General features: G+C 48.6%; 1 protein-coding gene across 1 annotated transcript; it reads right to left on the reverse strand.

Annotated features, from left to right (window-relative positions):
* Positions 1-17,108: 17,108 nt before the first annotated feature.
* On the reverse strand, positions 17,109-119,661 carry LOC139234007 (1-phosphatidylinositol 4,5-bisphosphate phosphodiesterase delta-3-like). The gene is made up of 15 exons (XM_070864799.1): positions 119,105-119,661; positions 101,964-102,113; positions 98,972-99,200; positions 93,148-93,277; positions 85,280-85,505; positions 84,303-84,504; positions 79,246-79,390; positions 77,560-77,712; positions 68,656-68,784; positions 67,051-67,195; positions 62,607-62,723; positions 60,265-60,443; positions 43,373-43,508; positions 28,674-28,823; positions 17,109-20,184 (listed from the first exon to the last, which is right to left on the reverse strand). The coding sequence occupies exons 1-15, from the start codon at positions 119,190-119,192 to the stop codon at positions 20,096-20,098; spliced, it is 2,268 nt and encodes a 755-aa protein (XP_070720900.1). The 5' UTR covers positions 119,193-119,661; the 3' UTR covers positions 17,109-20,095.
* Positions 119,662-144,179: the final 24,518 nt, after the last annotated feature.

The raw sequence follows: 144,179 nt of genomic DNA on the forward strand, positions 1-144,179 counted from the left end.
AGGGAGCTTTACTCTGTATCTAACAGGTGCTGTACCTGCCCTGGGAATGTTTGAAGGGATCGTGTAAAGGGAGCTTTACTCTGTATCTAACATGTGCTGTACCTGTGCTGGGAGTGTTTGAAGGAACAGTGTAGAGGGAGCTTTACTCTGTATCTAACACGTGCTGTATCTACCCTCGGAGTGTTTGATGAGACAGTGTGGAGGGAGCTTTACTTTGTATCTAACCCCCTGTACCTGCCTTGGGACTGTTTGATGGGAAGTGTAGAGGGAGCTTCACTCTGTATCTAACACGTGCTGTACCTTTCCTGGGAGTGTTTGATGGGACAGTGTACAGGGAGCTTCTCTCTGTATCTAACACGTGCTGTACCTGCCCTGGGAGTGTTTGATGGGACAGTGTACAGGGAGCTTCACTCTGTATCTAACACGTGCTGTACCTGCCCTGGGAGTGTTTGATGGGACAGTGCAGAGGGAGCTTTACTCTTTATCTAACCCCCTCGACCTTCCCTGGGAGTGTTTGATGGGACAGTGTACAGGGAGCTTTACTCTGTATCTAACACGTGGTGCACCTGCCCTGGGAGTGTTTGATGGGACAGCGTAGAGGGAGCTTTACTCTGTGTCTAACCCCCTGTACCTGCCCTGGGAGTGTTTGATGGGACAGTGTAGAGGGAGCTTTACTCTGTATCTAACCCGTGCTGTACCTGCCCTGCGAATATTTGATTGGACAGTGTAGAGGGAGCTTTACTCTGTGTCTAACCCCCTGTACCTGTCCTGGGAGTGTTTGATGGGACAGTGTAGAGGAAGCTTTACTCTGTATCTAACATGTGCTGTATCTACCCTCGGAGTGTTTGATGAGACAGTGTGGAGGGAGCTTTACTTTGTATCTAACCCCCTGTACCTGCCTTGGGACTGTTTGATGGGACAGTGTACAGGGAGCTTCACTCTGTATCTAACACGTGCTGTACCTTCCCTGGGAGTGTTTGATGGGACAGTGCAGAGGGAGCTTTACTCTTTATCTAACCCCCTCGACCTTCCCTGGGAGAGTTTGATGAGACAGTGTAGAGGGAGCTTTACTCTGTATGTAACCCGTGTTGTACCTGCCCTGGGAATATTTGATGGGACAGTTTAGAGGGAGCTTTTCTCTGTCTCTAACACGTGCTGTACCTGCCCTGGGAGTGTTTGATGGAACAGCGTAGAGGGAGCTTTACTCTATGTCTAACATGTGCTGTACCTGCGCTGGGTTCGTTTGAAGGAACAGTGTGGAGGGAGCTTTACTCTGTATCTAACCCCCTCTACCTGCCTTGGGTCTGTTTGATGGGATAGTGTAGAGGCAGCTTTACTCAGTATCTAACCTGTGCTGTACCTGGCCTGGGAATGTTTATTGGGAAAGTGTAGAGGGAGCATTACTCTTTATCTAACACGTGCTGTATCTACCCTCAGAGTTTTTGATGGGACAGTGTAGAGAGAGATTTACTCTGTATCTAACACATGCTGTATCTGCCCTGCGAGTGTTTGATGGGACAGTGTAGTGGGAGCTTTACTCTGTATCTAACCCCCTATACCTGTCGTGGGAATGTTTGTTGGGACAGTATAGAGGCAGCTTTACTCTGTATCTAACCCCGTGCTGTACCTGCCCTGGGAGTGTTTGACAGAACAGTGTAGATGGAGCTTTACTCTGTATCTAACATGTGCTGTACCTGCCCTGGGAGTGTTTGATGGGGCAGTGTAGAGGGAGTTTCACTCTGTATCTAACCCATGCTGTACCTGCCCTGGGAGTGTTTGATGGAATAGTGTAGAGGGAGATTTATTCTGTATCTAACACATGTTTTGTTTGAGGGGGCATTATGAATGGAGCTTAGCAGCCATGGACAGTGCCATGAATAATCTGTAGTTGGGCTGCTGGCCTGTTTACAGAACATGGTGTACCTCAGTTCTAGCTTTGGAAAGCAAAGTCTCCTCAACATTCTCATCAGTGTACTGTGGAGTGGAACAATACTTCGGTGCGGGCCATGCCCTTGTGTTCGAGGGTAATAAAATAACAAAGCAAATTACTATTGAAATGGGGAGTGATTACAAAATGCTGAGGTCTAGAGGGATCTGGGGGTCCTTATGCATGAAAGTCAAAAAGTTAGTAGCCAGGTACAGCAAGTAATTAGGAAGGCAACTGGAATATATTTAACATAAGAGCATAAGAAAAAGGAGCAGGAGTAGGCCATACAGCCCCTCGAGCCTGTCTGCCATTTAATACGATCATGGACTCAGGTCCACTTCCCCGCCCGCTCCCCATAACCCCTTTTCCTCTTATCGGTTAAGAAACTGTCTATTTCTGTCTTAAATTTATTCAATGTCCCAGCTTCCACAGCTCTGTGAGGCAGCAAATTCCACAGATTTACAACCCTCTGAGAGAAGAAATTCCTCCCCATCTCAGTTTTAAATGGGCGGCCCCTTATTCTAGGATTATGCCGTCTAGTTCTAGTCTCCACCATCAGTGGAAACATCCTCTCTGCATCCACCTTGTCAAGTCCCCTCATAATCTTATATGTTTCGATAAGATCACCTCTCATTCTTCTGAATTACAATGAGTAGAGGCCCAACCTCCTCAACCTTTCCTCATAAGTCAACCCCCTCATCTCCAGAATCAACCTAGTGAACCTTCTCTGAACTGCCTCCAAAGCAAGTATATCCTTTCGTAAATATGAAAACCCAAACTGTGCGCAGTATTTCAGGTGTAGCCTCACCAATACCCTGTATAATTGTAGCAAGACTTCTTTGCTTTTAAACTACATCCCCTTTGCAATAAAGGCCAAGATTCTATTGGCCTTCCTGATCACTTGCTGTACCTGCATACAAACTTTTGTGTTTCATGCACAAGTACCCCCAGTTCCCGCTGTACTGCAGCACCCTTTCTCCATTTAAATAATAACTTCCTCTTTGATTTTTTTTCTGCCAAAGTGCATAACGTCACACTTTCCAACATTATACTCCATCTGCCAAATTTTTGCCCACTCATTTAGTCTGCCTATGTTCTTTTGCAGATTTTTTGTGTCCTCCTCACACATTGCTTTTCCTCCCATCTTTGTATCAGCAGCAAACTTGGCTACGTTACACTCGGTCCCTTCACCCAAGTTATTATTATAGATTGTAAATAGTTGGGGCCCCAGCACTGATCCTTGCGGTCCCCCATTAGTTACTGATTGCCAACCCGAGAATGAACCATTTATCCCGACTCTGTTTTCTGTTAGTTCGCCAATGCTAATATATTACCCTCAACCCAGTGAACTTTTATCTTGTGCAGTAACCTTTTATGTGGCAACTTGTCAAATGCCTTCTGGAAATCCAAATACACCACACCCACTGGTTCCCCTTTATCCACCCTGTTCGTTACATCCTCAAAGCATTCCAGCAAACTTGTCAAACATGACTTCCCCTTCATAAATCCTTGCTGACTCTGCCTGATTGAATTATGCTTTTCCAAATGTCCTGCTACTGCTTCTTTAATAATGGACTCCAACATTTTCTCAACCACAGATGTTAGGCTAACTGGACTATAGTTTCCTGCTTTTTGTCTGCCTCATTTTTTAAATAGGAGCATTACATTTACAGTTTTACAATCTGCTGGGACCTCCCCAGAATCCAGAGAATTTTGGTAAATTACAACCAATGCATCCACTATCCCTGCTGCTACTTCTCTTAAGACCCTTGGATGCAATCCATCAGGTCCAGGGGATTTATCTGCCTTTAGTCCCATTATCTTACTGAGTACCACCTCCTTAATGATTGTGATTGTGTTAAGTTCTTCCCCCTCACTTGCCCCTTGACTATCTACTGTTGAGATATTTTTAGTGTCCTCTACTGTAAAGATTGATACAAAATATTTGTTCAGAGTTTCTGCCATCTCCATGTTCCCCATCTCTAAATCCCTGGTCTTGTCCTCTAAGGAACCAACATTTACTTTTGCCACCCTTTTCCTTTTTATATACCTATAGAAACTCTTCCTATCTGTTTCTATATTTCATGCCAGTTTACTTTACCTGGCAATTTAAGGTGGAGACAGACAGATTTCTGAATGATAAGGAAGGCAAGGGTCATGGGGAGCAGGCAGGGCAGTGGAGTTGAGACCAGGATCAGATCAGCCATGATCGTATAGAATGATGGAGCAGGCTCAAGGGGCCAGGTGGCCGACTCCTGCTCCTGTTTCTTGCTCCTTTATACTTCCACTTTAAGCAAAGCACCTGGCAATCGTAGGAGCCAGCTCTCAGTTCTCGCAACTATTTTAAGTTTAAGTTAAGCTTAATAACCAAGTGCCCCCTTATTAAAGGGGCACTAAAACCGACACATTAAACTGTCATGTATGTAGACCATGTTTACTAACTGTATAGCCACCAGAGGGCACTGCGGTGGGAGACCTGAGGGTCACCTGCATAGGTGTGCAGGGCCCAGTATAAAAGGCTGCCCACCATGCTTGTGTCTCACTCTGGAGTTACAATAAATGGGACTAAGGTCACAACAGCTCAAGTATAATACTAGACCTCATGGAGTCATTCATAAGAGTATTATAGACACAACATAAACAAATTTTAAACTTTTGACATTAAAATTATCAAATTAAAATTTGGATACCAGGGATAATGATGCACTCTAGTCTCTCCGGTGCCCACCTCTCGTGGAAGGCCGCGGGCATACCCGTGTCAGCTCCTGCACATTCTGAGGCTGAACCCCAGGATATAGTCAATGCACTCACTGAGGCATATGAAAGCATGGGCCTTACTCTTAACATCCGTAAGGCAAAGGTCCTCCACAGCCTGTCCCCGCCGCACAGCACTGCCCTCCAATCATCAAGATTCACGGCGCCGTCCGCGATAATGTGGACCATTTCCCATATCTCGGGAGCCTCTTATCAACAAAGGCAGACATTGATGCGGAGATTCAACACCGCCTCCAATGCGCCAGTGCAGCCTTCGGTCGCCTGAGGAAAAGAGTGTTTGAAGACCAGGCCCTCAAATCTACCACCAAACTCATGGTCTACAGGGCTGTAGTAATACCCGCCCTCCTGTATGGATCTGAGGCATGGACGATATATAGAAGGTAGCTCAAGTCGCTGGAGATATATCACCAACGATGTCTCCGCAAGATCCTGCAAATCTCCTGGGAGGACAGGCGCACCAACATCAGTGTCCTCGACCAGGCTAACATCCCCAGCATTGAAGCACTGACCACACTCGATCAGCTTCGCTGGGCAGGTCACATAGTACGCATGCCAGATACGAGACTCCCTAAGCAAATGCTTTATGCGGAGCTCCTTCATGGTAAACGAGCCAAAGGAGGACAGCGGAAACGTTATAAGGACACCCTCAAAGCCTCGCTGGTAAAGTGCGACATCACCACTGACACCTAGGAGATCCTGGCCGAAGACCGCCCGAGGTGAAGAAAGTCCATCCGGGAAGGCGTTGAGCTCTTCGAGTCTCAACGCAAAGAGCGTGAAGGGACCAAGCGCAGGCAACAGAAGGAGCGCTCGGCAAACCAGCCCCACTGACCCCTTCCCTCGATGAATGTCTGTCCCACCTGTAACAGGGTCTGTGGCTCTCGTATCAAACTGTTCAGCCATCAAAGAACTCACTTTGGGAGTGGAAGCAAGTCTTCCTCGATTCCGAGGGACTGCCTATGATGATGAAAATTCAACTTTCAATTTTTGATGTTTTTGACTGAATCCCATGCTGTTTATATTCAGAAATGTAAACTCGCAATCGGTGTCTTTGACCAAGTTTGTTGCCCTCTGCACAGTTTTTAACAATTTCCTCTGCTTTGTGGTAGATGTGTAACAACATAGAGTAAAGGATGACAGAAATGCTGAATAGTCAGTTGAGAGTTCCAGTTCTTCTCTCAGTTCACATAAGAACATAAGAACATAAGAAATAGGAGCAGGAGTAGGCCATACGCCCCCTCGAGCCTGCTCCGCCATTCAATAAGATCTTGGTTGATCTGATCATGGACTCAGCTTCACTTCCCTGCCCGCTCCCCATAACTCCTTAACACCTTATCGTTTAAGAAACTGTCTATTTCTGTCTTAAATTTATTCAATGTCCCAGCTTCCACAGCTCTCTGAGGCAGCGAATTCCACAGATTTACAACCCTCTGAGAGAAGAAATTTCTCCTCATCTCTGTTTTAAATGGGTGGCCCCTTTATTCTAAGATTATGCCTCCTAGTTCTAGTCTCCCCCATCAGTGGAAACATCCTCTCTGCATCCACCTTGTCAAGCCCCCTCATAATCTTATACGTTTCGATAAGATCACCTCTCATTCTTCTGAATTCCAATGATTGGAGGCCCAACCTACTCAACCTTTCCTCATAAGTCAACCCCCTCATCTCTGGAATCAACCTTGTGAAACTTCTCTGAACACTCTCCTCATAATTTATAGTCCTGGTAGCATTCTAGTAAACCCAAGCTGCACTCCATCCTAGGCCAGTATATCCTTCCTGAGGTGTAGTGGCCAGAACTGAACACAGTGCTCCAGTTCAATGTTCCCACTAAGCTGTGCAGCCGCGCAGTCATCTGCAAGTTTCCGCGCAGGCCGCTCACCGGCTTTTACATTGCAGGTACCGCACACGTGCAGAAATTGTGAATGAGCCGCACATGGGGGGAGGTAGGACCCACATAGGGGGAGGCAGTGTGGCTTATGGGGAACATTGCTCCAGGTGTGGTCGAACCAGAGCTTTGTATAGCTGCAGCATAAGAACATAAGAAAGAGGAACAGGAACTGCTGTCATTTCCTCTCTCGACATTTGCAACGCTCCAACTTCCATTTTCGCATCTTTTAAGATCATGTTTATAACTCCCACATTTGAGCATTTCACTGAACATCTCATCAGTTCTGAGGCAGCCCATTCCTACAAAAACTTTAAATGCTTCTGAACAAGCTTCTGCCACTGCTTTCATCTCTGACAGTTCAGTAAGTGCTCTTCGTGTATCTAAAGAGGGGAATCCCTTTCCTCCAGGAACACCTTCATTTGTCCGACAGACCCTGTGTCAATTACCCGCTGCATGTCACACATGCCTCGATAAGGGTGTGGCCACCCCTATCCTGAAGTAAGGGTCTGAAAGGAACGACATGTGTGTGGTTGAGGCGCGGCATCCCTATAGGGACCCTCCCTCACCTGCGGAATCTACCCCCGACCTCAGCAACTGAACCGAGGTATCATTCCTGTCTGTGACTCTAGCTTCTCTTTCCTGATTCTTCAACTTTTCTTTTAACTTTTCCAATTCTTTAGCCAGTCTATCCCTGTCCTCTATCAACTGACGGGTCGGGATCCACCTGGTCCTGTTCTTTTTATGCGATTCCTCGCGGGATTCATCCACTCAGGCCCTTTGGCCTTCCATCGCTGTAACCCATGTCTCACTTCCATGACTGGGATGCCTGCAGCTCTCTGATACAAGTTTTCTACCCTTGCCAACCATTTATCAAAACTATCGTCCCCGCCCCAGGCATCTACTTCCAGAACTACTGACAGGGGTAGGAGAGTCACAATGATCTCTCTATGTGTACCATCCCGTAATGACTGATACCAATTCAATTATGTCCCAAACTTTTACACAACTGTAATATACGTTCCCCACTTCCCTGGGTCTTCCCCTGGTAATAATGCAAGCCGCTTTATTAACTGTGGCCCTGAGTGAGCACCAAAGATTGCAGCTATTATTCAACCAAGCAGGGACCTGGAAGTTGTTTCAAAACCTACTACCTTTCCCCGGTGATTCCCTAAAGCTCGCAGAACCATGTGAACCCTCTGTTTTTCCGATATGTGACCTGACTGCCACCATCCCAGAATATTACACCATTACTGGGCAAACTTATTAAGATCCTGAACTGGTGCCGATCCCACTTCACCCAGGATAGCTCTCATGTCCTGTAACTTTACCCCTCCTCGCTCATACCAGGAATCCCCAAAACCACTTAAGGTAGTGTTCCCTTCACGAGCTCCATAGGGAGTAGAGGAATCACGATCTTCTCTCGCCTTGTCTGCCCGAACGTGCTTCCCCTACTCTCCGCATTACCGGAAGGTTAAGTGTAATGTTGCGGGGTGTGAAGTGTCTGAGGAACCGAAGAGGCATCTAACTGCTCCGCCTCTGTACCTAACGTTGCCACGCCAACCACACGGGTTCGAGGCTCCGAAGTCAGAGAAGACAAAGGAGCTGCGGATGGGAACGGTGGGCATTCTCCCTGTCCCTTAATCCCCTTTTCAACGCTCAGACCCGGGGAATCCTCCGAATACCACCCAGCTTTATCAATTGTTGTCTCCGTGGGCAACCTAATAATCTGCTGCAGCTTAGATATTCCTTTCTCTAGATCTTGATTACGGTTCTGTTCATCAGCAAGATGCTGATCCAGTGTCAGAACAGTCCTGGCTGCCCCGAGTGCCTGAAATCACCAATTCTCTACTTCTTCACTCACTGCTGTTAGCTGCTCTCTGAGTTCTGAGACTTCCCTATCTCGAGCCCCAGCCTCTTCTCCTAACGTTTGAATCCCCAGCATGAGACACTGCAACACTAACGCTTTTCTCTTTTTAGCACTTTTTAACCTAAACACTTTAATCTTTTTTAACTGGACATTCTCCACTAAGGACTGCCGTGTCTCTCTCCATCCTCCTGTCATTGTTTCCTGCCTTATCCCATAAGGTCCCCCTTTCGACTCAATCCACTCATTAAGAAATGACCGGCCCTCATCTGGAATATTCTCTGATCCTCCCATTACTAACTGGAGATCCCTTTAAGTCACGACAACTAAGAGAATGTTCACCCCTCGAACTGATGTGTGGGAAACACTTTTTCAAACAACTCAGCCAATGAACTTTTGAAAATCATGTTGGGGTCAACAATATGTTGTAGGGCTGCCTTGCTCTTTTCATTTTGTTGCTTTAAACATCCAATTACACACACACTCCGTTGTAGTAAATGCAGGATCTGGTCTTTTATTCAGACATTCATACTATACAAACCCAGTATGAAAGTTACTGCGGCATGTCATACTTCACAGCCAACTTCCTGCCTGCAAAGGCAGCTCTCTGCTTGCTGCAATTTCCGTGGCTGCTTGTGACATACCTTCCGAGATTCCAGTCTGGTGTCCAGTGTCAAACTCTCATCTTTATACCAAAAAAACCTGTGAACTCTTATTTCTTTGCAAAGTCCATTTAGACAATTAACAAGCAGACGATGTAGAATTGTCCTGAAATCACAGCTAACTGCTTTCTGAATTATTATACACAAACCAGATCATTTAACATACAGTTGATGTCATCAAATTATTATTCACAAAGTAACAAGGTACACTCAAATACAGACAATGACCAACCACGTATTATCCTGAAGTCAAGCCTCACTGCCATAAATCGATTCTCACCATGGAGTACTGTAAACACACAGATGATCAGAATGTCACATTTGAACAGCTAAGTGGCTCCCATTGTCTAGCAGCCTCTTTCGATCCAAACATCCCGTTTTTAATCCAAACGTCAATCTTCCAATTTTTAACCCTTTCGATCTCCGGCCAAAGCAAAGCATTCAGGCTTTGCAGGATTACATTCCCACAACAACCAATGCATCCACTATCTCCGCAAGCCACTTCTTTTAAGACCCTAGGATGTAAGCCATCAGATCCAGGGGACTTGTCCGCCTTTAGTCCCATTATTTTCTCAGTCTTGAAAATACTTGCCTCAGCATCCACAGCCCTCTGGGGCAGAGAATTCCAAAGATTCACAACCCTCTGAGTGAAGAAATTCCTCCTCATCTCAGTCTTAAATGGTTGATCCTTATCTGAGACTGTGTCCCCTGGTTCTACACTCTCTAGCCAGGGGAAACAACCTCTCCATATTAATGACTTGGATGAAGGGACCGAGTGTAATGTCGCCAAATTTGCTGCTGATACAAAGATAGTTGGGAAAACAAATTGTGAGGAGGACACAAAGAATCTGCAAAGGGATATAGACAGGGTAAGTGACTGGGAAAAAAAATTGGCAGATGGAGTAAAATGTGGGAAAATTTGAGGTTATCCACTTTGGTAGGAAGATTCATGACCCTCAGAGAAGAAATTCCTCCTCATTTCTGTCTTAAATGAGCGATCCCTTATTCTGAAACCGTGCCCCCCTAGTTCTAGATTCCTCCATGAGGGGAAACATCCTCTCTGCATCTACCCTGTCAAGCCCCCTCAGAATATTTCATGTTTCAATAAGATTACCTCTCATTCTTCTAAACTCCAATGAGTATAGGCCCAACCTGCTCAACCTTTCTTCATAAGACAACCCCTTCATCCCAGGAATTATTTAAATGGAGAGAGATTACAAAATGCTGCAGTACAAAGGGATTTGTGTGTCTCCATACATGCAACACAACAAGTTAGTATGCAGGTACAGCAATTAATGGGATGTTGGCCTTTATTGCAAGGGGGATGGAGTATAAAAGTAGGGATATCCTGCTACAACTGTACAGGGTATCGGTGAGGCCACACCTAGAGTACTGTGTACAGTTTTGGTCTCCTTATTTAAGGAGGGATATTCTTGCATTGGAGGCAGTTTAGAGAAGGTTCAGTAGATTGATTCCTGGGATGAAGGGGTTGTCTTATGAAGAAAGGTTGAGCAGGTTGGGCCTATACTCATTGGAGTTTAGAAGAATGAGAGGTAATCTTATTGAAACATGAAATATTCTGAGGGGGCTTGACAGGGTAGATGCAGAGAGGATGTTTCCCCTCATGGAGGAATCTAGAACTAGGGGGGCACGGTTTCAGAATAAGGGATCGCTCATTTAAGACAGAAATGAGGAGGAATTTCTTCTCTGAGGGTCATGAATCTTTGGAATTCTCGACACCAGAGAGCTGTGGAGGCTGGGTCATTGAATATATTCCAGGCTGAGATAGACAGATTCTTGAACTATAGGGGAGTCAAGAGTTATGGGGAAAGTGGAGTTGAGATGGAAGATCTTTCAGCCATGATCTTATTAAATGGTGGAGCAGGCTCGAGGGGTCAAATGGCCGAGTCCTGCTCTTATTTCTTATGTTCTTATGTCGAGCATCTACCCTGTCAATGCCCCTTAACAACAACACTGCACACTGGAAATCACATAGTATTCTCACTACAAAGCTACCATTTGTAAACAGAATATATCGATGATAGATCTAAGTTGTACAGGTTAACATAAAAAATAGAGTTTATTTATAAATAATCAACATGCAGTAAGAACTCTGTGATTGGTTGTTTAACAAAGAGTGACATCTTAAATAGGCCATAGCCCAGTGTCCTCTCTCGTGAGCTGTGTGGCTCACTCATTCACAGACTTTCCTGCACCCTTCAGCTCAAACTATTTGTGCCCTGTAACTGGCTGGAAGTGCAAGCCTATAACAGTGTGGAGAGGGCAACAAGGAGGGCTGCAGAGATTAGTGGCAGAGGAGCTGTGAGAGTTGGGTTAGGTTTTTGAGTATAGTTCAGTATTTTGAGAATTATATATTATAAAACAATATAATGAATCATATAAAAAATAAAAATGATAAACCTGAAAAATAATAATAATATCTGGAACCTCAGTGAACAATGGCACCAACACTCTATGGTTTGCCGCACGCTCTTTCCGCTGCCTGCGCTTGATTTCTGCATGCTCTCAGCGACGAGACTCGAGGTGCTCAGCGCCCTCCCGGATGCTCTTTTTCCACTTAGGGCTTTCTCTAGCCACGGACTCCCAGGTGTTGGTGGGGATGTTGCACTTTATCACTGGACCAAGCGCTCTACTCGGAACTCCGACACGGCCTTTGAGGGTGTCCTTGAAATGTTTCCTCTGCCCACCTTGGGCTCGTTTGCCGTGTCGGAGTTCCGAGTAAAGCGCTTGCTTTGGGAGTCTTGTGTCAAGCATGCGAACAATGTGGCCTGCCCAACGGAGCTGGTCGAGTGTGGTCAACGATGGCGGTCCGACGTTCCGGCCTGTCGCTGTTGGAGTTTCCATGAGGGTCCTGATGTTCCAGGTCCCAAACTTCATATTGAAAGGTGGAAGATGCCTGTGCGTGAGTTCTTTTAGGGTGGAGTGGCCGTTGCACATGGGCTACCACACGGGCTTAGCTGAGCAAGGTCTTGGTCCAGTGGCAAGGGAGTCCAAGACGACTGGAGACCAGGCACTCCTTCCAAGATGGCCGCCAGAGTGGCAGCTCCCTAGGGAGCTCCTCTGCTGAACAATTTTATCCCTTGCCATCTATTGCCATCCGACACCCTTCCCCCCCCCAATCACCCCTTTCCACTGCTTGAGCTCCCCCTGGCCCTAATAGGGGGTGCATTTCTTACCCCTAAAGCACAAATCCATGCTGCAAGGGCAGCTACCTGAATCCACTGCCCATCCCCCCAACCATGCCTGCTCTTCACCTCCATCAGTGACCTCCACTGCAGGATCTCCACTCATACCCAACTTCAACCTACCGGACTTTCTGCTGCCCAGAGCTCGCTCCCCCACCTGTTGTGACCGACTCAGCAACTCCTCGCAGACACCCTCGGCATCCGGGGAGCTCCCGACCAACTCACAGTGGACCACTCAGCTGCTCCAAGCGATCCCCGGCGACCCCCGGCAACCCCCGGCGACCCCAGCTGTGGTGAGCCTTCGACCAGCTTCAAAAACAGGTTTGGGCCTACCTCACGCGCGAGCTTTCCCTCCGGGCTTCCATCCATCAGCGACGTCCTGACCTCCCTTCTTCTAACAGAGAGCATTGGTGAGGACAAGGTGGTTCACATGGTGTATTTGGATTTCCAAAATGTGTTTGATAAAGTGCCACATAATAGGCCAGCCAGCAAAGTGGAAGCCCATGGAATAAAAGGGACAGTGGCAGCATGGATACAGAATAGTCTCAGTGACAGGAAACAGAGAGTAGTGGTGAACGGTTGTTTTTTGGACTGGAGGAAGGTATACAGTGGTGTTCCCCAGGGGTCGGTACTGGGACCACTGCTTTTCTTAATATATATTAATGACTTAGACTTGGATGTACAGGGCACAATTTCACAATTTGCAGATGACACAAAACTTGGAAGTATAGTGAACAGTGAGGAGGACAGTGATAGACCTCAGGAAGACACAGACAGGCTTGTGGGATGGGTGGCAGATGAAATTTAACGCAGTTAAAATGCGAAGTGATACATTTTGGTAGGAAGAAGGTTGAGAGGCAATATAAACTAAAGGGTACAATTGTAAAGGAGGTGCATGAACAGAGAGACCTGGGGGTATATGTGCACAAATCGATGAAGGTGGCAGGGCAGGTTGAGAAAGTGGTTAAAAAAGCCTATGGGATCCTGGGCTTCATAAATAGAGGTACAGAGTACAAAAGCAAGGAAGTTATGATGAACTTGTATAAACACCGGTTCAGCCTCAATTGGAGTACTGTGTCCAATTCTGGGCACCGCACTTTAAGAAGGATGTGAAGGCCTTAGAGAGGGTGCAGAAAAGATTTATGAGAATGGTTCCAGGAATGAGGAACTTCAGTTACAGGGACAGACTGGGGAAGCTGGGGTTGTTCTCCTTAGAGCAGAGAAGGTTGAGAGGAGATTTGATCGAGGTGTTCAAAATGATGAGGGTTCTGGACAGAGTAGATAGAGAGAAACTGTTCCCATTGGTGGAAGGGTCGAGAACCAGAGGGCACAGATTTAAGGTGATTGACAAAAGAACCAGAGGCGACATGAGGAAAAATTTGTTTACGCAGCGAGTGGTTAGGATGTGGAATGCACTGCCTGAAAGGACTTTCGAAAGGGAATTGGATAAGTACCTGAAAGATAACAATTTTCAGGGAAAGGACGGGGGAGTGGGACTGGCTGAAGTGCACTGGCAGAGAGCCGGCACGGGCTCGACGGGCCGAATGGCCTCCTTCTGTGCTGTAACCGTTCTATGATTCTATAATTCCGTGATTCATTCACGGTATGTGGGCGTAGCTGGCAAGGCCAGCATTTATTGCTCATTCCTAAATCCCTAACAAAATGGTGGTGAGCCGCCTTCTTGAACCGCTACAGTCTGTGTGATGAAGGTGCCCCCACAGTGCTGTTAGCTAGGAAGTTCCAGGATTTTGACCAACGGCGATGAAGGAACTATAATATATTTGGTGTGTGACTTGGAGGGGTACTTGGAGGTGGTGATATTCCCATGTGGCTGCTGCCCTTGTCCTTCTAGATGGTATCGTTTGTAGGGTTTGGGAGATGCTGTCAAAGAAGCCTTGGCAAGTTGCTGCAGCGCAACTTGTAGAGGTACACACTGCAGCCACGGTGCGCCGGTGGTGGAGGGAGTGAATGTTGAAAGTGGTAGATGGGGTGCCAATCAAGTGGGCTGCTTTCTCCTGGATGATGTCGAGCTTCTTGAGTGTTGTTGGAGCTGCACTCATCCAGGCAAGTGGAGAGTATTCCATCACACTCCTGACTTGTGCCTTGTAGATTGTGGAAAGGCTTTGGGGAGTCAGGTGAGTTACTCGCTGCAGAATACCCAGCCTCTGCCCTGCTCTCGTTGCCACAGTATTTATATGGCTGGTCCAGTTAAGTTTCTGGTCAATGGTGACCCCCAGGATGTTGATGGTGGGGGATTCAGCAATGGCCATGCCATTGAATGTCAAGGGGTGGTGATTAGAATGTTGCTTATTGGAGATAGTCATTGCCTGGCACTTATGTCACACAAATATTACTTGCCATTTACCAGCCCAAGCCTGAATGTTGTCCAGGTCTTGCTGCATGCAGGCATGGACTGCTTCATTATCTGAGAGTTGGGAATGGACCTTTACACTGCATTCATCAGCGAACATCCCCACTTCTGACCTTATGATGAAGGGAAAGTCATTGATGAAGCAGCTGAAGATGGTTGGGCCTAGGACACTGCCCTGAGGAACTCCTGCAGCGATGTTCTGGGGCTGGGATGATTGACCAACAACCAGAACCATCTTCCTTTGTGCTAGGTATGATTCCAGCCAGTGGACTTCCGTTTTACTGCGGCTCCTTGATGTCACATTCGTTCAAATGTTGCCTTGATATCACCTTACCTCCGAAATTCAGCTCTTTTGTCCATGTTTGGACCATTACTGTGATTACAGGCCTGTCAGCCTAACCTCAGTGGTGGGAAAATTATTGGAAAAAATCTTGAAAGACAGGATAAATCGACATTTGGAAAGGCAAGGATTAATTAGAGACAGCCAGCATGGATTTGTTAAGGGAAGATTGACTAACCTGATTGAATTTTTTGCGGAGGTAACCAGGAGGATCGATGAGGGTAGTGCGTATGATGTAGTATATATAGGTTTTATCAAAGCTTTTGATAAGGTCCCATATGGTAGACTGGTCATGAAGGTTAAAGCCCGTGAGATCCAGGGCAAAGTGTCAAGTTGGATCCAAAATTGGTTTGGAGGTAGGAAGCAAAGAGTAATGGTTGATGGATGTTTTTATGACTGGAAGGATGTTTCCAGTGGGGTTCCGCAGGGCTCAGTACTGGGACGCTTGATTTGTGTGGTATATATCAACGATTTAGATTTGAATATAGGGAGTATGATTAAGAAGTTTGCAGATTACACTAAAATTGGCTGTGTGGTTGATAATGAAGAGGAAAGTCATGGACTGCAGGAGGTTATCAATCTACTGGTCAGGTGGGCAGAGCAGTGGCAAATGGAATTTAATTCAGAGAAGTGTGAGGTGATGCACTTTGGGAGGGCTAATAAGAAAAGGGTATACACATTAAGCGGTAGGCCAGTTAATAGTGTAGATGAACAAAGGGACCTTGGAGTGCTTGTCCACAGAGCCCTGAAAGTAGCAGGCCAGGTGGATAAGGTGGTTAAGAAGACATATGGAATGGTTGCCTTTACTGGCCGAGGCATAGAATACAATAGAATACAAGAGCAAGGAGGTTATACTTAAATTGTATAATACTCTGATTAGGCCACAGCTGGAGTACTTTGTGCAGTTCTGGTCGCCGTATTATAGGAAGGACGTGATGGCACTAGAGAGGGTGCAGAGGAGATTTACTAGGATGCTGCCTGGAATGGAGAATCTTAGTTATGAGGACAGATTGGATCGGCTGTGTTTGTTCTCATTGGAACAGAGGAGGTTGAGACGAGACCTCATTGAGGTGTACAAAATTTTGAGGACCTGGATATAGTGGATAGTAAGGGTCTATTTCCATTGGTGGAGGGGTAAATTACGAGGGGGCATAGTTTTAAGGTGGTTGGTGGAAGGTTCAGAGGTGATTTGAGGGGCGGGGGGGGGGGGGCCTTCTTCACGCAGAGGGTTGTGGGGATCTGGAACTCGCTGCCTGGAAGGGTGGTGGATGCAGAAACACTCACCACATTTAAAGGGTGTTTGGATAGGCACTTAAAGTGCAGTAACCTGCAGCGTTACAGACCTGGAGCTGATAATTGGGATTAGACTGGACGACCTCTTGTTGGCCGGCGCAGATATGATGATAAGTACTGCATGGAATCAAACACGGCCAGGGTGATCTCCTGGAATAGTTTTGATCACCTGGATGGGTCGGAAAGGAATTTTTCCAGATTTTCTTTTCCCCAATTGGCCTGGGTTTTTAATCTGGTTTTTGCCTCTCCCAGGAGATCACATGGCTCCGGTTGGGGTGGAGTGTAGAATGTTTCAGTGTAAGGGGCGGACTGGTTGGGCTGGGTGCTCTTTACCTTTCCGCCATTGTTCATAGGTTTATATGTAACCTTCATGGCTGATGACCGAGGGTCGTGCGGCTCTTTGGCGGCCAGCGCGGACACGATGGTCCGAAATGGCCTCCTTCTGCGCTGTAAATTTCTGTTTCGATGTAAGGAGGTCTGGAGCCGAGTAGTCCTGGCGGAACCCAAACTGAGCTTCGGTGAGCAGGTTATTGGTGAGGTTGAGATAACCTGAGGTCCTCGCTTTATTTTTCGCTTCATCGGGTGGGACAAAACCCTACGCTGTCGGAGGTGAGGATCGGTGTAAAACAGGAGCATCCTTATAATGCAGATTCCAGTCACCACCCCTGACCTCTCACCTCACACCTACTTGGGTCTGACCTCCGACTGTGAAGCATGCTGGGATAACTTGGTGTCTTAAAATTTGGTGTGTTGCTGATTGGTGTCAATCTGTTATTAACAACCCCGAGTTCTTGTTAATAATTTATTCTATAAAGTATAGTGCTTTACATTGCAGGACTGTCACTCACAGTCTGATATGGCTGTGTTATTTAGATTAGTATCACACTGTTTTAATCAATCAATCTTTTTATTCTGCTCCTCACCTCATCTCTTTAATCCTCGTCTGTTTTCTCACCTTTCTTTTATTTTCCTGCCCGCCTCTCCGCTGGGTTCAATGCCACAGCCAATGCCCACTCTCTTTGAGTGACCACCCTTCGAGAGTGATCCTGGATAGTTGAGCCTTCAGGGCATCACATGCGAGCCCTGCTCTGTCCTCGCCGACACCCACACCTTTGGACTAGGGGTTGCTGGATGGTGATCAGTTGCAGGAACCATGGCAGCTTTACCCTGTCCCTAACTCCAGGTTCACCCAGACCAACTAGAAATCCCCAACAGCCGCCCCAACTGAGATCAACTGACATAGCACTGACCAAGTTCCGACCATCAGGGCCACATCTCTCAGTGCCAGAGGGCACCTTTCACCATCAGCCCAGGCAGGCAGCTCACTGGCCTCTGAAGGAACCTTCAGCTCTCCGCCATGCCTCTGACTACACTGCTCCTCAGGGTGTCCAGGGGCTCTGAGCAGATGTATAGGAACAGGAGCAGGCCATTCTGTACCATCATTCAATCAGATCACGGCTGATCATAGTTTAACTCCATGTACCTGCCTTAGTTCCGTAACCCTTAATAACATCATGTAACAAAAATCTATCAATTTTAGTTTTGAAATTTTCAATTGACCCCCGGCCTCAACAGCTTTTCGGGGGGAGAGAGTTCCAGATTCCCAGCACTCTGTGTGAAGAAGTGCTTCCTGACATCGCCCCTGAACGGCCTGGCTCTAATTTTAAGGTGATGCCCCCTTGTTCTGGATTGCCCCCACCAGAAGGAATAGTATCTCTCGATCTACCCGATCAAACCCTTTAATCATTTTCAAACTCAGTTAGTTTACCCCGTAATCTTCTACATTCAATGGAGTCCCAGCCTAGTCTATGCAACCAATGTTATCCCTTTTTGCCCCAGGATCATTCTGGTGAAGTATTATAGTTACTGTGGCCAAGGTGCAGATTGAGCAGCCTTTGTTCGTAAGCTGGGAGAGGAGCTTGTCATGGTTTATGTCTGGGAATAGATTTAGGCCAGTGAGGTTCTGGGCTCCGTGAGCAGAGGGACAGAGTGCAGCTTAAAGCTGGTGCTGCACAAGATGTCCTCTCTGAGGCACAACAAGTCGATCACTGTTCCTCGAGAAGGCACAAAGGGCAATCCAAGAATCAGGAGTTTACATTCTGAGCAAAGCTCAAGGAAGATGAAGTTGTGCTGTCTTTGGAGAAGTGGAGGTGGCAAAATCACAAAGGGAACTGATAAAACTGTTCCCTATGATAAAGGGTTCAAATCCCACGGGACACGGGTAAAATGAGGAAATTAGGAGTGAGAGGGACATCAGACGAACTTTCATACAAAAGGGCAATCTGTGAAGTACAGAGGAAAGTAGTCATTGAGGTAAAGGTAGGTAGGGGGGATTGTGGGATCTGGTGAGAAGCTGGGATAAGTGGGATTAAGGGATCTGGTGAGAAGGTGGGACAAATGGGGTTGAGGGATCTGGTGAGAAGGTGGGATAAGTGGGATTAAGGGATCTGGTGAGAAGGTGGGATAAGTGGGATTAAGGGATCTGGTGAGAAGGTGGGATAAGTGGGATTAAGGGATTTTACTGTTGCTAAAAATACATCTCATATTTCATGGCACTCTCTGGCTCTTCACTCAGGACACACCTGACAACACACACACTTTGTGTCCTGCTTTCACTTAAAGCAGATGTTTAAACCCCACATCCATTCAGGCAATAGCGTGACTGACTATTTCTACCTCCGCACATCTGCCCCGACCTCACCCCACCATTGCTCAAAGCCTCCAAAACTCCCCTGACCCTAACTTACCTCGCACCAATCCTGCTCCTCTGACCTACTCACATCCACCAACATTGCACATTTTCTCTGCCTCCCACGTCGGCTGTTGCTGATTCTGCCATGTACACCCTCTCTAGACTCATCTTTTGTTTCTTAACTTGTCCCATTACCATCTCCTTTTGCCTTGCACCATCATCCCTTTTGTCTCTTAATCTCTTCTGCCTTCCGCCCAATGAGAGACCTTCCTGTTTGTTCTTCCCTCCCCTCCCCCCTTTCCCTGCCCCTGCACTTGCTTAAAAACCTGTTGCATCTCTAACTTTTTCCAGCGCTGCCGAAGGCTGACCTGAAACATTAACTCGGTTTCTCGCTCCACAGATGCTGCCTGACCTGCTGAGTATTTCCAGCTTTTTCTGTTTTTATTGCAAATTTAAAATTGGCTGCAAGTCCCTGTGTGGTCAACTCCTCCCTCCCTCTGAACCACCCTCTAAACACCCCCTCTCTCTCCCCTCTGTATTTCGCTCCACTCCACATTCAGTGCCTGCTCCTCCAACTATCTCAGCCCCACACTTAGCGGGTCCCCTAAAGATCTCACCCTTGCTACCTCGCTCGCCAGCCTCGAAACCTACCTGTCTGACCCTGCATTCCTCACCTTCCCTCCCCATTCTCCGATCACTGCTCGGCCACACACTAAAGGCGCTACATAAACGTACGTTGCAAGTTCTTGAACAAAGACAAAACAGTTATTTTACAAAAACTGGGAGAGCTTTCAAACTCTGCATCACCCATGTAAAAATAATTCTGTAAAAATGCACTACACATTATTCTAATCTACAAATGTACACCTAATTTAAAACATGTAACTCACTGTTGTTAACATTCTAAAATACCGACGCAGTATTAATGTACACGGGGCCCATTGATAGGAAGGCAACAACATCAGTTCCAGTCTCCATCCCCCTGATTTGTCGAGGTTGGCACTGGGCAGGTGCGTGGTGTGGGTGACAGTAACAGTTTGTATCACGTAGTCAGACTGTGAGCAGATCCCCGCTCGCTCCGCGCTATACGCTCTTAATCCTGACCCGCACAAAGAGCGTGGCTGGTGAGAGAGAGGCTGCGTCTCTGGACAGCAGGTGGATGTGTCGATAGCCTGCAGATACAAACAGAGACGCTTATTGGCACTACTTCGAAGATGAGCAGGGGAGTTATCCCCGGTGTCCTGGCCAATATTTATCCCTCAATCAACATAATAAAAAAAACTGATTATCTGGTCATTATCACATTGCTGTTTGTGGGAGCTTGCTGTGCGCAAATTGGCTGCCGCGTTTCATACATTACAACAGTGGCTACACTCCAAAAGTATTTCATTGGCTGTACCGTGCTTTGGGACGTTGGTGGTCGTGAAAGGCGCTATATAAATGCAAGTCTTTCTTTTCTTATTAAAGCGGCGGGGGGGGGGGGCGGGGGATTGGTGGTGCAGGACTGGGCCCTAGACCCTGCATTAGCCCACTCTGCACAACCCGCCGTCTGAATAACCTCAGTGCTGACCTCACACAGCGCCAATGCTGCATCTACTGTACCTCAGCTAACAATTTATTAACAGGGAGATTAAACGTTGTGATGTGGTGCCGAGCATTGCCTCACGGCAGGGCTCCCAACCCTCCCGCTTTGGGCAGGACTCCGCCGCCATGGGAAATTGGTCTCCCGGGCCCGGCTGGTGATGCAGGACAAACGGGCCTTCCCAGCTGTCGTGGCTTGCAATGGGCCCCTGCTATTCACAAACGTTGCACCGTTGCTGGGTGTGCGGGCCAAGAAAAATAGTCAGGAGACTCTCCAAATCTGGAGAGAGCAACTGGGGGTGGGGGGTGGGGGCAGAGAGAAAGAAACACACACTAGAGAGAAAGAGAAACTGATGGAGAGAAAGACACTGTGTAAGATATATATATAACTCCACCCAGTGGGCTACTGTGGTAATGCAGCCATTGCCGTTTACAACAATAAAGAGGGAACAGGTCACCTGACAGGTTCCTGAAGTTATCAGCCATCTTAAAGCCTGTGTATTTGTGAGGACGTACAGAAGATATCACATTGGCGACGAAGGATAGGATTTCTGGATAACCTAGCTGAAATTTTTGTTGGTGGATGATTCAGCCAACTGACAGAGAGAGTTTGATGGCTTCTTTTTTTTGATTAACAGCTAAAAATCCGAGGTAAATTACAAGCACACGTATCTGAACTGCCAGAGGCCAGATGGCCATGCCGATGGGAATAATAGAGCACTTGGGGGAGTTTCAATGCGATTGTGAGACTTTCGGAGCATATGTGGAGTGACTAGAAATGTTTTTCACTGCGAATAGTATTGTCGAAGTCACCGATGATGAAAACCATAATCGTGTGGTGTTCGAAAGAAAACGGGCTATTTTCTTACAGTGTAACTATTTAATAGTAACTTTCAAAAGGGAATTGGATAAATAGTTGAAAAAGAAAACCTTGCAGGGTTATGGGCAAAGAGCAGGGGAATGGGACTAATTGATAGCTTTGTTGAAGGGCTGGCGTAGGCACAGTGGGCCGAATGTCCTCCTTCTGTGCTCTATGATCCTCTGATAGCCAGACCAATGATGTAGTGTGTTGGGGATAAGGTATGGGATCGCGTACTTGAGTCGTTACATATTGAGTTATTGCTCTGGGCTGTAGTTACTGGCGGAGGTCCGGCAAATGAGGGTACTTGCCACTGAACCAATACCTAGCTCTGTCAAGCCCGTGTGGTGGCTGGTGAGCAACGGTCACTACACGTAAAAAAAATCCACGCACAGGCATCTTCTACCCCCTCAATTGGAGTTCAGGACTAGAACATCGGGTCCTTCGTTGAAACATCTGTGAACTCGTGGAAGCAAGTCATCCTCGTTCGAGGGACCGCCTAACATGAGATGAACTATTTGTACTCGTGCATCTGTCAAGCCCCGCCCCATCAAGCTCCATCGCCTCTCCCGGCCCGAATCATTCTCTCCAGGTGGTGCCGAGAAGCAGGAGCTGAGGCTCCAACTCTCTTTGCCCCCGACCCCCCCCCCGACTCTCTTCCCTCCCAATTGTCGGAGAGTGGTGGGTCTTAGGCCAAAAGGGCCCGTGAGCGGCGGCGGCGAGCAGAGAAGCGGCAGGGGGCCGAGAGCGAGGGCGAGGGAGAGAGCGACTGGAGGGGGGAGAGACTGGTGGGGGAGGGGGGGGGAGGAGAGAGACTAAGGGAGAGAGCAAGAGGCTGGGGGGAGAGAGAGATAAAGACTGGGAAGGGGCAGGAGAGACACGGGCTTGGGGGGAGGGATCGGAGGGGAGGGAGGGAACTCAGGGAAGATGGATCACGTTCTTCCAACTCCGTACAAGGGACAATGTTGGAGTGGATGATATCCAGAAGTCACAACACTGTCACGATTCACGTCATGCCCAAAAGACCTGTTAACAATCCGTACACAATGCCTGCCCCATCTACAGTGAGGGGGGGGGGGGGCGGGAGGATGCACTTGCGCTGGAGTAAGGCACTTCAGCTGGGGGAGGCAAGCATTTGGACTGGGGTACAAGTTTTTGGCCGGCTCTTGTTGTCTGCTGAGGAGCTCTGGCTTCAGGAAGTCAAAGTGGATCGAGTTACAATTTACAAAGTCAGTGAGACCTTGGGGTGGGCGGTTCCAGTTACACATCCTGTGAAACTTCAGGGTGTGGCTTATCCTCCAAAAGGCCCAATCATAAACAAAGGATAGAGCACGGTGGCCATTTTGTCAGTGCAAAGAAGCGCATCCATTTTCTTAACTGAAGCAGGGCCCGAGGTGTATGAAACCCTGAAAAATGTGCTTGTTCCCGTCAAGCCAAAGGACACATCACTTAAGCAGATTGAACAGCACTACAGTCCTGAGCCCCTGGAAATTGCTGAAAGTTATTGTTTCGGAATACGAGATCAGTTTACAGAAGAAAATATCAGAGTACATTGTAGCATTAAAAACGATATCCACTCTCTGTAATTTCAGAAACTTTCAGGACCGAGCATTGTGTGACCGCTTTGTTTGTGGGATGGAAAATGAAGTGATCAGAAGAAAGTTGTTGACAGCCCCTAACTTGACGTTTGATTTAGCTTGTCAGACAGCTATGTCGATGGATATGGCCGACCAATACGCCTGGAAATTTCACACCGTTTCAAGTCATTAGACAACTGAGGTGAATCACCTGCAGGTTCAAATTAAAAGGCAGTTGGGCCCCAAGGTCTCAGCAACTGGCCAATGATAACAGAGCATTGAAGTCATGCTATCAGTGCCTGGGCCAACACATTGCTCAAAGTTGTCCATATGTGAAGGCAGAGTGTTTCTTCTGCAGGAAAACTGGACATCTTGCGAAGGCATGCCGACTGAAGAGTAAACCAACTGTCAAGGCTATAAGTAGAAATCCCCAGAGACTACATAGCATGGAAGAAAAGGGACAGGATGAAGAGATACATGTCATCAGAAGCATGAAGATATCTAAAAGTGATTCGAAAATTATCATAATCCACATAGACGTTGCAGGAACCAAGATACGCATGGAAATCGACACTGGTGCATCCGTGAGTGTAGTATCGGGTTCGCTATATGTCGACAAATTGTGTGATTTCCCATTGGAGAAATTCAAGATAGAGCTGTGAGGCTACTCGGGTGAGAACATTCCTGTGGTAGGTCGTATCACTATACCGGTGAAATACATGGATCAATTTCAGAGCTTGCCTCTCTTAGTAGTGGAAGGAGACAAGCCCGCCTTACTAGGAAGAAATTGGTTGAGATCACTGAAGCTGGATTGGAGTGAGATTTTTCACGTTGAAATGAGATTTGCATTGAAGGATGATGTCATCAAGAAGTATCCGAAGGTGTTCTGCGAAACAGGCAGTTCGATCCAAGGCTTCAAGGCGAGTGTCAGGGTACAGAAGGACGCTAGAACAGTTTACTTCAATCCACGTCCCATACCATGCACTCAAGGAGAAAGTTGAGCAAGAACTCAAAAGATAGAGACTGAGAACATTATCTCTGATAGATCTATGTAATAGGTACAACAACAATGGGTGTAGCCTAAGTCAGATGGTAAGGTAAGATTGTGTGGTGATTATAAAGTAACTGTAAACCAGATTCTAGGGATAATCTCCCCCATTCATTGCCAAATGTAGAACATTTGTTCACAACACTGACAGGTGGTCAGATCTTCTCAAAGATGGATCTTACAAATGCCTACTTACAATTTGAGTTAGATGAGGAGTCCAAGTCATGCTTGCCTATAAATACTCACCTAGGCCTATATCAATTTAATAGGCTGCCATTTGGAGTGTCTTCCGCCCCTGCCATATTCCAAAAGGTGATGAACCAGATTTTGCAAGGTATTGAAGGGGTAGTATGTTATTTAGATGACATACTAATTTCAGCTACAAACATATTGAATGAAGTCCTCAAACGACTAGAGAAGCACAGAGTATGAATGTCTGCTCACAAGTGTGAGTTATTTCAAAACTCAGTGGAGTACTTAGGTTACAGAGTAGACAAAGATGGTTTACATCCAACCATGGAAAAACTGGATGCAATCAGAAATGCACCCACTCCTGAGAATGTCACTGAACTTCGATCATTTTTGTGTCTTTTGAACTATTATGGGAAGTACCTACCAAATTTGGCTACAGTATTACATCCATTGAATGAACTGTTGAAAAAACAGGTCCATTGGAAGTGGTCAGAAGAATGCGATGCAGCATTTAAGGAGTGTAAAAGCAAATTGACAGAGAGCACCATGTTAGTTCACTATGGCGTAGCTAAGGAGATCAAGCTAGCATGTGACGCCTCTCCATATGGAGTTGGGGCAGTGATCTCTCATATACTACATAGTGAGGAGGAGAGACCAATTGCTTTTGCTTCACGCCAGTGCCAGTGAGCATAATTATGCGCAAATCGAAAGGGAAGCTTTGGCATTAATTTTTGGGGTCAAGAAGTTCCACAAATACTTGTAAGGTCATAAGTTTACCATCATTACAGACCATAAGCCCCTGACAGCAATCCACCATCCAAAGTCCCCAGTTCCAACATTAGCTGCAGCCCGAATGCAGAAATGGGCTTTGATTTTGTCAGCATATACATATGATATTGAATACAGACGATCAGCTGATCACAATAATGCTGATGCTATGTCTAGATTGCCTTCCCCATCACAAGTTACACCCGATAGGGAAGAAGTGTTCTAGTTTTCAAATATTGATGAACTGCCAGTCACAGCTGAAGAGATTAGTAGGTTTGTTCACGTTGATCATATTTTGCCTACAGACGTGCAAGGAGCTGAAGATTGGAATGATTCAATTATTTCTGACTCATCAGATAGTTTTGATACAAGTAAAGTACCAGCAGCAGTGACCATAATAGTTCAAAAGACCCAAACATGATCGAAGTTCAGTGACATTCCTGGGAATGGGTGCATTTCTGATTGCATCAGCTTTCCCTTGGTTGGATGTAAACCATCTTTGTCCACTCTGTGCCCTAAGTACTCCACTGAGTTTTGAAATAACTCACACTTGCGAGCAGTCACTCGTACTTTGTGCTTCTCTAGCAGTTTGAGGACTTCATTCAATATGTCATTATGAATTTGCCTGTTTGGTGCTGAAATTAGTATATCATCTAACTAGGTACAGCAGTTATCATGGGCGACTTCAATCTACATATAGTTTGGGCTAATCAAACTGGTAGCAATACGGTGGAGGAGGATTTCCTGGAGCGCGTATTAGGGATGATTTTCTGGACCAATATGTTGAGGAACCAACTAGAGGGCTGGCCATCCCAGACTGGGTGATGTGTAATGAGAAAGGACTAATTCGCAATCTTGTTGTGCGAAGCCCCTTGGGTAAGAGTGACCATAATATGGTAGAATTCTTTATTAAGATGGAGAGTGACACAATTAATTCAGAGACTAGGGTCCTGAACTTAAGGAAAGGTAACTTCGATGGTATGAGGTGTGAATTGGCGAGAATAGACTGGCAAATGATACTTAAGGGGTTGACAGTGGATAGGCAATGGCAAACATTTAAAGATCATATGGATGAACTTCAACAATTGTACATCCCTATCTGGAGTAAAAATAAAACGGGGAAGGTGGCTCAACCGTGGCTAACAAGGGAAATTAAGGATAGTGTTAAATCCAAGGAAGAGGCATATAAACTGGCCAGAAAAACCTGAGGACTGCGAGAAATTTAGAATTCAGCAAAGGAGGACAAAGGGTTTAATTAAGAGGGGTAAATAGAGTATGAGAGGAAGCTTGCCGCGAACATAAAAACTGACTGCAAAAGCTTCTATAGATATGTGAAAAGAAAAAGATTAGTGAAGACAAACGTAGGTCCCTTGCAGTCAGATTCAGGTGAATTTATAATAGGGAACAAAGAAATGGCAGATCAGTTGAACAAAAACTTTGGTTCTGTCTTCACAAAGGAAGACACAAATAACCTTCCGGAAGTACTAGGGGACCGAGGGTCTAGTGAGAAGGAGGAACTGAAGGATATCCTTATTAGGCGGGAAATTGTGTTAGGGAAATTGATGAGATTGAAGACCGATAAATCCATGGAGTCCTGATATTCTGCATCCAGAGTACTTAAGGAAGTGGCCCGAGAAATAGTGGATGCATTGGTGATCATTTTCCAACAGTCTATCGACTCTGGATCAGTTCCTATGGACTGGAGGGTAGCTAATGTAACACCACTTTTTAAAAAAGGAGGGAGATAGAAAATATTTAATTATAGACTGGTTAGCCTGACATCAGTAGTGGGGAAAATGTTGGAATCAATTATTAAAGATGAAATAACAGTGCATTTGGAAAGCAGTGACAAGATCGGTCCAAGTCAACATGGATTTATGAAAGGGAAATCATGCTTGACAAATCTTCTAGAATTTTTTGAGGATGTAACTAGTAGAGTGGACAAGGGAGAACCAGTGGATGTGGTGTATTTGGACTTTCAAAAGGCTATTGACAAGGTCCAACACAAGAGATTGGTGTGCAAAATTAAAGCACATGGTATTGGGGGTAGTGTACTGACATGGATAGAGAACTGGTTGGCAGACAGGAAGCAGAGAGTCGGGATAAACGGGTCCTTTTCAGAATGACAGGCAATGACTAGTGGGGTGCCGCAGGGCTCAGTGCTGGGATCCCAGCTATTTTCAATATACATTAATGATTTAAATGAAGGAATTGAGTGTAATATCTCCAAGTTTGCAGATGACATTAAACTGGGTGGCAGTGTGAGCTGTGAGAAGAATGCTAAGAGGCTGCAGGGTGAGTTGGACAGGTTAAGTGAGTGTGAAAATACATGGCAAATGCAGTATAATGTGGATAAATGTGAGGTTCTCCACTTTGGGGGCAAAAACACGAAGGGAGAATATTATCTGAATGGCGGCAGATTAGGAAAAGGGGAGGTGCAACAAGACCTTGGTGTCATGGTTCATCAGTCATTGAAAGTTGCCATGCAGGTACAGCAGGCGGTGAAAAAGGCAAATGGTATGTTGGCTTTCATAGCTAGGGGATTTGAGTATAGGAGCATGGAGGTCTTACTGCAGTTGGACAGGGCCTTGGTGAGGCCTCACCTGGAATATTGTGTTCAGTTTTGGTCCCCTAATCTGAGGAAGGATGTTCTTGATATTGAGGGAGTGCAGCGAAGGTTCACCAGACTGATTCCCGGGATAGCAGGACTGACATATGAGGAGAGACTGGATCGACTGGGCCTTTATTTACTGGAGTTTAGAAGGATGAGAGGGGATCTCATAGAAACGTATAAGATTCTGACGGGACAGGACAGGTTAGGTGCAGGAGGAATGTTCCTGATGTTGGGGAAGTCCAGAACCAGGGGACATAGTCCAAGGATAAGGGGCAGGCCATTTAGGACTGAGATGAGGAGAAACTTCTTCACTCAGAGAGTTGTTAACCAGTGGAATTCCCTGCTGCAGAGAGTTGTCGTTGCCAGTTCATTGGATATATTCAAGAGAGAGTTAGATATGGCCCTTACGGCTAAAGGGATCAAGAGGTATGGAGAGAAAGCACGAAAGGGGTACTGAGGTGAATGATCAGCCATGATCTTATTGAATGATGGTGCAGGCTTGAAGGGCCGAATGGCCTACTCCTGCACCTATTTTCTATGTTTCTAACATACTACCCCTTCAATACCTTGCAAAATCTGGTGCATCACCCTTTGGAATATGGAAGGGGCGGAAGACACTGGTAAATGTGTCGACTAATTACTCGACTAAGGTAAATGTGATTACATTCACAAACCGTGTCACATGATCAATTGTCACAGGTTCAAATCTCCAGGAATACATCAAACCTCACCAGGAAAGTCACATCTTGCAGCAGCAACCTGGGATCGGACTTTTCAACCAACCTCTTGCAAACAAAGAAAATGGGATTTAAAAAATTCCCTGGAGATTAAAGAATTGACACAAACTGAGCACATTCACTGCACCCAATCAGAACTTTAGTAGAGACTTGACAAGCAGAGTGTGGGGGGGCGTGTCAGAGTGGCAGGGGCAGTGTCAGAGTGGGAGGGGCAGTGTGAGAGTGGGGGGGGCAATGAGAGAGTGGGAGGGGCAGTGTCAGAGTGGGAGGTAAAGTGGTGATTACCTTCTTTAACACTAATGAACGGGAGTGTAAACTGCCCGATGAAGTCATTGCTGGTAGCTGAATCATAATCCTCCACAACGAAGCGGATCAGAGCGAGCTCGGGAGTACTGATCGTAAACTGGAGCAATTCATTCCAGATCGGATTAAAACCTGCAATTCAACAACAGTATAGTGTGACTGTTAAATACCTGTTAAGAGTTCAGCAGCCTTCCCCGCATCACAACTCCGCAATGGCTGGGAAATATTTCCGCACAAGGGGACAGTCCGACTTGTGATTGAAAGTTCAATTGTCCAGCAAAGAAATGAGCCCGCAGCACATTTTCCCTCCTGTGGAGAGGAAGCGCACCTAGCAATGCATCACCACGCGGGAGGGAATCTCAGCCAATTCGGAGGCGACCAGGCCGACAGTAACAGTCTGTCTGCCATTCTAGCCGTGTTCAGTTAAATCAGCGCGGACTCGGGATGGAACCAGGGACCTTCTGATCTACCCGGCTCATGGCCATTGTAACAAGTTAATGTATAGTGCCCTCTAGCTGGGAGTTATCGCTATAATGTATAGCATCCTCTAGCTGGGAGGTATAGGGAGCTGTACTGAGAAACATAGAAACATAGAAATTTACAGCGCAGAAGGAGGCAATTTCGGCCCATCGTGTCCGCGCCGGCCGACAAAGAGCCACACAGCCTTCGGTCAGCAGCCCTAAAGGTTATATATAAACCTATGAACAATGACGGAAAAGCAAAGAGCACCCAGCCCAACTAGTCCGCCTCACACAACTGCAACACCCGTTATACTAAAACATTCTACACTCCACCCCAACCGGAGCCATGTGATCTCCTGGGAGAGGCAAAAACCAGATAAAAATCCAGGTCAATTTAGGGAGAAAAAAATCTGGGAAAATTCCTCTCCGACCCATCCAGGCGATCGAAACTAGTCCAGATCACCCTGGCCGTATTCTATTCCCTGCAGTACTTACCATTAATACTGCATCGACCAACAAAAGGTCATCCAGTCTAATCCCAATTACCAGCTCTCGGTCCGTAACCCTACAGGTTACTGCACTTTAAGTGCCTATCCAACCATCTCTTAAAAGTGGTGAGGGTTTCTGCATCCACCACTCTTCCAGGCAGCGAGTTCCAGATCCCACAACCCTCTGCGTAAAGAAGCCCCCCTCAAATCCCCTCTAACCCTCCCAACAACCACCTTAAAACTATGTCCCTTCATAATAGACCCCTCCACCAATGGAAATAGACCTTTACTATCCACTATGTCCAGGCCCCTCAATATTTTGTACACTTCAATGAGGTCTCGTCCCAAACTCCTCTGTTCCAATGAGAACAAACCCAGCCTATCCAATCTGTCCTCATAACTAAGAGAGAGGGTCTGTGAAGGAACGCCATCTTAAGCTCCACACGGCTGTCTGAGATCTCCCAAATAAACAGAGTTAAGTTGAACTAAGAGTGTTCAAAAGACTATAAAATACGGTGTCAGAAGCGGAGACTTCTGATCTTTCGTTGAACGCATCTACGACTGAAATATTGGAACTATAAGACTTTTTTGAGCCGATCGAAATCGACGTTAAGCAGTGCAGTGCAGAGCGTGCTTCCTACACATCGCGCATGGATCTGTGAAGGCCGATAAATAGTCCAAACCTTGTAAAATAATCTAGAGGCATTAGTAAAGTAAAGTTAAAGTGGCATAGGTTATTGTAAAGTCTCGACTGAAAAAGTATTTCTACAATTACATGACCATGATATTTTACTATTAGACTTGTTCTGGTCCTCTGGGTATTTGAACTGTGTGCATGTATGTGACAAACTCAAAGTCTTAAACTGTAGCGAGCTATCATGACCACCACAGTGCCAACTCCCGCACACATTCCTCTCCCACCTCCATTTCAGGTGACGGGCGATTTGAAAGCCAACTGGAAAAAATTCAAACAGCTGTGGGACAGCTATGAAATTATCACGAATATTGTGGAAAACCCAGGTAGAGTTAGGGTTGCAACGTGTATCACTGCCATTGGCAGCGATGCCCTAGATAGCCACAATAATTTTTCCTACAAATCAGAGGAAGACAAGCAGGAAATTTAGATTATTTGGGAGCTCTGGGAAGAGTACTGTAAAGGTAAAACCAACAACATCTATGAACAGTTCCAGTTTAACAACTGTGCACAAGGGGACGAGCGGTTTGACAGATAGCTTGTGAAAGTGAGAGAGTAGCATCGTCATGTGATTTTGACAATATGAGGGATGATTTCATCAAAGACCACATAGTCTGTGGAATATCTGATAACACTCTGCGTAAGGGGCTGTTGCAAGAATCAAGCCTAACACTGGATAAATGTGTGATGCTCTGTAAAGCTACAGAGGCCACAGTTGCGCAAATGAAATCCACGAAGCTCACTAAAATGAAGATGTCAAAGCTGTCGGACAGAAACACTGACCCACAAAAAAAAAATTCACAGACAAAGAGTTCACGAACAATTGCAGATACTGTAGCGAAATACATGAGCTGTCAAAAAACTAAATGCCCAGCATATGGGAAGACCTGCACAAGTTGCAGCAAATTAAATCACTTTTCTCAAAAGTGCAGACAGAGTGGATCGAGGCAGAAGTCTACACATAACCCTAAATATAAGGGCAAGCCAAAAGTTCATACACTATATGAAGAGAGTTATGATTCTGATTTTGAAGTCATGACTGTAAAGGTGCTTGGTAAAGTTGATCGCACAATCAAGGACAATGCTGACAGAAAGCATCCTAACAAGATTATGGCTACCTTCGCCATTAAAGGTCAAATGGTAAAAATGCAAATAGATTGTGGGGCCACATGCAATGTGCTACCTCAGAGATACTTACCTAAAGGCTTAAAGATAAAAGAATCTAAGACAATACTGCCACTATATGACAACCATACAACCATTCCAGTGGTAGGGACTTTTAATGTGCCAGTGCAAAATACAAAGAACAAGCAAAAGTACGTTGTGCCCTTTGTGATCATTGAGAGCCAAAGTGCACCACTGATTGGCTCACCCACTGCTCAACAGCTACAACTGATAAAAGTGCAGCATCAGAATATCACGATGGTAAACGAACCATGCTGTAAAGTCCTGTCCCCTCAGTACAGATTCACACGAGGCATGCAGTGAAGTCAAGGTCACTCTGGACCTGCACCTTTATTTCACAGCTCTGGAATGCTGCACTTGCCTGAGGCCTGTCCTTTTTACCTCTTGCAAGTGCACCCCTAGTGGTAAGGTATGCTGGTGGTTACAGGTCATATCTTATTACAATCATGTATAGCATGTTAGGATACAGTTATATATAATAATGTAAGATACATGACATCACCCTCCCCCAAGGTCTTATTGTCTTTATAGGTTCAGTCTCTCAGGTGGTCTACGCTCTCGTGTGGAGCGTCTGAGTTGTGGTTCAGTTGTTTGCCTTGGTGTCTGTTTTCCTTTGGGTGTGGTTGCTGGTATCTCGCCTGGGCTGTCTGTTTAGATTGGTGTGATTGTTGTTGACTCGCCTGGGCTGTCTGTTGGGATTGCCCTTTCCTCAGGTTGTTCCCTCTGTCTGTCCACCAGGTGTGGTGCGAGTTCCACATTGTAGTCTGCCTCTGGTTCCGCAGTGTTGTTGGTAAATCTGCTTTTGACTTGGTCTGCATGCCTCCAGCAGGTTGTGCCATTGTCCATTTGTACTACCAGCAGCCTGTTTCCTTCCTTGCCCTTTACTGTCCCTGCAAGCCATTTGGGACCCCTGCCATAGTTTAGTACAAACACTTTGTCCCCTATCTCATTCCATCTCCCCCTCGAATTTCTGTCATGGTACTCAGTCAGCTTACGGCACTTTGCCTCAACGATTTTGTGCATGTCTGGGAGGATTAATGAGAGCCTTGTTTTTAAAGTCCTTTTCATCAACAGTTGCGCGGGGGGGAATCCCAGTCAGTGAGTGCGGACGAGATCTGTATGCCAGCAGCAGTCGCGACAGGCGACCCTGCAGCGTGGGACCTTGGATTTTAAGCATGCCTTGTTTAATGATCTGCACTGCTCTCTCTGCCTGGCCGTTGGAGGACGGCTTGAACGGTGCCGTCTTGACGTGATTTATGCCATGGTCAATTATAAAGTCTTGGAATTCTGCGCTGGTGAAGCACAGACCATTGTCACTGACCAATGTGTCAGGGATTCCGTGCATTGCAAACATGGTTGCGAGGCTCTCCACAGTGGTTGAGGTTGTGCTCGAGTTTAAAATGGTGCATTCGATCCACTTTGAAAATGCATCTACAACTACGAGGAACATTTTGCCCATGAATGGGCCTGCATAGTCTACGTGCACCCGCAACCACGATTTGGTAGGCCAGGGCCAGGGGCTCAGTGGAGCCTCACTGGGGGCATTGCTGAGTTGGGCACAAATGGTGCACCTTCGGACGCAGAGCTCCAAGTCCGCGTCAATACCAGGCCACCAGACGTGGGATCTGGCTATGGCCTTCATGAGAACGATCCCCGGGTGCTTGCGGTGGAGCTCCCGGACAAATGCCTCTCTGCCTCACAGAGGCATGACTACTCGGCTGCCCCACATCAGGCAGTCTGCTTGTATTGATAGCTCATGCATGCACCTGTGAAAGGGTTTTAATTCCTCAGGGCAGGCATCGCGAGCCTCTGCCCAGTCACCGGTTAGGACACATCTTTTTACAAAGGATAACGTGGGGTCGCTGGCCGTCTAGGCTCTGATTTGGCGAGCCGTCATGGGCAAACCTGTGGACTCAAAGGCATTGATTGCCATGACTATTTCACAGTCCTGTGCGTCAGACCCTTCCGTGGTCACCAGGGGTAGCCTGCTGAGCGCGTCGGCACAGTTGGCTGTGCTTGGTCTGTGCCTTATGGTATAGTCGTAGGACGCCAGCATGAGTGCCCACCGTTGAATTCGCGCTGAGGCGTTGGCGTTTATTGCCTTGCTCTCGGATAGGAGGGACCTGAGGGGCTTGTGGTTAGTTTCTAACGCGAACTTGGCCCCGAAAAGGTATTGGTGCATCTTTTTGACACCATACACGCACGCGAGCGCCTACTTCTCTACCATTCCGTACCCGCGCTCCGCCCGCGAAAGTGACCTGGAGGCATAAGCTATGGGTTGTAATTTGCATGCACTATTCACATGTTGCAAAACGCACCTGACCCCATATGCTGACGCATCGCATGAGAGAACTAGCTTTTTATCTGGGTCAAAGAAAGTCAAAAACACTGTTGGAACACAGAAAGTTGCGTGCCTTATTGAAGGCGCGTTCCTGGGCGTCTCCCCAAAACCAATCACACCCCTTCCTGAGTAGCATGTGGAGTGGCTCCAGCAGCGTGCTTAAGTTCTGCATAAAGTTCCCAAAGTAATTGAGTAGCCAGAGAAAGGCACGCAGTTCTGAGACATTCCGGGGCCTGGGTGCCAGGCGAATTGCTTCTGTTTTGGACTCTGTTAGGCGGATTCCATCAGCGGCAATCCTTCTGCCCAAAAATTCAACCTCGGGTGCGAGAAACGGGCACTTGGATTTCTTGACTCATAGGCCTACCCGATCCAACCGCTTTAGAACTTCCTCCAAATGACGGAGATGGGAGTTGGTGTCCCTGCCCGTGATAAGTATGTCGTCTTGAAATACAACCGTCCCCGGGATGAACTTGAGCAGACTCTCCATGTTGCGCTGGAATATGGCAGCTGCCGACCTGATGCCGAATGGGCATCGATTGTACATGAAAAGGCCTCGATGTGTGTTGATGGTGGTGAGTAGCTTGGATTCCTCAGTCAATTCTTGCGTCATATACGCAGATGTGAGGTCTAATTTTGAGAAAAGTTTACCTCCGTCCAATGTGGCAAATAAGTCCTCCGCTCTGGGCAGCGGGTATTGTTCCTGTAGGGAGACTCTGTTTATGGTAGATTTGTAGTCCCCACAGATTTGTACAGATCCATCAGGCTTCATGACTGGGATGATGAGACTTGCCCAGTCGCTAAATTCCACAGGTGATATAATGCCTTCCCACAGAAGCCTGTCTAGTTCGTGTTCAATCTTTTCACTCATCACATAGGGTACAGCTCTGGCCTTGTGATGGACCGGTCTAGCATCCTGTGTGATGTAGATTTTGACTTTGACCCCTTTGAAAGTGCGCACACCTGGCTGAAAGAGATGTTCAAATCGCTTTATAACTGTTGAGCAGGAGGTCCGTTCCTCTAATGACATGGCATGGACATCATCCCATTTCCAGTTTAGTTTTGCTAGCCAGCTTCTCCCCAGCAGTGCTGGGGGGTCTCCGGGGACAATCCACAGGGGAAGTCGGTTCACTGTCCCTTTGTGTGTGACAGAGAGCATAGCGCTGCCGAGGACTGGTACGATTTCTTTGGTATAGGTCCTTAGTGTGGTGACGACCCTTGTGAGTTTTGGTCTGTCTCTTTTATGTGGCCACAGTTGTTCAAATTATTGAGCGCTCATGAGAGATTGACTCGCTCCCGTATCCAGCTCCATGTTGACAGATATCCCGTTGAGTAGGACCCTCATCATTATAGGAGGAGTCCCGGGTACTGTCCCCACCATCTTCTGGTCTGCTTTCCGACCCATCCGATTCGTATACCAGCCGAGCTGCCGTTTTTTTGCACATGCGGGCCAAATGCCTTGTATATTCACAATTTCTGCAAACAGCCTGCTGAAATTGACATCCCCTTGATGAGTGCCCACCCCCACACCTCCAGCACAGACCTATTCCATTGTTCAAATTGTTCCCAAAGAATGAGCTGCGTCTGGCTGATCTCTCTTGAGCTTCTCTCAGTTTGTAGTTGATTGCTCGCATTGTGGGTTGATGAAGTGTGAACGACCATTCCTGTGGCCCTTGATGGCTTCTGCCTGTTGTCGAGAGCCTGTTCTCCCGGTTTTGTCTGTATGTGGAGGTAGCAGCTTGTTTAGTGCTGTGAACTTCTTCTTCCGATATTTCGTTAGTTGTCGTACTTGCATTGTAAATCAACCTCGTTTCTTCTTCCCCTACCAAGAATGTCTGTGCAACCAGTGTTGCTGCCTCTAAGGTCAGGTTCTTGGTCCCTATGAGCTTTCGGAATATGCCTGCGTGGTCTATTCCTTCAATGAAAAAGTCTTTCAGCATTTCTCTCCTCAGTTCATTGGAGAACTCACATAAACTAGCCAACCTCCGAAGTTCCGACACGAAGTCGGATATGCTCTGGCCCACACAGCATCTGTAGTTGTAGAACCTGTGTCTGGCCATGTGTAGGCTGCTCCCTGGCTTCAGGTGTCTCTTACCAGTGTGCTCAATTCTTCAAACAACTTGCTTGCTGGTTTCTCGGATGTCAACAGATCCTTCATTAAAGCGTATGTTTTCGAGTCACAGCTCATCAAGAGATGGGCTCTTCTCTTGTCTGCCTTATCGTTGCCTATCCAGTCTTTGTTTACAAAGCTTTGCTGGAGCCTTTCTATAAAGTCCTCCCAATTGTCTCCCGCATTGTACTTTTCATCTGATCCATTGTTCGCCATTCTGTGGATTCTGTAATCCCGTAACTCGTCGCCACTGTAAAGTCCTGTCCCCTCAGTACAGATTCACACGAGGCATGTAGTGAAGTCAAGGTCACTCTGGACCTGCACCTTTATTTCACAGCTCTGGAATGCTGCACTTGCTTGAGACCTGTCCTTATATACCTGTCTCTTGCAAGTGCACCCCTGGTGGTAAGGTATGCTGGTGGTTACAGGTCATATCTTATTAGTCATGTATAGCATGTTAGGATACAATTATATATAATAATGTAAGATACATGACATGCGCGAATCGCAAACTACAAACAAGGCAAACGTCTCGCTAGCGTCAAAAACTGATGTCAACAATGCGTATCAGGATGTGTTTAAGAGACTTAAGACACATGCCAGGGACAGTTCACTTTGAACTTAAAGAATCAGCGACACCAGCTGTAATGCCACCCAGACAGGTACCAATAGCAATCAAACAAACGCTGAAAGAGGAACTTGATCATTTGGAAAAACGACAAATCATCACGAAAGTGGTTGAACCGATGGACTGGGTATCCAGTCTAGTGTCAGTACAAAAACCAAATGCAAATATACGAGTATGTATCGACCCTCAACATCTGAACAATGCCCTGAAATGTGGACAATATCCACTTCCTGTGATCGATGACATCTTGCCACAGATGTCAAATGTAAAGGTCTTCACTAAAGCATCTTCAAGGAGGGTTTCTTGCATTGTGACACAGAGTCCTCCTACCTCACAACCTTCCAGACTCCATGGGGATGATATCGATATAATAGAATGCCATTTGGCATCAGTCCTGCCCTGGAAATCATCCAGCAGAAACTAGACCAGAACCTCGAGGGTCTAGATGGAGTCTACAAGATTGCAGATAATATCTTGATCGTTGGACGCGGTGAGACACTTCGAGGCCAATATCGATCATGGCACAATACGCAAATTCATGCAGAGATGCAGAGAGCAAAACATCAAACTAAACTCAATAAGTTCGAATACAAGAGCTCCCAAGTGAAGTACATGGGACACACACTGTCGAGTGATAGACTCAAAGCCGACCCAAGCAAAGTGGTCGCAATCAACGAAATGCAAAAACCGCAGGATGTCGTAGGTGTACACCAATTTGTCGGCATGACAAAGTACCTCGCAAAATTCTTGACAGATCTTTCGGGCCTCAGTGAGCCTCTGCGACGGCTTACTCAAAAAGACATGGCCTGGAAATGGACTGAAGAACAAGACAAAGCTATCAAACAAAGTGTGGCAGATTTTCCGGTGCTCAGGTACTTTGACCACAAACTTGCAACCGAAGGTCAAGGAAATGCTTCGAGCAAGGGTCTTGGGTTCGTCCTTCTGCAACAGGGACAACCAATCGCATACGCGAGCCGAGCGCTCACTCCAGCAGAAACACGATACTCTCAAATCGAAAAGGAGTTGCTTGCTCAAGTCTTCGGAATGGAACAAAACCATCAATGGGGGCAATACGGTCGCAAGATCACGTAATGGACAGACCATAAGCCTTTGGATGCTATACGATGCAAGCCGTTATCTGCAGCATCCAAGTGATGACAGCGTCTGCTCATTCGGCTCAACCAATGTGGAAATAAAGTATCAACCAGGAAAATAAATTAACCTAGCAGACACCATCTTGCGCACCTACCTCGAAAATGTGGAGAGATCACCGACAGAAATTGTAGTGGAATGCATCCACATGGTATACTTTTACTGGCCAGGACAGAACAGTGGCATAAAAGACTATGTCTTAAAGTGTGAAACATGTAACACCTATCAATTGAGCGAACCAAAAGACCCACTTATAAGTCACGATCTTCCTCACCGACCATGGGAAAAGATTAGTTGTGACATATTCACACTCGATGGCAAAGACTACTTATGCACAGTGGACTACTACTCGGACTATTTCGAGATAAACAATCTGCATGGAAAGAAAGATGCCACTGTCATCATCAAACATCTCAAGAAACATTTCTCCAATCACGGTATTCCAGACAAGGTTCAATCTGACAATGGACCTCTCTTCAACTCAACAGTTCACAAACTTTGCCACGGAATATGGATTCGATCATGCAACAACCGCACCAGAATATCCACAAAGCAACGGAAAGGTTGAGAACGCGGTTAAGCTCACAAAGTAGTTAATCAAGAAAGACTGTGGTGACTTCTACATGAACCTTCTCATCTGGTGAAATACACCAATTGAAGGCCTTGAGAGTTCGCCAGCACAACGCTTGCTCGGTCGCCGCAAAGACAAACATCCCAATCACAAATGAACTACTCAAACCAAGGATCATACACGTTGATGCGTCCTTACTATACAGTCAGTCTTTCTATATAGGTCAGTCTGTGACCTGTCCTTTATTCCTCAGCACTCAAGTGCAGGAAGTGGGTGGAGCTTCCCCTTTTATATCAGAAGGTCCAGGTTAGGAGTGTCTCCCACAAGTTCACCACCTAGTGGTCATTGTTCTCACAGTGTACAACTTAGGTCAGATTATACATGGGTTACATTGCTGGTTGAATACATGACATCACCTTCCCCCCCCAAAGTCTGATTGTGATCACAGGTTGAGTCTCTCTGGTGGTTTACGCTCTCTTGTAGAGCGCCTGAGTTGGGGCTCCAGTTGTTGGGCGCTGGCCTGAGTGTCTGCTGTTTGCGGTGCCTCAGGCCTATCCAGACTGCCCACAGTGACTGGGCTCTTCTCCCTTTGGTCCCTGTGTTCGGTCACCTGTGGAGGAGTGAACTCTATATTGTGTTCTTCCTCCGCTTCTTCTATGGGGTTGCTGAACCTCCTTTTTGTTTGATCCACATGTTTGCAGCAGATTTGTCCATTGGTAAGTTTAACTACAAGAATCCTATTTCCCTCTTTGGCAATCACAGTGCCTGCAAGCCATTTGAGCCTTGCAGCATAGTTGAGGACAAAAACAGGGTCATTTACATCAATACATCACGCCCTCACATTCCTGTCATGGTAGTCATATTGTGACTGGCGCCTGCTCTCGACAATTTCTTTCATGGTGGGGTATATAAGGGATAACCGGGTTTTGAGCGTCCTTTTCATTAGCAGCTCTGCGGGTGGAACCCGTGATCGAGTGTGGTCGGGATCTATAGGCCAACAGGAAGCGTGATAAGCGGCTTTGTAGGGAACCCCCTTGGATTCTGAGCATCCCGTTTGATTATCTGCACTGCTCGTTCTGCCTGGCCGTTTGAGGCCGGCTTGAATGGTGCCGTTCTGACATGGTTAATTCCATTGCCTGCCATGAAGTCCTAGAATTCAGTGTTTGTGAAGCACGGGCCATTGTCGCTGACCAAGATGTCCAGTAGACCGTGGGTGACGAACATTGCCCGTAGATTTTCTACCGTGGCAGAGGATGTGCTTGAATTTAAAATGTCACACTCGATCCATTTGGAGTAGGCATCTACTACAACCAAAAACATTTTTCCCATGAAAGGACCTGCGTAGTACACATGGATGCGTGACCAATGCTTGGCGGGCCAGGACCAGGGGCTAAGGGGGGCTTCCTTGGACGCATTGCACAGCTGGGCACACGTGTTGCACCTGCGAACACAAAGTTCCAGATCTGCGTCTATCCCTGGCCACCAAACGTGTGACCTAGCATCGCACGTTAACACAAGTTTCTTACATGGGTCATATAGCGCTAACAGATTGTTGGAACATAACAAATTGCGTGCTCTATTAAAAGCCCTTTCCTGGCTGTCCCCCCAGACCCATTCGCAACCGTTGCGTAGGGAAGAAAGTTACCAAAATAGTTCAGGAGCCCCAGGAACGAACGCAGCTCCATCGTGTTACGGGGTCTGGGTGCTCTCTGGATTGTTTCTGTCTTGGACGCAGTAGGGCTGATCCCGTCTGCTGTTACCCTCATCCCCAGGAATTCTACCTCTGGAGCTAGGAAGACGCACTTCGCCTTTTTCAGTCGCAGCCCTACCCGGTCCAGTCTGCATAGCACCTCCTCCAAGTTGTGGAGATGTTCTTCAGTATCGTAACCCGTGATGAGGATGTCGTCCTGAAAAACCACCGTCCCTGGAATCGACTTGAGGAGGCTTTCCATATTTCGTTGGAAGACCGCGGCGGCCGAGCGAATCCCGAACGGACATCTGTTGTACTCAAACAACCCCTTGTGTGTCGTGATGGTGGTCAGCTTCTTCGACTCACTCGCCAGCTCCTGGGTCATGTAAGCTGAGGTCAGGTCCAATTTTGAAAAAAGTTTGCCACCGGATAGCGTCGCAAAGAGGTCCTCTGCTCTTGGTAGTGGGTACAGGTCTTGGAGTGACACCCGATTGATGGTGACCTTGTAATCACCACATATCCTGACCGACCCATCTGCCTTGAGCACCGGCACAATTGGGCTCGCCCAGTCACTGAATTCGACTGGCGAGATGATGCCTTCCGTCAGCAGGCGGTCCAATTCGCATTCTATCTTTTCCCGCATCACGTACGGCACCGCTCTGGCCTTGTGGTGTACTTGCCTGAAATAATGGTGAAATAATGAGTCAAATTTGTCCAGGATCTGTGAGCATGATACTCACTCCACAGAGGAAATTGCATTGACATCGCCCCATTCCAGTTCATGACAGCAAGCCAACTCCTCCCCAGTAGTGCGGGACCGTCCCCCGGGACAACCCAGAGTGGTAACCTGTTCTCCGAACCTTTGTGGGTCACGACTACCGTGGCGCTGCCTAGCACCGGAATGATCTCCTTTGTGTATGTCCGTAGCTGTGCGTCAATCGGCGATAATTTTGGCCTCCTGGCCTTGGACACCCACAACTTTTCGAACTGTTTGATACCCTTCAGGGACTGGCTAGCCCCCGTGTCTAGCTCCATTGATACTGGTATGCCATTGAGGAACACTTTTATCATTATCGGTGGCGTCCTGGTGTATGAACTGTATACGTGCTGCACATGAACTCGCTGAACTTCAGCTTCCAGCGATTTCCCCCAGCGTTCATTTCTGCAATTTCTGCAGGTATTTTGCTCATCTCTGCAAACTCCGGTTGAGTGTGTGCCTCCACGCCGCCAACATGAGCTGCTGTTGGAAACAAAAGGTCCCTTGCCAGTCGATCGTCCCTGACTGCCCCTGTTATTGTCCTTGAGTGCGCTATTAACAGGTGTTGATGGCCCCATTACTGGCCGCATTGTCCCTTGCAATGGCGTGAATCGCCGTTCAGCTTGCCATTGTCTGTCGAACTCCCCCTCTGGTTTCGACTACATTTTGGGGCATGCCCGATTGCCCTTGTCTGCCTGGAGAACTGTGTGCTGCTTTAACAATGTTGAATCTCTGTCCCAACCATTCCTTAACACAATACCTCTCGTCTGTTCTGCTAGTGGCCATGCTCGCTTGGTTTAAATCCCAGTTTCTCGTTGCCATTGATACGTCCTTACTATACAGTATAAATACACACGAGGCCCATGCTTGAGAGGTCAGTCTGTGACCTGTCCTTTATTCCTTAGCACTCAAGTGCAGGAAGTGGGTGGAGCTTCCTCTTTTATATCTGAAGGTCCAGGTTAGGAGTGTCTCCTAACCTGAGGAAGGACATTCTTGCTATTGAGGGAGTGCAGCGAAGGTTCACCAGACTGATTTCCGGGATGGCGGGATTGACCTATTAAGAAAGACTGGATCAACTGGGCTTGTATTCACTGGAGTTCAGAAGAATGAGAGGGGACCTCATAGAAACGTTTAAAATTCTGACGGGGTTAGACAGGTTAGATGCAGGAAGAATGTTCCCAATGTTGGGGAAGTCCAGAACCAGGGGACACCGTCTAAGGATAAGGGGTAAGCCATTTAGGACTGAGATGAGGAGGAATTTCTTCACCCAGAGAGTGGTGAACCTGTGGAATTCTCTACCACAGAAAGTTGTTGAGGCCAATTCACTAAATATATTCAAAAAGGAGTTAGATGAAGTCCTTACTACTAGGGGGATCAAGGGGTATGGTGAGAAAGCAGGAATGGGGTACTGAAGTTGCATGTTCAGCCATGAACTCATTGAATGGCGGTGCAGGCTAGAAGGGCCGAATGGCCTACTCCTGCACCTATTTTCTATGTTTCTATGTTTCTATGTTTCTATGTCTCCCACAAGTTCACCACCTTGTGGTCATTGATCTCAGTGTACAACTTGGGTCAGTTTATACATGGGTTACATTGCTGGTTGAATACATGACACACATCATCGTCAACAAAGAAAGGAACCATGCCAAAAGAGCACACTACTACAGCAGAGGTGCTACAGCACTTCCTACACTGCAGGAAAGAGAAACAGTGAGACTCAAACAAATGCCAGAAAGCAAAGAGTGGCAAAAAGCTCAGGTTCAGAAGCAAGTCAGCATTCCGTCATATCAGGTCATTACAGAAGATGGCCGTGAGTACCACAGAAATAGGAAACATCTGAGAAAGAGCGCTGAGAGGTTCATCGAAACTCCAGAGATCTCAGCGACACTCACAGACGATCCGCTGCCAACTAACTCGCAAAACAGCACTTCAACAACAACACGTGAAAACAGGGCCATGCTGCCTGATATTTCCCCTCAGAGCACTGATAAAGGGACTAAAGCGATCAATGAACAGAACACCACTGAAACAACCAGTTTGAGGTGAAGCAACAGAATCTGCAGAACACCAAAATACCTGGAACACAATGTACAGAAATAAGGAATCATGGACACTGGACACTTGGATAAAGAATTAATAAGATAAGAGTATTGTTTGTTAAACTTGTAATTGTTTAATACATCTATTCATAAGAAGTTAACTACCCATTTATATTGAAGCTAACTTTAATTCATTTTTATTTCTTATGAAAGGAAAGATGTAACGAGATAATGTATAGCATCCTCTAGCTAGGAGGTATTGGGAGCTGTATTGAGAGAGAAGGTCTGTGAAGGAACGTCATCTTAAGCTCCACATGACTGCCTGAGATCTCTCAAATAAATAGTTAAGTTGCGCTAAGAGTGTTCAAGAGATTATAAAATACAATTGGCACCTGAGTTGTGACACCGTTCTGATCCTGAGCATGGCCATTTTGCAAGTCCTGTGCAGACACAACACTGGTTACAACGTTACTTCATCATAAGCTCCTGAAAGTTCTTACAGCCTCAGACACACCATTGCCAGTATAAGTCACATCAGACAGGTTTTACACACACACCATCACCTTACCGTTATTTTCAACATGTTTTGTCTTTTTTGTGGCGTTATCATCAGGGACGCCGTGCACCTCGACACGCACCAGCGGATCCACGATGGAATTCTTCTTATCCTTGTTCACTTTAGGGAGCTGCTGAGCTGTAATAATCTGAAAAACAGGAGGCAGCAATCTGAGAATTTGGGGTGGATGTCTTGTTGTGGAGAAATTGAAAAATGACTTGCCAAAGATAGACGGCTGCACTCTGCTTCTCCCAGGACTCCCTGCATATTCTTGTGGAGGGAGTCAGAGCACGCAGGGAGGTCCTCTTCCCGACAGATGGGCGAAAGAGACCTCCCCAAAAGGCCAAAAGAGCCTGGCTCCAAATTGCTGAGAAGGTGAACAGCAGGGATGTGGGTGCAGTGCAGGAAGAGATTCAATGATCTGATGAGATCAGGAAAGGTGAGTGCAAAGCCACACTCAATTTCATCCTGCTGTACCCCTCATCACTTCCCCATCACTCTGCCTTCCTCAGCCTGCTCCTGCACATCCTTACTCACACCAACATCCCTTACAGCTCCACCCATCCCCCTCTCTATGTATATACTCACATCCCCTTCTGGCTAACCACCCCTCACACATCCCTCATCCTAAAGGAATTATACCAAGTAACAGCACAGAAAGAGGCCATTTGGTATTGGCACTGCACTGCCTCATAGTCCCCCTCTGCAGATGTAACCCACACATTCCTCACACTCATTCTATCACTCACTCAAACTTCTCTCCCTCCCCTCCTTGCAGGAGAAGAGAGCCCACGTTAAGAGGGAGAGAACTGGAGTTACTTTAGCTCCAACAGAGGAGGTCACCCTGGAGGCGTCGAGAGTCGCAGAGCAGCTGGTGGGAGATGGAGGTGGGAGACGGAGAGAGGGACCTCTCAGCAACCTGGTGACAGACAGGCACATGGCTTTCAGCAGTCACTGATACGGGGACTGATGTCAGCAGCCAGTGAATGTTCATCATGAATGGGCATAATAGTGTATATGCCCATTTTTAATCAAACTTATCTAAATCATCTCCTTATTCTCCCACATGGCCATCAGGTGCAGCACCCCCTCCCCCCAGCATCCACTGTCCAGCCAGAAGAGCAGGACGCGCCTTGGTGGTGCCTCGAGCCTCTGAGGGCGCACCGTCACCAGACACAAGCGCACCTAGCACCAGTGCAGGTACACACAGCTCAGTGGGTCCTGTGTGAGATAGAGTTGTGTTGTCACCTGATGTCTCAAATCATAAGTGAGCAAGTGCATATGGTGGAGACAGGGACAGCAGTGGAGACTCCTCGCCGGAGGGCACAGGATGCTCCCAGCTCTGCTCAGTGATGCAGATGCTGAGCCTCGGGAGCCTTTCAGAAAGATTGCAAACCGGGAGGGGCAGCAGGAAATGCAGGAGTCTCTGACAGTTTTTGCAGTCGCAATGTCTGCAAATGTGCAGAGAATGGAGGAGTCCATCTCCATCATGAGCACCACCGTGTCGCAGGCGATGGTGACTGTCGGCTCTTCCATGGAAAGGATGGCCACCTACGTGGAGCAGCTAATGCACCACTCACAGGAACACATGGTGTCTATGGAGGACAGCTGGCAGAGGCTCATAGACCTCCTGTCCAGGAGGGATGTCAGTGTATACGTGGGTCATGGCCCACACTGCTGTGCAGCAAGGTGCTCTCCGGCTCCTCGCTAGTCGGGAAGTGTGGGTGGTCCATGAGAGGGATGATGGTGAGAGGGGACATGGAAGTGGGGGCTCTTCTCCAGGCTCTCCCACCTCTCCCCCATTGCCTCCCTCCTCAGTCAGAGCCCCACATGCTTCCTTCGACCGCGATGGCCAAGTCTGCCCCTGCACAGTAAAACCCAGAGGACATCCGTGAAAAGTGTCTATGCAGTCGCAGTGGGGAAGTGAGCAGGCTGCCTCTACCTCTACTGAAGACACAGGGGTTGCACCTCGTAGAGGCACTCATAAACAAAAATGACACAGAAGTAGATGCACAAGGGTAAGCACATGGGCGTTTAAAAAACTGTTTCTGTTAAGCTTCCATTACTGTTATGACACGTATAAAAGTACTTATTTTCACCACTTTCTAGTCATTCCCATTTTTTTCTGCTAATTTGGAAGTGGCTGAGAGAGTTGGAGTGAACGGTGAGACATAACGTTACCTCCAGCACTGGGGGTCAGTGTGAAAGGAATGGCCTGGTAATTCATGCAGCGCTGATCCCTGCTGCTGCGTTATGTTATGCAGCGCGCAGCAGGCAATGACGATTCTGGAGACCCTGGCTGGTGCATACTGAAGGGCTGTCAAGGCATCTGAAGTGCATTTTGAGCGTGCTGGTGGTCATGTGGCTTTCATTGTAACGCACATCAGCCTCATTGCTTGGCCTCCTCAAGGGTCATGAGCCACGTCTTCAGTGCATAGCCCTCGTCGCCAAGCAACCAGCCGGAAAGTCTGTTTGGAGGAGCGAAGAACTGAGGGAGGGTGGACTGGCACAGTACCAGAATCATCGCAATTGCCAGGGAATCTGGCACACACACACACACACACGATGATCTTCCTATGGTTGCAGACCAGCTGCACATTGAGGGAGTGGAAGCCCTTGCAATTCACAAACACTCCTGGGTGATGTGGGCGCACTGATGGCCACGTGTGTGCAGTCGATAATGCCCTGCACCCGTGGGAAGCCAGCCAGATCGGCAAAGCCCAGCGCCCGCTCAGTAACACTGGCTTCATCAATGGCAAAGGTCACATAATTGGCTGACTTGCTAAACATGGCATCAGTGACCTGTGTGATGCATCTGTGGCGGCCGACTGTGTGATGCCACAAATGTCTGCTGCAGACCCCTGGAAGGAGCCTGAGGTGGAGAAGCTGATGGTGCTGGTGACTGGCAGCGATTGGTAAGGAGAGTCCACCCACTGCTCTGGGCGGCAGGTCTTGCTCCAGCAATATGCAAATATCCGCGGTGACCTGGCGCAATAGCCTGAGCCTCCTGTGACACTGCTGCTCGGTCATGTTGAGGAAGCTGCCCCTCTGCCTGTGTACCCGGTGTTGGGGGTATCACCTCCGGCACGGTGCAGCCCTGCGCTGATGCCCTCTGTCCTGCAGGGCATCAGGTCATTGAGAAGGTTGGTGGTGTTGTTGCTGCTGCTGGTGTGCCTGGTGTTGGTCCCATTCTGAGGACCAAGGCAAGACAGTATAAATTGCTGATGTAATAGATAGCAGATCAAGTAGAGGTCAGAGTAGCAATCTGTCAATGGTGAGAGCGGCTTCCGAGGTAGCATAAAAGACTTGAAAACTGTAGACACCTAAATGTGCACTCACAATGCCCTCAGCAAGAGCCTTTCCCTCCGACAAGTCAGCAGGTGTCGGGTGGCAGTATTTGCTTTGGATGCTGCCCATTGACGTTGACAGACGAGGTTCTGGAGCTGCGCCATTCCTATGGCCATCCAGTAAAAACCAAAAAGTCTGGTTAAAATCCGTTCAGGGTCTGACAACAAGAATTTAATGAGTTTAGTAGTTCGCCCGCCTCTGCCGATTGGGTCCATGGTAAATGTTCCCGAGTTAGAGGCGGGCTCCTCGCGCGCTCGCATTTTCTGCAACTTTTACTGTCAACCCGCCTCCAAACCCGCCAGCGAGAACATTCCGGCCATGTGCTCCCGAAGTGGAAAGGAAGAGAAAGAGAAAGAAAGTGAGAAAGAAAGAAAAAGTGAAAGACATGAGAGGAAGAGAATTAGACAGACAGTGGGCCTGCATTGAGACATGGGGAGAGGTGAAGCACAGGACTTCATGTGGGAACCAGAGACAGAGAGAAACACATTGAGAAAGATCAGGTGATCTGCCAGGGTACACGGATAGAAAGCAATGGCTCATTAAGGGCCAGGAACAGAATGTTATCAGAATCAAGACTTCTATTGTGTTATATTTGAGTGAAAGGTTATAATGTTGTGTTACAGTGAAAGGTTATATTGTGTTACAGTGAAAGGTAATAATGTGTTATAGTGAAAGGTTATACGTAGCAGGGAGAGTGAGGGCATGTATATCAGCTGCAGAAATCTCACCTTTAACAGGTTTGCAACTGGAGAGGGGTAAACTTTCCCCAGGCAGATGAGTATAAAAAGGTGAGGTTCAAGAGAAGGCTGAAAGAGGCTGAGAATTGGAGGTATTTCTAGGACTACTATCTATAGGTTAATGGAGGCTCTGTGATTGTAGAACCATGTAACACGTGGTGTCAGAAGTGGGATCTGTGTCTAATAAAGAGTGAAGCTAACCCCAATGGAGGAAATGTTTAGAGAACAGTGAGCAGGCTTTCCACCTATGTCTAGCTTGCAGCTTCTTTTGTTCGGAGTTCGGAGGTCGGGAGTTAGGAATTCCACAGAGGCCGGGAGTTCGGAGGTCGGGAGTTCGGAGACCGAGAGGTCAGGAGGCCTCAGAGGTCGGGAGTTTGGAGGCTGAGAGGTCGGAAATTCAGAGGCCGAGAGACCGGGAGTTCGGAGGCCAGGAGTTCGGAGGCCACAGAGGTCAGTGAGTTTGGGAGGCCACAGAGGTCGGTGAGGTGAGTTGGTAAATATCTCTTTTCTTTATTTCTTTTCAATTAGATTTTAAACTAGCTAAGTCTAACTAGATGAATAGCAGGGCAGCTCAGTCCCTGCGGCATGTGGGAAGTCCTGGACGCTTCGCGCAGCCTAGACAACCCTGTGTGCAGGAGGTGTCTCCAGCTTCAACTATTCGAGCTCCGTGTTTCAGAGCTGGAGCAGCGGGTGGAGTCAATAAGGTGCATCACCGAGGCTGAGAGCGACGTGGATAGCACGTTTCAGAAGGTGGTCACCCCGCAGCTTAAAGGTGTGCAGGTGGAGGGGAAGTGGGCGAACACCAGACGCAGTAAGTGTGCTAGGCAGCTAGTGCAGGAGTCCATCTCGCTCTCCAACCGATATTCTTCTTTGAGTATCAGTGAGGGTGATGGTGCCTCTGGGGAGTGCAGCCAGAGCCAAGTCCGAGGCACCACGGGTGGCTCAGCTTCTCAGGGGGAGAGACGAAAAACAAAAGAGCCCTGGTGATAGGGGATTCTATAGTTAGGGGAACAGACAGGGGTTTCTGCGGCCGTAGACGTGACTCCCGAATGGTTTGGTGCCTTCCTGGTGCCAGGGTCAAGGATATCACAGAGCGGACGCAGGGCATCCTGGGGGGGGGGGGGGGAGGGTGAACAGCCAGAGGTCGTGGTCCATATCGGGACCAAAAACATAGTTAAAATGAGGGATGAGGTCCTACAGGCAGAATTCAGGGAACTAGGAAGAAAATTAAAGGGTAGGATCTCAAAGATAGTAATCTCTGGGTTACTACTGATGCTACGTGCTAAAGAGTGCAAGAATAGAAGGATAGAGAGGATGAACACGTGGCTGGAGAGTTGGTGTAGGAGGGAGGGCTTTAAATTCTTGAGGCATTGGGATCACTTCTGGGGGAGATGGGACCTGTACAAACTGGATAGGTTGCATCTCAACATCGCCGAGATCAATATCCTCGTGGGGTGTTTTGCTCGTGCTGTTGGGGAGAGTTTAAACTAGCTTGGCAGGGGGATGGGAACCTGAGAACAAATTCATTAGGGAAGGAAGTAAAGCAGAAATTGGATAGCAAGATTCTAGAAAGCGAATCTGTAAGAAAGAGGAAACAAGGCTTAGTAAGTAGTAAGCAAAGAGGTCTTCCTGTGCTGAATGGTATATACTTTAATGCAAGGAGTATAGCGAATGAGGCGGATAAGCTAAGAGCACAGGTAGACACTTGGGAGTATGACATTATAGCCATTACAGAAAAATGGCTGGAAGAGGGGCAGGTTTGACAGATCAATATTCCTGGTTACAGGATTTTTAGACTAGAGAGCGGTGTAAAAAGGGGTGGTGGTTGTCAGCGATGAGGAGGGATGATAGTGGGATCATCAAATGAGGCCATGTGGATAAAATTGAAAAATCAAAAATGGGCGATCACACAGCTGGGCATGTATTATAGATCCCCAAACAGTGGGAGGGAGATAGAGCAGCAAATATATGGGCAAATTGCTGTGAAGTCCAAAAACCATAGGGTAGTAATCATCGGGTATTCTAACTCTCCAAATATTGATTGGGATAAATATAGTGTGCAGGGTATCGAGTGTGCGGAATTCTTGAAATGCATTCAAGAGAACTTTTTTAGTCAGTATGTAGCAACTTCAACATGAGAGGGGGCGGTCTTGGATTTAGTTTTGGGGAATGAAGCTGGGCAGGTTGAAGGGGTATTAGTGGGAGAGCACTTGGGTACCAGTGACCATAATTCAGTCAGACTCAAGTTGGTTATGGATAAGGACAAGGATAGGCATGGAAAAAAAGCCCTGAATTGGGGAAAAGCTAATTTTGCTAAGTTAAGGAGTGATTTGGCCATAGTGGACTGGAAACAGCTACTTGTGAGTAAATCAGTGTTGGAACAGTGGGAGGCATTCAAGAAGGAGATCCGGAAGGCTCAGGCCAAACATGTGCCCTTAAAGAAAAAGGTTAGGAATAATAATTCTAGAGCCCACTAGATGTGTAGGGACTTACAGGGGAGGATAAAGAAAAAAAAGGGACATTTATGTCATATACCAATGACTAAATACTATAGAATCTTTAGAGGAATATCAAAAGTTAAGAGGCAAAATTAAAAAGGAAATTAGGAATGCAAAGAGAAATTCTTGGCTAGTAAAATTAAGGAAATCCCTAAGATGTTCTGTAAATATATTAAGAGTAAGAGGGTAGCTAAAGAAAGAGTAGGGCCTATTAGAGACCATGAGGGTAATCTTTGTGTGGAGGCGGAAGATTTTTAATGAATACTTTGCATCTGTTTTCACAAAGGAAAGGGGCAATGCAGATACTGCTATCGAGGAGGAGTGTGATATTCTGGATGAAATAAATATAGTGAGAGAGGAAGTATTAAGGGGTTTAGCAGCTTTGAAAGTAGATAAGTCCCCAGGCCCGGATGAAATGCATCCCAGGCTGTTGAACGAAGTAAAAGAGGAAATAGCAGAGGTCTTGACCATCATTTTCCAGTCCTCTTTAGATTCAGGCATGGTGCCAGAGGACTGCTAATGTGGTACTCTTGTTTAGGAAGGGAGAAAGGGATAGGCTGAGTAATTACAGGTCTGTCAGCCTAACCTCAGTGCTGGGAAAATTATTGGAAAAAATCCTGAAAGACAGGATAAATCTACATTTGGAAAGGCAAGGATTACTTCAGGACAGTCAGCACGGATTTGTTAAGGGAAAATCGTGTTCGACTAACCTTATTGAATTTTTTGAGAAGGTGACCAAGAGAGTCGATGAGGGTAGTGCGTACGATGTAGTATATATGGACTTTAGCAAAGCTTTTGATAAGGTCCCACATGGTAGACTGGTCAAGAAGAGTAAAACCAATGGGATCCAGGGCAAAGTAGCAAGTTGGATCCAAAATTTCTCGGAGGTAGGAAGCAAAGTGTAATGGTTGATGGATGTTTTTGTGTCTGAAAGGATGTTTCCAGTGAGGTTCCACAGGGCTCAGTACTGGGCCTGTCATGTATCTTACATTATTATATATAACTATCCTAACATGCTATACATGACTGTAATAAGATATGACCTGTAACCACCAGCATACCTTACCACCAGGGGTGCACTTGCAAGAGACAGGTATATAAGAGTGGTATTAGGCAAGTGCAGCATTCCAGAGCTGTGAAATAAAGGTGCAGGTCCAGAGTGACCTTGACTTCACTACATGCCTCGTGTGAATCTGTACTGAGGGGACAGGACTTTACAGTGGCGACGAGTTACAGGATTACAGAATCCACAGAATGGCGAACAACGGATCAGATGAAAAGTACAATGCGGGAGACAATTGGGAGGACTTTATAGAAAGGCTCCAGCAAAGCTTTGTAGCCAAAGACTGGTTAGGCGACGATAAGGCAGACAAGAGAAGAGTCCATCTCTTAACCAGCTGTGGCTCGAAAACATACGCTTTAATGAAGGATCTGTTGGCACCCGAAAAACCAGCAAACAAGTCGTTTGATGAATTGAGCACACTGGTAAGAGACCACCTGAAGCCAGCGAGCAGCCTACACATGGCCAGACACAGGTTCTACAACTACAGACGCTGTGTGGGCCAGAGCATACCCGACCGTGGCGGAACTTCGGAGGTTGGCTAGTTTATGTGAGTTCTCCGATAAACTGAGGAGAGATATGCTGCGAGACTTTTTAATTGAAGGAATAGGCCACGCAGGCATATTGTGAAAGCTCATAGAGACCAAGAACCTGACCTTAGAGGCAGCAGCACTGGTTGCACAAACATTCTTGGCAGGGGAAGATGAAACGAGGTTGATTTACAATGCAGGTACGACAACTAACGAAATGTCGGAAGAAGTTGTTCACAGCACTAAACAAGATGCTACCACCACACACAGACAAAACCGGGAGAACAGGCTCTCGACAGCAGGCAGAAGCTATCAAGGGCCACAGGAACGGCCGTTCACACCTCATCAACTCACAATGCGAGCAATCAACTCCAAACTGAGAGAAGCTCAAGAAAGATCAGCCAGACGCAGTTCATTCTTTGGGAACACTTTGAACAATGGAACAGGTCTGTGCTGGAGGTGTGGGGGTGGGCACTCGTCAAGGGGTTGTCGATTTCAGCAGGCTGTTTGCAGAAATTGTGAATATACAGGGCATTTGGCCCGCATGTGCAAAAAAACGGCAGCTCAGCTGGTATACGAATCGGATGGGTCGGAAAGCGGACCAGAAGATGGTGGGGACAGCACCCGGGACACCGATGTACAGCGGGTCAATACGATCAATGGCAGCTGCTCCTACAACAGGACGCCTCCTATAATGATGAGGATCCTACTCAACGAGATATCTGTCAACATGGAGCTGGATATGGGAGCGAGTCAATCTCTCATGGGCGCTTTGAACAACTGTGGCCGCATAAAAGAGACAGACTAAAACTCACAAGGGTCGACACCAAACTAAGGACCTATACCAAAGAAATCGTACCAGTCCTCGGCAGCGCCATGCTCTCTGTCACACACAAAGGGACAGTGAACCGACTTCCCCTGTGGATTGTCCCCGGAGACCCCCCAGCACTGCTGGGGAGAAGCTGGCTGGCAAAACTAAACTGGAAATGGGATGATGTCCATGCCATGTCATTAGAGGAACGGACCTCCTGCTCAACAGTTATAAAGCGATTTGGACATCTCTTACAGCCAGGTGTGGGCACTTTCAAAGGGGCCAAACTCAAAATCTACATCACACAGGATGCTAGACCGGTCCATCACAATGCCAGAGCGGTACCCGATGTGATGAGGGAAAAGATTGAACACGAACTAGACAGGCTTCTGAGGGAAGGCATTATATCACCTGTGGAATTTAGCGACTGGGCAAGTCCCATCGTCCCAGTCATGAAGCCTGATGGATCCGTACGAATCTGTGGGGACTACAAATCTACCATAAACAGAGTCTCCCGACAGGACCAGTACCCGCTGCCCAGAGCGGAGGACTTATTTGCCACATTGGCTGGAGGTAAACTTTTCTCAAAATTAGACCTCACATCTGCGTATATGATGCAAGAATTGACCGAGGAATCCAAGCTACTCACCACCATCAACACACATCGAGGCCTTTTCATGTACAATCGATGCCCATTCGGCATCAGGTCGTCAGCTGCCATATTCCAGCGCAACATGGAGTGTCTGCTCAAGTCCATCCCGGGGACGGTTGTATTTCAAGACGATATACTTATCATGGACAGGGACACCAACTTCCATCTCCGTAATTTGGAGGAAGTACTAAAGCGGTTGGATCGGGTAGGCCTACGAGTCAAGAAATCCAAGTGCCTGTTTCTTGCACCCGAGATTGGATTTTTGGGCAGAAGAATTGCCGCTGATGGAATCCGTCCAACAGAGTCCAAAACAGAAGCAATTCTCCTGGCACCCAGGCCCCGGAATGTCTCAGAACTGTGCGCATATCTCGGGCTACTCAATTACTTTGGGAACTTTAAGCAGAACTTAAGCACGCTGCTGGAGCCTCTCCACGTGCTACTCAGGAAGGGGTGCGATTGGTTTTGGGGGGATGCCCAGGAACATGCCTTCAATAAGGCACGCAACCTTCTGTGTTCCAACAGTGTTTTGACTTTCTTTGACCCAGGTAAAAAGCTAGTTCTCACATGCGATGCGTCAGCGTATGGGGTCGGGTGCATTTTGCAACATGTCAATAGTGCGGGCAAATTACAACCCAAAGCTTATGCCTCCAGGTCACTTTCGCGGGCAGAGCGCGGGTACGGAATGGTAGAGAAGGAGGCGCTCGCGTGCGTGTACGGTGTCAAAAAGATGCACCAATACCTTTTTGGGGCTAAGTTCACGTTAGAAACCGACCACAAGCCCCTCACATCCCTCCTATCTGAGAGCAAGGCAATAAACGGCAACGCCTCGGTGCGAATTCAATGGTGGGCACTCATGCTGGCGTCCTACGACTATACCATAAGGCACAGACCAGGCACAGACAACTGTGCCAACGCGCTCAGCAGGCTACCCCTGGCGACCATGGAAGGGTCTGACGAACAGGACTGTGAGATAGTCATGACAATCAATGCCTTTGAGTCCACAGGTTCGCCCATGACAACTCGTCAAATCAGAGCCTGGACGGCCAGCGACCCCACGTTATCCTTAGTAAAAAGATGTGTCCTAACCGGTGACTGGGCAGAGGCTCGCGATGCCTGCCCCGAGGAATTAAAACCCTTTCACAGGTGCATGCATGAGCTATTACTACAAGCAGACTGCCTGATGTGGGGAAGCCAAGTAGTCATGCCTCTGCGAGGCAGAGAGGCATTTGTCCGGGAGCTCCACCGCGAGCACCCAGGGATCATTCTCATGAAGGCCATAGCCAGATCCCACGTCTGGTGGCCTGGTATTGACGCGGACTTGGAGCTCTGCGTCCGAAGGTGCACCATTTGTGCCCAACTCAGCAATGCCCCCAGGGAGGTTCCACTGAGCCCCTGGCCCTGGCCTACCAAACCATGGTCGCGGGTGCACGTAGACTATGCGGGCCCATTCATGGGCAAAATGTTCCTCGTAGTTGTAGCTGCATTTTCAAAGTGGATCGAATGCACCATTTTAAACTCGAGCACAACCTCGACCACTGTGGAGAGCCTCGCAACCATGTTTGCATGGAATCCCTGACATATTGGTCAGTGACAATGGTCCGTGCTTCACCAGCGCAGAATTCCAAGACTTTATAATTGACCACAGCATAAATCACGTCAAGACGGCATCATTCAAGCCAGCCTCCAATGGCCAGGCGGAGAGAGCAGTGCAAATCATTAAACATGGCATGCTTAAAATCCAAGGTCCCACGCTGCAGGGTCACCTGTCGCGACTGCTGCTGGCATACAGATCTCGTCCGCACTCACTGACTGGGATCCCCCCCTCGCGCAACTGTTGATGAAAAGGACATTAAAAACAAGGCTCTCATTAATCCTCCCAGACATGCAAGAAATCGTTGAGGCAAATCGCCATAAGCTGACTGAGTACCATGACAGAAATTTGAGGGGGAGATGGAATGGGATAGGGGACAAAGTGTTTGTACTAAACTATGGCAGGGGTCCCAAATGGCTTGCAGGGACAGTAATGGGCAAGGAAGGAAACAGGCTACTGGTAGTAAAAATGAACAATGGCAAAACCTGCCGGAGGCATGTAGACCAAGTCAAAAGCAGATTTACCAACAACACTGCGGAACCAGAGGCAGACTACAATGTGGAACTCGCACCACACCTGGTGGACAGACAGAGGGAACAACCTGAGGAAAGGGCAATCCCAACAGACAGCCCAGGCGAGTCAACAACAATCACACCAATCGAAACAGACAGCCCAGGCGAGATACCAGCAACCACACCCAAAGAAAAACAGACACCAAGGCAAACAACTGAATCACAACTCAGACGCTCCACGCGAGAGCATAGACCACCTGAGACTGAACCTACAAAGACAATAAGACCTTGGGGGAGGGTGATGTCATGTATCTTACATTATTATATATAACCGTATCCTAACATGCTATACATGACTGTAATAAGATATGACCTGTAACCACCAGCATATCTTACCACCAGGGGTGCACTTGCAAGAGACAGGTATATAAGGACAGGTCTCAGGCAAGTGCAGCATTCCAGAGCTGTGAAATAAAGGTGCAGGTCCAGAGTGACCTTGACTTCACTATATGCCTCGTGTGAATCTCTACTGAGGGGACAGGACTTTACAGGGCCCTTGCTTTTTGTGGTATATATCAACGATTTAGATTTGAATGCAGGGAATATGATTAAGAAGTTTTCAGACGACACTAAAATTGGCTGTGTGGTTGATAATTAAGAGGAAAGTCATGGGCTGCAGGAGGATATCAATCTACTGGTCAGGTGGGCAGAGCAGTGGCAGATGGAATTTAATTCAGAGAAGTGTGAGGTGATGCGCTTTGGGAGGGCTAATAAGGAAAGGGTATACACATTAAGCGGTAGGCCATTTAATCGTGTAGATGAACAAAGGGACCTTGGAGTGCTTATCCTCAGATCCCTGAAAGCAGCAGGCGAGGTGGTTAAGAAGGCATACAGAATGCTTACCTTTATTGGCCGAGGCATAGAATATAAGAGCAGGGAGGTTATGCTTAAATTGTATAATACTTTGGTTAGACCACAGCTAGAGTACTGCGTGCAGTTCTGGTCGCCGTATTATAGGAAGGACATGATTGCACTATAGAGGGTACAGAGGAAATTTACTAGGATGCTGCCTGGAATGGAGAATCTTAGTTATGAGGACAGATTGGACAGTCTGTGTTTGCTCTCATTGGAACAGAGGAGGTTGAGAGGAGACCTCATTGAGATGTACAAAATATTGAGGGACCTGTACGTAGTAGATATTCCGGGCCTATTTCCATTGGTGGAATGGTCTATTATGAGGGGGCATAGTTTTAAGTTGGTTGGTGGAAGGTTTAGGGGGGATTTGAGGGGGGCTTCTTTACGCAAAGAGTTGTGGGGATCTGGAACTCGCTGCCTGGAAGAGCGGTGGATGCAGAAACCCTCACCACTTTTAAGATGGTTGGATGGGCACTTAAAGTGCAGTAACCTGTAGGATTACAGATCTGGAGCTGGTAACTGGGATTAGACTGGATGACCTTTCGTTGGATGGAGCAGATATAATGGTAAGTACTGCAGGGAATAGAATACAGCCAGAGTGATCGCCTGGACTTGTTTTGATCGCCTGGATGGGTCAGAGAGGACTTTTCCCAGATTTCATCTCCCCAAATTGGCCTGGGTTTATATCTGTTTTTTTCCTCTCCCAGGGGATTACATGGCTCCGGTTGGGGTGGAGTGTAGAATGTTTCAGTATAAAAGATATCGCAGCTGCGCAAGGCGGACTGTTTGGGCTGGTCGCTCTTTGCCTTTCCGTCATTGTTCATAGGTTTATATGTCACCTTCAGGACTGCTGACCGAGGGCCATGCGGCTCTTTGTCGGCTGGCGTGGACACGATGGGCCGAAATGGCCTCCTTCTGCGCTGTAAATTTCTATGTTTCTACGTTTCTAACTTGGATGAACCATGCAAGATCCGTAGAAGCAATTCCACTAAGGAACACAACCTCTAAAACCATAGTAGGCAAATTAGTGAAGATGATGGTGCGGGGTTCTGCAATGGTGATGCCGTTGAATTTCAAGGGGCAGTGATTAGACTCTCTCTTAGTGGAGATAGTCATTGCCTGGCACTTTTGTGGCGTGAATGTTACTTGCCACTTATTAGCCCAAGCCTGAATGTTTCCAGGTCTTGCTGCATGCGAGCATAGACTGCTTATTATCTGAGGCATTGTGAATGGAACTGAACACTGTGCAATCATCAGCAAACATCCCCACTTCTGACCTTATGATGGAGGGAAGATCATTGGTGAAGCAACTGAAGATGGTTGGGTGTAGGACACTACCCTGAGGAACTCCTGTACTGATGCCCTGCGGCTGAGATGATTGACCTCCAACCATCACAACCATCTTCCTTTGTGCTAAGTATGATTCCAGCCAATGAAAAGAATTCCCCCTGATTCCCACTGACTTCAGTTTTACTGGGGCTCCTTGATGCCACACACGGTCAAATGCTGCCTTGATGTCGAGGGCAGTCACTCTCACCTCACCTCTGGAATTCAACTCTTTTGTCCATGTTGGGACCAAGGCTGTAATGAGGTCTGGAGCTGAGTGGTCCTGTTGGAACCCAAACTATAGCATCGGTGAGCAGGTTATTGGTGAGTAAATGCCGCTTGATAGCACTATCGACGATACCTTCCATCACTTTGCTGATAATTGAGAGTAGTTGACCAAGAAATGAGCGTTGGCCACACAGCCGCAGCATAATTAAGACCGCCTGTTTCCACCTCTGTAACATTGCCCGTCTCCGCCCTTGCCTCAGCTCATCCACTGCTGAAGTCCTCATCCATGCCTTTATTAGCTCTAGACTTGACTATTCCAACACATTCCTGGCTGGCCTCCCACATTCTACCCTATGTAAAATAGAGGTGATCCAATACTAACTCGCACCAACTCCCGCTCACCCATCACCCCCTGTGCTCTCTGACCTACATTGGCTTCCAGTTAAGCAATGCCTCGATTTCAAAATTCTCATCCTTATTTTCAAATTCCTCCAGTGCCTCACCCCTCCCTTTCTCTCTAATCTCCTCCAGCCCCACAATCCCCTGAGATGTCTGCTCTCCACTAATTGTGCCGTCTTGAGCATCCCTGAATTTAACTGCTGAACCATTGGTGGCCGTGCCTTCTGTTGCCGAGGCCCCAAGCTCTGGAACTCCCTCACTAAACCTCTCCGCCTCTCTACCTCTCTTTCCTCCTTCAAGAGGCTCCTTAAAACCTACCTCTGTGACCAAGCTTCTGGTCACCTGCACTAATTTCTACTTATGCGGCTCAGTATCAAATTTTTTATCTCATAATAATCCTGTGAAGCGTCTTGGGATGTTCCAGTACATTAAAGGTGCTATATAAATACAAGTTGTTGTTTTGTAGATTGATGGGGCAGTAATTGGCCGGATTGGATTTATCCTGCTTTTTGTGGACAGGACATACCTGGGCAGTTTTACACATTGTCAGGTAGATGCCAGTGTTGTAGCTGTACTGGACCAGCTTTGCTAGAGAGAGAGCGTGAGAGAGAGAGAGACTTGGATTTATATAGCGCCTTTCACGGCCACCGGATGTCTCAAACGTTTACAGCCAATTAAGTACTTTTGGAGTGTAGTCACTGTTGTAATGTAGCGGCGTGGCTAGTTAAGAACATAAGAACATAAGAAATAGGAGCAGGAGTAGGCCATACGGCCCCTTGAGCCTGCTCCGCCATTCAATAAGATCATGACTGATTTGATCATGGACTCAGCTCCACTTCCCTGCCCGCTCCCCATAACCCTTTATTCCCTTATCGCTCAAAAATCTGTCTATCTCCGCCTTAAATATATTCAATGACCCAGCCTCCACAGCTCTCTGGGACAGAGAATTCCACAGATTTACAACCCTCAGAGAAGATCACCTCTCATTCTTCTGAACGCCAATGAGTAGAGGTCAACCTATTCAACCTATCTTCATAAGTCAACTACCTCATCTCCAGGATCAACCTAGTGAACCTTCTCTGAACTGCCTCCAATGCAAGTAAACTCTCCCTTAAATACGGAGACCAAAACTACACGCAGTATTCTAGGTGTGTCCTCACCAATACCCTGTACAATTGTAGCAGGACTTCCCTGCTTTTCTACTCTATCCCCCTTGCATAAAGGCTAACATTCCATGAGCCTTCCTGATTACTTGCTGTACCTGCATACTAACTTTTTGTGTTTCAGGCACAAGGACCCCCAGGTCCCTCTGTATTGTAGCACTTTGCAATTTTTCTCCATTTAAATTATAATTTGCTTTTCTATTTTTTCTGCCAAGGTGGATAAACTCATATTATCTCACATTGTACTCCATCTGCCAAATTTTTGCCTACTCACTTAGCCTGTCTATATCCCTTTGCAGATTTGTTGTGTCCTCCTCACAATTTGCTTTCCCACCCATCTTTGTATCATCAGCAAACTTGGTTACTTTACACTCGGTCCCTTCAGACCAGTCATTAATATAGATTGTAAATAGTTGAGGCCCCAGCACCGATCCCTGCGGCATCCCACTAGTCACTGTTTGCCAACCGGAAAATGACCCATTTATCCCGACTCTCCTGTCTGTTAATTGGCCAATCCTCTATCTGGAACAGCTGGGATGTTGTTGGGGCCGATAGACTTTGCTGTGTCCAGTGCGCTCAGCCGTTTCTTGATATCACATGCAGTGAATTGAACTGGCTGAAGACTGGCTTCTGTGATAGTGGGGACCTCAGGAGGAGGTTGATATGGATCATCCACTCGGCACTGGTTGCAAACGCTTCAGCCTTGTCTTTTGCACTCACGTGCTGGGCTCCGCCATCATTGGGGATGGGGATATTCATGGAGCCTCCTCGTCCTGTCAGTTGTTTCATGGTCCACTACCATTCACGCCTGGAGGTGGCAGGACTGTTGTTGTAGTGGAGTGAAGGGATCTATTTTAATTCTGTACTGCAGTGAAAGGTCCCACATTTGATGCTGGAGTTAGGAGTATTAGACCGTTTACTCCTATAGGACGAGAATGCTGCCCTCCACTCAGAACAGAAATTAATACAAATTAGCTTTATCTTTCCACTGCTAAAACTGTAAAATCTGACAACTGTTAAGAAATCCAAATGTATTGAACCTGAACTGCTCAGAGTTTGATTCTATCCTGAATTTTCACTTATCCCAAACACACATAGCTCCGGGTTTAAGGAAACATATTGAAATAAGCTTACATCGATCATCAGCTGCTTTCTGTCGAGGCCTGCTCCAGCTATTGGCCACGAAGGGTCAAACTGAATGGACCTGTCCCTCATGAAACTGGGCTTCAGGATGAAGCCAGACCGACCATTTTGTCGAAATTTCCCTTTGTTTAAATCCATCTCCGTTCCAGGCTTCTGGAAATTCAGGGCCACTGCAGGAGATAAATATATATAAATAAATAGTGATTAATATGCTGCAAATGGAAACAGCTTTCATTGAATTCCAAAATAATCTTTCAGATGACTGGAACTTTAACATTGAGTTTGAAGTTTCATTCATTATGTGATGCACTGTGCCCGAGTGTTTTGTCCTATTATTTATCCCTCAGTCAACAGCTCCAAACAACACGCTAACTGGTTGTTTTCTGTGGGATCTTGCTGTGTCACATATTGGCTGCCACATTTGCCTATAAAACAATACTGACTGCTCTTCCAAAGTGATTCATTGGATGTGAAGCATTGTGGGACATCCTGAGGTTGTGGAAGGAGATATATAAATGCAAGATCTTTCTTGTCTCTTTATCTGTTTCAGTCCCAGATAGAAACTAACGCTGATCCAAATATTTTTGTTTCGTTAAAAAATGGGCCCCTTATATTTTTTGAAACAGAAGTTTGAAAATCAACATATTATAAATTCTAAAGGTAATGCTTGGCTCAGTTTCGAGTACTCATGCCTTGACATCAATAAGTTTTAGGTTCAAGCTCCATCATCAGAGGCATTCCCTGGGAATCGAGGAAGACTTGCTTCCACTCTAAAAGTGAGTTCTCAGGTTACTGTACAGTCCAATACAGGAATTAGAGTCTCTGTCACAGGTGGGACAGACAGTGGTTGAGGGAAGGGGTGGGTGGGACTGGTTTGCCGCACGCTCCTTCCGCTGCTTGCGCTTGATTTCTGTACGCTCTCGGCAACGAGACTCGAGGTGCTCAGCGCCCTCCCGGATGCACTTCCTCCACTTAGGGCGGTCTTTGGCCAGGGACTCCCAGGTGTCGGTGGGGATGTTGCACTTTATCAGGGAGGCTTTGAGGGTGTCCTTGAAACGTTTCCTCTGCCTACCTGGGGCCCGCTTGCCGTGTAGGAGTTTCGAGTAGAGCGCTTGCCATGGGAGTCTTGTGTCGGGCATGCGAACAATGTGGCCTGCCCAACGGAGCTGGTCGAGTGTGGTCAGTGCTTTGATGCTGGGGATATTGGCCTGAGAGAGAACACTGACGTTGGTGCGTCTATCCTCCCAGGGGATTTGCAGGATCGTGCGGAGGCATCGTTGGTGGTATTTCTCCAGCAATTTGAGGTGTCGACTGTATATGGTTCAAGCTCCACTCCAGGGTTGGAACACCTAATCCAGGCTGGCACTTCAGTGCCATGGTGACAATGCTCCATTGTCAGAGGTGTCATCTTTCAGATGAGATGCTCAACTGAGACCTTGACTGTCTGTCAAGGTGAACGCTGATATTCCAATGGTACTATGAGTTCTCCTGGTACACTGGCCAACATTCCTTCCTCAATCAAACACTGGCTAAAACATTAATTTGCTGTTTGTGGGACCTTAAAAAGTAATTTATTGGTTCTGAAGCACTCACTCAGCACTTCACTGACAAATCAGCCGAGATTAGATGCTCAATTCCTGGCGTGGGGCTTGAATCCACAGTCTTCTGACTCAGAGGCGAGAGTGCTACAAATTGAGGCATGGCCGACACTGCGGAAATGGTCGTGCATGTAAACTATGGATTCTATACACAGGTCTTGTCATTCTTCATGGAGGGCAGATATAGCTAAACTACATGATCCCCGAGGTATCGAGATGCAGAGAGTAAACCTCAAAATCCTTTCACATACACCAGGGCAGCTAGACAACAGGGCACAGGGTTAGGGACTTGAAGGGTAAGCTTAGGACAGATGTGGGGAGTGTTGTACAGCTGTAGCAGGATCAGCAGGAAGGAAGGTTGAAGCCTGAATACTGTATTATTTAACAAGCAGCTGGAGGCTGTTCTGGGAAAATTGCAGGATGGATATCCCAGAAGGATGGGATTAAATGGGCAGGATGGTCTTTCTAAGCTGAGCCTAACTTGTGAAAAGTTTCTAGAATGGGCTAAATTCCGACATCCGGTGAGTGAATTGGGAATGGAGTACTGCAAGGGATTGGGGTGGGGGGGGTCATATCAGACTGGGCACACAGCGCGGCAGGAATTCCCTCACACTGTGCCAGAACTCCCAATTCCTTTCTGATCTCCAGAACTGCGGGTGTTTTATGAGGGAAGCACTGATAGCAATGTCCCAGTTACACAGGGGAAGAGCACAGGCAGGTGTGAGAGAGACTGACCCAGCTGACAGCCGCCGTTCCACATCTCCTGAGGGTTGAAGTTGGAAGAGTCGACCCGGGACCCTAAGGGATAGACCTTGGACAGCTGCAGAGTGTTGTGAATGACGAAGGTGAACCCTGAATAGAGAAAAGGAAACCAGTCTTTAGATGGGCATAAAAGAACCAGATACAGGTAAAATTTGACACTGACATGAGCAAAGAATACTGCTGTAACTTGCAATGGTTTCATCACGTGCAATGCATTCTGGACAACATGTGACCATTGTGGCTAACTCATGCTCTAGCTCTTTTTACCATTCGTTCACAGGATCTGGGCGTCACCAGCATTTATTGTCCATCCCTAACCCTCGAGTGTCTCGCTGGGCCATTTCAGGGGGCAGTTAAGAGTCAACCACATAGCTGTGGGTCTGGAGTCACATATAGGCCAGGCTGGGTAAGTTCGGCAGATTTCCTTCCCTGCAGATCAAGAGTGAACCAGACAGGATTTTACGACAATCTGGTAGTTTCATGCTCACCATCACTGATACTAGCTTTTTATTCCAGATTTATTTAATTAACTGAATTTTTTAATTCCCCAGCTGCCCTATTGGGATTTGAACTCTTGTCTCTGGATCACCAGTCCAGATCTCTGACTCACTAGTCCTGTAACATTACCACTATGCTGAGTTATAAAAGAGAATGTTCTGACTCACTCACAGCACAGATGTTTGCGCAAACAGGAGCGCACATCTGGAATTCAGGTGCAGATGCAGGCAAGCCCAACTCACAGCCTCACTGTCTCATTCCCTCAGAAATGTTAACTGACAGTGTGTACATCAAACATCATTGAATACTCCTCTCCATTCCTCCCCTCAGGCCCTCTTTCTTCTGCCAACATTGTCCTGTTGGGTACAGTTCCAGACAATTTACATTCTTTACAGACCAGTCTGCACATGGTGTACAAGATCAATTTCATGTATGTTAAGTCAGGAGCCGGGAATGTACAATTCTGCACCAAGTGCTCCTGGGCAATAACAGCAATTTCCAACTTCCCTGAAAGGGTTCTAAAGGGACAAGATCATATCAGCAAGCGGGATTCAAGGTCATTAGACTTGAAAAGGTCTCAAAGCAATCTCATGGAAGGTGGATGGGTGGGGGAGAGGGACGAGAGGGGGAAAGGGACGGTTGGATGGGTGGGGGAAGAGGGACGGGTGGGTGGGGGAGGGATAGATGGATGGATGGGGGAGAGGGATGGTGGATGGGTGGGGGAGGGGGATGGGTGGATGGGTGGGGGAGGGGGAATGGGTGGGGGAGAGTAACCCCATCTACATTTATTCCTTTTGATCCATCGACCTATCAAATAAGAGGCTGTTTAGCTACAATAAGACATGCTCTATGGAGCCGATGCTCTGAGCATCTCAATTCATGGACAAACACTCAATGTGCTTCATCAATACCGGCTTGACCCCGGGCGTCACAAAGAAATGAATGGGCAGTGACAGGGAACTTAGTCCAAGGGCGTGAAGTGTTGGGCCTGGGTCAGCGCTGATCAGAAACAGACTCCAGCATTCCACAACTTTCTATGTCAATTAAAATCATGGGACAGAAAATGCTTACAGCTCTGTGCACATCAGAAATTCCTTGTCGCCTGCCAAACTCCAATGGAAGCTGCCCCGGGCCCGTGGAATATCTGGGTCACGTGCCCCTGACACGTGTGTACATGTCACCCCAAACGTTTTCTCTTCTTTTTGTCCTCTCCGGTGCATTTTCCAACAAAAAGCGTGGCCCACTGCTGTATAGCACACTACTGCGTGGGGCACTGCTGTATAGCACACTGCTGCGTGGGGCACTGCTGTATAGCGCACTGTTGCATGGGGCACTGCTGCGTGGGGCACTGCTGCGTGGGGCACTGCTGCGTGGGGCACTGTTGCGTGGGGCACTGCTGCGTGGGGCACTGCTGCGTGGGGCACTGCTGCGTGGGGCACTGCTGCGTGGGACACTGCTGCGTGGGGCACTGCTGCGTGGGACACTGCTGTATAGCGCACTGCTGCGTGGGACACTGCTGCGTGGGGCACTGCTGCGTGGGGCACTGCTGCGTGGGACACTGCTGCGTGGGGCACTGCTGCGTGGGGCACTGCTGCGTGGGGCACTGCTGCGTGGGGCACTGCTGCGTGGGACACTGCTGCGTGGGGCACTGCTGTATAGCGCACTGCTGCGTGGGGCACTGCTGCGTGGGGCACTGCTGCGTGGGGCACTGCTGCGTGGGACACTGCTGTATAGCGCACTGCTGCGTGGGGCACTGCTGCGTGGGGCACTGCTGTATAGCGCACTGCTGCGTGGGGCACTGCTGCGTGGGGCACTGCTGCGTGGGGCACTGCTGCGTGGGACACTGCTGTATAGCGCACTGCTGCGTGGGGCACTGCTGCGTGGGGCACTGCTGCGTGGGACACTGCTGTATAGCGCACTGCTGCGTGGGGCACTGCTGCGTGGGGCACTGCTGCGTGGGGCACTGCTGCGTGGGGCACTGCTGCATGGGACACTGCTGTATAGCGCACTGCTGCGTGGGGCACTGCTGCGTGGGGCACTGCTGCGTGGGGCACTGCTGCGTGGGACACTGCTGCGTGGGACACTGCTGCGTGGGACACTGCTGCGTGGGGCACTGCTGCGTGGGGCACTGCTGTATAGCGCACTGCTGCGTGGGGCACTGCTGCGTGGGGCACTGCTGCGTGGGACACTGCTGCGTGGGGCACTGCTGCGTGGGGCACTGCTGCGTGGGGCACTGCTGCGTGGAGCACTGCTGCGTGGGACACTGCTGTATAGCACACTACTGCGTGGGGCACTGCTGCGTGGGGCACTGCTGCGTGGGACACTGCTGTATAGCACACTACTGCGTGGGGCACTGCTGCGTGGGGCACTGCTGCGTGGGGCACTGCTGTATAGCGCACTGCTGCGTGGGGCACTGCTGCGTGGGGCACTGCTGCGTGGGGCACTGCTGCATAGCACACTGTTGCATGGGGCACTGCTGCGTGGGGCACTGCTGCATAGCACACTGTTGCATGGGGCACTGCTGCGTGGGGCACTGCTGCATAGCACACTGTTGCGTGGGGCACTGCTGCGTGGGGCACTGCTGCATAGCACACTGTTGCATGGGGCACTGCTGCGTGGGACACTGCTGCGTGGGGCACTGCTGCGTGGGGCACTGCTGTATAGCGCACTGCTGCATGGGGCACTGCTGCGTGGGGCACTGCTGCGTGGGGCACTGCTGCGTGGGGCACTGCTGCGTGGAGCACTGCTGCGTGGGGCACTGCTGCATAGCACACTGTTGCATGGGGCACTGCTGCGTGGGGCACTGCTGCATAGCACACTGTTGCATGGGGCACTGCTGCATGGGGCACTGCTGCATAGCACACTGTTGCATGGGGCACTGCTGCGTGGGACACTGCTGCGTGGGGCACTGCTGCGTGGGGCACTGCTGCGTGGGGCACTGCTGCGTGGGGCACTGCTGCATGGAGCACTGCTGCGTGGGGCACTGCTGAATAGCGCACTGCTGCGTGGGGCACTGCTGCATGGAGCACTGCTGCGTGGGGCACTGCTGCGTGGGACACTGCTGTATAGCACACTGCTGCATGGAGCACTGCTGCATGGAGCACTGCTGCGTGGGGCACTGCTGCGTGGGACACTGCTGTATAGCACACTGCTGCGTGGGGCACTGCTGCGTGGGGCACTGCTGCGTGGGGCACTGCTGCGTGGGGCACTGCTGCATGGAGCACTGCTGCGTGGGACACTGCTATATAGCACACTGCTGCATGGAGCACTGCTGCATGCCAAGGCTGCTCTTCAGCTCGTTGTTGGGAATTCTGCCGCGACTCTCTCTGCTCGGTGCGTCTGCCCAGAAATGAGTCGACAGCCGCCCGCCAGTGGGGTGGTGAGAGTGGGGTGTATATGACCACCTCTCCCCAATCACTGTGAAGTGGGCCAGTTTTGCACAAAACACTGGCGCTCTGGTCGCCCTGCATTGGTTCAAAAGGGTGCGCTGGGGGAGGGGCCGGCGGGGCGGAGCTGCTGACAGAGGGCGCTTCATTAGGCTACATCATGCTTCGACCCCTGACCCCACTGGAGCTCTGCCCCTGGACCCTGCGGCGACCCCTTGGCAAAAGGTTTGGCCTCTGGGGACCGAGTCGGCCAGGTCAGGACTTCGACCAGCACCCTGTCCAATCCTTTGACCATTGCTCCGCCCACGGTCAGCTCATTGTAATAGTCACATTTCGCTCCCGCTGTGTTGCGTAGTCCCAAAGGATCCCATTGAGAAATCAAGCCAGGATTACTGATCCAGACAATGCATCCCCAGGGGAAAGCAGCATTTAACAGCCACAATGATCTTATTGAATGGCGGAGCAGGCTCGAGGGGCCATACTCCTGCTCCTATTTTTTATGTTCTTAGGTTAATGTACACAGCAGGGCTCACCATTTTCTGCAATCAGCTTCTTGGCCTTGGTTTCGGAGAACGAGGAGGTCTCGTGGGCAGCTTGCCTGCTCCAAGTCTGTTCAAAGCTCTGGAAATGGGTGCTCTGACAGTAAACCACCAAGTCCGACAGCTCCCTTGTGAGCTTCTGCAAAAACAATAATATTTCATTGGAATATAAACCAGTCTTGGGGAGTGCAAAACCAGGGGTCATCAATATAAGATCGTCACTAATAAATCCAGTAGGAATTCAGGAGAAACCTCTTTCCCCGGAGAGTGGTGAGAAGGTAGAACTTGCTATCACGGAGTGGATGAGGTGAATAGCACAGTGAATTTAAAGGGGAAGTTGGATAAACACATGAGGGAATAAGAAATAGAAAGTCATGCTGATAGGATGTGATGAAGTAAATAGGGTGGGTGGAGGCCCGTGTGGAGCATAAACTCCGACGTCGATGTGTTGGGCTGAATGGCCTGTTTCTGTGCTGTAAACACTGTGTAACCAGACGTCGAGAGGTTTATTTACAGGCTGTGATCCAGTCAGGGGGCCTCATCAGTTGGATATGCCCATTAGGGGTTTGGGTGTGTTTTCGAAGGGCACAAACTTGTAGAATTACCCCTTACCCCAACTCCCCTTCCCCCAGGCCAGGGCCAACACGTTTTCCAAAGTAGTTCATTCATATTCGGAGTTTGTTTGGTCAAACTCTCAGTCGACTGGGAGAGAAAAGCTGTGTTTGTTTCCTCTGCTCTGCAGCCAGGAGTCAGGAGTCACTATTTCTACACAAGACTGTACAATTCCAGGGAGGCCGATTGCAACCATCTAAAATCGGGCCTAAAAATGGAGCTGATAGCTGTAATGTATTTACTTCATGGGTTCTTTGCTTAAGAATTTGTAGCAACACATTGCTATTGAGAACACAGGTACATCATCTCAAACCCGGCTGTTCGAAAATCGCAATTGTCCGAAAACCGGACATTTTTGAGAAAATCCTATTTGATAATCAGGAAAATAAAATCCAGATTATTGTCCAAAAATCAAGTCTGACAATGCCTCGATTTTAAAATTCTTAACCCAGTGTTCACATCCCTCCATGGCCTCGCCCCTCCCTATCTCTGTAACCTCCTCCAGCTCGATAAGCCTTAGATCTCTGTGCTCCTCTCGAAAGGATTTCCCCATCCCCGATTTTAATTGCTCCACCATTGGCGGCCGTGCCTTCAGCTGCCTGGGCCCTAAGCTCTGGAATTCCCTCCCTAAACATCTCCCCCTCTCTAACTCACCCTCCTCCTTTAAGATGCTCCTTAAAACCTACCTCTTTTACCAAGTTTTTGGACATCTGCCCAAATACCTTATTTGGCTCAGTGTCAAATGTCCGATCACGCTCCTGTGAAGCGCCTTTGGACGTATTACTACATTAATGGCACAATGCAAGCTGTTCCTGTGAAATATAGCTACCACATTTAATATAAAATCTGCAAGTTCTCACCCAGCTCCTGCAGTTGATACAAACTCTTGTAACATAGGTACACTCAAGGAAACATTGAAACAGGCCCCTTGCTCTCCCCCACCCTCCCTGCCCCTCACACACAGCCTGTACCTCACTAACCCTTTACCTTTTTGCTTTTCTTTTCATTTTTCACAATCTCGTCTTCATATTCATCGGCTGTTTCCTCCTGCTGCTCCGCTGAGGGCTCGGAGTTGTTCAATTTCTTCCCCTTTATTAGAATCTTTCTCTTGAGTTCCTGCCAAAGAAACGGTGTCAGAGGATTGTACCAGCCCTCGCAACAACTTTCTCTCCACCATTGAGAGAGAGTTCGGATTTAAGGCAACATGCAGTTGTATGGAAATACTGTAGTTCATCTATGTAGGCTTAGCTTGTGATTCATTGCATTGTACAAGTGGACTTAAAAATTTTAAGTCCCCCTTCGGGGGCAAATGATGGAAAAGAAAATTTGGTCAGGCAGAGTCAGCGTGGATTTATGAAGGGGAAGTCATGTTTGACAAATTTGCTGGAGTTCTTTGAGGATGTAATGAACAGGGTGGTTAAAGGGGAACCAGTGGATGTGGTGTACTTGGACTTCCAGAAGGCATTTGACAAGTTGCCCCATAAAAGGTTACTGCATAAGATAAAAGTTCACGGGGTTGGGAGTAATATATTAGCGTAGATAGAGGATTGGCTAACAAACAGAGAACAGGGAGTCGGGATAAATGGTTGGCAACCAGTAACTAGTGGGGTGCTGCAGGTATCAGTGCTGGGACCCCAACTACTTACAATCTATATTAACGACTCAGAAGAAGGGACCGAGTGTAATGTAGCCAAATTTGCTGCTGATACAAAGATGGGAGGAAAAGCAATGTGTGAGGAGGACACAAAAAATCTGCAAAAGGACATAGACAGGCTAAGTGAGTGGGCAAAAATTTGGCAGATGGAGTATAATGTTGGATCGTGTGAGATCATGCACTTTGTCGATTCTTCTCCCCAGGAACTCCACTTCAGGCGCCAGGAAAATGCACTTGAGTGTATTAACCTGAGCCCCACACGGTTGAGTCGACTAAGAACCTCCTCCAGGTTCTGCAGATGCTCGACTTTGTCCCGACCTGTAACCAAGATGTCGTCTTGGAAGACCACCGTGCACGGGACCGACTTCAGTAAGCTTTCCATGTTTCTCTGGAATATCGCCGCGGCTGATCGAATCCCAAATGGACATCTGTTGTAAATGAAGAGACCTTTGTGCGTGTTGATGCAGGTGAGGCCCTTCGATGATTCCTCCAGCTCCTGTGTCATGTAGGCCGAGGTCAAGTCCAACTTCGTGAACGTCTTTCCTCCTGTCAGCGTCGCAAAAAGGTCGTCAGCCTTTGGTAGTGGGCATTGATCCTGCAGGGAGAAACGATTGATAGTTACTTTGTAATCACCACAGATTCTGATGGTGCCATCTCCCTTGAGGACCGGAACAATCGGACTGGCCCACTCGCTGAATTCGATAGGTGAAATGATGTCCTCTCGTTGCAGCCAGTCCAGCTCGATCTCCACCCTCTCTCTAGGTACTGCTCTCGCTTTGTGATGGATGGGTTGCTCCCCCGGAATTAGGTGGATCTGCACTTCTGCTCCTTGGAACTTCCCGATGCCTGGTTCGAACAGCGAGGGGAACTTGTTTAAGACCTGGGCACACGGAGTGTCGTCAGTGGACGAGAGCGCTCGGACGTCGTCCCAGTTCCAGTGTATCTTTCCCAGCCAGGTCCTGCCGAGCAGCGTGGGACCATCGCCCGGTATCACCCAGATTGTGCGCCGCTCCATCGTCGGAGACCTTTACAGTAGCACTACCGATTACGGGAATCAGTTACTTTGTGTAAGTTCTCAGTTTCATGTGAATGGGAGTCAGGACTGACCTTGAGGCCTTGCTGCACCACAACTTATCGAAAGTCTTTTTGCTCATAATGGACTGGCTCGTGCCCATGTCCAGCTCCACTGACACTGGGAGTCTATTTAATTCAACCTTCAGCACTATCGGGGGACACTTTTTGTAGTAAATGGGTGCACCCCATGTATCTCTGCCTCCTCGGTTTGAGGCTCTGATGCATCGTGATCCGCCGTGGATCTGTCCCCCTCTGCAACATGGTGGTTTGCAGGATTAACAAGGTTTGCAACTCGCCTGCACATAAGTTGGAGGTGTACCATTGTTCCACAGCCCTTGCAAACGTATCCTTTGAAGCAGCATGAATGGAAACGATGATCAGCCCCGCAGGGCTAAGATGTTAATGGCCTTGCATTCATCATCCTTGATGGTGGTCTCTAAGACATCTGCGGATGTGCAGCTGCAGGCATGTGGGGCCTGCCCTGTACATTGCGATTTGAAAACAACATCACTTTGTTCACAGTATTTGTAGCAGCACTCGTGTGCTGAGAGATTTGCTTAGTATTGTCACTGGTGGCAATGAATGCCTGGGCTATCGCTATGGCTTTACTCAAGGTTGGGGTCCCTACAGTCAAAAATTTGCGAAGTATCACTTCATGGCCAATGCCAAGTACAAAGAAGTCTCTGAGCATGTGCTTCAAATGTCCTTCAAATTCGCAATGTCCTGCAAGGCATCTCAGCTCGGCGACATAGCTCGCCACTTCCTGGCCTTCAGATCTTTTATAGGTGTAGAACCTGTACCTCACCATCAGAACGCTTTCCTTCAGGTTCAGATGCTCCCAGACCAGTGTGCACAAATCATTGTATGATTTCTGTGCAGGTTTTGCTGGAGCAAGCAGATTTTTCATGAGGCCATACGTTGGTGCCCCGCAGACAGTGAAGAGAATCGTCCTTCATTTGTCAGCGTTCGCTTCTCCTTCCAGCTCATTGGCCATGAAGTATTGGTCGAGTTGCTCCACGAAGGTTTCCCAATCATCTCCCTCAGAAAATTTCTCCAGTTGCCCACTGTACTCTGCATCATTGGGTTCGTCGTCTGTATCTCGTCGCCCACTTTTTGCCCACTCACTTAGCCTGTCTATATCCCTTTGCAGATTTTTTGTGTCCTCCTCAAAATTTTCTTTCCCACCCATCATTGTATCATCAACAAACTTGGCTACATTACACTCGGTCCCTTTATCCCAGTCATTAATATAGATTGTAAATAGTTGAGGCCCCAGCACCGATTCCTGTGGCACCTCACTAGTTACTGTTTGCCAATCGGAAAATGAACCATTTATTCTGACTCTCTGTTCTCTGTTAGTTAGCCAATCCTCTATCCATGCTAATATATTACCCCCAACCCCGTGAACTTTTATCTTGTGCAGTAACCCTTTTTGCGGCACCTTATCGAATGTCTTCTGGAAATCCAAATACACCACATCCACTGGTTCCCCTTTATCCACCCTGCTCATTACATCCTCAAAGAACTCCGGCAAATTTGTCAAAAATGATTTCCCTTTCATAAAACCATGCCAACTCTGCTTGATTGAATCATGCTTTTCCAAATATGCTGTTACTGCTTCTTTAATAATGGACTCCAGCATTTTCCCAACGACCGATGTTAGACTAACTGGTCTATAGTTTCCTGCTTTCTATCTGCCTCCTTTTTTTAAATAGGGGTGTTACATTTGCAGTTTTCCAATCCGCTGGGACCTCCCCAGAATCCAGAGAATTTTGGAAGATTACAACCAATGCATCCACTATCTCTACAGCCATTTCTTTTAAGACCTTAGGATGTAAGCCATCAGGTCCAGGGGACTTGTCCGCCTTTAGTCCCATTATTTTACCAAGTACTACTTCTTTAGTAAGTGATTGTATTAAGTTCCTCCCTCCCTATAGCCCCTTGATTATCCACTATTGCGATGTTTTTAATGTCTACTACCGTGAAGACCGTTACAAAATGTTTGTTCAATGTCTCTGCCACTTCCCTGTTCCCCATTATTAATTCCCCAGTCTCATCCTCTAGGGGACCAATATTTACTTTAGCCACTCTTTTCCTTTTTAATGTACCAGTAGGAACTCTTACTATCTGTTTTTATATTTTGTGCTAGTTTACTTTCATAATCTATCTTCCCTCTCTATTATTTCTTTAGTGCCATAGGATTTTTACATCCACCTGAGAGAGCAGACGGGCCCTCGGTTTAACGTCTCATCTGAAGGATGGCACCTGCGACAGTGCAGCACTCTCTTTCTGGAGTTGGACCTGGTCCCACAACCTTCTGACTGAGACATGAGAGTACTATCACTGAGCCACGACTGACAGTGTGCACACTCAAGCAGAGCTAAAGGGCTCTGCTGCCCCAAATCCATTCAATGATCAAATGTCATTGTATATAGGCAGCGATGGGTCTGTGTATCGTACGTCAAAATATATGGATATTCAGGGAATCAAGATTGGGCGGTAAGATGGGGTTGAGGTAGAAGATCAGCCATGATCCTATTGAATAGTGGAGCAGGCTCGAGGGGCCGAATGGCCTGCTCCTGCTCCGAATTCTTATACCCTAATGCATGCAGCATTGGACAGGGGTAACTGGTCAGCATTACTGGTGCCAGTCGCTAGTTCAGCCGTATTTGGGCAAACCGCTTCAATGATCAACATCAATTCCAACACAAAGTCCACCTTAAACCAGAATGGGCCTTAACAGAGCAGTGCATGACATGCGAAAGTGAAAGACTCACATAGTGGGCCAGAATTGACTGTAAAAGTAATGACGGATCCAACAGTGCTCACCGTTATTTATGTGCAAATAGGACATCAGGTGAGCACAGATGCACAGTTAAACATGAACATCTGGAAGTTATTGTACAAGATGCGCTGCCCCTCCACAAGCTGCGTAGAAATGTCATCTCCGCGTCTGGCTCCCAATTCGACTGTATTGAGCGGAGTGAAGTTCCTGTACTGACGTTGATGTAGACTAGGCTCACCACAGAAATTTAGGGTTTGTCCATTCCAATGTAAGTACCCTTTTTTAATGACATGGTAACTCTCAATTGCCGCCAAACAAATTCTCTGGCACAAAATTGAATTTTACAAGTGTGGAGTTTCATTCATTCAGCTTTTACTTGTTGGAGATTTTTTTAAATTGTTTCTTTCTATCTCTTTCTCTCTCTCTCTCTTTTTCTAATCTTTCTTCCCCTCTTTATTTTGATTTCTGTACCCGATTTGACATTCTAACTTGCACTTCCTAGTTTAGACTCTGCTTTGCTCATTAACAATAATTCAATTGGTTAAGGGGAGACACAGTTGCTTGCCCTGATCAAATAGGTCACACATGCCCTGCAGAGCATGTGGTGCTGGTTCAATGTCCCGCTAAACCTTGCAAAAGCTCATGGAGATTAAACAGGCAACGGCAAGTCTAATGGTGAGCACCACTCATTCAACCCTGACAGTAAATTCTGGCCTATTGTAAGGCAGCTTGAGAAAGAGTGGGATATAGAGAAGGCAGTCAGAATATTGGAATATTCAGGAGATATATTTGGGAAGAGTGGGATATGGGGGGGGCGGGGGACACTGGGGAAAAGTGGAATATAGAGGCAACAGTATAGAACAGAGATACAGTGAGGTATAGAGAGAACACACGGGAACAGAGGGATATAGAGGGGACACACTGGGGAACAGAGGGATATAGAGGGGACACACTGGGGAACAGAGGGATATAGAGGGACACACTGGGGAACAGAGGGATATAGAGGGGACACACTGGGGAACAGAGGGATATAGAGGGGACACACTGGGGAACAGAGGGATATAGAGGGACACACTGGGGAACAGGGTTATAGAGGGGACAAACTGTGGAACAGAGGGATATAGGAAGGGACACACTGGGGAACAGGGGTATATAGAGGGGGGGCACTGGGGAACAGGGATATAGAGGGGACACACTGGGGAACAGGGATATAGAGGGGACACACTGGGGAACAGGGATATAGAGGGGACACACTGGGGAACAGGGATATAGAGGGGACACACTGGGGAACAGTGATATAGAGGGGACACACTGGGGAACAGTGATATAGAGGGGACACACTGGGGAACAGCGATATAGGAAGGGACACATTGGGGAACAGAGGGATATAGAGGGGACACACTGGGGAACAGCGATATAGAGGGGACACACTGGGGAACAGGGATATAGAGGGGACACACTGGGGAACAGGGGTATAGAGGGGACACACTGGGGAACAGGGGTATATAGAGGGGACACACTGGGGAACAGGGATATAGAGGAGACACACTGGGGAACAGGGATATAGAGGGGACACACTGGGGAACAGGGATATAGAGGGGACACACTGGGGATCAGGGGGATATAGAGGGGACACACTGGGGATCAGGGGGATATAGAGGGGACACACTGGGGAACAGGGATATAGAGGGGACACAGTGGGGAACAGGGGGATATAGAGGGGACACACTGGAACAACGGGATGTAGAGAAACAAACAGGGCTTCTCGAGGTTTAATGATCATACCATATCATGTTAATATATTGCTTACATCGATCAATAAGTCTCCAAATCCTTCATTGTGAATTGGAGAGCAGTGATCGTTGTTAAGCAGGGAAACATAGCAGCCAATGACAGCTCTCAACTTACCACTAACAGTCTTGAGGTGACTGAACAATGTGGGGCTATGCAGACGGCAATTATAATGAAGAAACAATTATACCGTGGGCTTCACTAGAGAATAAATTCCACCTTTTTGACACCAAAGATCGATATACGTTTCATTCGTCAAGGTGACAGGGAGAATATAACTCAGACCTATCTTTCCTCTCTAAAGACAGCAAAGGAAACCCAACCATCACCTCCAGAACTGTTCCTCACGACTTCCTCAACTGTCAACACAGACCCTCAATCATCAACGTTGGCATCAACACCGGAACCACGATGGAACTTCAAAAAACCAGACTGGCAAACTTTGCAAAGGCCAGTTAACACCAACCACCAATGATGGATTCCACCAACCACCAATGATGGATTCCACCAACCACCAATGCCTTCAACAGATTTATAGGAATTATTAAAGCTGCCGCAAAACGCAATATACCTCGGGGGTTTAGAAAGACATATATTCCTTGTTGGACAGAAGAAAGTGAGGCTCACTACCAGGAGTATTCACTGACCAAGAACCCAGCCACAGCCACCTCAATATTGGAGTCCGTGAACTTGGCGAGATGTGAAAGGTGGAGGAGCCTTGTGGAGAAGACTAACTTCACACTCCAGCAGGAAAGCACGGACCCTGCTCCGTTCATTTGACGGGGCAAACCCCATCTATACACACACGGCGACCATCGATGCCATTGCATCCCACTCGATACAAAAGAATTTCGACGCCAGGTGAAGCGACAGCTTTCGACAAACTTGACGGCGGCTCTAGGGTAGTCAACTAAACGCAGCCCTGTCGGCAACCAAAGCTGGAAAAGCTGCTGGTCCAGAATTCTGAAAAGCACTGGGACCCAAAGCGAAGAGATGGTTGACCACCGCCTTCTCTGAAGTACTGGCAACCGATAAAATTAACTGGTAGCTTTAGCAACACACATCGAAGCAGGCTTCCAGTGCCAGCTCAAGACCACCGTTGTACTCGTGCCCCCATCAGTGGAGTATGACACAGTATGGAAACACGGACTGCTTTTCACGCTCTCCGCCATTTTACCCTGCAGAACAACGATTCATCTTCTCAACTCCATGCTTAGTAACCGACACTTCCGTGTGTACTCTGGCACCCAGAAGAGCAGATATAGATCATTGGACAATGGCCTCCCACAGGGTTCTGTCCTGGCCCCCATGTTGTTCATCGTTTACACCAGTGACCTGCCCGAAACAGTGACCTGCCCGAAACAGAGTCCTGCAAGTTCTTATACGCTGATGACATTGCCTTGGCCACGCAAAACACAAATCTGTCCATCACTGAGACCCTGACCAGTGATTTACAGACAACTTTGGCCAAACCCACAAAAGACCGTCACCTCAACATTCCACCTCAACACCCATCAAGCAAACCCAGCTTTGAAAGTCTCCTTTTGCGGGGCAGAGGTAAACCATGCCAAAAATCCCTCCTCTTTAGGAGTCACGCTCGATCACACCCCGTCATACAGACAACATCTCCAAGCTTGGGAAGAAACTAAAGAGTAGGGTCAACTTGGCCGGATCCACATGGGGAGCAGACGCTCAAACCCTCCGGATGGCATTTCTCGCCCTGGTGTACTCTACAGGAGTACTGCTCTCCGCATGGCTATCCAGTCCCAATGGCAAATCCGTTGATGTCCAGCTGAATTCTACTATGAGAATTATCATCGGAATGCTTTTATCAACACCCGGCTGCCCATGCTGGCAAACATCGCACCACCACACCTACACCAGAGAATACACCAGCAAAGACATGCCGATCCAGGCCGACTTGAACAACCTACCACCAATCTGCCTCCAATCTAGAAGCCCTTCAACGATCTCCCCCTCAGCCTTGATGACCGATGGCATATTGCTTGGAAGAACTGTGACATATGGAATGGATTCCTTATAGAGGAGCCCACAGTACAACCTGAAGGATCAAACCTTCCTCGCAAACAGTGGACAACCATCGACCGCCTCAGAACCGGTCACGGTCAGTGCTGCCACCTTTCCCATTGTTGGAAGATTAAAGCCTCCCCATCATGCAACTGTGGAGCCCCTAATCAGACCCTGGAGCTCATCATTGAGCACTGCCCTCAGAGGGAATTCACAGGCAGCCTACAGGATATCCACACTGTTACATTGGGAGCTTGGGCCTGGATATCTCACCTAGATATTGACACTTGATTTGCTTTGCTGCTACTGTTCAAAAGCAGATGTGTAGTCATGGTGGTGAGGGCACGAATGCTGGCCTGGACACTGAGAGATCCCTACACTGCTTTGAAATGTGCCACAGAATTATTAATGTTCATCTTCCTACATTACAACAGTGACCACACTTCAAACTACTTCATTGGCTGTACTGTGCTTTGGGATGTCCCGAGTTGGTGAAAGGTGCGAATCTGTACAAAGTCATCACACGGGGAGATACCACACAATCCTGGGCCACAGTTACCTCGGGGGAGGGAAGCTCCTTCGGGACTTTGCCGTCGATCGTCGTGGTTACCAGCATGTTGCCGAGGATTCCCTTTAAATGCCGGGCCATGACAGTCTGCTGCTCCACGCCACAGTGATTCTCCAGGGACAGAATAACCGGATACAGAGAGACCTGAGGAGAGAATTCAGGAGGATACCGGGCATCAGCAACACAGACAATAATAAGTGCTATGTGCAGTCTGTGATTATACAGAGTGTGTGAATATACAGCACTGTAATTATACTATAGCATGTGATTACACACTACAATCGGTAATGTCTGCAGTCTACAGACAGCATTGCGCAATTATGTGCAGTGTGTGATAATACAGTAGTGTGTACCCCAGTGAGAGTCAGCGCCTTCAGGGGAGGGGGGGACCTGTACCCCAGTGAGTCAGCACCTTCAGGGGAGGGGGGGACCTGTACCCCAGTGAGAGTCAGCGCCTTCAGGGGAGGGGGGGACCCATACCCCAGTGAGAGTCAGCACCTTCAGGGGAGGGGGGGACCTGTACCCCAGTGAGAGTCAGCACCTTCAGGGGAGGGGGGGACCTGTACCCCAGTGAGAGTCAGCACCTTCAGGGGAGGGGGGGACCTGTACCCCTGTGAGAGTCGGCACCTTCAGGGGAGGAGGGACCCGTACCCCAGTGAGAGTCAGCACCTTCAGGGGAGGGGGGGACCTGTACCCCTGTGAGAGTCAGCACCTTCAGGGGAGGGGGGGACCTGTACCCCAGTGAGTCAGCACCTTCAGGGGAGGGGGGGACCTGTACCCCAGTGAGTCAGCACCTTCAGGGGAGGGGGGGACCTGTACCCCAGTGAGAGTCGGCACCTTCAGGGGAGGGGGGGGCCTGTACCCCAGTGAGTCAGCACCTTCAGGGGAGGGGGGACCTGTACCCCAGTGAGTCAGCACCTTCAGGGGAGGGGGGACCTGTACCCCAGTGAGAGTCAGCACCTTCAGGGGAGGAGGGACCCGTACCCCAGTGAGAGTCAGCACCTTCGGGGGGGGGGGGGGACCTGTACCCCAGTGAGTCAGCACCTTCAGGGGAGGGGGGAGGGGACCCGTACCCTAGTGAGAGTCAGCATCTTCAGAGGAGGGGGGAGGGGACCCGTACTCTAGTGAGAGTCAGCATCTTCAGGGGAGGGGGGAGGGGACCCGTACCCTAGTGAGAGTCAGCATCTTCAGGGGAGGGGGGAGGGGACCCGTACCCTAGTGAGAGTCAGCATCTTCAGGGGAGGAGGGGACCTGTACCCTAGTGAGAGTCAGCACCTTCAGGGGAGGGGGGGGGCCCGTACCCCAGTGAGTCAGCACCTTCAGGGGAGGGGGGGGGCATACCCTAGTGAGAGTCAGCATCTTCAGGGGAGCAGGGAAGACTATTGGCAGCAAGAGGTATGTTTGCTGAGCTAGTTCAGAATGGATACACTAGACCTGAGTGTGAACCACAAGACTGGCATGAATCGTGTCTGAAACAAGAAGAATTTGGATGGTTTAAGACATGAAACCTGGTGATCCTCAGAAGCTGAAATGGGCATGCAGACTGCGTGGCCCGGTTTGACACAGTGCACTCGCTGCACGCAGACCCTGGGAATGGTTCGTATAGCTTACTGTCAGACCCTGGGAATAGTTCCTGTCCCTTACTCTCAAACCCTGGGAATGGTTCGTATATCTTACTGTGAATGCATAATCCCGGATGGCCGTGATGACGTCTTTGAAGAGGATTTTCGAGGTGAGGGTATATCCGTGGTAGATGATTGGCTCTCCATTAGGCCCCTCCCAACAGTCCAACTCCACACAGCGACAGCCCCTCAGAAGAGCTCTGTAGAACACCCAGAGTCACACAGTGAATGTGTGGAGTTGGAATATTAAAAATAACGAAATTCACATGACCATCTCTCTCATCACTGAACATGTGAGCGACATAAGAACAGTATCATTCATGAGAGAACTGCACTGAGAGACTTCTCATCTTTGGAGATTTCATTATGCTCGCACTCCTCTGAGTTCACTGCACTCCTGCCCACCCTAATCTCTCCCTCCACATAGACTCCCTTCTCATATTCACGGCCACACCCTCGACCTTGCCATCTCATGTTGCCTCTCTCCTCCTATCATTTCAATCACAGATGAGGCCCTGTCTGATCACTTCCTTGTATCTCCCTCCCACCCACATCCCCTTTCCTCCCCAACCCTACTTCCTGCTTCATCTGGCCCTGAAACAAACTCTCCTCCAACTCAATTACAGAGGGCCCGAGTTTGGTGGAAGCTAAGTTCTGCCCAAGTTCCGTCGAAAGGACCGCTGGGCTCGTGACGGTACTTTGGGCAGAAGTTTCATGAAAAAAATCTGAGAAAGGCCGCCTGGCGGCAAAAGTGGGCCTCGCACGGCGATTCTGGGCAGCAGCGGGCAGGAGCTCCCATTCTCGGCGGCAATTGTGTTCCTTGGCAAAGTACCGCCGAGGATTGAGTCAGGCCCAGGGAGGGGGGAACTGATCAAATAAAAAAAATTTCAATACATGAAAAAACAACAACCAGAAATCCTTCAGGGGGCCCCATCCACCTGAACACCTGCAAAAAAAAAAGAAAGAAAAGAAGTGGACTTAGCTTTTTTTGCCGATCTTCACACGTACCGTTGTGGTCGGACCTGCCTCCACGTGACGGTCTTTTCCCCGACTGGAGCGGAGGGCTGCCCGGACCCAACTGGGGACGCAGCGGGCGGGAGGATTCGTGGGCGCTGCTCGCCAGCGCACGCCAGCGGACGGTACCCAATGGTCTTCTCTCCCCGCCAGCAGGAGGAGTCCATCAAACTCGCTCGGAGGGGAGAGCGCTCATAAACCAGCGAGACAGCGGACGGGAAGTCCACCAATTTCGGGCCCTATGGCACTTTCACTTTCCCAACTGTCACTTCTGGCCCTCCATTCACCAGGACATTTTTGCAGCTACCGATCTGATCAATCGCACCCTCACCTCAACCTTTGTTGCCCTAGTCCCCAGTAACGCACTTAGTCTCTCCCACCCCTGGTCATTTCCCCCCCACCCTCCCCGGTGTAGCCCCATAACTCCAGGAGACGCAGACTTGAATGGATATGACGGACAACTGGTTTAGCCGTTCACCACCCGATCTGACTGGACCACATAAAGCATTATCAGGTCTTGCTCTCATCTGCCAAAACTGTTCACTAATCCAGGATCATCCAGAAATGCAAAGTTAACCCCAGGCTTTTTTTCTCCACTACAAACCATTTTCTTAAACCCATCTCCCCGTCTCCTCCACCCTCACCGGCGACAACGTGTGAAGAGCTCGTGGATTTCTTTGTCACAAAGATTGAGACCATCTGATCAGCTGCCTCTGCCATTTTCCTCCTTTCCCCGAGCCCACCGGGCTAAACTTTCCTGAAGGTTTCTCCCTACCCTAGCCCCGAGCTCACATCTTTGTCTAGTTTCACTCCTATCTTCCCTCATGGTCTCTCTGAGCTTGTCTTGTCCTCCTGCTCCCTCAACCCTATTCACCAAATTGCTGACCCCCCAATTTCCATTCCTGGTCCCCACATTAGCTGCGATTGTTAATGGTGACCTCTCCTGGTACCGTCGCCCTCCCTTTCAATTCTGCTGTCATTATGCTTCATCTTTTTCAACAAAAAACAACACCCTTAACCCCTCTGTCCTTACAAGTTACCACCCCATCTCCCATCTCCCTTTCCTCTCTCAAGTCCCTCAACATGTTGTCACCTCCCAAATCCATGTCTATCTTTCCTGCAACTCCATGTTTGAACCCTTTAATCAGGTTTCCACCCCTGCTCCAGCACTGAAACTGACCCAATCAAAGTCACAAATGACAACCTCTGTGACTGTGAACGTGGTAAAGTGTCGCTGCTCATCCTTCGCGACCTGTCTGCAGCCGTTGACACGATTGACCACATCACCCTCCCCAACACCTCTCCGCTGTTGTCCAGCTGGCTGGGACAGCCCTCGCCTGCTTCCATTCTTGCCTATCCAGTCATAGCCAGAGAATCCCCTGCAATGGCCTCTCTCCACCCTCCCCCCTGCACTGTTACTTCTGGATCTATCCTTGGCCCTCTCATCTACATATTGCCTCTTGGTGACATCATCTGCAGAAATGACATCAGGTTCCACATGTAAATGGATGACACCGAGCTCTACCTCACCACCACCTCTATCGATCCCGCTACTGCCTCCGTGTTGTCAGACTGCTTGTCCGACACCCACTCTTGGATGTGCCAAACTTTCCTCCAGTTAAATATTGGAAAGACCGAAGCCATTGCCTTTGGCCCCTGCCACAAATTCTGTTCCCTTGCCACCAGTTCCATCTCCCTCTCCGGTCACTGTCTCAGGCTGAACCAGATTGTTCGCAGCCTTAGCAACCCTGAACTGAGCTTCTGACCCCATACCCTCTCTATCATAAAGACCACCTCAGTAATATTACGTGGCTCTGACCTAGCCTCCGCCCAACTGCTGCTGAAACCCTCATCCTTGCTTTTGCTGCCTCCAGACGGGACTATTCCAATGGGATGGCCCCTCATCTCCCCCCTCCATAAACTTGAGCTCATCGAAAACTCTACTGCCCAGGATTTGATCACCTGTCCCAACACATTTTTTGGCTCGGTGTCATTTTTCGTCTGACTACCCCTCTTGGATATTTTACTACAATATAAATGCAATAGGAAATTGTTTCTCTGTATCTACCCGATTGAATCCCTTTATCGTTTAAGCACCTCGATTAGATCACCTCTCATCCTTCAAAACTCAAGGGAATAAAAGGGAATACAAACCCAAATGTTTTTATTTTTTATTTATTCATTCACAGGATGTGAGTGTCACCGGCCGGAGGGACTGGAGTGGATCATTCCAACCGGGGACAGAATTTTAATTTGATTTGGTTTGACAAAGGTTCCCTTTATGTTGAATTGTTAATTTGTGTTTTGATGCCCTCAAAAAAAGAAAGAAAAAATAAGGGGGCACTTGAATGAAGGTTTCTGGAGTGTAAGCCACCATTTCAGAGGGCAGTTAAGGGTCAGTCACACTGCTGTGGGTCTGGAGTCACATATAGGCCAGACCGGGTAAGGGCAGCAGATTTCCTTCCCTAAAGGACATTAGTGAACCAGATGGGTTTTTACAACAATCCGATAGTTTCATGGTCACCACACTAGCTTTTTATTCCAGATTTATTTAATTAACTGAATTTAAATTCTCCAGCTGCCGTGGTGGGATTTGAACTCATGTCTCTGGATCACTAGTCCAGGCCTCTGGATTACTGCTACTGTCACATAACCTGTCCTTATAATTTAACTCTTTGAGGTCCAGTAACAATCTGGTGAATCTATGCTTCATCACCTCCAATATATCGTTCCTGATGTACGTTGCCCAGGCTGAACGCAGTTCTCCAGATGCGGTCATACCAAGGCTCTGTACAACTGAAGCATCAGTTCCTCTGCCCCTTGGCGCACTCCATGTGAGCACTATTCCTCACCAGGGGGCTCTCTGTGAATCAGCCTTATAAAGTACCATAGGCAGGTATAACACCCTACAAATATTGACATATAAGGTAGGACTGAAAAATCAAGACACAGAAAGTAGCGTTAACGTGTACAGGAACTGTGCATTCGACACAAGATTTTTAATATTTTATAAATGTATATGCCAATGAGGCATGGATAATATGAGGAAATATTGGTGCTTTTGCACACCTGATCAAGAAAGCTATTGAGAAGCTTATGATAATTGATGTTCCACAGGGATCGGTGCTGGGACAACTGTTGTTCACCATTTACATAAACGATTTGGGCTTGGGAATCGGAAATACAATTTAAAAACTTGCGGATGACACCAAACTGTGGGGTGTAGTTAATACTGAGGGGGACTGCGACAAAATGCACAAGGCATTAATAAACTTGCTGAATGTGCATGTAATTGGTAAGCTTCACTACAGATAAGTGTGAAGTGGAACATTTAGGTAAATAAGGAGGCCACACAGTCCTTGCAAAAGAAGTGCGTAAATTGGAACAGAGGGATCTGGGGGTCACTAAACGTAATGACGTAGGTTAATAACACCATAAAAATAGCAAACAAAGCACTGGGGTTCACTTCCAGAGGGATAGAATTGAAAAGCAGAGAAGTTATGTTAAACTTGTAAAGAACCTTGGTTAGACCACACTTGGAGCACTGTGAACAGTTCTGGTTTCCATATTAGATAAAGGACATAGAGACATTGGCGAAGGTGCAAACACAATTCACTAGAATAATGCCAGAACTGAGAGGGTCTGCCTATCAGGATAGATTGAACAGGCCGGGGCTCTTTTCTCTACAAAAGAGAAGACTGGGGGGTGACCTGATGGACTTTAAGATTATGAAAGGGATCGATAGGGTAGACATAGAGATGTTTCTACTTCTGGATGCAACCAGAACTAGAGGTAATAAATATAAGATAATCACTAATGAATCTAATAGGGAATTTAGGAGAAACTTCTTTACCCAGAGTGTGGTGAGAATGTGGAACTCGCTGCCACAGGGAGTGATTGAGGTGAATAGAATCGATGCATTTAAGGAAAAGATAGATAAGCACACGAAGAAGAAAGTAATATAAGGATATATAGATGGGGTTAGATGAAGAGGGGTAGGAGGCCCATGTGGACATAAATACCGGCGTGGACCTATTGGGCCAAATGGACAGTTTCTGTGGTGTACATACGATGTACCGTGTAATACCATGTAATTACCGAATGTACGCCTCCGTACTGCTTGGGCCTCCCAGCTGGTCCTCCATCAGATAGGTGTTGTGGGAAGTTGAAATGAAGTAGTGGCTGAGAGGCTGGGCCATGTCCTGGTAGACCTGGTCATGTTTGGAGTTAAATACGTCCCCTTCCGGAGACAGCAAGTACATCATGAAGCCATCGAGGGTCAAGAGCTGCTTCTGTTTGGCTAAAGATGGAAACAGTTTCAAGGTTATTGTTACTCAGGAAAATATTGCAGGATCATATCCTAGTATAACCAGACCTAGGATGCTCTCAGTCAGCCAAACCCACCTTTTCAAGGACTACAGGGTCTGCCGGAACTCGAAAAGGTCTCAGGTTCAGTCAGCACAGGAAGAGAGGGTCCCAGAATGGAGCAGTACCGGGTTGGTCTCAGGTCTGGAAGTTCAAAGATCAGGGGTCCATGGTTCTGTAGCAATGGGAGGTTGGACCCAAGATCTGGAAGCACGAGGAACCTGTACACTAGAACTCTACCCAACCCTCCATGCACCACCCCCATCACAAACAAGCTGCGACCACTATATTATAAAATCTGCCAATATGCCCAACATCCTACTTCATGGCACTTATCACCAACCCCAACTTTTCCAAAATGGAGGACCAATTCTGTGCCCTAGAACCCAAACAGGAAACTATTCACAGCGAACACCCTCTAACCTCTACCACTTCCTTATTATATCACACAAAACACACACACACACATTATTCTCAGACCCTGGGATACCCTGCCTAAATCCTGCCACCCCATGCCCAATCATCCCAGTATCCCAAAACATCTTCCCCATTTCTCCCACATAATTAATTTATTAACAGCAGTAGTCTTAAAGGGACAGGCCAAGTTAGCACCCAAATCGCACAGCAGTGCTCAGGATCCCACAGCACTGCTAGATCGGCTCGAGTTTAAAATAAGTTCAACACATGGTGGCCTTCAATATTTGCCATACCATTATCTTTAAGTCCGTATTTCTGTATGATGCTCAAACAATTTTCCTTCGTAACTATCTCCTTCTGTTCCTTCAAGAAGTTCTCCATCTCACCAACTGTCAGCCACTGGCCCTTGCCCGAGAAACGTTGAAAGATCTCCTCCAACTCTGGGCGCTGCATCAGGAGCTTGCAGAACTCCTCAATCTCGTGCTCTTCCAGTTTGTTTGTTTTGGACTTGTCACATTGCTGAAAGGAGAGAGACGGCATTTGCCCAGGTTTACAGTGAGACGCTGCTAAAATCTGGCATGGTACAGAGATGGGCCTACTGAGTGCCAACAATAAATACTCCATATAACTTAAAGAATTATTAACACAATAAACATCAAACGCACCTCATGCAGTGCTCCATTAAGTTAACCTGCAGCCATTCCCAGTTTGAGATTCTGAATGGGCTTCTACCAACCTCCCCATGGTTAACTGGTACAGAGCATCTGCCTTTGCAGAGATGGTCGTGTATAAGCCATGAGAACAGCAATGATAGTGTCACACAGGTGCATTAAAGAGTTTGTCACTTAATGGGTTAAAGTGCTAAATATTAATCAAAAATAACTAGAACGTATTGACAGTTTATCAGCACACTAGCAAGACATTACCAACACTTTAAATGGTAGAACACACTAATGCTCAGTCGGCCCCGAACTTCTCACTTCGTCCTGCATAAGCAGATTAGAATGCTTACAACATTTCCGGATGAGTCCCTCTATGAGCACCTGTCTGTACCAGCAATCTTATGGTTGCTGTATGTAGCTGCTCGTACAATATGATGTTTCATTGCATCCTAGTTTTCGAGCCAAAGGCAACGAGGATCACCTTTTTACGCAGCGCGCGATTAGGACGTGGAATGCACCACCTGAAAGGGGGCTGGAGGTAGACTCAATTGTGGTTTTCAAAAGGTAATTGGATAAGTACCTGAAGGAAACATTCTGCAGGGCTACGGGGAAAGGGAGTGGGCAGTGGGCAGTGGGACTAATGGAAGTGTTCGTGCAGAGAGTTGGCACGGTTGCGCTTGGGGAACCAATCAGGGAGCAGACTATCTTAGATCTGGTACTGTGTCATGAGGTAGGATTAATAAATGATCTCCTAGTAAAAGATCCTCTAGGAATGAGTGACCATAACCTGGTTGAATTTCAAATTCAGTTGGAGGGTGAGAAAGTTGGTTTTCAAACCAGGGTCCTAAGCTTAAATAAAGGAGACGACAAAGGTATGAGGGCAGAGTTGGCGAAAGTGGACTGGGAAATTAGACTAAAGAATGGGGCTGTTGATGAGTAGTCGCAGACATTTAAGGAGGTATTTCATAACTCGCAACAAAAATATATCCCAATGAGAAGGAAAGACTGTAAGAGAAGGGATAACCATCCGTGGCTAACTAAGGAAATAAGGGATGGTATCAAATTGAAAACAAGGGCATATAAAGTGGCCAAGACTAGTGGGAGGCCTGAGGATTGGGAAACTTTTTAAAGCCAGCAAAGAACAACTAAAAAAATGATAAAGAGGGAAGATAGATTATGAAAGTAAACTAGCACAAAATATAAAAACAGATAGTAAGAGTTTCTACAGATACATAAAAAGGAAAAGAGTGGCTAAAGTAAATGTTGGTCCCCTAGAGGATGAGACTGGGTAATTCATAATGGAGAACAGGGAAATGGCAGAGACATTGAACAAATATTTTATATCGGGCTTCACGGTAGAATCACAGTAGTATCCCAATAGTGGATAATCAAGGGGCTATAGGGAGGGAGGAACTTAATACAATCACTATCACTAAAGAAGTAGTACTTGGTAAAATAATGGGACTAAAGGCAGACAGGTCCCCTGGACCTGATGGCTTACATCCTAGGTTCCTAAAAGAATTGGCTGCAGAGATAGTGGATGCATTGGTTGTAATCTACCAAAATTCCCTGGATTCTGGGGAGGTCCCAGCAGATTGGAAAACTGCAAATGTAATGCCCCTATTTAAAAAAGGAGGCAGACTAAAAGCAGGAATCTATAGACCTGTTAGCCTGACATCTGTCGTTGGGAAAATGTTGGAGTCCATTATTAAGGGAGCAGAAGCAGGGCAATTGGAAAAGCACAATTGAATCAAGCAGAATCAGCATGGTTTTATGAAAGGGAAATCATGTTTGACAAATTTGCTGGAGTTCTTTGAGGATGTAACGAGCAGGGTGGATAAGGGGGAACCAGTGGATGTGGTGTATTTGGATTTCCAGAAGGCATTCGATAAGGTGCCACATAAAAGGTTACTGCACAAGATAAAAGTTCACGGTTGGGGGTAATATGTTAGCATGGATTGAGGATTGGCTAACTAGCAGAAAACAGTGAGTCGGGATTAATGGGTCATTTTCCTGTTGGCAAACAGTAACTAGTGGGGTGTCGCAGGGATCGGTGCTGGGTCCTTAACTATTTACAATCTATATTAATGACTTGGATGAAGGGACCGAGTGTAATGTAGCCAAGTTTGTTGATGATACAAAGATGGATGGGAAAGCAAATTGTGAGGAGGACACAAAAATCTATAAAGGGATATAGACAGGCTAAATGAGTGGGCAAATATTTGGCAGATGGAGTATAATGTGGGAAAATGTGAGGTTATCCACTTTGGCAGAAAAAATAGAAAAGCAAATTATAATTTAAATGGAGAAAAATTGCAAAGTGCTGCAGTACAGAGGGACCTGGGGGTTCTTGTGCATGAAACACAAAAAGTTAGTATGCAGGGGACAGCAAGTGATCAGGAAGGCAAATGGAATGTTGGCCTTTATTGCAAGGGGGATAGATTATAAAAGCAGAGAAGTCCTGCTACAACTGTATAGGGTATTGGTGAGGCCACACCTGGAGTACTGCGTACAGTTTTGGTCTCCGTATTTAAGGAAGGATATACTTGCATTGGAAGCTGTTCGAGAAGGTTCACTAGGTTGATTCTGGAGATGACTTAAGAAGATAGGTTGGGCCTATACTCATTGGAGTTCAGAAGAATGAAAGGTGATCTTACCGAAACATATAAGATAATGAGGGGGCTCGACAAGGTGGATGCAAAGAAGATATTTCCACTCATACGGGAAACTAAAACTAGGAGACATAGTCTCAGAATAAGGGGCCGCAGATTTAAAACTGAGTGTTGTGTATTGCTCTGGTACATTAAATGTATGATAAGTACAATGGTACACCACAGAGGGCGCTGTGGTGGGAGACCTGAAAGTACCTGCACGAGGCAGTATACACCTGTGGAGCACTCTGGAGCTGTTCAATAAAGGACTAAGGTCACAGCAGTTAAATCAACACCAGACCGTGTGGAGTCAGTGATTTGTATGTTACATACATGACATTGGCGACGAGGAAGTGGACGAACTCCATGCAACCATGGCTACTCTGGGCTCGCTAAAGGATTTTACTGTGGGAAATGATTGGGAGGCCTTTACGGAAAGGCTCGAGTACTACTTCACAGCAAACAACCTGACGGGGAGCATGGACGCAATGAGAGATAAGCATATGGCGATATTGCTTTCCAGTTGTGGCGATGAGGTTGACTGTCTCGTCAGGGATTTGCTGGCACCCGCAAGCGCCAGAGACAAGTCATACGAGGAGCTGACTGAACTCATTCGTGACCAGTTGAAACCGAAGGAGAGCATCCTCACGGCCAGATACAAATTTTACCATCACTGCAGACCTGAGGGCCAGGATGTCACCAAATATGCCGCGGACCTCAGGAGACTCGTGGCGCCGTGTGATTTTGGCGCACACCTTGACGAGGTGTTGCGGGACATTTTCGTCATGGGGATTGGCCACGAGGGTCTCCTTCACAAGCTGCTGGCCACGGAACCCACAGTCACCCTGACAAAGGCCATCACCATCAGCCGGGCATAAATGACCTCGACTTGCAGCACCAAGCAAATGATCTATATAGTCATGAACCCGGCAGGCACGGTCCACAGGATAGCCCCCACCATGGACAAAACTGCAGAACGTGGCTCTGCCCAGGCCAGAGAGCACGGACCTCGGGGTCCTGGAACTCAGAGTCCGCTGAGGGGGGGCCAATCAAGCAGCACCATGCTGGCGCTGCGGAGGAAGCCATGGGGCTCACTGGTGCAGGTTTGCAGAGTATACATGCAATACCTGCCACCTGAAAGGCCACCTTCAGCCTATGTGTAAAAGAAATCGGACTCACCATGTGGCTAAGGAGATGGGGGATGATCCACTGTTCAGCGAGGAGCAGGCAGAAGAAGATGAGGTGTTGGGACTGTACACGTGTACCGACGATTCGCCCCCAGTGATAATGGAAGTAAAAATTGACGGAGTCCCAGTGAGTATGGCAGTGGATATGGGATCGGGTCCATCGTTGATGAGTCAGAGAACTTTTGAGAAACAGAGGGGTAACCCGGCTGCACGACCCAAGCTGGTCCCGGTCACGGCAAAGCTGCGTACCTACACCAAGGAACTGATACCTGTTCTCGGCAGAGCGGATGTGCAGGTATCTCACGGGGGCGAGACGCACGGTTTACCCTTATGGGTCATTGCAGGCGATGGGCCGATGTCCTCGGCAGAAGATGGAAGGGAAAGATTAGTGGGAGCTGGGAAGACTTCTTCACTCCTCCACAGACTGCTGCTCCCCGGGTTCCCAAAGAGCAGCGCCAACCGAGCTGGAGCTGCAGCCTAAATCCACACACAGGCAACAGCAGCCCAGAACTCCTGACCCCAAGCAATCTTGCAGCCTCAGCCTCCACAGACGAGCAGATCCTGGAAGAACAGGTTTGCAGGTCAGCCTCCACTCAAAGTTATAGGTGCGGGCTCATTGCTGGGGTGCGGGTCGGCGGGGCGCTGCGGGCGAGAAGCGATGGCCGGCGGATCTGGGGGGCCCACGCAGTGGAACAGTTGGGCAGCGGCCACGGAGGCCGCAGGAGGGGCGGCCACGGTGGGAGCGGAGGCTGCGGCGGCGGCGGATGCGACTCGGAGGGACGTGAGGCAGAGCGGCGGATGTGGCAGTAAGCATGGAGTGACTCACTGTGACTGATCGAGTCCAGGGAGCCACTGCTGCAAGAGGGATTGATCTGGGCCATTTTGCTTTTTCCCTTTCCCTCCTTCCTTGTTTCTTCTTCCTTCTAGGCCAGCAGAACACCTAAGATGGCGGCGCCCAAAGGAAGCCTCGTGGGAGCCACAAGTTGGCATCTTAAAAGGGAAATGCTCCCGGGAGTTTTAAAAGGGCCTCACACCACTGCGGTCTCCACATAAAGACTTTTGGACTTTTGTAAGGCTAGAGCGAGTCTAAGTGTGCTATGTGAATGTAGGATGATGGATTTATGACAAGAAATAATATTTTAATGCTGGGTGGTCAGTGTGTTTAAAATAATGGACATGAATTGCGAATTACGACAAGAGTTAATATTTCAATGCTGAATGGTCACTGTGTTTAAATTCAGGGACGTGGATCCGTGACCAACATTACCAATGGGCTAATGCATTTTTTGATTTAGGGGATTCAAGCAACGGCTTTTTGAACTGTGGGGGCGCGCAGTGATGTTGTGTATTGCTCTGGTACATTAAATGTATGATAAGTACAATGTGTACCACAGAGGGCGCTGTGGTGGGAGACCTGAAAGTACCTGCACCAGGCAGTATAAAAAGCTGCCCACCACACCTGTGGAGCACTCTGGAGCTGTTCAATAAAGGACCAAGGTCACAGCAGTTAGATCAACACCAGACCGTGTGGAGTCAGTGATTTGTATGTTACATGCATGACACTGGGATGAGGAGGAATTTCTTCTCTCAGAGGGTAGTAAACCTGTGGAATTCCTTGCCCCAGAGAGCTGTGAAGGCTGAGTCATTGAATATATTTAAGGCGGAGATAAACAGATTGTTGAGCGATAAGGGAGTAAATGGTAATGGGGAGCGGGCAGGGAAGTGGAGCTGAGTCTATGATCAGATCAGCCATCATCTTATTGAATGGCAGAGCAGGCTCGAGGGGCCAAATGGCCTACTCCTGCTCTTATTTCTTATGTTCTTAATGGGCCGATTGCTTCCTTCTGTGGTGTAACCATTCTATGATTCTAGCTTGTTTAAAGGGTTCTGGATACGGATTATCCTGTATTTATCCAATGTATATTTCGCCTATTACGGGGCAAAAATCTAATATAACCTCAGCTACTCATTGTGTAAAATGACTGTTCATTAACTGCTAGGTAATTCTGACTACATTTACTCCGATCTATTCGTGTTTGTGTATGCAACTTTAGCCTTAAGTTGTGATGTAACCGATAAATAGTCATTAGTGCACAGCTAGTTGTCTGATTCTGTCTTTGAGTATTTATCAAGAAAGAGTTCATTCATTCACTCTGCAGTTTGTTCATATTCTAAATGAGGGTCGAAATCTAAAACCTAAATTTAACGCGGACTAGTGAGCTGGCTCAGGCATCACCCACTCCTAGGCCTAAATGGAGGGTTACGACCCACACAGTTCCTTAGTGAGGAGAAAATCAAGGGGTTTAAGAATTCATTTAGCTCATTGGCATATATTTGTTGGCAAACCAAAACCCAGTGTTCTTACATTTGAACATATTTCGCCATTCCTTCCAACATACAGAGAGGATATTTCCACTCATAGGGGAAACTAAAACTAGGGGGCATAGTCTCAGAATAAGGGGCAGCCCATTTAAAACTGAGATGTGGAATTTCTTCTCTCTGAGGGTTGTAAATCTGTGGAATTACTTTCCCCAAAGAACTGTGGAGGCTGGGTCATTGAATATATTTAAGGTGGCGATCGACAGATTTTTGAGCGAAAAGGGAATAAAGGGTTATGGGGAGCGGACAGGGAAGTGGAGCTGAGTCCATGATCAGATCAGCTATGATCCTATTGATTGGCAAAGCAGGCTCGAGGGGCCAAATGGCCTACTCCTGCTCCTATTTCTTATGTTGCTTATATATCGCCATTCCTTCTTTGCCGCTGGGTCGCTATCCTGGAATTCCCTATCTAACAGTAGTGTGGGAGCAACTTTTTCACCTGGACAGCAACGGGTTGGGAGCAAGCCCACCACCAACGGGTCGGGAGCAAGCCCACCAGCAACTCGTCAGGGCAATCAATACACAATAAATGTATTGTTGTCGATGTAGCCCACATCCCAACAACAATTTGCAAAGTAGATTAGATAAGCTAAGATTACAGGGATGCTGCATGATTACAGGGATCGGGTGGATGTGCGGGGGCAGGGTGGATGCGCAGGGCGGATGCGCGGGGCGGGGCGGATGTGTGCGGGAGCGGGGGTTCCGTGCCAACAGCCCCACACTCAATCTTTCTGATGAGACGTTAAACCAAGGTCTCATCTGCCCCCTCAGCTGGACATAAAAGATTGCATGGTATTATTTTGAATTACAGTAGGGGAGTTATCCGTGGCCAATATTTATCCCAGTTAAAAAACACAATATATGGTCATTGCTGTTGATGGGAGCTTGCTGTGTGAAAATTGGCTGCTATGTTTCCTACATTGCAACAGTGACTGCATTTCAAATGTAACTCATTGGCTGCAGAGTGCGTTGGGACCACCTGAGGTTGTGAAAGGTGCTATAGAAATGCAGGTTTTTCTTTCTGTCGATACTAACTAAATGCATCAAATTATAAGATGAATATTGCAGCATTGTTGTGTTGTCCAGCTCCCCAATCCTCTCCTCAGTGGGTAAGGCAATGGCCCGATACACAGTTGGGCTTATGGCCAGATCCCCCGCGGACCTCACTCCCTCTGATCAGTCCAGCACCATATCACACAGTCAAAGGGTCAGGTGTCACTGCAGGAAAAGACGGAGATACAGCCATGGATACGCTCCCTGCCTCCATACGCACAGCTCTTACCTGAAAGAGCGAGTTGACATAATCGTCATTCACTTTGAGATTGATCATCTTCAGTAGGTTTTTCATTTCCTTGAAGCTGATCTTGTTGTCATTATTTTTGTCAGCCTTCTGTAGGTGTTGATGAATCAAGGTGGCTGGATTTAAGGCAATAACTCAACCGGCAGACACTTACTCAGCAAACTAAACTGAAATATAAAACAGAGCAGTAAGACGCTCAGCATGTCCACAGATGCATCATTGGATGCAAGGTTTGAAGTCGAGCAACAGGCCCAGTGTGTGCAGGTATAGCACGTGGCTTATAGAGCCCACAGTACAGGAGGCCATTCATCCTCTCATGCCCATGTTGGTGCTAGCTCTCCAGATCCAGCTCTCTACTCGAATCCCATTTCAATGCCCTTGCCCTATCCTTTCTTTTCCAATATTAATTCAATTCCCTTTCAATAAATGCCCCTGCCTCAGTCGACATTGGTGGTGAAGTAAACCATGTTCTAATAACCCTCGGTATGAAAATACTTCTGCTAACTTCCCCTTCCTTCCCTACTGAGGTCTTCACTCTATGCCCCCTTTAGCTGATTTATTGACCATTCAAAGCAATGTTTTATTATTAACCCATTTATAGCCTTTCGTAGATTTGAAAATCTCATTCAGATCCCCCTTAATCTTCTCAGTTCCAATGAAAAAGCCCCAATTTTTTGAGCCTTTCTCCCTAAGTGTAACTTCTCATTCCATGGCATTGTGGTGGGTCTTTGCTGCACCATTTCCATTGCTCCAATCATCTTTCTGTAGTGAGCTTCGCAGGACTGCGTGCAATAATCCAACTTTGGCCCAATCTGGAGAGTTCCAGATTTGCACTACCCTTGTTGTGTGAAGAAGTGCTTCCTGACATCATTCCTGAACGGCCTGGTCTAATGTTAAGGCTATGCCCCCTTGTTCTGAACTCCCCCACCAGAAGAAACTTATACAAGGCAAGCAGAAACTCCAGGAAAATCGATGTGTGAACAAGCATCCGGAGGGGAGCGACCTGTCAAAAGCCCAGCGGGAGATCGAGAGCCAGCGGCAGTTGGTGAGAGGGGAGCGACCTGTCAAAAGCCCAGCGGGAGATCGAGAGCCAGCGGCAGTTGGTGAGAGGGGAGCGACCTGTCAAAAGCCCAGCGTGAGATCGAGAGCCAGCGGCAGTTGGTGAGAGGGGAGTGACCTATCAAAAGCGTACCGGTGCAGCTACAGCGGGAGAGAAAGCAAAATAGAAGTAGAAAGTAATCAAAAAGTGACGTCACAGCCAATGTGGTAAGTGATTGGCTGGTGATTGGTGAGTAGCTTTTCTTTTCTTTTTTATATCAGTAAGTGAACTGCAACATTGTTATTACCAATTTAAGGGTATCTAAGGTTAAGACATGGCAGGAGAGCTCGGCCATGTGATATGCTCCTCCTGTACCATGTGGGAACTCGGGGACACTTCCGGTGTCCCTGGGCGCTACGTGTGTGGGAAGTGTATCCGCCTCGAGCTCTTGACGGTCCGCGTTGCGGAATTGGAGCTGAGGGTGGATTCACTCTGGAGCATCCACGATGCTGAGAATGACGTGAGTATCACGTGTAGTGAGTTGGTCTTACCGCAGGAGAAGGGTCCACAGCCAGATAGGGAATGGAAGACCAGCAGGAAGAGCAATGCAAGAAAGATAGTGCAGGGGTCCCCTGTGGTCATCCCCCTGCAAAACAGATACACCGCTTTGGGTACTGTTGGGGAGGATGACTCATCAGGGGAGGGCAGCAGCAGCCAAGTTCATGGCACCGTAGGTGGCTCTGCTGCAAAGGAGGGCAGGAAAAAGAGTGGGAGCGCGATAGTGATAGGGGATTCGATGGTGAGGGGAATAGATAGGCGTTTCTGCGGACGCAACCGAGACTCCAGGATGGTATGTTGCCTCCCTGGTGCAAGGGTCAAGGATGTCTCGGAGCGGGTGCAGGACATTCTGAAATGGGAGGGAGAACAGCCAGTTGTCGTGGTGCACATTGGTACCAACGACATAGGTAAAAAAAGGGATGAGGTCCTACGAAAAGAATTTAAGGAGCTAGGAGCTAAATTAAAAAGTAGGACCTCAAAAGTAGTAATCTCGGGATTGCTACCAGTGCCACGTGCTAGTCAGAGTAGGAATCGCAGGATAGCGCAGATGAATACATGGCTTGAGCAGTGGTGCAGCAGGGAGGGATTCAAATTCTTGGGGCATTGGAACCAGTTCTGGGGGAGGTGGGACCAGTACAAACCGGACGGTCTGCACCTGGGCAGATCCGGAACGAATGTCCTAGGGGGAGTGTTTGCTAGTGCTGTTGGGGAGGAGTTAAACTAATATTGCAGGGGGATGGGAACCTATGCAGGGAGACAGAGGGAGACAAAAATGAGGCAAAAGCAAAAGACAGAAAGGAGATGAGGAAAAGTGGAGGGCAGAGAAACCCAAGGCAAAGAACAAAAAGGGCCACTGTACAGCAAAATTCTAGAAGGACAAAGGGTGTTAAAAAAGCAAGCCTGAAGGCTTTGTGTCTTAATGCAAGGAGTATCCGCAATAAGGTGGATGAATTAACTGTGCAAATAGATGTTAACAAATATGATGTGATTGGGATTACGGAGACGTGGCTCCAGGATGATCAGGGCTGGGAACTCAACATCCAGGGGTATTCAACATTCAGGAAGGATAGAATAAAAGGAAAAGGAGGTGGGGTAGCATTGCTGGTTAAAGAGAAGATTAATGCAATAGTTAGGAAAGACATTAGCTTGGATGATGTGGAATCTATATGGGTAGAGCTGCAGAACACTAAAGGGCAAAAATCGTTAGTGGGAGTTGTGTACAGACCTCCAAACAGTAGTAGTGATGTTGGGGAGGGCATCAAACAGGAAATTAGGAGTGCATGCAATAAAGGTGCAGCAGTTATAATGGGTGACTTTAATATGCACATAGATTGGGCTAGTCAAACTGGAAGCAATACGGTGGAGGAGGATTTCCTGGAATGCATAAGGGATGCTTTTCTGGACCAATATGTCGAGGAAACAACTAGGGGGGAGGCCATCTTAGACTGGGTGTTGTGTAATGAGAGAGGATTAATTAGCAATCTCATTGTGCGAGGCCCCTTAGGGAAGAGTGACCATAATATGGTGGAATTCTGCATTAGGATGGAGAATGAAACAGTTAATTCAGAGACCATGGTCCAGAACTTAGAGAAGGGTAACTTTGAAGGTATGAGGCATGAATTGGCTAAGATAGATTGGCTAATGATACTTAAGGGGTTGACTGTGGATGGGCAATGGCAGACATTTAGAGACCGCATGGATGAATTACAACAATTGTACATTCCTGTCTGGCGTAAAAATAAAAAAGGGAAGGTGGCTCAACCGTGGCTATCAAGGGAAATCAGGGATAGTATTAAAGCCAAGGAAATGGCATACAAATTGGCCAGAAATAGCAGCGAACCTGGGGACTGGGAGAAATTTAGAACTCAGCAGAGGAGGACAAAGGGTTTGATTAGGGCAGGGAAAATGGAGTACGAGAAGAAGCTTGCAGGGAACTTTAAGGCGGATTGCAAACGTTTCTATAGGTATGTAAAGAGAAAAAGGTTAGTAAAGACAAACGTAGGTCCCCTGCAGTCAGAATCAGGGGAAGTCATAACGGGGAACAAAGAAATGGCAGACCAATTGAACAAGTACTTTGGTTCAGTATTCACTAAGGAGGACACAAACAACCATCCGGATATAAAAGTGGTCAGAGGGTCTATTAAGGAGGAGGAACTGAGGGAAATCTTTATTAGTCAGGAAATTGTGTTGGGGAAATTGATGGGATTGAAGGCCGATAAATCCCCAGGGCCTGATGGACTGCATCCCAGAGTACTTAAGGAGGTGGCCTTGGAAATAGCGGATGCATTGACAGTCATTTTCCAACATTCTATTGACTCTGGATCAGTTCCTATGGAGTGGAGGGTAGCCAATGTAACCCCACTTTTTAAAAAAGGAGGGAGAGAGAAAGCAGGGAATTATAGACCGGTCAGCCTGACCTCAGTAGTGGGTAAAATGATGGAATCAATTATTAAGGATGTCATAGCAGCGCATTTGGAAAATGGTGACATGATAGGTCCAAGTCAGCATGGATTTGTGAAAGGGAGATCATGCTTGACAAATCTTCTGGAATTTTTTGAGGATGTTTCCAATAAAGTGGACAAAGGAGTACCAGTTGATGTGGTATATTTGGACTTTCAGAAGGCTTTCGACAAGGTCCCACACAGGAGATTAATGTGCAAAGTTAAAGCACATGGGATTGGGGGTAGTGTGCTAACGTGGATTGAGAACTGGTTGTCAGACAGGAAACAAAGAGTAGGAGTAAATGGGTACTTTTCGGAATGGCAGGCAGTGACTAGTGGGGTACCGCAGGGTTCTGTGCTGGGGCCCCAGCTGTTTACATTGTACATTAATGATTTAGACGAGGGGATTAAATGTAGTATCTCCAAATTTGCGGATGACACTAAGTTGGGTGGCAGTGTGAGCTGCGAGGAGGATGCTATGAGGCTGCAGAGCGACTTGGATAGGTTAGGTGAGTGGGCAAATGCGTGGCAGATGAAGTATAATGTGGATAAATGTGAGGTTATCCACTTTGGTGGTAAAAACAGAGAGACAGACTATTATCTGAATGGTGACAGATTAGGAAAAGGGAAGGTGCAACGAGACCTGGGTGTCATGGTACATCAGTCATTGAAGGTTGGCATGCAGGTACAGCAGGCGGTTAAGAAAGCAAATGGCATGTTGGCCTTCATAGTGAGGGGATTTGAGTACAGGGGCAGGGAGGTGTTGCTACAGTTGTACAGGGCCTTGGTGAGGCCACACCTGGAGTATTGTGTACAGTTTTGGTCTCCTAACTTGAGGAAGGACATTCTTGCTATTGAGGGAGTGCAGCGAAGATTCACCAGACTGATTCCCGGGATGGTGGGACTGACCTATCAAGAAAGACTGGATCAACTGGGCTTGTATTCACTGGAGTTCAGAAGAGTGAGAGGGGACCTCATAGAAACGTTTGGACAGGTTGGATGCAGGAAGAATGTTCCCAATGTTGGGGAAGTCCAGAACCAGGGGTCACAGTCTAAGGATAAGGGGTAAGCCATTTAGGACCGAGATAAGGAGAAACTTCTTCACCCAGAGAGTGGTGAACCTGTGGAATTCTCTACCACAGGAAGTAGTTGAGGCCAATTCACTAAATATATTCAAAAGGGAGTTAGATGAAGTCCTTGCTACTCGGGGGATCAAGGGGTATGGCGTGAAAGCAGGAAGTGGGTACTGAAGTTTCATGTTCAGCCATGAACTCATTGAATGGCGGTGCAGGCTAGAAGGGCTGAATGGCGTGCTCCTGCACCTATTTTCTATGTTTCTATGTTTCTATGACTGTGTTTCATTATCATAACACCAGACAAAAGCCTGGTCATCTGGAGGAGATGGCTAGGTGCACAGCCACAGAAAGAGAAAGAGAGAGGGGAAATCAGATAGAACCATACTAAACACTCTTTGCAGTAGCAATAGGAAGATTCTGTTTCTCAAGTGGTCCTTTGTCATTGGGTTTAATTTTGGGCGTGTTTGCCAAATTGGTGCCAAGTTGGAGGCAGTTTTTGGCTGCGTAGACATGTCTGTCAGGCACCAGGTCTGCCATTGACTCAACTCGTGGTACTGAGCACCGTCATCAACAACCAGAATCATTGAGCGTGGCATCAAATCCTTGATGTATAATGACAGTGCTGGAACCCAGGTCTACTGCCCAGCCTATTCCTTCCACTTTCTTTGTCCAAAGAACTTTACAAAGGATATTGTTCAATTTTATCTTGCTGGCTCATGGTCTTTACTCTTCCGATCAGTTTTTGCAGCCCGTGGACCCATCGCCTCCCTTCCTCCTCCGACGCCGCCACCAGGTCCAGGGTGGTACGGCTGCCGGTGAACAAGATGGTGAAGCACCGTGTCTCGGAGAAGCTGCTGCCGTGCTTCTTCATCACCTCCGACTGGTGGCCCTCCTGGACATCCCGGATATCCATCACCGAGACTGAAAAAAACCAGACAAGATTTTAGCGGCGGACGAGCATCTGAAAATCACCTGGGGAGCGCTGGTCTTCACTAAATGGCTGGGAATCAGGAATGAGAATCGGGCAGGTTCTCCGACGGACGCAAAATTGGCACTGCCAGCTCACTGCCCGGGCAGTAAAGAGGAACATTGAGCCCATTAATCTCTCAGATACTTAGCATTTACCATCCTGGTGCCCCAAGCTCATTCTAACATTTAATTTATACCGCCTCCCCTGTAACACTGAGGGCTGATTTTCAGCCGGAGGCTTCTTAGGGCGTGAATTGCGGAGGGCCAGTAAATTTAGCGCCGGAAAATGGTTTGTGTCAGAAGCTAAGAAATTCGGTTGCTGGGCCCTGAGAGTGGAGCGGAGTGCTAGGGAAGGCGTTCCACACCTCCCTTAGGGCGCTAGGCTGGGTGAGCAATGGAGAATCTGTTGCTAAAGAGTCGGCATCAGAGCATCCTAAGAGAGGCCTCCCTGCAAAAAACAAATCGGGAAAACACACAAAAAAACATTCCCGATAAAGTATTCCCCAAAATAAAGATGAATCACAAAAAACCCCAGAGAAATATCAGTGTCACTGACCTTTCTCAATCATTCCTTCCCTTCGTGCCCCGGGACAGCTCTGCCCGCCCGCTTTCCCTGGCGGTCTCACTAGGGGGGGCGCTACACGTGCCGCTCCAAGCAAATATCGCACTGCTGTCGAAACCGGGGGCGTTGCACACCAACGCCCCGCTCCCGGGCAGTGCTGGTCAACGCCACCGCGAAACCGGCACCAAATCTCCCGATGGGGCGCTGGAAGCCGGCCAACTGGGCGCTGAGCATTTCGAAACCCGTTACTGCCCCTCCGGGGCGCTAACAGAGGCACAATCAAGACGAAAATACAGCCCTAATAATTTGCTCTATGCCTGTATTTTAATCACACTACCATTAGTGGCCGCACTTTCAGCTGCCTAGGCCTTAAGCTCTGGAATTCCCTCCTTATACCTCTCTGCTTTTCTACCTCTCTCTCCTCCTTAAGACACTCCTTAAAACCTAATTCTGTGACCAAAACGTGTCCTAATCTCCCTTTATGTGGCTTGGTGTCAAATTTTGTTTGACTATGCTCCTGTGAAGCGCCTTGGGATGTTTTACCTCATTAAAATCATTCTATAATGGCGGAGCTGGCCGAGTCCTGAAGGACATAGGTACCAGTCTGGACCCGTGGGAGGTGGTGAGAAACTAACACGAGGGAAAGCTCACTCGGCCTCATCCTCGCCAATCCACATGTCACAGATGAATCTGTCCATGGCAGCATTGGTAGCAGTGACCACCGCACAGTCCTTGTGGAGACGAAGTCCTGTCTTCACAATGAGGATACCCTCCATCGTGTTGTGTGGTACTACCACCATGCTACATGGGATAGATTCAGAACAGATCAAGCAGCTCAAAACTGGGCATCCACGAGGCGCTGTGGGCCATCAGCAGCAGCAGAATTGTATTCCAGCACAATCTGTAACCTCATGGCCCGGCATATCCCTCACTCTACCATTACCATCAAGCCAGGGGACCAACCCTGGTTCAATGAGGAGTGCAGAAGAGCAGGCCAGGAGCAGCATCAGGTGTACCTAAAAATGAGGTGCCAACCTGGGGAAGCTGCAACACAGGACATGCATGCTAAACAGCGGAAGCAGCATGTTATAGAAAGGGCTAAGCGATCCCACAATCAATGAATCAGTCCTGCATATCTAACCCTTCCTTCAATTACTGTAATACACTAACCTTTGGATTGAATGCTACCTTCACTGATTGTATTGATCGAGGACGGCAGCAGCTCGTCAATGGCTGGAATTTTAACCTGGAGGCGGGTAGGGAGCAGGGGCGGGGGAGGGGAATGCAGGATCTAGAAAGCCCCCGTAGGCCCTGCCAAAAATAACGGCAGGACCTGATGAACATTTCAAAGCTCTGTTTCCTGCCCGGGCTGCAAGGCCTGTGGCACTGGGCCGCAGAGAGCGGGGGAGGGATAGAGCGGGGGGAGGCGGGGGGAGGACAGAGGCCAGAGGGGGAATTATAGCCCACAGGGCTGAGGTAGGGGGAGATCGGAGGCCTCGTTGTGAGGGGTGGGAGGGAGATCGGAAGGGTCGGGTGGGTGTGAGGCTGGGATGCTGGAGCCTACCTCCTGGATCCAGTGGTCCTCAGCTCCCGTTCGCTTGAGGTTCCCAGAGGCCCAGAAAACCAGACCATTGAGAGTTAAATTTAAAATGGTGGATCACCATGAGGCACGCAGCCTCATTATAATATTTAAATGGCATCCTACCTCCTGGGAGCAGGTTGGCTGTCCTGGTTGGCAATGGATTAGGGTGGGATTCAGTTTTTTAACTCCTTAACCTCCACCGACCCATCCATTTGGGGGTTAAAATTCCCCCCAGTAACTCGGTCTCTCTGCCCTCCCTCGCGGTAACACTTTGTGCTGACAGTGCAGTGTGTCGGTGATACTATTTACCCTCAGTGATGCCCACACTGCCAGCAACCACACAACAATCCGGCGACCCAACACAGCGGAGGATGTGGCGAATGGGGAAAAAAACTTGCCGCAAACACTGCCACGGTCCGGTTATTGGCAACGGGCCTGGGCCAGCTCAGGGGACTTTGGGGAAGTAGCCCCCGAGATTGTCTCCTGCTCCCCTCGAGCTCTCTGAACTCGGATCCCAGGAAACCCACGATTGCGAACGCAGGAATACCCCCAGCGCTGGGCCCATACTCACAGGTGGGCGACTTATTGCGGGACTCGCACCAGAGGGACAGCCCATCCTCCTGCAGTCTCATCTGACGATCCTTCTTCCAGGTGCTCGACTTCACTTTCTGTAACTTGCTGCCTTTCAGCATGAACTTCACATCTTCATCTTCCTGCAGTCCTGGGGGAGAGCAGAGGGCAAGGGTCATGTTCTCAGCGCAAACAGTGAGCAGGGATCATGAAGAACTGTCGGGGCAGGGGGGTATCACAGAGGGTGGGGCAGGGGAGTATAGAGAGTATCGGGGCAGGGCAGTATTACAGAGTGTCGGGGCGGGGGGGGTATCACAGAGGGTGGGGCAGGGGAGTATAGAGAGTATCGGGGCAGGGCAGTATTACAGAGTGTCGGGGCGGGGGGGTATCACAGAGGGTGGGGCAGGGGAGTATAGAGAGTATCGGGGCAGGGCGGTATTACAGAGTGTCGGGGCGGGGGGGTATCACAGAGGGTGGGGCAGGGGAGTATAGAGAGTATCGGGGCAGGGCGGTATTACAGAGTGTCGGGGCGGGGGGGTATCACAGAGGGTGGGGCAGGGGAGTATAGAGAGTATCGGGGCAGGGCAGTATTACAGAGTGTCGGGGCGGGGGGGTATTCCAGAGGCTCGGAGCAGGGGGGTATTACAGAGCGTCGGGGCAGGGGGGTATTACAGAGTGTCGGGGCGGGGGGGTATTAGAGGGCGGGGCAGGGGGTGTCACAGACACTCGAGGCAGGGGGGTATTACAGAGCGTCGGGGCAGGGGGGTATTACGAGTGTCGGGGCAGGGGGGTATTACAGAGTATCGGGGCAGGGCAGTATTACAGAGTGTCGGGGCGGGGGGGTATCACAGAGGGTGGGGCAGGGGAGTATAGAGAGTATCGGGGCAGGGCGGTATTACAGAGTGTCGGGGCGGGGGGGTATCACAGAGGGTGGGGCAGGGGAGTATAGAGAGTATCGGGGCAGGGCGGTATTACAGAGTGTCGGGGCGGGGGGGTATCACAGAGGGTGGGGCAGGGGAGTATAGAGAGTATCGGGGCAGGGCAGTATTACAGAGTGTCGGGGCGGGGGGGTATTCCAGAGGCTCGGAGCAGGGGGGTATTACAGAGCGTCGGGGCAGGGGGGTATTACAGAGTGTCGGGGCGGGGGGGTATTACAGAGGGTGGGGCAGGGGAGTATAGAGAGTATCGGGGAAGGGCGGTATTACAGAGTGTCGGGGCGGGGGGGTATTCCAGAGGCTCGGAGCAGGGGGGTATTACAGAGGACGGAGCAGGGGGGTCACAGAGTGTCGGGGCGGGGGGGTATTAGAGGGCGGGGCAGGGGGTGTCACAGACACTCGAGGCAGGGGGGTATTACAGAGCGTCGGGGCAGGGGGGTATTACGAGTGTCGGGGCAGGGGGGTATTACAGAGTGTCGGGGCAGGGGGGTATTACAGAGGCTCTGGGCGGGGGGGCTATTACAGAGGGCGGGGCAGGTAGGTATACAGAGTGTCGGGGCAGGGGGTATTAGAGTGTCAGGGCAGGGGGGTATACAGAATGTCGGGGCGGGGGGTATTACAGAGGATCGGGGTGGGGTGTATTACAGAGTGTCGGGGCAGGGGGGGTATCTGGAGACACAGGGAGACTGTCAGACCATCAGACTGTCTGGAGACATGGGGAGCCAGGACTGAGAACCCAGGTATTTAGAATCAATGGGCCTTTAATGGACTGCAATCTTTTCCAGTCTGATTTGATAAAATAAATGTTTGACATTACAATAAGCTGCAGCCAGCTGCGGGCCTTGACACAGTCGGGCTGGACACACTGGTTCTTTGCTCGAATAATGTGAGCACAAAGCGTCTGTGTGCCCGGGTGCCACTGTCCTGAAGAAATTGTTTTAGCAGCTCGTATCGTTCATTGACGTTATTAAAGACAATATTGTTTCCTGTTTTTGATCATATGAGAGCGGCTGTTCATACTGGCAGTCCCAGAAAAGGGACAGCTGGAGGGGGAGGGGAGGACTGGTGCGGGGGGAGAACTGGGGCGAGGGGGGGGGGGGGAGGAGAGGACTGGGGGGGGAGAGGGTGGAGGACTGGGCGGGGGGGGGAGAGAGGGGAGGACTGGGAGGGGAGAGAGAGGGGAGGATTGGGAGGGGGAGAGAGGGGAGGACTGGGGGGGGGAGAGAGAGGGGAGGACTGGGGGGGGGAGAGAGGGGAGGACTGGGAGGGGGAGAGAGGGGAGGACTGGGGGGGGGAGAGAGGGGAGGACTGGGAGGGGAGAGAGGGGAGGACTGGGGGGGGAGAGAGAGGGGAGGACTGGGGGGGGAGAGAGAGGGGAGGACTGGGGGGGGGAGAGAGGGGAGGACTGGGGGGGGGAGAGAGGGGAGGACTGGGGGGGGAGAGAGGGGAGGACTGGGGGGGAGAGAGGGGAGGACTGGGGGGGAGAGAGGGGAGGACTGGGGGGGAGAGAGGGGAGGACTGGGGGGGAGAGAGGGGAGGACTGGGGGGGGAGAGAGGGGAGGACTGGGGGGGAGAGAGGGGAGGACTGGGGAGGGGGGGGGAAGAGAGGGGAGGACTGGGGGGGGGGAAGAGAGGGGAGGACTGGGGGGGGGGAAGAGAGGGGAGGACTGTGGGGGGGGAGAGAGGGGAGGACTGGGGAGGGGGGGGGAGAGAGGGGAGGACTGGGGGGGGGAAGAGAGGGGAGGACTGGGGGGGAGGGAAGAGAGGGGAGGACTGGGGGGGGAGAGAGGGGAGGACTGGGGAGGGGGGGGAAGAGAGGGGAGGACTGGGGGTGGGGGAGAGAGAGAGGAATACTGAGGGACATCAATGCCCCTCCTCTAATCCTTTCCAAGGCCCCGATGTCCTCACCATGGGTAGGGACTGAAATTGGGCACTGTATTGTAGACACAACCAAACCAGGGCCATGTACTCGATAAGGATCGTTCTTCTCATTACATATTTATTAATAGCGATACCTCCTAACACCCCATTCACTGTTGGAACTCTGGTCATGGACCTGCAGTGATGCAAGAACGACACTCTCACGCCCTCGCTGCTTGGCAGCCTGCAGCAGGCGGGCGTGTAAGGTTGGCACCTGCTTGGCATCGCCCATGCCCTGCGTCTCTCCCTTGTTCCTCTCAGTCCCTTCCCCCCCCTCTCTCTCTTTCTCTCTCTCCCCCATCACTGTATTCTCTCTCTCTCTCTCTCCCCATCACTGTATTCTCTCTCTCTCCCCATCACTGTATTCTCCATCACTGTATTCTCTCTCTCTTTCCCCCATCACTGTATTCTCTCTGTCTCTTTCTCTCCATCACTGTATTCTCTGTCTCTTTCTCTCCATCACTGTATTCTCTCTCTCTCCCCATCACTGTATTCTCTCTCTCTCCCCCCACTGTATTCTCTCACTCTCTCCCCATCACTGTATTCTCTCTCTCTCCTCCATCACTGTATTCTCTCTCTCTCCCCCATCATTGTATTGTCTCACGCTCTCTTCCTCCATCAGTCTGTTTCTCTCTCACACCGTCAATCCATTTCTCTTTCCGTGTCACTCCATTTTTTCTCTCTATTTAACCTGTCGCTCTGCTTTCTCTTGTTCTGTCCCTGGCACTCCCTTGTTTCTCTCTCTCTCTTTCTCTTCCGATAACCCTCTGCTCTCTGTCTTTCTCTCTGACACTTGGTTTTCTCTCCCTCTCTCAAAGTAGAATGGGAGCCGGGGCAGTGCGGCCAGCCTGCTGGTTTGACATCAGACGGTCTGCTTCCAGGGAAAGGCCGCCTGGTAGTTTGATCACTGAAACCCAGACTGTAACATTCCATTTAATTGCTGGGTTTAAATAGAAATAGAGCGCAAGTCCACAAGCACAATAATAACTTGCCTCTCTGCAGTGTTTCATTAAGTATAGAGTAATCCCAGCACTTTACATCAAGGGGCGAATGATTCATATTCTGGCACACATGAACAAGCCATTTTGTGAGCGCTGGTTATAAATACACCGCACGATATTAAATGGCCCTTCATAGTTTGGGTAAGAGGTGGTTAGCGTAAGTAAGCTTGTCCCAGACTACAGCTGCACCCTTCCTTCCAAACAGTTCCAAAGTTAAGACTTGCATTCATATAGCGCCTTTCACAGCCTCAGGATGTCCCAAAGCGCTTTGCAGCCAATGAAGTACTTTTGAAACATACCGCTAATGCTGGGAATCTGAAATAAGTTCTGAGGAAAGGTCACCGACCTGAAACATTAACTCTCTTTCTCTCCCCACAGATGTTGCCTGACCCGCTAACTGTTTCCAGTATTCTCTGTTTCTATTTAAGTGCTTTTTGAAGTTTAGTCACTGTTGCAATTTGTGCACAGCAAGCTCCCACAAACAGCAATGAGATAAATGGTCAGATAATTTGTTTTCGGGATTGACTGAGGGATAAATATTGGCCAGTACACTGGGGAGAACTCCCCTGCTCTTCTTCGAAAAGTGCCGCGGGATCTTTTAAGTCCATCTGAGAGGGCAAACGGGGCCTCGGTTTATGTACAGAGGACAGGCAGAGGCTGGGACACAACTTTCAGGCAGGGAAAGGGAGAAAGGAAATGATAAAATACTGTAACGAAAAGTGAAATAATTTATGACTATTGGAAGAATTCACCGTCAGGGGTTAGGGTTAGGGTGAGGGTGATGTGTGGATTCACCCCGAGGGACGAACGTTGGCCAGGACACGCTGAGAACTGCCGGCACATCTTCGACAAAGATCGTTTACATCCACCCGAGTAGAAAGACAGCCCCTCCAACAATGCAGCCCTCCTTCAGTACTGCGCTGGGGTCTCAGTGGAGGAGAAACAGCCATTCTAAAACACATTGCATGCAACCTGGAGCAACTAAACGGCTAAATCGTTGTATTCAGCTGCATCCCTGTGACACAAAGGGCTCACAACTCTTTTGGAGTAAACCATAATTAATTAAATCAGGTGCCCCCTAATCTGGGGGACACTCCAGACACTTTCCACAACAGCTCTACACAAAGGGCTCACATAAATTTTTCGTAGCCAATCTTTCCAATTCTTTGTCAGATCACAAATGCCAGAGGTCACCTTGCACACATCAAGGATCACCCTGCGCTAATGCTCTTAGCCAAAAGGCCTAGAGCCCAAGCACCGTTTCTGGAAGTACTGCAATACCAGGTTCGTGCCATGGAGGTGGATGGGTCAGCAACCCCACACACCTCCTATTAGTCGCAATCCTTTAGGCCAGCTGCAAACCCTGACAAGAGCCCGATCCAAACTGTAGACAATTAAACCTACACGGCCTTCAAACAGACAAGACTAATGCACATTCCCCTTGTCCCCATATCGCCCGATACCCATAGCTAACAGAAATCTATGATCTCAGTCTCGAAAGCTCCAATCGACCCCCAGAACACACAGCCTTTTGGCGAGAAAGTTCGACCTTTCCACTACCCTTTGTGTGAAAAAACGCTTCCTGGTTTCACTCCTAAAAGGCCGAGCTCCAATTTTGTTACCCCACTAGAGGATATAATTTATCTCCATCTACCTTATTGAATTCTTTTAACAAATATAAACTCTTCGATCAGATCACCCCTCAATCCCCAATCTTCAATCCCCTCATTCTTAATGTGACTTAAGCACAGAACAGCAAAGTAAGATTAACTGGAGAACATGTTCTTTATTAAACTAATTGAAACTCAGCAATTATGAGTTCTGACACATCCCTGTCAAGTTGACTGGCGCCTTAGAAAAGAAACAAGTGACAGAATTACATAGATTTACAAAGAATGCACAGCACACAAGCCAGGCGATGTCGGTATTAATGCTCCACACGAGCCTCCTCGCACCCTCCTTCATCAACCGCTATTCCTTTCTCCCTCAAGTGTTTATCCAGCTTCCCCTTAATTACATCTGTGCTAGTCGCCTCGACCACTCCCTGTGGGAGCGAGTTCCACATTTCACCACTCTCTGGGTAAAGGCGTTTTTCCTGAATTCCCCGTTGGATTTATTAGTGCCTACTGTATATTTATACGCCTTATTTTTGGTCTCCCCCACAAGTGAAAACATCTTCTCTACGTCTATCCTATCGCACTTCTTCATAATTGTCAAGACGTCGATCGGGTCATTCGAATTTGATTTGAATTGGCCATCTCGATTGGTCGTGTCCTTTGAATGATATGTACTCAGTAAAATAACAATATACACCAGCTCAGGCTTCCCACAGCCAATCAGAAGGTTAATAGAACTACTAACACTCTGATGATTCAGAATGGGTCGGTGGTTACATGATATTGCAAGGAGCTTTGGAAGCTGGTCTTCCAAGTGGAGAAAGTGCAGAGTGAAAGTTGGAAGGTGAAGAGATTAATTGAAGAGTGGTGTACAACTATTGTAAAACCGGACAGGCCTGAGCACACCCACCTGGAAAGGCCCTTTCCGATATCCCCGCGTGAGAATTGGATACTTCTGTTAAAGGCACATGTACCGAGCCCCCGAATATCCAATATTCACCACACTCAGTCTGCCCGCCTAACACAGTGCAGTCACAGGAAAACCTGCAGTGGATCCCAAGTAGTGTTTAACAGCTCCAGTCACTGAACCCAGAGAGAGTCAGACAACAGTGTAACCATACAGAGAGACACGTGTGTGCAAGGTTGGTCAAGCTGGGCCGAGAGGGGGACACTCACAGAAAGACAGAGACAGCCGGGAATTGTGATCACTGCAGCCCACACACAGGGGAAACCACGCAGCCCAAAAGGCAGAACTGACCAATTCTACAAGAGATTGTTTATTACATTACAACAGCGACTACACTCCTAAAGTACTGCATTGGCTGTAAAGCGCTTTGAGACGTCCGGCAATCGTGAAAGGCGCTATATAAATGCAAGTCTTTCTTTCTGTTTATTTTATACTCATATCCCAGAGGGACACTAAATACTGGAAACTTCACTGAATACAGACAGTTAATGTAATCTGCAAAACCAAACTAATCTCTATCTGACTCTCTCTGTGACCCTCTGTCTGTCTGTTTTTTTCTGCCTCTCTGTCCCTGTCTCTCTCTCTCTCTTTCTGTCACTCTCTATCTCGCTCGCCCTCTTTCTCCTGCCTCTCCCTCTCATTCACATCACAATAGCTGACAGGAAATGCAGGCCAACCCAAAGTCACTGCAGCTGATGAATGAACTGAGAGAATGCGGTGAGAATGATCGCGGCTGAGCAGCTCAAGAGAAAACAATATTTACAGTGCCCGTATAGTGTTGAGTTCTTGCCACACGTTAGTGTGTCTCACTGCACTGTATAACTGCAGGGTGTGTGCAAGACCTCAGTGCTGGTAAACCAACATTCAGCACCAAGGGGCAGGACAGAGGCAGGTTTCAGTGCCACCCCATTCAGTTCCCAATATGGGCCCCAGGGACTGGATAATGCAGTGTCTCCCACTGGGGAGAGAGGAGAGCCAGGACCCAGTCGCCACACCCAGAGTGTGCCCAGGGACCCAGTCGCCACACCCGGAGTGTGCCCAGGGACCCAGCCCCTACACCCGGAGTGTGCCCAGTGACCCAGCCCCTACACCCAAGTGTGCCCAGTGACCCAGCCCCTACACCCGGAGTGTGCCCAGAGGCCCAGCCCCTACACCCAGAGTGTGCCCAGTGACCCAGCCCCTACACCCGGAGTGTGCCCAGGGACCCAGTCCCTACACCCGGAGTGTGCCCAGTGACCCAGCCCCTACACCCAGAGTGTGTCCAATGACACAGTCTCTACACCCGGATTGTGCCCAGTGACCCAGCCCCTACACCTGGAGTATGCCCAGTGACCCAGCCCCTACACCCGGAGTGTGCCCAGTGACCCAGTCCCTACACCTGGAGTATGCGCAGGGAGCTAGTCTCTACACCCGCAGTGGGCCGAGGAACTCAGCCTCTACACCCGGAGTGTGCCCAATGACCCAATTTCTACACCCGGAGTGTGCCCAGGGACCCAGTTCCTACACCCAGAGTGTGCCCAGTGACACAGTCTCTACACCCGGATTGTGCCCAGTGACACAGCCCCTACACCCGAGTGTGCCCAGTGACCCAGCCCCGACACCCGGAGTGGGCCGAGGGACCCAGCCCCTACACCCAGAGTGTGTCCAGTGACACAGTCTCTACACCCGGATTGTGCCCAGTGACCCAGTCTCTACACCCGGAGTGTGCCCAGTGACCCAGCCCCTACACCCAGAGTGTGCCCAGTGACCCAGTCTCTACACCCGGAGTGTGCCCAGTGACCCAGCCCCTACACCTGGAGTATGCCCAGTGACCCAGCCCCTACACCCAGATTGTGCCCAGTGACCCAGTCTCTACACCCGGAGTGTGCCCAGTGACCCAGCCCCTACACCTGGAGTATGCCCAGGGACCTAGTCTCCACACCCGCAGTGGGCCGAGGAACTCAGCCCCTACACCCGGAGTGTGCCCAATGACCCAATTTCTACACCCGGAGTGTGCCCAGTGACCCAGTCCCTACACCCGGAGTGTGCTCAGTGACCCAGTCCCTACACCCGGAGTGTGCCCAGTGACCCAGTTCCTACACCCAGAGTGTGCCCAGTGACCCTGTCCCTACACCCGGAGTGTGCCCAGGGACCCAGGCCTGATACTGTGGGACTGGATCAGTTAAACAAAGGAAAAAGGGTAAAATAAAACAATAGAATGAAAAGGGTGAATCATATTCAGAAAAATATTCCAAAACGAACAAAAGCTAGACGCAAACCACTGCCAGGAGTGCCAGAGTGTTCCTGTATCAAATCCCAGAAAATTCTGCTTTGTTTTGCCTGAATGCACAGGCTGTGCAGTCTTCCCATGCAGAGCATTCCAGGAATTCCTGCACATGATTTCCCTGAGTCAAGTTCCAGTCAAGGCAGACAGTGGGCGCATGCAGTCAGCACATTACCCTGCCTCTGTCTTTTCAATACTTCTGTTGAAAGTGTTAAGTGTAAAATGTCTCACTCCCGGCACGAGTGTGAAATTACTTAGGGGGCAAAAACACTGGCAAAATTGTGGGAAAGCAGGTGTTTTCGCCCTAGGAGGGAAGGGGGCAGTAAAGGAGGCCTCACTAGGGCGTGGCAGGGCCATGAATGGCAGAGTGCTGCCCTATGTCAGCTGACTTGCATTCAGCAATCATCCTTCAATCCTTGCTTCCAGCTCATTCCAGCTGCAGCAGCTCATTTTCAGCATTGCTGCCCTTGAGTCACAGCTCTGAGCAACAGAGAGAACGTTGTGGGATGGCTGCTGCTAATCCTGTTGCGAGGGAGGGCCTCATGCTTCAACAACCCTGGAGACATTGGTGGGGGCAGTGGCGAGGAGGGAGTCGCGGTTCCCTGCGTCTGGATGGAGGCCATCGTCGCAGGTATTCAGGGCCATGTTGCGAGAGGTGTCGGCCAGTGCAGTGGTAAACAGAACCCCGACACAGTGCCGCAAGTAATTCACCGACCTCAGTCGGGTGGTAAAGGGGAGAACATGCCTTCATACATTCGTACATTCCAGCCTCTGAGCTTCTGTCTGTGCTCACTGAGCAAACCACCACTCCCCACCACTCCCCCACCCAGCCTCTGAGCCTCTGTCTGTGCTCACTGAGCAAACCATCACTCCCCCACCAAGCCTCTGCAGCTACTCTCACACATCCTCACCTCACACCTTGTCTACATTCACAGCTACAATCATAGCCGGACTCTCACTCACACGAGTTCCTTCCTTTTGCAGGCTAAGACAGCACATAACAGGAGGGAGCAGCAGCGGACAGGAGGGGGTGAACCTCAACTGCAGGAGCTCGCTGACCTGGAGGAGCGAGTGCTGCGGCTCATTGCCCCGCAGGTGGTGGGTGCCATGGCTGTCGGCGACGTTGACCCCGCCCGGGGCAACAACGGTATCTTTACCCTCTCTCCTTTTCTCATCCCACTTCCCCATCACACCAGAAGGCTTTATCACTTTCCAGCTCCATCTGCCTTCCTTGCTCTCAACCTTAAAGTGAGTCTTGTGCCATTTATGCTTTCAGATAATGAGCCAGTAGATGTGGATCCTGTACCTGAGTCCCCCCCATGACACTGAGGAGGGAGAGGAGGAGGAGCCAAGCACTGCGTCATTGTATCTCTCGCCCGCAGGCACCAGCTCAGAGACTGGCACTGCGCGGTCGTTAGAGGTTAGCTTAGGACAGGGGTTTGCACTGGGTGATGCACTGGGGCCTAGCAGACTGCAGCAAGGCCAAGGGGAAAGGGAAGCTCGGGAGCCAGCTCCCTGGAGGATAAGTTTGTGCGCAAGTTCTGCTGTGCAGGATTCAGATGAGAACCTCAATGGGGAGGCATTCACAGGAAGGATAGGTGCAATGGCAAGGGTGCCCGAGAGCCTCTTGGCAATGGTAAGGAGCATGGAGGAGTCCGCCTCCAACATTGCACAGCGCTCTGCACACACCATGGAGCCCATCATTGCCAGTCTGCAGATGATGGACTCCCAGAGACCGTGTGGATCCAGACCTCCTGATGTGTATCCTGGGCGATGTGGCAGCTTCCATTGCAGCACAGACAGAAGCCACGCAATGTCTTGATGCTGTGATGCAGTCAGTGAGTGCTGGCATCGAGTCTCAGCCTGCTCTCACACAGTCTCAGCTGGATGCCACATGTTCTGACTGCTGCCATCGCCGCTGGGCCCACCACAGTCCACCGGGGATCTCACGGTGCCACAGCAGGTCACCAATCTGTGCTCCAGTGGATCGGTGGGGTTGCTGAGGTGCTGCCCCGGGGAGTGGCAGTGGGTCAGTATCCTCTCTCAGGATGGCAGCATTCCTGATCCCACCACTGTCACTCCACCATTGCACTTGTCGCTGCCCGTCACCCAGACTGCCCCCGCCCAGCCTGAGGTGGTGCAGCCTACAGCCGGGCCTTCCAGGCCCAGAGCTGGTCGAGGGCCTCTTACAAGGCCATCTGTATCTCTGGCCCTGAAAGAGAGCAGCCTTCCACCAGCCCTGCTGCAGCCACAGGGGACACACAGCAGAGGGGCAGTAGAATAGTTAAACCAAAGAGGGGATATAAGGAAATGCACTAGGGTGATTCTTAAATACATTAATATACAGTTAATTGTTATTCCATACATTTTTATTGCAATGTTTTAGTTTTGCTGTTGTCTCTCATTTCAGTTTTGGGGCTTTGGTACGGAACGCAAACTGAAATGGTGATGGGGATGTCCAGAGGAGGGGAAGTGGGAAGGTAGTCAATGAAACATGTGTAATGGGAGGGTCGCGGACCATCCTTCCAGATTCCCAATTCTTTGCCTACCTCCCACATTGCTGCTGTTGCTGTTCCTCCTCCCCCTTGTCCCCCTGCCCCTCCTCCCCCTCTCCCACCCCCTGCTCCTCCTCCTCCCCCTCCTTTCCCTCCCCCTCCGCTTGCTCCTCCACCTGCTCCTCCCCCTCCCCCTGCTCCTGCTCCTGAGGTGGTCCACTGATGCCTGGCGGCAATGGCTGTTCCCTTATGATGGCCAGGTTGTGCAGCATGCAGCAGACGACGACGAATAGCGACACCCTCTCAGCCGAGCACTGGAGGGCTCCTCCCGAGCGGTCAAGGCAGCGGAACCGTTGCTTCAGCACTCCGATGGTCTGCTCAATGATGTTCCTGGTGGCAGCGTGGCTCTCAGTGTACGAGTGCTGGGTAGGAGTGGTGGGTTATGGACGGGAGTCAAGAGCCAGGTGGAGAGCGGATCGCTCTTGTCTCCGAGCAGCCAGCTGCGAGCTTGGTGTGGGGGCTGGAAGAGAGCTGGCACAGGATGAAGGCATTGTGGCTGCGGCCAGGATAGCGGGTATTGATGCTGAGGGTTCAGCGTGTGTGGTCACACACCAACTGCACAGTCAGTGAGTGGGAGCCTTTGCGGTTACAGAATATCTCAGGATTGTGATGCAGTACCCACAAAGCGACATGGATGCAGTCAATGGCGCCCTGCACCATGGGGAAGCCTGCTATCCTGGGAAAGTCACAGGCCGCTTGTGTTGCTTCTCTCTGCTCATGGGGAAGGAGATGTAGTCCCTCCTCCTTCTGTACAGAGCATCTGTGACCTCACTGATGCAGCAATGCATGGCCAACTGGGAGATGTTGGAGATGTCTCCTGTCGCACCCTGGAAGGATCCATTGACAAAGAAATTGAGAGCGATGGTGGCCTTGACTGCCATTCTCACCCTGGTCTGAGGCTCGAGGCCTGGTTGCAGGAGGTACAGAGCTCTGTGACCACGTCCTTGCTGAAGTGCAGCCTTCGAACACACTGTTCCTCAGTGACACTGATGTCGGAGAACTGCTGGCGGAATACCCAGGGAGGGTAAGGCTTCCTGTTGTCCCTCCTCCCTCTGGCCACAGTAAAAGTGAAACGTTAATGTCCCCAAACAGGGCGCTCCCGAATATCACTCCCTCGACCATTGCACCGTCCTCGAATCTGAACAACAGCCCCAAACTGGTCCTTTTTCGCACACACTTTATTTTCAGCACCTGTTGTATTTTTAGCCGTTACTTTGCAACTATTTCCTGCATCTTTCCCTGAACCTGAAGTAATTATATTGCATTTAACATTACTGGTGTTCTAGACTTTATTCTGGGGCCCTTTCACTTATGGTTAGGCTATTTTCACTTTCATTTGTCTTTCTGCAGAAGCGTTTCCCTCCCCCTCCCTTTATTGGGTCACAGTCCATTCTACAGTCCTCGCTGCCTCGCTGAGGTGAAAGGGCCTTTGAATACATAGAAATATAGAAACATAGAAAATAGTTGCAGGAGTAGGTCATTCGGCCCTTCAAACCTGCACCACCATTCAATAAGTTCATGGCTGATCATTCACCTCAGTACCTCTTTCTTGCTTTCTCTCCATACCCCTTGATCCCTTTAGCCGTAAGGGCCATTTCTAACTCCCTCTTGAATATATCCAATAAACTGGCATCAACAACTCTCTGCAGTAGGAAATTCCACAGGTTAACAACTCTCTGAGTGAAGAGGTTTCTCCTCATCTCAGTCCCAAATGGCTTACCCCTTATCCTTAGACTATGTCTCCTAGTTCTGGACTTCCCCAACTTCGGGAACATTCTTCCTGCATCTAACCTGTCCAGTCCCGTCAGAATTTTATATGTTTCTATGAGATCCCCTCTCATTCTTCTGAACTCCAGTGAATACAGGCCCAGTCGATCCAGTCTCTCCTCATATGTCAGTCCTGCCACCCCGGGAATCAGTCTGGTGAACCTTCGTTGCACTCCCTCAATAGCAAGAACGTCCTTCCTCAGACTAGGAAACCAAAACTGAACACAGTATTCCAGGTGAGGCCTCACTAAGGCCCTGTACAACTGCAGTAAGACCTCCCTGCTCCTATACTCAAATCCCCTCGCTATGAAGGCCAACATACCATTTGCCTTCTTCACCGCCTGCTGTACCTGCATGCCAACTTTCAATGACTGATGTACCATGACACCCAGGTCTCGTTGCACCTCCCCTTTTCCTAATCTACCACCATTCAGATAATATTCTGCCTTCGTGTTTTTGCCACCAAAGTGGATAACCTCACATTTATCCACATTATACTGCATCTGCCACGCACTTGCCCACTCAGTCCAAGTCACCCTGCAGCCTCTTAGTGTCCTCCTCACAGCTCACACCGCCACCCAGCTTAGTTTCATCTGCAAACTTGGAGATATTACACTCAATTCCCTCATCCAAATCATTAATGTATATTGTAAATAGCTGGGGTCCCAGCACTGAGCCCTGCGGCACCCCACCTGCAACTGCCTGCCATTCTGTAAAGGACCCGTTTATCCCGACTCTCTGCTTCCTGTCTGCCAACTAATTCTCTATCCACGTCAATACATTACCCCCAATACCATGTGCTTTAATTTTGCACACCAATCTCTTGTGTGGGACCTTGTCAAAAGCCTTTTGAAAGTACAAATATCCTGGGAAAGCCACATGCCGCTTGTGTTGCTTCTCTCTGCTCATGGGGAAGGAGATGTAGTCCCTCCTCCTTCTGTACAGAGCATCTGTGACCTCACTGATGCAGCAATGCATGGCCAACTGGGAGATGTTGGAGATGTCTCCTGTCGCACCCTGGAAGGATCCATTGACAAAGAAATTGAGAGCGATGGTGGCCTTGACTGCCATTCTCACCCTGGTCTGAGGCTCGAGGCCTGGTTGCAGGAGGTACAGAGCTCTGTGACCACGTCCTTGCTGAAGTGCAGCCTTCGAACACACTGTTCCTCAGTGACACTGATGTAGGAGAAATGCTGGCGGAATACCCGGGGAGGGTAAGGCTTTCTGTTGTCTCTCCTTCCTCTGGCCACAGTAAAAGTGAAAAGTTAACCCCTCAAACAGGGCGCTCCCGAATATCACCCCCTCGACCATTGTACCGTCCTCGAATGTGAACAATAGCCCCAAACTGGCCCTTTTTCGCACACACTTTATTTTTAGCACCCCTGTTGTATTTTTAGCCATTACTTTGCAACTATTTCCTACATCTTTCCCTGAACCTGAAGTAGTTAAATTGCATTTAACATTACTGGTGTTCTAGACTTTGTTCTGGGGCCCTTTCACTTATGGTTAGGCTATTTTCACTTTTATTTGTCTTTCTGCAGAAGCGTTCCCCTCCCCCTCCCTTTATTCCATTCTACAGTCCTCGCTGCCTCGCTGAGGTGAAAGGGCCTTTGAATACATAGAAACATAGAAAATAGTTGCAGGAGTAGGCCATTTGGCCCTTCGAGCCTGCACCACCATTCAATAAGATCATGGCTGATCATTGACCTCAGTACCTCTTTCTTGCTTTCTCTCCATACCCCTTGATCCCTTTAGCCGTATGGGCCATATCTAACTCCCTCTTTAATATATCCAAGAAACTGGCATCAACAACTCTCTGTGGTAGGGAATTCCATAGGTTAACAACTCTCTGAGTGAAGAAGTTTCTCCTCATCTCAGTCCTAAATGGCTTACCCCTTAGCCTTAGACTATGTCCCCTGGTTCTGGACTTCCCCAACATCAGGAACATTCTTCCTGCATCTAACCTGTCCAGTCCCGTCAGAATTTTATATATTTCTATGAGATCCCTTCTCATTCTTCTAAACTCCAGTGAATACAGGCCCAGTCGATCCAGTCTCTCCTCATATGTCAGTCCTGCCATCCCGGGAATCGGTCTGGTGAACCTTCGCTGCACTCCCTCAATAGCAAGAACGTCCTTCCTCAGATTAGGAGACCAAAACTGAACACAATATTCCAAGTGAGGCCTCAATAAGGCCCTGTACAACTGCAGTAAGACGCCATGCTCCTCTACTCAAATTCCCTAGCTATGAAGGCCAACATACCATTTGCTTTTTTCACCGCCTGCTGTACCTGCATGCCAACTTTCAATGACTGATGTACCATGACACCCAGGTCTTGTTGCACCTCCCCTTTTCCTAATCTACCACCATTCAGATAATATTCTGCCTTCGTGCTTTTGCCACCAAAGTGGATAACCTCACATTTATCCACATTATACTGCATCTGCCACGCATTTGCCCACTCACCTAACCTGTCTAAGTCACCCTGCAGCCTTTTAGCATCCTCTTCACAGCTCACACCGCCACCCAGCTTAGTGTCATCTGCAAACTTGGAGATATTAAACTCAATTCCCCCATCCAAATCATTAATGTATATTGTAAATAGCTGGGGTCCCAGCACTGAGCTCTGCAGAACCCTACTAGTCACTGCCTGCCATTCTGTAAAGGACCGTTTATCTCGACTCTCTGCTTCCTGTTTGCCAACCAATTCTCTATCCACATCAGTACATTACCCCCAATACCATGTGCTTTAATTTTGCACACCAATCTCTTGTGTTGGACCTTGTCAAAAGCCTTTTGAAAGTCCAAATACACCACATCCATTGGTTCTCCCTTGTCCACTCTACCAGTTATGTCCTCAAAAAATTCTAGAAAATTTGGAAAGCAGGATTTCCCTTTCATAAATCCATGGTGACTTGGACTGATCCTGTCACTGCTTTCCAAATGTGCTGCTATTTCATCTTTAATAATTGATTCCAACATTTTCCCCACTCCTGATGTCAGGCTAACCCGTTTTCTCTCTCCCTTCTTTCTTAAAAAGTGGTGTTACATTAGCTACCCTCCAGTCCATAGGAACTGATCCAGAGTCGATAGACTGTTGGAAAATGATCACCAATGCATCCAATATTTCTAGGGCCATTTCCTTAAGTACTCTGGGATGCAGACTATCAGGCCCCGGGGATTTATCAGCCTTCAATCCCATCAATGCGCTTCACGCAGCTGCACAACCTGAGAGACTTGTGCTGATCTGAATGCTGACAGCAGTAAAGCTGAGAGGTGACAGACCCCCTCCCATCAACATTGTCCCACAGTTTGAGCTCACACGATGCTGTATAACTACAGTCTCAGGCTGCCTGTGGGACATATGGGGTGGTGGGGGAGTGGGGGGAGGCCTTCAAATCTTGCTGTTAGGAGAGGCGGCGGAGTGGGGGCGGCATTCCAGCCTATTCTTTACATTAAAAAATAGCCCCACCGGAACAGATCATCCTTTGTGCTTGACCTCAGTGCTTGCGGCAGGGAGGCGCAACCAGCAGTATAACCTAGGTTTTGACACATGGCACTCCACAGATAGCACTCCCTGACCAACGGCTGTCTCACACAGGAGAGCGTTTGAGATTCTGGAAATAATAGAGAAATTGCATTTATATAGCACCTTATCCCGTCCCCAGGAGGTCCCGGGTGGACATTAATACCCAGGAAGCGCTTCCAAAGTGCAGTCGCTGGCGTTTTGTTTGCAAACACAGCAGGCAATGTGTTCAGTCTCAGGTCTCAGTCAGCTCCTGGCTCCGAGGCAAAGTCCTGCTGACTGAGCCCGACCTACACTGAGGAATGTGCGGCTCGCCACGTTCCTAGCGTTTGCTCCTTGGGCGGAACCCGAAAGTTGGTAACCACAGAAAAGGGACCCCCCCCCCCCCCTGCCAGGGCACACTCTCCCTTGCCCCCTGTCAGGGCACATTCCCCTTACCCCCCTGCCAGGGCACACTCTCCCTTGCCCCCTGTCAGGGCACATTCCCCTTACCCCCCTGCCAGGGTACACTCTCCCTTGCCCCCTGCCAGGGCACATTCCTGCCCTCTCCCCCCCAGCAATGCCCATTCTGCCCACTGCCCGCCGATCCTTACCAACTTTCTCGAAGGCTTTGAGGGCGAGTTTCCTGGGGTCCGGGTCGGGATCCGGGAGCTGCGAGCCCCGGGACCTGGTGCCGATCATGGTTTGTGGTCTGGCCGCTCGCTGCCTGCTGTGTTGCGGCGTTTGCTGAGCTCCTGAACCTCTCGCTCACTCACTCTCATACACTGCCAGGCTCTGACTGACGGACGGGCTGGGCTGTCTCAGCCTCTCTCGCACACACACACACACAGAGTTGTCTGGGCTGTCTCAGCCTCTGTGCCTCTTTCCTGTCCCTGCCCTTGCCCCTGCCCGGGGCTGCAATGTCCCAGGCTTGGATTGGGCTGTTTGTCTCAGCCTCGCCGCCAGCCCCTTTCTGCACAAACTCTCCGCCTGCAATGGTCTTCAAGCTGCCGCCTGGCTCCGGCTAATGACAAGCTTCTGGTCTCCCAGCCTCTGATTATAAACCAGCAATTCAGCTCGCGTGACTCCCAGCGTCTCTGTCAGGAACGTGTTGTCGCCAAGCGAGGTGAAATTGCAAAGAGAATGCCTTCAGTAAACTCAATGCGCTTTTCTCCCCCTTGAAAGTCCTGAATGCTCCCATTGACACTGGAATATAAAGGGCAACTCTCGCACTGCCCCCTTGGCTAGATGCCATGTCAATATTCTCAGTGCGTGTAAAGCTCCTGATGCCCAGTCAGCCCAAGACAGACTCTTTCCCCCAGGTCTTGGTCTGCGCTTGGTCTCTACCTCTGACAGTATAACTGTGACCAGTGCAAACCACCACTTTTTAAAAGTTTCTTGTTTGATAAAGTGTTCTCCTTAGAGCAAACCGAGATTTACTCGAGGTGTTCATAATGATGAGGCGTTTTGAACGAGAAGCCGTTCCCACTGGCAGTAGGGTCAGTAACCTGAGGACACAGATTCACTGGGCCTAAAGTTCCATTCTTGCTGGGCGCGTACGAAGTGTGCACGGACCCGGTGAGGCCTCGCAAAAGCTGGTTATTGGGGCGAGGCGCACATGGGCCGAAAACCGGCTTTTCCAATCTGTCAAAGATTTCTCCGGACAGATCGTCCACAGCTCCGGGAGAGGGACATCCGCGCGGGACGATCGAGCTATTTGCCCAACTCATGCCCAGCAAATGTCCTTCAAACTCTTACGCCTGCTGAAAGCAGGCGCATTGCTTACTTTTACCAGCGTAAGAGTTTTAAAACATATAAAAATTACATTTAAATACACATTTTGATAGTAAAAATCCTGTCCATTAACGTAAGTTTTTATTTGTAACACTATTAAAAAACATTTTTAAAAATTCAAAAAAAAATATATTTTTTCTAAAACATTTAATTACATTTCATTTCAATTAACTTTAAATATGTGAGGTGTTGTATTTATTTATTATGCTGTGACTCGGTGTTTAGGGGGTTTTCTCATTGATAGTAATGGGAGTCCATACAAATAGCTCCCAGTTGTATCAATGAGAATACTGCATAGTGATTGGTGGTCCACGGCCACGTGACTCCAGCTTGTACAGCAAATCTTGGCCTCTGACCGGGATCTTACATTCCTCCGGGACCACCAGGTACTTTGTAGATTTTTTTCGGGTCGGAGGCGTTTGTACGAAGGATGCCTCCGACCGCAATTTCAGGCCTAAGATCATTGGCAATAAAGCGGGGGCGGGTGGGTAGATGAGAATTTTGTAAAATCAGCAAAGTTATGAGCAGGAATTCAATGCCTAAAAGGGTGGTGGAAACAGATTCAATAATAACTTTCAGAAGTGAATTGGATATAAACTGACAAAGGAAAAAATTGCAGGGCTAATGTGAAGGAGCAAGGGGAATGGGACTAATTGGACCACTCTTTCACAGAGCCAGCGCAGGCACGATGGGCTGAATGGCCTCCTTCTGTGCTGTGTGGTTCTATGAAAACAAACTCCGGAGCTGCACTGGATCCAGTGATTGCATAGAGTCATCTCAGCATTCAGCTTGCCTCTCCCAGTAAGCACCTTCCTGGCAGCCACAGCTGGCAAACACCAGGCCCTTGGGTACGGGAGCAGGGGGCTTAACCCTTCCCCCACTCCACAATGGTGCAGAAATGTCGGGTAACAGTGACTCCACCGATACACTGTCGGCACTGTCCACTGCAACCTGGCTTCAATTGCAGCCTGGGCTGATGTGATGGACGTTCTTATCCGCTGACTGTTGGAATTTGATGTGAAGTGACTTTGAGCAGTCTCACTCAGTTCTTTGTGGGCATTGGCGCTCAGCTTAAAACTCTCATTGACAATGTCCGAGAGGTCAGAGGCCAGCGGATGGAGGAGTGCTGCATTGGTGCAATAGGCCTGTGCTTGTCCGGGGCTGACACTACCGCACATTGTAATCGCACTGTCGAGGGAGATAAACAGATAGGGATTGAATTATACTGTCACAAAATCAAACAAAAGAACTCAACTAACTCTTAGTCCCCCCTCACTCACGGTTTGTTTAATTAACCCCTTCATGAACTGGTTCAGAGCTGCTCATCCCCACTGACACCTGGGAGTCCCGGGCCCAAGACCACCCTAAGTGGAGGAAGTGCATCCGGGAAGGCGCTGAGCACCTCAAGTCTCATCGCCGAGAGCTTGCAGAAATCTAGTGCAGGCAGCGGAAAGAGCGTGCGGCAAACCAGTCCCACCCACCCCTTCCCTCAGCGACAATCTGTGACAGAGTCGGTGGTTCTCGTATTGGACTGTTCAGCCACCAAAGAACTCACTTCAGAAGTGGAAGCAAGTCTTCCTCAATTCTGAGGGATGGCCTATGATGATGATGATCTTCTTCCGACTGACTTCAACAACTTAGGGGCCATAAATATAAGACAGTCACTAATCAATCCAATGATGAATTCAGGAGAAACTTCTTTGCCCAGTGAGTGGTAAGAATGTGGAACTTGCTGCCTGGGTAACTGCCATGTGCCTATTGGTTTAAATATATAATCAGAACAAGTTGGGTTGCAGCAAATAACATAGATGCCTTTATGGGAAAGCTAGGTAAGCACATAAGGGAGAAAGGAATCTGTCGGATATTAGATGAAGCAGGGTGGAAGGAGGCTCTGTGGAAGATAAACACTGGCATAGATCTGTTGGACCGCATGGCCTGTAAATACTAGGTCCCTTTCTGTTAGTGTTTGATCTGTAAATGATCATCGCTGAATAAACCTGTTTGGTAGTTTACACTGTTACAAAAGTCTCTGGAGTGACTATTAATCCTGTTCTGTCAATGTAGATGCATTGTGAAAATCTTAAATGTATCGAGACACAAGTAACGTGTTCATTGTTTGTGCAGGGCACACACTCTCAGAGGCTTTGATCGAGCTTCTTGCTTCATTTGATAGGCAGCGCTGGCTTATCCAAGCAAGCTGGCCTTTACATTAGGGGCAAGGAAAGGTAGGTGGGGAAGGCTGGATAATAGACGGGTTTACATTCTCTGCCATTGTATAGAATTCTAATGGATCGATGAACCTTGCTGGAGTTTGTGGGGTCAGAGGGCACCTCGTTAGCATCATGCTGTTGAGCACCCATGCCACGAGCAACATGTCACTGAGGTTGGGGAAGTGCGAGCTCCCAGTGTAGGGGGAGTCTCCACCTGCGATCCCGTCTCTCTGCAGTGGGTGCTCACATTTAGAATGAATATGGGTCCCCTGGAGGGTCACCTAGCATCTCCCGGTACATGGCTACTTACAGGGCCTTCCACAGGCACCAGCAAGTTTAACAATCTGCTCGGTTTGGTGTGACATCGAGCGTTTCAATTAGCTGAGTTCACCTTCAACCAACAACAACTTGTATTTATATAGCACCTTTAATGTAATCAAACATCCCACGGCCCTTCACAGGACTATTATGAGATAATAAACTTGACACCGAGCCGCATAAGGAGAAATGATGGCAGGTCTTGGTCAAAGAGGTAGATTTTAAGGAACGTCTTGAAGGAGGAAAAGGAGGTAGAGAGGTGCAGAGGTTTAGGGAGGGAGTTCCAGAGCTTGGGGCCCAGGCAACAGAAGGCACGGCCACCAATGGTTGAACGATTACAATCAGGGATGCTCAAGAGGGCAGAATTAGAGGAGTGCAGACATCTCGGGGTGTTGTGAGGCCAGAGGGGTTTACAGAGATAGGGAGGGGCGATGCCATGGAGGGATTTGAAAACAAGAATGAGAATTTTAAAATCAAGGCATTGCTTAACCGGGAGCCAATGTAGGTCAGCGAGCACAGGGGTGATGGGTGAGTGGGACTTGGTGCGAGTTAGGACATGGGCAGTCGAGTTTTGGATGAGCTGTTGTTTGTGTAGGGTAGAATGTGGGAGACCAACCAGGAGTGCATTGGAATAGTCAAGTCTGGAGGTAAAAAGGCATGGATGAGGGTTTCAGCAGCAGATGAGCTGAGGCAGGGGCGGAGGTGGGAATAGGTGGTCTTAGCTATGGCATGGAAGCTCATTTCCTGGTCAAATACGACACCGAGGTTGCGAACAGTGTGGTTCGGCCTCTGTCAGAAGTTGGGGAGACGGATGGAGTCAGTGGCTCGGGAAGTGAGTTTGTGGCGGGGACCGAAAACAATGGCTTCGGTCTTCCCAATATTCAATTGGAGAAAATTTCTGCTCATCCAGAACGGGATATTGGAGAAGCAGTCTGACAATTTAGAGACTATGGAGGGGTCAAGAGAAGTGGAAGTGAGATAAAGCTGGGTGTCATTAGCGTATGTGGAAACTGACGCTGTATTCAATGAATTAATTGATAAATAGGCTATGATCCAATTTGTTACAATCTCGCTACAAGGCAAATCGTTCAGTTCTCAGTTGCATATTCCAGAAATGTTAAGGCTAATCCTGTGAGTCTATGATTGACCCTGAAATAATCTCTCCATTGACCATGAGAATGAGAACATCGAGAGTTGACTAATTTGGTGTGAAGTTACTGGGCGCAGCAGACATCAAACGGCAGGATACATTCAAATTCTGGTATACACGTATATTTTTTTAAATGGAAAGAGCTGACTGCAGAGCCAAGGCAGATAGACAGGACAACACGAAGATCAACACAAGAAATAGTAGCTTACATGAAGAACGAGTGGTTGGGTAACTACACAATAAAATGACTATTCCGATGCTCTCCTGGATAGCTTCCAATCTTCCACCCTCCATAAACCTGAGCTCATCCAAATCTCTGCTGCCCCGTGTCCTAACTTGCACCGAGTCCCGCTCACCAATCACCCCCTGTGCTCGCTGCCCCGTGTCCTAACTCGCACTGAGTCCCACTCACCCATCACCCCCTGTGCTCGCTGCCCCGTGTCCTAACTCGCACCGAGTCCCGCTCACGCATCACCCCCTGTGCTCGCTGCCCCGTGTCCTAACTCGCACAGAATCCCGTTCACCCATCACCCCCTGTGCTCACTGACCTACATTGGCTCCCGGTCCAGCAATGCCTCAACTTTAAAATTCTCGTCATCATGTTCAAATCTATCCACAATCTCGCCCCTCTATATCTCTGTAATCTCCTCCATCCCTACACCCCTCCCTATATCTGTAACCCCCTCCAGCCCTAAACCCCCCCCCCTATCTCTAACCTCCTCCAGCCCCTACACCCCTCCCTATCTCTGTAACCTCCTCCAGCCCTACACTCCTCCCTATCTCAGTAACCCCCTCCAGCCCTAAACCCCTCCCTATCTCTGTAACCTCCTCCAGCCTCTACACCCCTCCTAACACTGTAACTTCCTCCAGCCCATCATCCCTCCCTATCTCTGTCACCTCCTCCAGCCTTACAGCCCTCCCTATCTCTGTAACCTCCTCCAGCCCTACACCCCTCCCTATCTCTGTCACCTCCTCCAGCCCTACACTCGTCCCTATTTCTGTAACCTTCCCCAGCCCCTACACCCCTCCCTATCTCTGTAACTGCCTCCGGCCCTACACCCCTCCCTATCTCTGTCACCTCCTCCAGCCCCTACACCCCTCCCTATCTCTGTAATCTCCCCCAGCCCCTACACCCCTCCCCATCTCTTTAACCTCCTCCAGCCCCGACACCCCTCCGAGATCTCTGTAACCTCCTCCAGCCCTACACCCCACCGAGATCTCTGTAACCTCCTCCAGTGTGAATCTCAGTGAGGGACAGTGTGGATCACAGTGAAGTATACTGCGGCTCACAACATTAATTTGTCTTTTGATGACTGTGTATGTGGAATTACTGCAGAGACCAGATGATGTAATTAAAGAGAAAGGCATCTGCTACAGAGAAGCAAGTCATTAAATGTCCCTGTCATGTTGCAACTGGATTTAGCAGGAAGATTAGAGTCTGTCGGAAAAACACAGACAGATTAAATGAAGCCTCACTGTTTCAGCTTTGAACTGATCATCAAGGGAAGGTCCATAGTAGGTCAGTGGGAGTACACTGAGTGGCACACCAGCTATCTCGGACAGTGAAGTGAGTGATGGCCTACTTTGTGTCCAGTTACGTATTACATTTTTACCATGCATCTTTAACTTAATTTATACTCACAGTCCAAGCTTGAGATGTTTTCTGTATTTATCTTAATTTCTGAACGTGATTGTAGTTAGCTATTCAAAGTTGAACAGCCCTTGCCTATCTCGATTGGGTCAGAACATCACAACCTGTCAGTCCGACAGCATTCAGTCCTACTCCCTCAGTGTTACGCCTGAGTTGGTGTCAACAACCATTCCTGGAGCCACTGATCCCTTGCTGGATATAGTTCCACTGGCACCAGAAGCTCTGTGATACCTGAGAATGAATGTTGGCAAGCTCTTTGACTGTGAAGTGCATCACAGCTGGCCTAATTCTGTTCTCATCCCGCGTCTGTGTGTGCACATGTTCCAGTAGAAATCACTGGATAGTAACCAAGAGCTGGAACTCTGACTGATTCCTCCTGTCCCTAATTTCTAGGCCAGGAACCTCTGGCTGAAAGAAGAAAGACTTGCATTTATATAGCGCCTTTCACGACCACTGGATGTCTCAAAGCGTTTTACAGCCAATGAAGTACTTTTGGAGTGTAGTCACTGTTGTAATGTAGAAAACACGGCAGCCAATTTGCACACAGCAAGCTCCCACAAACAGCAACGTGATACTGACCAGATAATCTGTTTTGTTATGTTGATTGAGGGATAAATATTGGCCAGGACACCGGGGATAACTCCCCTGCTCTTCTTTGAAATAGTGCCATGGAATCGTTTACGTCCACCTGAGAGCGCAGACGCGACCTTGGTTTAACGTTTCATCCGAAAGACGGCACCTCCGACAGTGCAGCGCTCCCTCAGCACTGCACTGGAGTGTCAGCCTAGATTTTTTGTGCTCAAGTCCCTGGAGTGGAACTTGAACTCATAACCTTCTGACTCAGAGGCTACCCACTGAGCCACAGCTGGCACGAAAGGTCACTTCTGAGAGCACGGACCAGAAATCAGACCTGGGACAGTTTGTCCTGTATGGTTTCGCGTGACATTGGGGATGTCTTCAACATTGATAGAGCCAGCTCCTGAACTATATGCTCTGTGGAGTCAAGCCTCTTGCAGATGTAGACAAATTCTTAATAAACCTGTAATTATGAAAAAAAACTAAGCATGGCTTGGGGAACATTTAAATACACTGCAATTAACGACGGCATTTTCTGGCAGAAACCCAATGTGCAGTGAAAGCAAACACTGAGCTAGATGGGTTTCCCAGTGGGAGGAGGCTGGAGGGGCAGAGAGTTAGACCCGGAGGGAATGTGAGAGGCTGTCAACCTGCAGCAAACAAAGACTGTCTCCACCCTTCCCCACATAACTCGTTTCCCATTTCTATTTGTTAATTTCCCCATGCCATAACCCCGCAGTGGATCAGATACTGTGTCTGTTGTGGATATTCACCTCTCAGTTTATCTTTTGTTTAGATGGACGTGCCCATTGACCTGGAGTGAGGATTCCACGTGGGTAAGGCTGAGAAACCGGTAACTTTGATTCACTTGCTAATTCCCCCAGGATCGCAACCAAGTGATGTTCTCTCAGACCCCTTCCTTGGACCCTCCATTGGGAGGTGCATGCAGCAGGTTGAACTGAGCTGCACGTTTCAGGCAGACTCAAAGACAGAACCTCAGCAATCTTCAGTTTCTCTTCCTAACATCACTTCGGAGGAGTTAAATCCATCTCTCCAGGCTGCCAATCGCAAAAGATGATTCTGCATTGTGTGAGCCCAGCTTTTGAACAAATGTCAATGGGAGGAGTGCAAGGGAGATGGGGCGATGCAGTAGGTTAATGTTTTGGGCGGGATCCACCCCAGGACTCTGGCTCTGAGGGCAGGGGCAGCTCTGTCCCAGGGCCCCGAGGGGAGGGTCAGCTGCGTCCCTGGGGTCTGAGGGGAGGGTCAGCTCCATCCCTGGGCTCCAAGGGGAGGGTCAGCTCTGTCCCTGGGGTCTGAGGGGAGGGTCAGATCCACCCCAGGACACTGGCTCTGAGGGGAGGATCAGCTCCATCCCAGGGCTCCGAGGGGAGGGTCAGCTCCATCCCGGGGCTCCGAGGGGAAGGGTCAGCTTCACCCCAGGACACTGGCTCTGAGGGGAGGGTCAGCTCCATCCCACGGCTCCGAGGGAAGGGTCAGCTCCACCCCCGGGCTGCGAGGGAAGGGTCAGCTCCATCCCAGGGCCCCGAGGGGAAGGGTCAGCTCCACCCCAGGACACTGGCTCTGAGGGGAGGGTCAGCTCCATCCCAGGGCTCCGAGGGGAGGGTCAGCTCCACCCCAGGGCTGCAAGGTAAGGGTCAGCTTCACCCCACGGCTCCGAGGGGAAGGTCAGCTCCGTCCCAGGGCTCCGAGGGGAGGATCAGCTCCACCCCAGGGCTGCGAGGTAAGGGTCAGCTCCACTCCAGGGCTCCGAGGGAAGGGTCAGCTCCATCCCAGGGCTCCGAGGGGAGGGGCAACTCCACCCCAGGGCTCCGAGGGGAAGGATCAGCTCCGTCCCAGGGCTCCGAGGGGAGGGGCAACTCCACCCCAGGGCTCTGAGGAGAGGGTCAGCTCCACTCCAGGGCTCTGAGGAGAGGGTCAGCTCCACCCCAGGAGTCTTACAGTCATGTAGAACAACATGTACATCTTGGACATGCTGCACTGAGAACTGTTCAAATAGAAATGAGAAAAAGCTGAAAAGTCACATTGCGAGTGCGCGGTAATTTAACTATCCATAGCAGGATCCTGACACTGACTCAGCTTCTCTCTCTGCTTCTTCTTCCACGTGTGGAGAGAAAAGGGCAGAGAAATGGCCGCAGGTTGCAAATAGCCATTGCCTGCTTCCAGTCCTGCTCATGTGAGGGCTCCCTCACAGTCTGAGTGTGAGAAAAGGACACTCGATCTAGGATCTTTGAACATTAGCAATTCTCCTACATGTCACCTGTGAGTGCCGTGTTTCCTTCCCTTATTTACTCAGCTAAGTGACATCATAGAATCTTACAGCACAGTAAGAGGCCATTCCGCCCATCGTGTCTGTGCTGTATCTTTGAAAGAGCAATCCAATTAGTCCCATTCCCCCACTCTTTCCCAATAGCCCTGCAAATATTTTTCAAGTATTAATCCAATTCCCTGCTGAAAGGTTTCCATTGAATTTGCTCCCACTGCCCTTTCAAGGAGGGCATTCAGGATAACATCATAAGAACATAAGAAATAGGAGCAGGAGTAGAACATACGGCCCCTGGAGCCTGCTCCGCCATTCAATAAGATCATGGCTGATCTGATCATGGACTCAGATCCACTTCCCCGCCTGCTCCCCATAACCCCTTATCCCCTTATCGTTTAAGAAACTGTGTATTTCTGTCTTAAATATATTCAATGGCCCAGCTTCCACAGCTCTCTGAGGCAGCGAATTCCACAGATTTACAACCCTCTGAGAGAAGACATTTCTCCTCATCTCAGTTTTAAATGGGCGGCCCCTCATTCTAAGATCATGCCTTCTAGTTCTAGTCTACCCTATCAGTGGAAACATCCTCTCTGCATCCACCTTGTCAAGCCCCCTCATAATCTTATACATTTCGATAAGATCACCTCTCATTCTTCTGAATTCCAATGAGTCGAGGCCCAACCTACTCAACCTTTAATCATAAGTCAACCCCCTCATTCCCAGAATCAACCTAGTGAACCTTCTCTGAACTGCCTCCAAAGCAAGTATATCCTTTCATAAATATGGAAACCAAAACTGCACGCAGTTTTCCAGGTGTGGCCTCACCAATACCCTGTATAGCTGTATCAAGACTTCCCTGCTTTTGTACTCCATTCCCTTTGCAATAAAGGCCAAGATACCATTTGCCTTCCTGATCACTTGCTGTACCTGCATACTATCCTTTTGTGTTTCATGCACAAGTATCCCCAGGTCCCGCTGTACTGCAGCACTTTGCAATCTTTCTACATTTAAATAATAACTTGCTCTTTGATTTTTTCTGCCAAAGTGCATGACCTCATACTTTCCAACATTATACTCCATCTGCCAAATTTTTGCCCACTCACTTAGCCTGTCTATGTCCTTTTGCAGATTTTTTGTGTCCTCCTCACACATTGCTTTTCCTCCCATCTTTGTATTGCCAGCAAACTTGGCTACGTTACACTCAGTCCCTTCTTCCAAGTCGTTAATATAGATTGTAAATAGTTGGGGCCCCAGCACTGATCCCTGCGGCACCCCACTAGTTACTGGTTGCCAACCAGAGAATGAACCATTTATCCCGACTCTCTGTTTTCTGTTAGTTAGCCAATCCTCTATCCATGCTAATATATTACCCCCAACCCCGTGAACTTTTATCTTGTGCAGTAACCTTTTATGGGGCACCTTGTCAAATGCCTTCATCATGCTCAGTAATAGAATTCTCCTCACCTCACGCCCGATTCTGTTGCCAATTACCTTAAAATCCCACAATCTCAATTGTCTCCTAATCCTGTTGGGTTAATGGATGAACATCTGTTGCTCCCCCTGATATAGCATGTCATTACTGGGTATTATGTGCAATCTTCCCCTACATGGGAACAGAATGTCTGTTGCTTTCCTTCACAGACTGCTACATATGACGATTGGAGAAGTCGTACGGCATGTTTTACGAAGTTCCCATTTAGAAAATGATTCGTCAGAAGAGATACGAGCATTGTAGAATGCTCCAATGATGTAATGTAATTTTTCCAGGACTCTGTACAGATCATTTAGTCCTTGAATTTGTTACTAGTTGGGTACGATAGTGTCATGTTTGTGTTATTAGGCGAGCATTCGAGAGGTCTAGACTAATAATCCTGAGTGCGAGAGTTCAAAGCCCACCAGATTGACATTTGAATTCAGTTTTTTTTTAATTCTAGAAATTAAATGCTGGTATCAGTGGCCATGAAACTGTCAGAGTGTCGTAAACACCCATCTGGTTCACTAATGCCCTCTAGGGAAGGAAACCTGCCGCCCTTACCCGGTCTGGCCTATACCTGACTCCAGGCCCTGTGGAAATGTACTTTTAAAGTTGCATACACTGTTACATGTACCTTTTTGCAATGAAACAAAATGGAGTCCCGATACTCCCAGAAGCTTCTGCAGCAAACAGTCTGTTTCTGTTTAAACATGCTAACCTTGACTGAAACGTCTGATAGCTGATTAATTAAGAAAAGCAGGAGCCATCTGTATGGGTGAGGGAACCTCGAGCAAACCCACCCACCCAGAGGCATAACCACCAGTCAAAAATTAAGACTGTCCTGCCCATAAGTATCACCCATTGTGATCCCCTGTATTATCAATAGTCTGTCACTTTGCCAGACCTTAGAAGGGCTGGATAAAGGTTGTAAAGATGCAGCACCAATTCACCCCCTTGGAGATAATCAAATTACCAGCCATTATGTAGACTACAGAACTCATCCAAGATATGCAAGAAGCCAATTACCCAAACAACCACTATGGAAATCATGGGCCCAAATAGATGGCCAGGAAACTGGACAATCCTAAAATAATGCAAAACCAGTGATAGCACATTATCACAGCCTAATCGAGTTACTGCTGACTAGCCCACCAAAAACACTGACAAAAGAGACATTTGGAAGTATGTAAAAGACTCAGACAAGGATGTGGCAATCATTAACTGATTGGAGAACTCATTATCTGTTTTCGCTGACTGCAAAGGCAGAACCAATACACAGGATGGAACCATAACTTGTTTGTTCTACTGTGTAAATATATTGTGAATCTGTACCACAGCGAGAGTGACCACTTAGCCTTTGACTGAGTGGGACTCTCCCTTGCTGCAAGTAAAACTTATTAAAGGAACATCTACCGGAGATGATTGTGTCATAGAAACATAGAAACATAGAAAATAGGTGCAGGAGTAGGCCATTCGGCCCTTCTAGCCTGCACCGACATTCAATGAGTTCATGGCTGAACATGCAACTTCAGTACCCCATTCCTGCTTTCTCGCCATACCCCTTGATCCCCCTAGTAGTAAGGACTTCATCTAACTCCTTTTTGAATATATTTAGTGAATTGGCATCAACAACTTTCTGTGGTAGAGAATTCCACAGGTTCACCACTCTCTGGGTGAAGAAGTTTCTCCTCATCTCGGTCCTAAATGGCTTACCCCTTATCCTTAGACTGTGTCCCCTGGTTCTGGACTTCCCCAAAATTGGGAACATTCTTCCTGCATCTAACCTGTCGAACCCCGTCAGAATTTTAAACGTTTCTTTGAGGTCCCTTCTCATTCTTCTGAACTCCAGTGAATACAAGCCCAGTTGATCCAGTCTTTCTTGATAGGTCAGTCCTGCCATCCCGGGAATCAGTCTGGTGAACCTTCGCTGCACTCCCTCAATAGCAAGAATGTCCTTCCTCAGGTTAGGAGACCAAAACAGTACACAGTACTCCAGGTGTGGCCTCACCAAGGCCTTGTACAACTGTAGCAACACCTCCCTGCCCCTGTACTCAAATCCCCTCGCTATGAAGGCCAACATGCCATTTGCTTTCTTAACCGCCTGCTGTACCTGCATGCCAACCTTCAATGACTGATCTACCATGACACCCAGGTCTCGTTGCATCTCCCCTTTTCCTAATCTGTCACCATTCAGATAATAGTCTGTCTCTCTGTTTTTACCACCAAAGTGGATAACCTCACATTTATCCACATTATACTTCATCTGCAATGCATTTGCCCACTCACCTAACCTATTCAAGTCACTCTGCAGCCTCATAGCATCCTCCTCGCAGCTCACACTGCCACCCAACTTAGTGTCATCCGCAAATTTGGAGATACTACATTTAATCCCCTCGTCTAAATCATTAACGTACAGTGTAAACAGCTGGGGCCCCAGCACAGAACCTTGCGGTACCCCACTAGTCACTGCCTGCCATTCTGAAAAGTCCCCATTTACTCCTACTCTTTGCTTCCTGTCTGACAACCAGTTCTCAATCCATGTCAGCACACTACCCCCAATCCCATGTGCTTTAACTTTGCACATTAATCTCTTGTGTGGGACCTTGTCGAAAGCCTTCTGAAAGTCCAAATATACCACATCAACTGGTTCTCCCTTGTCCACTCTACTGGAAACATCCTCAAAAAATTCCAGAAGATTTGTCAAGCATGATTTCCCTTTCACAAATCCATGTTGACTTGGACCTATCATGTCACCTCTTTCCAAATGCACTGCTATGACATCCTTAACAATTGATTCCATCATTTTACCCACTACTGAGGTCAGGCTGACCGGTCTATAATTCCCTGTTTTCTCTCTCCCTCCTTTTTTAAAAAGTGGGGTTACATTGGCTACCCTCCACTCGATAGGAACTGATCCAGAGTCAATGGAATGTTGGAAAATGACTGTCAATGCATCCGCTATTTCCAAGGCCACCTCCTTAAGTACTCTGGGATGCAGACCATCAGGCCCTGGGGATTTATCGGCCTTCAATCCCATCAATTTCCCCAACACAATTTCCCGACTAATAAGGATTTCCCTCAGTTCCTCCTCCTTACTAGACCCTCTGACCCCTTTTATATCCGGAACGTTGTTTGTGTCCTCCTTAGTGAAATCTGAACCAAAGTACTTGTTCAATTGGTCCGCCATTTCTTTATTCCCTGTCATGACTTCATGTTATGTCAGAGTCTTATATTGTGAGTCGAGATTTCGACAGCCCACACCGACTGCCATCTGAAGTGACTCAGTGAGCCATTCAGTTACACACAGCTGATGAGAGGGTCCATCAACATCTTTAAAGGAAACTGGGGAAAAATAAATGCAAAAGCAAAATATTACAGATGCCGAAATCTGAAATAAAACAAGAACATGCTGGAAACACTCAGCGGGTCAGGCAGCATCTGTGCAGAGAGGAACAGAGTTAACGTTTCGGGTTGCTGACCCTTCGTCAGCACTGGAAAAAGTTAGAGATGTAACGGGTTTTTAAGCAAGTGTAGGGGCATGGAAAGGGGAGATGGGAGGAAAGAACAAAAAGGGAAGGTCTGTGATTGGGCGGAAGGCAGGAGAGATTAGAGAGACAAAAGGGATGATGGTGCAGGGCAAAAGGAGATGGCAATGGGACAAGTTAAGAAACAAAAGTTGAGTCTAGAGAGGGTGTACATGGCAGAATCATCAACAGGTGCCATGGGAAAGAGAAAAAAACACAAAAAAGAAAAAAATATGGGCAGAGGTTATGGTCTGAAATTGTTGAACTCGATGTTGAGTCCCGAAGGCTGTAAAGTGCCTAAATGAAAGATGAAGTGCTGTTCCTCGAGCTTGCGTTGAGCTTTGTTGGAACAGTGTAGGAGGCCGAGGACGGAGAGGTCAGAGTGGGAGTGGAGTGGAGAATTAAAGTGACAGGCGACCGGAAGCTCAGGGTCACATCAATGTAGAGGAGACCACATCGTGAGCAGTGAATACAGTATACTAAATTGAAAGAAGTACAAGTAAATCGCTGTTTCATCTGGAAGGAGTGTTTGGGGCCCTGGATGTGGGAAGGGAGGAGGTAAAAGGGCAGGTGTTGCATCTCCTGTGCTTGGAAGGGAAGGTGCCGTGGGGAGGGGAGGGGGTGCTGGGGGTGACTGCGGAATGGACCAGGGTATCGTGAAGGGAGTGGTCCCTCTCGAATGCTGAAAGGAGAGTTGAGGGGAAGAAGTGTTTTGTGGTGGGATCACGTTAGAGGTGGCAGAGGATGATCCATTGAACGTGGAGACTGGTGGGGTGAAAGGTGAGGACAAGGGGAACCCTGTCGTGGTTCTGAGAGGGAGGGGAAGGGGTGAGAGCAGAGGTGCAGGAAATGGAACAGACACGGTCGAGGGCCATGTTAACCACGGCGGAGGGGAATCCTCGGTTGAGGAAAAAGGAAGACATGTCAGAGGCACAAGTGTGAAAGGTGGCGTCGTCAGAGCAGATGCGACGGAGATGGCGAAACTGGGAGAATGGAATGGAGTCCTTACAGGAAGTGAGATGGGAGGAAGTGTAGTCCAGGTAGCTGTGGGAGTGAGTGGACTTATAGTGAATGTTTGTCAATAGCCTATCACCAGAGATGGAGACGGGGAAGTGGTGGAAGGGAAGGGAAGAGTCGGAGATGGACCAGGTGAAGCTGAGGGAAGGGTGGAAACGGGAAGCAAAGTGAATGAAATTTTCTAGTTCAGGGCGAGAGCAGGAAACAGCACCGACAGTCATCAATGTACCGGAAAAAGGGGTGAGGGAGGGGACCCGAGTAGGACTGGAACAAAGAATGTTCCACATATCCCACGAAAAGGCAGGCATAGCTCAGACCCATGCGGGTTCCCATAGCAACACCTTTAATTTGGAGGAAGTGAGTGGAGTTGAAGGAGAAGTTGTTCAATGTGAGAACAAGTTCAGCCAAGCGGAAGAGAGTGGTGGGGGATGGGGACTGGTTGGACCTCTGCTCGAGGAAGAAGCGGAGCGCCCTCAGGTCATCCTGGTGGGGGATGGAAGTGTCAAGGGATTGGACGTCCATGGTGAAAAGGAGATGGTTGGGGCCAGGAAACTGGAAACTGTTAAAGTGACGGAGGGCGTCGGAGGAGTTGCGGATGTAGGTGGGAAGAGAGTGGACAAGACGGAAAAAATAGAGTCGAGATCAGAAGAAATAAGTTCCGTGGGGCAAGAACAGGCGGAAACGATGGGTCTACCGGGGCAGACCTGTTTGTGGATCTTGGGAAGGAGGTAGAAGCGGGCTGTGCGGGGTTTGGGGAACTGTGAGGTTGGTGGCTGTGGAGGGAAGATCTCCAGAGACGATGAGGTCAGTGACGGTCTGGGAAATGATGGCTTGATGTTCAGTGATGGGGTCATGGCCCAGGGGGAGGTCGGAAGAGTGTCAGAGAGTTGCTGATCAGCCTCTGCAAGGTCGAGGTCGGTTCGCCAAACAACAGCGCCACCCTTGTCAGCAGGTTTAATGACGAGGTTGGGGTTGGATCTGAGCGAGCGGAGTGTTGCAAGTTCAGAGGGAGGGAGGTTGGAGTGAGTGAGGGCAGCAGAGAATACGAGACGGTCGATATCCCGTCGGCAGTTTGCAATGTAAAGATTTAGAGAGGGTCAGAGGCCAGAGGGAGGGGTCCAGGTAGAGTGAGAATTCTGAACACGGGAGAAAGGGTCAGCTGTGCGGGGGGAAGACCCCTGGCCGAAGAAGTGGGCACGGAGGTGAAGGTGGCGGAAAAAGAGCTCAGCATCGTGCCGCGCTCGAAATTCATTGAGGTGGGGGAAAGGGGATGGAGCTCAGGCCTTTGCTGAGGACTGATCGTTTGAGGTCAGAGAGGGGAAGGTCAGAGGGGACAGTTTCCAGTTTCCCGGCCCCAACCATCTCCTTTACACCATGGATGTCCAATCCCTCTACACTTCGGTGATGTATGTAGCACTCAAATCACTGACTTCACACGGTCTGGTGTTGTAGTAACTGCTGTGACCTTAGTCCTTTATTAGGTAACTCCAGAGTACCTTCTCAGGTGTGGTGGGCAGCCTTTTATACTCTGTCTTGCAGGTACTTTCAGGTCTCCCACCACAGTGCCCCTTGTGGCGCACCATTGTACTATTACATTTAATGTACCTGGACAATACACAACAACTTCCATCCCCCACCAGGATGGCCTGAGGGCGTTCCGCTTCTTCCTCGAGCAGGGGCCCAACCAGTCCCCATCCCCCACCACCCTTCTCCGCCCGGCTGAACTTGTTCTCACATTGAGCAACTTCTCCTTCAACTCCACTCACTTCCTCCAAATTAAAGGTGTTGCTATGGGAACCCGCATGGGTCTTGGCTATGCCTGCCTTTTAGTGGGATATGTGGAACATTCTTTGTTCCAGTCCTACTCGGGTCTCCTCCCTCACCCCTTTTTCCGGTACATTGATGACTGTCGGTGCTGTTTCCTGCTCTCGCCCTGAACTATTTTAAACGTTTCTTTGAGGTCCCCTCTCATTCTTCTGAACTCCAGTGAATACAAGCCCAGTTGATCCAGTCTTTCTTGATAGGTTAGTCCCGCCATCCCGGGAATCAGTCTGGTGAACCTTCGCTGCACTCCCTCAATAGCAAGAATGTCTTTCCTCAAGTTAGGAGACCAAAACTGTACACAATACTCCAGGTGTGGCCTCACCAAGGCCCTGTACAACTGTAGCAACACCTCCTTGCCCCTGAACTCAAATCCCCTCACTATGAAGGCCAACATGCCATTTGCTTTCTTAACCGCCTGCTGTACCTGCATGCCAACCTTCAATGACTGATGTACCATGACACCCAGGTCTCGTTGCACCTCCCCTTTTCCTAATCTGTCACCATTCAGATAATAGTCTGTCTCTCTGTTTTTACCACCAAAGTGGATAACCTCACATTTATCCACATTATACTTCATCTGCCATGCATTTGCCCACTCACCTAACCTATCCAAGTCTCTCTGCAGCCTCATAGCATCCTCCTCGCAGCTCACACTGCCACCCAACTTAGTGTCATCCGCAAATTTGGAGATACTACATTTAATCCCCTCGTCTAAATCATTAATGTACAGTGTAAACAGCTGGGGCCCCAGCACAGAACCTTGCGGTACCCCACGAGTCACTGCCTGCCATTCTGAAAAGTCCCCATTTACTCCTACTCTTTGGTTCCTGTCTGACAACCAGTTCTCAATCCATGTCAGCACACTACCCCCAATCCCATGTGCTTTAACTTTGCACATTAATCTCTTGTGTGGGACCTTGTCGAAAGCCTTCTGAAAGTCCAAATATACCACATCAGCTGGTTCTCCCTTGTCCACTCTACTGGAAACATCCTCAAAAAATTCCAGAAGATTTGTCAAGCATGATTTCCCTTTCACAAACCCATGCTGACTTGGACCTATCATGTCATCTCTTTCCAAATGCGCTGCTATGACATCCTTAACAATTGATTCCATCATTTTACCCACTACTGAGGTCAGGCTGACCGGTCTATAATTCCTTTTTCTCTCTCTCTTTTTTTAAAAAGTGGGGTTACATTGGCTACCCTCCACTCGATAGGAACTGATCCAGAGTCAATGGAATGTTGGAAAATGACTGTCAATGCATCCGCTATTTCCAAGGCCACCTCCTTAAGTACTCTGGGATGCAGTCCATCAGGCCCTGGGGATTTATCGGCCTTCAATCCCATCAATTTCCCCAACACAATTTCCTGACTAATAAGGATTTCCCTCAGTTCCTCCTCCTCCTTACGAGACCCTCTGACCCCTTTTATATCCGGAAGGTTGTTTGTGTCCTCCTTAGTGAAATCCGAACCAAAGTACTTGTTCAATTGGTCTGCCATTTCTTTGTTCCCCATTATGACTTCCCCTGATTCTGACTGCAGGGGACCTACATTTGTCTTTATTAACCTTTTTCTCTTTACATATCGATAGAAACTTTTGCAATCCGTCTTAATGTTCCCTACAAGCTTCTTCTCGTACTCCATTTTCCCTGCCCTAATCAAACCCTTTGTCCTCCTCTGTTGAGTTCTAAATTTCTCCCAGTCCCCGGGTTCGCTGCTATTTTAGGCCAATTTTTATGCCACTTCCTTGGCTTTAATACTATCCCTGATTTCCTTTGATAGCCACGGTTGAGCCATCTTCCCTTTTTTATTTTTACGTCAGACAGGAATGTACAATTGTTGTAGTTCATCCATGCGGTCTCTAAATGTCTGCCATTGCCCATCCACAGTCAACCTCTTAAGTATCATTCGCCAATCTATCCTAGCCAATTCATGCCTCATACCTTCAAAGTTACCGTTCTTTAAGTTCTGGACCATGGTCTCTGAATTAACTGTTTCATTCTCCATCCTAATGCAGAATTCCACCATAGTATGGTCACTCTTCCCCAAGGGGCCTCGCACAACGAGATTGCTAATTAATCCTCTCTCATTACACAACACCCAGTCTAAGATGGCCTGCCCCCTAGTTGGTTCCTCGACATATTGGTCTAGAAAACCATCCCTTATGCACTCACGGAAATCCTCCTCCACCGTATTGCTTCCAGTTTGGTTAGCCCAATCTATGTGCATATTAAAGTCACCCATTATAACTGCTGCACCTTTATTGCATGCACCCCTAATTTCCTGTTTGATGTTCTCCCCAACATCACTACTACTGTTTGGAGGTCTGTACACAACTCCCACTAATGTTTTTTGCCCTTTGGTGTTCTGCAGCTCTACCCATATAGATTCCACATCATCCAAGCTAATGTCCTTCCTAACTATTGCATTAATCTCCTCTTTAACCAGCAATGCTACCCCACCTCCTTTTCCTTTTATTCTATCCTTCCTGAATGTTGAGTACCACTGGATGTTGAGTTCCCAGCCCTGATCATCCTGGAGCCACGTCTCTGTAATCCCAATCACATCATATTTGATAACATCTATTTGCACAGTTAATTCATCCACCTTATTACGGATACTCCTTGTATTGAGACACAAAGCCTTCAGGCTTGTTTTTTTTAACACCCTTTGTCCTTTTAGAATTTTGCTGTGCAGTGGCCCTTTTTGTTCTTTGCCTTGTGTTTCTCTGCCCTCCACTTTTCCTCATCTCCTTTCTGTCTTTTGCTTTTGTCTCCTTTTTGTTTACCTCTGTCTCCTTGCATTGGTTCCCATCCCCCTGTCATATTAGTTTAACTCCTCCCCAACAGCACTAGCAAACACTCCCCCTAGGACATAGGTTCCGGTCCTGCCCAGGTGCAGACCATCCGGTTTGTACTGGTCCCACCTCCCCTAGAACCGGTTCCAATGCCCCAGGAATTTGCTCAAGCCACATATTCATCTGTGCTATCCTGCGATTCCTACTCTGACTAGCACGTGGCACTGGTAGCAATCCCGAGATTACTATTTTTGAGGTCCTACTTTTTAATTTAGCTCCTAGCTCCTTAAATTCGTTTCGTAGGACCTCATCCCTTTTTTTACCTATGTCGTTGGTACCAATGTGCACCACGACAACTGGCTGTTCTCCCTCCCTTTTTAGAATGTCCTGCACCCGCTCCGAGACATCCTTGACCCTTGCACCAGGGAGGCAACATACCATCCTGGAGTCTCAGTTGCGGCCGCAGAAACGTCTATCTATTCCCCTCACAATTGAATCCCCTATCACTATTACTCTCCCACTCTTTTTCCTGCCCTCTTGCGCAACAGAGCCAGCCACGGTGCCATGAACTTGGCTGCTGCTGCCCTCTCCTGATGAGTCATCCCCCTCAACAGTACTCAAAGCAGTGTATCTGTTTTGCAGGGGGATGACCACAGGGGACCCCTGCACTACCTTCCTTGCACTACTCTTCCTGCTGGTCTTCCATTCCCTAGCTGGCTGTGGACCCTTCTCCTGCGGTAAGACCAACTCGCTACACGTGCTACTCACGTCATTCTCAGCATCTCAAATGCTGGCCTTGCCAGTGTCACTCACACCCCAAGAATGAATAGAAATAGTTTGTTACTGCATTTTTAGGGTTAATATAATCTGCATAGTTTAAAACAACCAGCAACGTTGAAGCCCAGTGGCAGCATGGATATGGAATTGGCTCAGTGACAGGAAACAGAGAGTAGTGGTGAATGGTTGTTTTTCGGACTGGAGGAAGGTATACAGTGTTGTTCCCCCGGGGTCGATACTGGGACCACTGCTTTTCTTGATATATATTAATGTCTTGGATGTGTGTGTACAGGGCACAATTTCACAATTTGCAGATGACACAAAACTTGAAAGTATAGTGAACAATGAGGAGGATAGTGATAGACCTCAGGAAAACATAGATAGGCTGGTGGGATGGGCGGACATGGGTGGGATGTTATGGAGGTGGAAATAGGTGGGCTTAGTTATGCTGTGGGTATGTGGTTGGAAGCTCATTTCAGGGTCAAATCTGACACCAAGCTTGCGAACAAGAGCTTTGAAGAAGGGATAAATGGTGGACTAAGCTAACTTTTTCAATGGTACGCATTGAAGTGGCCATTTATAAAAGGTCATTCCCCAGTGGGTAGAAATACTACTGACTGGACACCGCAGCCAGCTCCTGCCAGTGAGGAAGTGTGAATTAACACCAACTTGCTATTTACAATATATATTAATGATTTAGACGAAGGAATTGAGTGTAATATCTCCAAGTTTGCAGATGACACTAAGCTGGGTGGCAGTGTGAACTGTGAGGAGGATGCTAAGAGGCTGCAGGGTGACTTGGACAGGTTAGGTGAGTGGGCAAATGCATGGCAGATGCAGTATAATGTGGATAAGTGTGAGGTTATCCACTTTGGTGGGAAAAACAGGAAGGCAGATTATTATCTCAATGGTGACAAATTAGTAAAAGGGGAGCTGCAACGAGAACTGGGTGTTATGGTACATCAGTCATTGAAAGTAGGCATGCTGGTACAGCAGGCAGTTAAGAAAGCAAATGGCATGTTGGCCTTCATAGCGAGAGGATTTGAGTATAGGAGCAGGGAAGGCTTGCTGCAGTTGTACAGGGCCTTGGTGAGACCACACGTTGAGTATTGAATGCAGTTTTGGTCTCCTAATCTGAGGAAGGACATTCTTGTTATTGAGGGAGTGCAACAAAGGTTCACCAGACTGATTCCCGGGATGGCAGGACTGACATATGAAGAAAGACTGGATCGACTAGACTTATATTCACTGCCATTTAGAAGAATGAGAGGGGATCTCACAGAAACATATAAAATTCTGACGGATTAGACAGGTTGGATGTTCCCGATATTGGGGAAATCCAGAACCAGGGGTCACAGTCTAAGGATAAGGGGTAAGCTATTTAGGACCGAGATGAGGAAAAACTTTTTCACCCAGAGAGTTGTTAACCTGTGGACTTCTCTACCACAGAAAGTTGTTGAGGCCAGTTTGTTGGATATATTCAAAAGGGAGTTAGATGTGGCCCTTACGGATAAAGGGATCCAGAGGTATGGAGAGAAGGCTGGGATGGGGTACTGAAGTTGCATGATCAGCCGTGATCATATTGAATGGGGTGCAGGCTCGAAGGGCTGAATGGTCTACTCCTGCACCTATTTTCTATGTTTCTATGTCCATTTCCAAACTGAAGCAGCCTTTGGAATGTTGTGAAGCTGCCTGCTTTCAAATCAAGTCCCAACCTGATGACTCAGATCTTTCCCCATCAAATCCGAACAGCCAGAATCTCCCTCCCTAACAGCACTGCGGGAGCATCTTCACCACACCACCGCCACCAACGCAACCAGGGATCTGTAATAAATGCCGGTCTTGCCAGCGACGCCCACAGCCGGAGAATGAATTAATGAATCGATACAGCTCGGCATTTAACCCCACTGCCTGCCGGACAGGCTAATCAGGTTTGACTGGTGAATCATGCGATTGTGAACAGAGGCCTCAGGGCTCACCGAGACCAACAAGGAAGCAAAGCCTAGCTTCTGAATAGAACGACTGGGATTTAGTTTCTGTGTAACCGAGGCAGCAAGCTAGGGATTGTTAATGATCTGTGATTTAGACTGAGCCCAGTCTGGATTTCAGCCACACAGTGCGCCCCAGTCATTCTACTCATTTAAAGCTATGGGGATAAATTTGACTTTGGAAGTTAGTAAAAAATAGGTGACATCGAGTCAGCTGCCCACTACACAGCTCTCCCGATTGACGCCATAGAATCATAGAATGACACAGCACAGAAGGAGACCATTCAGCCCATCGTGCCTGTGCCAGCTCTTCGAAAGGACAATCCAATAGCCCCACTCCCCTCCTCCTTCCCCACAACCCTGTCATTTATCCCGTTCCCCTTTGAAAGTTCCTATTGAATCTGTTTCCACCATCCTCTCAGCGCGTCCTAGATCACAACTCTCTGAACCTATTGTGCTAGCTAAGAGTTTGTGAACGAGATATTAATGCAGCAGTCCAACTCGAAGTATTTTCCAGAGCGTCACTCTCTCGTACCAAGTGAGGGGGCAGGACAGGACACCTGCTCAACATCAGGAGGTGAAAGGTCTCTGCGCTGTTCGACTGCATCATCACTCTGCGATTGGTCACTCGGTGTCATTCTCAAATCAACATAATGCAACAAAAGTGCCCTGTGTTTAAAGGGGTCACTAACAATATACACCCACATCTTCAATAAAACAAAGGGAACATCAAATTCAATCACAATGTTGTCTTCTGTGTCGAAAATACACTCCAGATCCCCGGTGCCCACCGGTGGGGGAAGGGCTCAAGTGTTCTGGCCGATACCGCGGGTTCTCTCTCCCTCCCCCCTCGCTCCCCCTCTCCCCCTCCCCCTCCTCCCCTCTCATCCTCCCTCCCCCTCCCCTCCCCTCTCCCTCTCCCTCTCCAATATCGTGCTTCCTCTCCCTCCCCCGCTCCCTCCCCCTTCCCCCTCCCTCACTTTTCTCCTCCCCCTCCCCTTCCTCTCCCTCTCCCCCAACCCCTCCCTCTCCCTCCCCCACTCCCTCTCCCTCTCCCTCTCCCTCTCCAACTCCCCCTCCCCCTCCCTCTCCCTCCCCCACCCTCTCCCTCTCCCTCCCCCACTCCCTCTCCCTCTCCCTCCCTCACTCCCCCTCCCCCTCCTCCTCCCTCTCACCCGGGTGTGAACATAGAAGTAGAAGAGAGGCAGGTGGTCGATCCAAACGACCCTATCGACTGCCCGCTGCCTGGACTGTTTCCGCCCCTGCTTCAGCTCATGTGCTGCTGAAGCCCTCATCCATGTCTTTGTTATCTCTAGACTTGACTATTCCAACGCACTCCTGGCTGGCCTCCCACATTCTACCCTGTGTAAACTAGAGGTGATCCAAAACTCGGCTGCCCCGTGTCCTAACTGGCACCAAGTCCCGCTCACCCAGCACATTGGTTCCCAGTTAAGCAATGCCTCGATTTCAAAATTCTCATCCTTATTTTCAAATGGCCTCACCCCTCTCTTTCTTTGTAAATTCCTCCAGCACCACAATCACCCCATAATATCTGCACTCCTCTAATTCTGCCCTCTTGAGCATTCCTGATTATAATCACTCAACCATTGGTGGCCATGCCTTCTATTGCGTGGGCCCCAAGCTCTGGAACTCCCTCCCTAAACCTCTCCGCCTCTCTACCTCTCCTTCGTTCTTTAAGACACTCCTTAAAACCTACCTCTTTGAGTTTTTGGTCACCAACCCTAATTTCTCCTTTTACAGCTCGGTGTCAAATTTTTTGTCTTATAATATTCCCATGGAGCGCCTTGGGACATTTCACTTTATTAAAGGCGCTATATAAATACAAGTTGTTGTTGTATATGTTTCATGGGTGATGGACTTCCAGTACCTCGCCCAATGGGACATTCTTCATGTGTGAGTGTTGGCAAGGTATTCGACCATGGGGTGAATCTGACAGCTGACCCCGACCTGTCCCCACGCCTGTCCACGTAAATGATTTCCCGGTAAGGGAGCCACTGAACCCTGGCTGATTGTCCTTTCTCTATCCTGGGCGTGTTGCAGCCAAATGTAGCCTCCTGCCACCCCCAGAGGGAGTTAGCGAACTCCGCCCAGACCGAACACATGGGTCGCCCTATCTTCAGTCCAATTTCAAGCGAGATTTGAAGCCACGCTGAGCTGACTGTGTGGTCCTCAGCATGAGCCTATCTTTTCATGTCTGCATGTGGTTGATTTTACAGACATACATGTTAGGGACTTTGGGACAGGAAGCAATGGTTGGAAACTCATACGGAGCAAGTGTCTGAAC

Source organism: Pristiophorus japonicus, chromosome 21 (assembly GCF_044704955.1).
Source record: "Pristiophorus japonicus isolate sPriJap1 chromosome 21, sPriJap1.hap1, whole genome shotgun sequence".
Classification (NCBI taxonomy): Eukaryota; Metazoa; Chordata; class Chondrichthyes; family Pristiophoridae; genus Pristiophorus; species Pristiophorus japonicus.

Excerpts from the sequence above, each read along its gene's own strand:
- LOC139234007 (XM_070864799.1), bottom strand. The coding sequence starts at position 119,192 with ATGATCGGCACCAGGTCCCGGGGCTCGCAGCTCCCGGATCCCGACCCG. Across the intron at positions 93,278-98,971 it reads CAGCAAGATAAAATTGAACA|CTTGATTCATCAACACCTAC; the intron begins ATATCCTTTGTA and ends AAATCCAGCCAC. Across the intron at positions 85,506-93,147 it reads ATGTCAACTCGCTCTTTCAG|CAATGTGACAAGTCCAAAAC; the intron begins GTAAGAGCTGTG and ends CTCTCCTTTCAG.